Source organism: Triplophysa dalaica, chromosome 17 (assembly GCF_015846415.1).
Source record: "Triplophysa dalaica isolate WHDGS20190420 chromosome 17, ASM1584641v1, whole genome shotgun sequence".
NCBI lineage: Eukaryota > Metazoa > Chordata > Actinopteri > Cypriniformes > Nemacheilidae > Triplophysa > Triplophysa dalaica.
The window spans coordinates 114,547-254,160 of NC_079558.1; the positions used below are offsets into that span (position 1 = coordinate 114,547).

The 139,614-nt window shown below is 37.6% G+C and overlaps 1 protein-coding gene and 1 long non-coding RNA gene across 6 annotated transcripts; one reads left to right on the forward strand and one right to left on the reverse strand.

The window, feature by feature from the left end:
* The first annotated feature begins 29,228 nt into the window (after nucleotides 1-29,228).
* On the forward strand, nucleotides 29,229-110,898 carry LOC130438559 (uncharacterized). 2 transcript variants are annotated; one of them, XR_008909344.1, is made up of 7 exons: nucleotides 29,229-29,774; nucleotides 49,325-49,415; nucleotides 49,489-49,555; nucleotides 51,168-51,232; nucleotides 51,430-51,496; nucleotides 110,245-110,406; nucleotides 110,612-110,898. It is a non-coding gene; the product is annotated as an uncharacterized LOC130438559 (long non-coding RNA). The 2 variants fall into 2 exon arrangements; XR_008909345.1 differs by lacking the exon at nucleotides 49,489-49,555.
* Nucleotides 42,063-114,165, reverse strand: tcerg1l (transcription elongation regulator 1 like). Of its 4 annotated transcripts, XM_056770490.1 has the most exons (15): nucleotides 113,884-114,165; nucleotides 113,694-113,758; nucleotides 112,685-113,007; nucleotides 110,238-110,384; nucleotides 109,128-109,308; nucleotides 94,126-94,299; nucleotides 56,329-56,454; nucleotides 53,185-53,267; nucleotides 51,484-51,572; nucleotides 48,944-49,095; nucleotides 47,702-47,771; nucleotides 46,477-46,615; nucleotides 45,902-45,991; nucleotides 45,241-45,359; nucleotides 42,063-43,014 (listed from the first exon to the last, which is right to left on the reverse strand). In XM_056770490.1, exons 3-15 carry the CDS (start codon nucleotides 112,946-112,948, stop codon nucleotides 42,858-42,860), a joined length of 1,791 nt encoding a protein of 596 aa, XP_056626468.1. In that variant the 5' UTR covers nucleotides 112,949-113,007; nucleotides 113,694-113,758; nucleotides 113,884-114,165; the 3' UTR covers nucleotides 42,063-42,857. The 4 variants fall into 4 exon arrangements, with proteins under 4 accessions (XP_056626468.1, XP_056626469.1, XP_056626466.1 ...); XM_056770491.1 differs by lacking the exon at nucleotides 113,694-113,758 and having other exon boundaries at nucleotides 112,685-112,960; XM_056770488.1 differs by having other exon boundaries at nucleotides 112,685-112,960; nucleotides 113,694-114,165.
* Nucleotides 114,166-139,614: the final 25,449 nt, after the last annotated feature.

The window sequence follows — 139,614 nt, forward strand, 5'->3', positions numbered from 1 at the left end:
CAAGTGTTTATTTTCGGGAAGCTCAATCTGCAGGTGAGAGCTTTCGTTTTGTGTCTCTAGCCTTTGTTTTATTCATCTGGGCACATTTCACAAAGGACAGGAGGTTAAAAATTCATCCCGTCTCAGAGATTCACGCACCTGGGTTCTTGTTGTAAAAAATGACAGAATAACAGAATGGCACGATCAAGCCGTGATGTTTTCCGTTGAGACGTGGGCGTTTTCTTTCCCGATCTTGACTGATAACTTGCAATCGTTCATGCAATCCACGATCCGAAATACAGCAGACACTACAAAATAACAGCATCTTTTATTCATCTCATTCCATCCCTGGGTTACATATCAACATTTTGACAATACAGAAGATCTCACCGTATCAGAGGTATCTCTGTAAGATGTGTCTTTCACAGCCGAGGCCTGTGGGTCCAGATGAGCACGAGCTCGAAGTTCCTGTTCGCTTTATTACCTGCACAACCTTTCAAGGCCGAGTGGAAAATAAATCTGACCTACACAGGTGAATGGACAAACCGATATTGTGCACCAGCAAAGACAGATGAATAAAAGAAAGACTCTATAAATCAGAGAATGACGGGTGATGAATCTCTCAAAGCTCCTCACAATGGAAGCGGAATGGATATTTTTGTGCGGCGTTCTGGTCAGTTACATGGTTTCAGTTCGGACACTTTTCAGTGTCACATGATATGAAAGCCATTGAGAATTTCTCATTCCTGTGCGAAAGTTTATTGCGGTTTTCTTTTTTCTTTCGAAAAACTTTTTTTTTTTGCGGTTGATAGTGTTGGCTTGAGTGTGTGGTGTTTAAAGTAAGGAAGGGACAGGAACGTTTCGAGGTGATTTATCTGTATAGATTGACTGTCAGAGAGATAAATTGAGGGAGGCGTTAGGTGGAAACATCACATAGCACATTGTATATAACAGCGTTGGGCGTTTGGAAATATTGCACTGTAACTTAAGCAACTAATACATCACACTCAGCTTTTGTGCACAATGCAAAACTGTACAAGAGGCAAGAGTTAACATCAAAGTTAACGAAATAACATGTGCAAATACATCACATTAGTATTTATACATAATGCATGCTTCAAAGATACATATTTCTTTTTTTATAAAAATAAAAGCTAGGCTCTTAAAGGGATGGTTCGCCAAAAAGGAAAAATCTTTCATCGTTTACTCATCCTCATGTCTTTCCAGACCTGTATGACTTTCTTACCTCTGCAGAACACGAAAGAGGATATTTTAAAGAATGTTGGTTACCGAACAACATTGACCCCCATTGAGTAATGCTGCGTTCACACCAAACGAGAATTAGCCGATATGCGCGAGTAAATGACATACAAATTCAATGCAAAGACGTTAATAGAGCGAGAAATTTACGCAAAGAGCTCACTGTTTGACACGTCAGGACGCGTAAAGACACTCCAGTCAAACAATGTTTTCCACGTCTCTCGCACGAAAATAACAAACTATTCCAGCGAGTAATAAAAGAGCGAGGAACACAATGTCTCGCGTTTGGTGTGAACACAGCATTACATCGTATGGACACAAAACCAAAATATCATGTTTGAATGACATGAGAGTGAATAAGTGATAACAGAAGTTTTATTTTCGTTTGAACTATCCCTTTAATTGATTCATTCTATTGTAAATGACTTTGAAACGACTCACATACAGAGCGTGTAACATACAAATGCACTTTTTCTAAGGTTACATATAAACATACCTGTTACATTTTCAAAGCTGTCAGTGAGTTAATATTGTATAATGTTTGTCGACGATGTGTTCATATAAACAGGTGACCGGGGACAGAAAGAGCCAAGTCAATTTCAAAAAGTTAAAGTTCTAAGAGGTCAACAGAAGTCGGCTCATATGTATTATTTTATTCCAGGCGGTTTAGAAAGTCAGTTTTGATCTACAGAGTTCATATTGTAAAGCCATTACCCAGCGTAATCGGAGAGGAAATAAACTGTTTTCTTTTCAAAATGAGTAATGTGAGAAATTGAGCTGTGTTGACTTTTATAATGCCGGACATGAATCATTTAATAGTCAAACTTCTGACCAGGCCAAATGAACCGCCAGCTAGAATAAGTGGTCAAATATAGCGGGCTGTCAGAGTGATTGATATCTGCTCCTATAAACAGGAAAAAGAAAGTAAAGAACAATGTTTTACTGTTTCCACAAGGGCAGTGAAATCTTACAGTCATATACGATATCATCAGTTTGTGTTCTCAGAGGATCGAACCTTTGCAAAGAAAACACCAATTCACCAAAGAAAGTATTAAATGATAGACATCATTCTACATCTGTTTTTTCTGAACTGATTGACTTTGTGAAGTTATTAGTAGTACTTTGTGAATGGTGATGCACTGCGGACTGTAGTTACTGTAGTAGTACACTTGCGTGTGGATCATTGTATTGGTTTGCGAGTCACTTACTCAGTCCATACTGCCCTTCAGCGACATTTAGAGAGACAGACGAGGTCTTTACCCTCACAATACCCTTCAATTGATTATTAGATTTGCAATTAGCGACACTGGAATGTAAACCAGCCTTACATGAATATTAAGTCTATGGATATCAATTCTCATAAAATTACAGTGAAATGGGAGCAAAAGCATTAATGGAATATATGACATTGTGAAAAAATCAAAGATTGAGCTCATCTTGAAGGCTTGAGTCTCTCTCTCTCTCCATCGCTGTGTTTCTTCGGCTCACGGGAAGCCCTTTGAATGCCAAGTACATGCTGACAGAGGCAGATACAAGGCTCGAGTCTTCTGCAGTTTTTCTCAGTGTGTCATTGTCAGTTTTCTGGAAACACAAACCTAGTAAAAATAAGATGGATCAAATATATGTTGTTTATCATCTTGTCTCTCAACATCCGGGACTATTGATTCTTTAGAATCAAGTATTTTATTTGCTTTACGTATCTTCATTTTTGAATTTATGGTGCAACCTTCACATTTGCATATTTGGTGCTCGTAGCAGATTTCAAATTCACATTTAGCTTAAATGCATAAAACAAGCGTGTATGTTATTGTTGAACAGAATCCTCTATACTGGGAGTCAAACAATATATCTCTTGTTTCTTAATATAATGCTTATAGTATCTGGCAGTTGCTTTGGATCTTTACAGCAATTGTTATTACCAGCATGGTCCAATCCTGTTGAGTGTCAAAAAAAAAATTAAATGCATTGTCGCTTGTGGATTTTTCCACATGAGGGTTTTTACTTGTACATTAAGAAATAGATAATTGCATTTTATACTATCACATTTGGAATGGTCAAACAGAAATTCAATTACTTGAGAATTTACACGCATGTGAGTGTTCATTATTTGTGGTTTATATAAAAAAATTCATAATTTTATGAAATTCCATAATCATTTTAACTGTCTTGTCTGGTATATAACAGTGAAATAAAAAGGCAGAATAATTGTCAGATGTGAGAGGTGACTGAGCACCAGAGATCTACATTGAGTCATTACATAAGCGAGAGCTCGAGGCACGAGATAAACCGAACAATGATGACTCTCTCTCTCTCTCTCTCTCTCACTTCTCATCTGTCTCAGGGCGTGACAGCTAATCACAACCTATAAGTGAGCAGACTTTCTAACGTGTGTCTCTTTAGCCAGCAGGGCTCTGCAGTTTCTCTGACATCACACAGATGGCAAATCCTTTGACGGACAAACGTGTGAGTGTATGTGTGTGGTGAAAAGGTTCCTGTTCCAAATTTTCCTCAGTTCTCACAAACATTTGCATGTTCCCTAATCATGAACTTTGACTTAAGTCAGGCAGCAACATTTGCATCACTTACACAAGCGACAGTGACCATTGGCGACAGTAGGTGGGCGTTTCATGCGACTCAACAAAGTTGAAATTTGCTAAATTTTATGCAAAAGATGAGTGATTTTCGGGAGCGACTACCAATAGGAGTACAGCAGTCGAGCTCATGTTATCTTTCTCTCAACTGCTACTGCGGGTTTGTTTAAAAATGTTTCTAGGACAACCAAAGCTGGGATGCCTTTTAACGACCTTTTAGGAAGAGACTGGTGACACACAACGACAAAGTCTGAACGCAGCTTTATTTACGAAATATTGAAATACACTGAGAAAACATAGTTGTAAAGATGTGTTTTTTGATAAAGTAATGATTGATGGTCTGTTTCATCGTTTTTTTAGGAGACGACGATCATCCCATGCAGTCTGGGGTAATACATGAAGTGCATACCGTAGATGGTTTTCAAGAAAAGCGACTGCTAAATGTATACAAATGAAGGTAAAAGGCCAAACAGTGATTCCCGTGCATATGTTTGTACAAATGGGATATTCCTGGCCAAAATCAAATCCTCTCCAGGTTGTTCAGAGCAGCAGATGGAGACTGTAGGCATTCTGACATCTCAATGTGAAAGGAGTCAATAGGAAGTGGAAGCTCCTGTAAAGGCATGAGAGCTTAATGCCGTCTGTGCGAGAAGTGCCGACATGCTTGATGATAATCACATGGTCATTGACTCAAGCCGGCTGTGGAATCAATAGGTTTGACACACGGTTGCCTCCAGGCCAAATCATAATCCTTCATCCGTCATTCACCTCTTCACGCCGCGCCGTGGAACCAGAATCGAACCGTTTCCAGCTTCCTGCTGTGGCACATGTTCTGTGCCTCTGAATCCATCGCTGCTATATTGGCATCTTGCGGAGGAGGATAAGGGATTAGATCAAATTTAATTACTTTCTCCCACAAATCCCCATATGTTGATGGATTTCAAAACATACAGCATCGTACGCGGGTGAGCTCTACACGGCTACATTGCCTAATCAAATTTAGTTTTGTCTTGGAAATCTTGAAGAGAAAATGAGACTGCTAGGTGTGTAATAAATCTCGTATCTGGGTCAACGATGATACGTTTTTGAAATTAAATTATAAAATGCAAATCAAACATTAATGACTCTGCTATAATAGCTTTTTTAAGAGTCATTTAAATGTATATGTGCGTTTTGTATTTTAAACAATATTAAAAGATTATAAACGTACATTAAAGGATTTAAAGCGGCCAAAACACACGCGGTTCCTGCCAATCTCATATTTATATTGAGTACCTATAGAGTAGTATTGGAAAACTCTGTGTCTTCGAAGAGTAATTAATTTGATCACATTTATGAAAGATAGATACAGCTGTACGATTATTTCCATATCTATAATGTGCGTGCGGGGGAGAGGGGTAGGCTGAACTAATGCACCTGCGCATCCATTTCTTACAAAACACAGACATCAGTTTCACTTACAGCATGCGGTTCATGTCCGGCATCTTTTAGCGCTGGGACGGCTCCATGTATCAGTTTCAAACGATCTCCAACTCCAGCGTTATATCCACAGTTTATATAACATTCATCACTTAAATCCAGTGAACAAACAAACACCTGAACTTCGCGAATGCATGCTCTCTCTCATGCACACAAGTGAAAGTGACGTCTGCGCATGCTCTCCTTGCTGCCACGTGGTCGTACCCCGTGCTTTACCGGGAGAATTGTCCAATAAGGGACTAAGAAAATTTGTTACCAAACAGTTTTATGTTTTAAACAATTTTCCCATCTTGGTCCCATTGGTCATACTCGTCATTGATTTTAAACACTTGTTTAGGAGTTTCAAGATGTCCGATTCCATTTTTGTGTCTTGTGGATTACCGAAAAAATATTTCAGAGACCTGAGCGAGAAAGAACGGAAGCTGGGACATTTCACCGATATTTGTTTAACTACAAAGACTGTCTGAGCCAACATCAGGGATTCTCTCTTCTATTTCAACACATTGGCGCTCTTCCAAAACCTAGTGTGCTGCTTATCTCTACTTTCTATATAGGCAGCTGCCTTCTAAAGTCTTGTTGAAATGGAATATCAAGTGATTAGATGTGTTTTACATTAGCAGGAACTCCGTGGCTCATGCAAACAGCTTTTCTCATCCAAAGTGCAACAGAGAATCAACTGACAATCAATTTTAATTGATTTTGGCATCAGCATGTTGCAAAGCTAACACCGATACTCTGATAAGCATAAAAATAAGGTGCTTAAAAGGGTTTTCTTCAGTAAGGCAAAAGAAGATCCAGTTTTGGTTTCTGAAAGAACCTTAAATTAGTTGTTTTATTCCGTTTTTTTTCCTACATTTTATAATCAGTAGATCCGTTGTCTACCATAAAAAAATGTCCAACAGATTTTGTGTATGTCAAAGGTTCTTTAGGGAACCGGCAACCTGATATCAAGGGAATTTGTAACCCGCTGTCTTCACCCAACACCAGAGCAATGTGATATGACCAATGCCCGGTTCTCAATTGGTCGTGTCGTGCCACATTCAGTGTGGACAAAATGTTATAATTATAAGAGATTAAAATGAGTTCCATTGACTTTTGTTATGTCTTGCCGCATCGCATTGCTTATGGTTATGATTACTAGAAAAAGTAATATTGAAGAATAGCTCTCTTTTAAGTCAAATCGTCAGGTTTCAAAATGTCTTTAGTCATTTCCAAAACAACAACACGTGTCTGTTCTAAGCACAGAGAACGCTTCTCCTGTGAAAGCTGAGCTATTGTCACATCAAAAGAAAGCTGAAGCCGTCATAAACCCGGCCGCCTCGCACCTCCAGTGACAAAAATGCGAGATAAGATGAAATGCGAGGAAGAGACAGACTTCAAAAAATGGAGGTGATACTTCTCTGACTGATGTCCGAAATGACACAGTCATGTCCATATCATGCCTTCTCACATTTGGCTTTCAAATCACATTAAGACAACTTCCCCCTGCAGTACAGTAAAGTCTGCGGGAGATGACGGTGTGTTTGTGGTTGTTTTTATGATCAAACTAATCTCACCTGAAGGTCTGATTTTAGCAGGCAATGCCCCGCTGTCAGATGCTGAAACGTTTCTCTGCTCTATTTGGAAAAATCGATAAGATGAAAACACAGAAAAAACACACCCGTGTTGTCATTTAGAATTGATGCAGCTCTCAAAACAGATTGGGATTCATATTTATTTGAGTGCTCAGAAGACAACATCCTATTCTGCTATAGTCAAGCAAGATTACAGTAGAGGAGGAAAGATTGTCACACACTGATATATGTGAAATTAAACGAGTGTATCCAGATTTACATCAAACCGCATGTCTGCCTCTGTGAGTTTTATACAGATACAAGCACCTTAGAAAATGAATGTGATGTTGTAATATTGAGCTTGCTGTTTTAAAGCTCAGGAGATTGATGAGAAATGTTTGAGTTCGTACTGAGATCTTCAATAATATAAAATTTTGATTGCATACTTGACAAATCTGGGCTCAGTTTGACACATTGTTGACATCTCTTTTGAAACATTTGTGAGATTTCTAGTTATTTTCTTGGGAGAAATAACTGGAGATGTAAGCAATAGTTTCCATTTGTCTCCATTTAATCTAATTGCTGTGTAGAAGAAATAATTGAGATGTTTAAGAGATCATATCTGTGATCTGTTATAAACTGTTTTAAAGAAATAAGTCAATTCAATAAATCACAACTAATTAGTTCTCCCTGTTTATCATAAACATGTATTTAGTAACAATTACTCAAAGGTGACTCCAGCTGTAATGCATCAGAGGAGAACTAGCACTCCCGGCTGAGACTGGTTTCTCTCAAGGTTTCATCATTGGAGTTTTGGTTCCATGCAACCGTGCCATGTTGGCTTGCTCACAGGAGACTGCTGATGTTAGAATATCTTTTAATTGCAAATTACATTAACATTACTTTTATTAGCTAAGTCCTCCTCGCTTGCACACTGCATAATCGCTGGAGTAAAAAAAGGTCAAATTAACTCTCACAGTGTATATATTATCCACACTGAGTATTTTAACACTGTCAATTTTACTATGTACTCTTTACAAATGTTCTTCTTTTTTTCATGTGAAGCTGCTTTGATGCAACATTGTAAAAAGTGCTATCAAACTTGACTTGACATGTACACTGTAAATAATTTCTGTAGAAATTATAGTATTACTTGCAGCAGTTTGCCAGTAATTTACTGTAGATTTACATTCAAAGATTTACATTTGTTCAAAGATTGATGGACAATAAACAATAACAAGTCTTAATCTTTACAGAAAAAACTGTACAAAAACAACCTCAGGCAAAGCATTCTGGTAACCAATACTAGAAAAAAAATAGAAAAAGGTTGATGAGGATTTCTGGTTCCAGAATGCTTTGCATGAGGCTGTTATTTTATAGTTTATTTTTTTCTGTAAAGAAAAAGACATGTTAATGTTAATTTATCTTCAAACAGACTGTTGCCAATAAATTAGATAAATACAAACCTACAGTAAGTTATTGGCAACTAGCTGCATAACCACAGCAAAGACTTTTACAGTGTAGCTTATTTGCTCAATTGGTGATGTGAATTCGAATCATGTTAGTATACTGTATACATCATAGATAGAGCTATTTATATAGGCCTCAAATCTGTAGATCAATAAAGTAACTCCAAACTAGAAGACAAAATCATTTCCCGGGAAGAAGCTTTCAGATGGGCGTGGACGTGCAGCTTGGCTTTACGCCCATGTGGTACTCCGTTGTGACCTCCATCTTAAACAGCCGTAGTTGGATGGTAATCCTGCTGGTGACAGGTGTTCTGCCGGGTCTACAGGAGGCTGACAGGTGGATAAGCCCTGGCCGCTGACGTGTGTGATCTGCAGTCTGTTAGATGAGAGCAGGTAGAGATTGTGTGGTGAGGTTTCAACTCAAGCTGAGCATACATGCAAGTGATAGTTTCTTACTGTTTGAGTCTAAGAAAGGCAACATAGAATGTTAGTATTGAGTAATAAAAAATATACTTTTATCCAAATGTTTTAGTCCGTGTAAAGGATTGCTTCATTGCATTCCAGATTTCAGTTTTCAAGATGAAGGCACATCAAAAACTGTACACAAATGAAAGGTTTGAAAAATGCAATATTCACTGATACGGTGCAAATTGTAAGTGTAAAATCTCACAGTCATTCCCATGGAATGCTTTATATAAGCGTACAACAGGTATCTAAAGGGCGGCGCTTACAGTGATTTTTTTCTGTATATTAGACGTGCACAACCCATTAGACAAGACTGAGGTAATGTCTGACATTCTCCATTTTCTGACTATTTCGGATATGCATTATGTCACATTTCATATTTATAGTTGAGACGCTAGAAAATGTAGCTACTCAAACTCATATTCTGCTTCATATTTAATACACATTAGTGTCTACAGAACATCCTTTTACACCAGTGATTCTGATAGAGGGGGCAGAAGGCCTCAAACAATAATTTGAAACAAGACAAAAAAGCATTTAAACAAGCTAAAACAACTAAATATCAAGATATAAAGTATACTTTAGGTATGCTAAAAGCAATCATCCAGCATACGTGTAATATTGCAATAATACTTGGGATCAAAGTGTTCCATACTATAAAAAGTGTCATATATGTTTTATATATTTATATATAATTTACATAACTAAATTTTTTGGTTTGTTCCTCTAAGTGTACTAAAAGTTATTTTGTAGGTATAATAGTTTTCTATTCTAGCCTTATAGTTTACAAAGTAAATACTTGTAGAATTTTTGGGAGTTCATAAAAGGACATTTTTAAGTACATGCTCAGTAAACTACTAGTTAAATCGCTTTTTTTTCTACTCCAATATAAGTTTACCTTAAGTGAACTTAGCATCATACATAAAGTTTACTATTTAAGTATTATGTTTTTATTTTAAGTATACACTAATGTATGCAATTAAACATTGAGTATCATATTTACTTGTATTTAGGTATTATTTTTTACATAAATCACACATTTACCTGTACTTGTACTTTGAAGTAAATTCCATCTGTGTACATAGCGCCACTGATTCTAATGACTCAGGGGCAAAATCAGATCAATGCAAAACATACGAATGAGATAAGCCACTTTGAAATAAAATAGGTTTGAATTCACATCAGAGTGCGCTGATATATAATTAAATAATTATTAATAATAATATATTTTGTGAACAGTGGTGCCCTTGAGGTGAAAATAGGATCGAATCCACTGTTTCATACCCGTATAGTCAGCCTGTCTGTCCGTGTTGCTATTGTAAACTCAGTACAGTCACAAATCTAAACCACAGGCCTCATTGCTGGACTGTAATGGCTTGTAATGAGTGTCCGTCTGATATGAGAATGAGGGAAGGGCTTGACAGTGTAATTAGCTGATCATCTTCACACACCGATGCACAAATAAGCCAGCGCCGCATCCCATTCCTTATTTACCGGCACGGAAACAGGGGCTGCGGGGTGCGATCAATCTCTCATCGAGGCTAGAGGGAATAAAACATGAGGTGAGATCCTGACCTGCTCTTTCCTTAGCCGTTCATCTCAGGCAGGAATTACCTGCTGCTGATGTGCACCGGAAGCACGGACGACTCTGTGACCCACATTATTAAAAAGACATGCATATGATTGCCTTAATTGTGGAGAAATTTGTTCTCGGAGGGTGAGCCTTGGCACGGCGTAACCTCTGTCACATGGTTAATGGATACAATAATTAAATGAAAGTGATGGATGATGGGAAGAGGTTTCTGGAATGGATGCTGAAATTCTGGAGAATGCATCCTGTCAGTCAATACTCGACACTGTGGATCCAGGGGCGCAGATGGGATTTTTTAACTGGGGGGCAAGCGGTCAGCAAATGATTTCAAATCAGTTAGTTCCTTTGCAAAATTTTGTCTAATGGTTTGCACTTAAAAGCCAATGGAGGATTCTTATTTGAAATCAAGAGAAAACACCAATGAACATAGGCCTACCTATCAACATTAGCAATGCATGACCCACCAAAACGTCAGGCTTTCTGCAAATAATGTTTTATTTAAGCATAAATCAGTAAATTGACTTCAGTCAACTTATAGAGTACATTGTGTTAGATGATAATGTTATGCCAGGAAGACCCTGTAATTGTGTCTTGCAAGTCCAGATATAACATTATTTCCTGACGATACATTGATTTATTTTTCCAACCACTCTTTTTGTGTTTTTTTGCTATTTGCCTCTGTCCGCTCACCTAATTGCATACTCCACGTTTTGCTGTGTTTGCTAAGAGCAAAAGATTAGCTATACAAATACATGACAAAATTAATCTGCCACATCTGGGAAAAGTAAACAGGCGTAGAATACTTAAATTGTTTGGTTTTTAAAAAAGTTTTTTGTCTCTTCATTGCCTTTATGTGGTAGTTATGCAGTCCATATTTCAGTCCAGAAAAATCACCGGCTCAGTCATAGATGATGGCATTCGATCACTATGGTTACTGCTACAACGGGCACAATTGAGGCATCTATCAGCTCCTCAAAGGATCCCGGGGGCGGGGTCAGAAGTCATAGCAGGCTAGCAGCAGCTTACTGAAAGCAAAGAGAACGTAAACATTGGTGGCCGACCCGATTCTGAAGCATTGACGGCCATATAATTAAGGAGCAGCCTGCCTGTCCGCCATTACACAGCAGAAACCCTGATTAATCATCAGTATTACCGATGTTTGTTTCCTTTCATAGGCACAGTGTGGGGGACACATCGGGTCACTCTGAATCTGAGGGGATCATGGGCCCCCCGTCCCTAGTGCCATCTGCGCGCTTGTGTGGATTGGTGAGTTTTGCTTGTTCACTATGATTCTGTTTATATTATTAGCTGTTTACAAATTTCAACTTATATAAAATTATTATAATAGTATTTAAATTTCTATACAATCTCTTTAGTACTGTCAGTTTTCTTTACAAATCCATTTCTTAATCATTAGCCCTAGAAGTGAAGCAAGAATCACTCTAGTCTTTCTATTGTTTTAGAAGATGTCCAGGTGCCACGAACACTCTTTCCCCCATCTATCACTCAATAAAAAAGTGTCGCAGTACGGTAGTGTTGTGTTCACGGTTTAACGTCGCAGGAAACTCCTCAGGGATCAGCCCGAGGGAGGTTTTGGCAGAACACCGTGACTGGAAAACGTCCATGGCAAGAACGTTGGCAGGCCACACACGCAATGTTGCCGCCCGCCGCCGTGTTGAAACAACAATGACTGACGGTAGAGCCAATGGGATTCTTAATGTGGCATATGAGAATGCTAAGAGGAAGCTGTCGGGAGGCATTACACAAATCCAACAGTTCTCCGGCTATCTCTGCAAGCCTCCTCGGAGCGAGGGGAGTAGGAACTTAACATCAGCATGAATACAAATGATTTTAGAAATGTTTGTGCGTGGAGAGGGAGAGAGATACTGCAGGGCTTCCAGGACAGAACGGCAAAGTAAGGAATTAGGTGAATGTTTGTCGAACGGTTTGTATTTGGGATGAAGCATTCACTGTGGCGGGGGCCCGGCTTCTGTGAAGTGCGATTCAAATTCGGCATGCCGCCCAGAAAATATTGAAAACCATGCCGGGTGGTGAGGAAGATTATAAACAGATAGAACGGAGTGTTTAGTAAAAAGCAAGAGATAGTAAATCCTCCCGACTCTTTTGTTGCACAGCGTTGAAATTGCACCATATTTCTAAATTGTATGGCGATAGATTGTTTATAAGAGATAATGGACAGTCAGCAGAGAATGTTGATACTTTTTCAATTACAACTAAGGGTTTTCTTCACTCAAAGGGTTTGATGCAACTGAACGCTGAATATTTTTTGTTGATTCATCGCTGTTCTGTGATGCGTCTGAGTGTGCTTCTCACTACATGACACTGAGGTGAAACTGCCAATGGAAAGACGATCGGTGTTAAACTTGGCTGTCAAAATGTGTTGTTTGTGTCAGGTGATGCGCATTGATCTGAAAATCTAATTTCATCGCAATGGGAACGTGGCAGGAGCGCGTGGCAACAGTTTTGCATACTACAATTTCAACTCTGCATTGCAGCATAATACTTAAAAAATACAGCACATGCAGCAGATCTGAAACACGGTCACTGTTTTTACATTCAATGGTTTCCTGTTGATTACCGAAGCCAATTAAAACATTTATTGGTTACTTACAAGATCAACTTGTTGTTAATCTCTGCGGATCTACAAGTAGGCCTATTCATTCCTTTAAAATGGGGCGTAAACTTTTGACAAGTTTGGCATGTTTTGAGAGTATTACTGCTCAGACACTGTAGGAATATTTCAGACCTAAATGAAAGCACATGTCACGATTTCCTCTTTCTTATGTCATGCTCTTACTTATTTTCAATGGGAAAAAACAGTAGGTTTGACATGTTTACTGACTAAGGAATGAAGCTCTTTATCTGTTTTTAGGAGCCTGACAGCTCATTACAAACTGTCCTTGCATTGGACAAACAGCATATGGGGTTGGAAAGACATGAGGGTACAAAAACTGTGTTTGGACATTGCTGGTACAAAAATATTTTGTTTAACTAAAGAAACCGTTTACCAAACACCTTATTTAATAATGTTAAATAAAAATTTGACCAAAATATATAAATTTCTGTGATAATAGTCCTGCAGTCTATTGAAGTCTTCTCTTAATTAAATGCATCATATAGGCCTACACAGTGATATTTTAAACTTATACATTATGTTTTTAGGCATGTCAATACGCACATTTCATTATGTGACAAACCACTCAGTTTTCATTTAAAACTGCAGAATTCACAAAATTCACATTTGCATCTCTGAAATCTTCCCGTTTATCATTTTTATTGTAAATCCGTTGGCTTAGTTTTTTTGCCTTCTCACATCTCACTACAAAGTCATTAGCGCCCGCCTGCAGACTGTCTTCTTCACTTTGATATGCGGAACGTTCTGTCTTCTTTAGTTTTGTTGGCTGAACTGTTGCTTGGCCTCTGTAATTTGATTGGCTGGAGTTCCGTAAACCCTTTTAAAATTGGGTATCTTTGTGCCAAAGACACTTGATGAAAAGCCAGCAATCTTTTGCCCAAAAAGCGTAACGCTAATGCTAACCAAGTGGCTCCACTGAATCGCCCATACAATGATGCTTTGACTCAGAGTGGCAAAGTACAGGTAACATGGGTAACATCAGATTTGTCATGACATCATTTCCTGGGGATACAGAGTAATCAGTCACATTCAAGATTCAGGAGTCTTCTGTAGTTCCCATGATCAGAGATGGCACATTTTAAATTGCATAATTTTGCACAAATGCACAAGTGTCATTGAGATGACTGAGGATACTAACAGATAACTCAACATCTTATGCCCCCCTAATGCAAGTGATGGCAACTACATTTATCATCTATCACGGTTTTATTTGTTTTTACAAAGTAACAAGTTCAATGAGCTATTATTGTACCAATTTTGTTGTTTTGTGAAAAATTTGAATGCAGAAAGCACAGCCTGGGAAACATTAACTGGAAGCAATATTCGCCGTGTTCTGTGATGTATCTGTGTAATGCAGGAATGATTCACGGCATAAATATAAAATGAACTTGGCACAAATGCTGTTCGAACTGGAAGAGCCAAATATCCTCCAAAAATAATGCAATTGAATGAGGTTTTTAATGAATGAGGGTTTTGATGGGGAAATTAGGTTTATTTAGGAAATCTCTGACAATGAAATAGCTGGAACTCATATCCGTGGTTACCTTGACAACAGTTGTTAGAGGCAATTTTCAATGTTTTAGATAATTTTAGAAAATTACTTCAATTATTAAAAAAAATGAACAAAAATTGTTCATGAAAACATTAAACAAATTCATGATTTCAAATGGTCAAAGGTCTTGTGGTAAAATGAAAAACTTTAGCCTGATTTTTAAAATAAAAATATACAACGTATTTATATAAAACTTAAAAACCAAGTTTGAAACAGGCTGCTTGTAAGATTTCATGCTTTTAAAAGTGTACTTATGGTCTTCTAATTCGTCCAATATTCCCAAGCGACGCTTTAATGCGTAACCGTGTAAAATGTTTTGGAATCAAAGTATTTTGATGAGGCTCCCATATCCCTCTTAGTTTTATTAATAATTCAGATTACAACCTTGAATGCAAATGAAGGTGAATGATATCAAGAGATTCCATTTCATTTAACGTTCCATCTGGATGGGTTTTTGTTATATTGCGGCTTTTACATGTCATTACCGATAACCTTGCGTGCTGTTATTGGAAATGTAATGTGCATGAATTCCCTGCAAAATATTTGTCTAATTTTATCTCCCCGATACAGTGATCCGTCTGTAGATTTGGGATTTTTTGAGTGCGTGCGAACAATCAGACACCATTCCTAATCTTCTGTTGATCTTGATGGTCAATTACGGAGTCCGTGTCGTCTTTGGACTGTTTAAATGTGTCAGGCGGAGCTGCAATTATCCCGTCAGACAGACAGATGCTCTGAATGCCGCTCTTTCATTTGGTGCTGCTGACAATCGTTCAGTTTTAGTACAGATTGAAATCATATAGCTGAGATTCAGTTTGTCTTGAAGTCCAAATGAAACTCTCAGCTTTTAAAAGGATTTGCTTTAGTAAAATTCTGGAGGGGGAAAGACCCTCTTTATTCGTTGCTCTTTTGTAGCTCATGAGATTTAATGGAGTTCTTCATTGTTTTCCATTTAAGTATCAACTTAGTCTTGTATATCTTTCCTTAAATTGCAAATAAATTGAGAAACAAAAGAGAATGTATTTGTTGAAACACATGAACATGTAAAATGAATTTATAAACATGCTTCCTTCTCTTCTAAAACTCTAATGAAAGAGACATTTGTGAGGTTTCTGCTTTTGTTTTCATCAGGATAGAATGGATGCAGAAAGCATAAGCAATTGCTTCTGTTTGTTTTCATTTAATCTTATTGATGTAGAAAATATAACTGAAATATTACAAATATCGAATCGAATTGATTCTTATGGGATCCTCCATGTACTGCTCTTATTCGATTACACTCAATGTTTATTTGAAAGAATACAACTGTGAAAATGCACAACCTTGTTTCAGATTCAGGTTGTGAATGCAACAGATATCCCGATTCCCTGTAAATTTACCTACAGTATTTCTTCACAAATTAGATTAGTTCCTACTTTATGTAATGTAGCTGTGGTTTGTTTCTCAGTAAGGTTTCTTTGATATTTACCTTCTTAGTCGAAAGCAAAACAAATCTGATGAAATGAAATGTCTTCTATAATACCAGATAAACCTCCTCCTGCACAGAGATTACTGACACAGAGGAAATGTGATATTCACAGTTCGGCGCAGAGATAAAACCATGTAACTCATAATTCTACAACAGCCCAGCATATGCGATGGGAAATCCATTAGGAGTACAGTGATTTATGACTATCTAATTATTTCCAGTTAAGACAATATATATTCAGACGTCGCAGCCATTTGCTTTATCATTGAGTTTTTATGGTCCTTAACAGAACATAATTTGTCTATTTTAAGTTATTGTGATCTATTAAAATAGCCTGATTCATATCAGAAAAAGAACAGCAGAGCAAAAAAGTTTTGTTACTGAAAATACAGCATGTTTCGTAAAAAATGATGAGAAAACTTGTTTCTGACTTCATATCGAGCCTTTCATTGTTTACTCATTCACAATAATGGAAAAGTGGATTAACAATGTTTTTTTTTTTTTCACTTAACAGTTTATGCTGCACCATAAATGCATTTAAAAATATACAGTAGTGTTTAAAATTCTGAGATGGAGTTGTAAATCTGTGATTTTTTTGCTTCTTGAAGTAGATACCGTTGGATGCTGATACGTTTTCACATCATGCTTTGACAACATGAATCACCTGGTTTTGGAAACACTGGTTTGTCAGCCATTTCACACTTTTACAGTCATTTTTCACTTTGATTGTTACTCTGATAGCATAATTTGTTATAAAACAAAAAATGTATATGTTTTTTTTTCTCTTTAGACCCAGTGTATCTCAAGTAACTTGCTTTTCTTGCCTTTTGTTTGTGGTGAACAATTTGTAATTATATGACTCTTACACGACATCTCTTTCATCTTTATAAGCGCTTTAAAAAGTTACAAAATTTGAATCGTTTTCAGAGAAAATACCTGTTGAAGGAAAGTGAGTAGACTCTTATATTTTTCTGTGTCTTGTACTGATGAAACCTCTGTGCCTGACACGTAACCTGACCTTTTGTCCTCTACTGACCAAACAGACAGTTTATGACATAACCCACAGCGGCTGGAGGGACTGAACAATATATTAATCGGCTCAGGACGCTCAAACCATTCGGCCATTCATCACAGCATGACACACAACAGAGAAGAGAGAGCACAGCATTCCGGTGAGACACAATCAGACCATGAAACAAAATATCTGAAGATGAGCTGCAGAGACTAGCAGATTTCTGCTGCTGCATTGCTGTTTCCATATGATATGATCTCTTTCAAAATTACACAATTATTTAAGTTAAAAGATCAAACAGTAATTATAATTACAGTAGATTTTCTAAACAAAACGGTTGCTATCTGGTTGCTAAGGTGTTATCAGAAGAAGTATCAATGTTTCTATCTGGTTGCTAAGGTATTTTCAGAAGAAGTATCAATGTTTCTTTCTGGTTGCTACGGCTTTTTCAGAAGTCATATCAATGTTTCTATCTGGTTGCTAAGGCGTTTTCAGAAGTCATATCAATGTTTCTATCTGGTTGCTAAGGTGTTTTCAAAAAAACTGTTAATGTTTCTATCTGGTTGCTAAGGTGTTTTCAGAAGAAGTATCAATGTTTCTATCTGGTTGCTAAGGTGTTATCAGAAGTCATATCAATGTTTCTATCTGGTTGCTAAGGTGTTTTCAGAATAAGTGTTAATGTTTCTATCTGGTTGCTAAGGCGTTTTCAGAAGTCATATCAATGTTTCTATCTGGTTGCTAAGGTGTTTTCAAAATAAGTGTTAATGTTTCTATCTGGTTGCTAAGGTGTTTTCAAAATAAGTGTTAATGTTTCTATCTGGTTGCTAAGGCGTTTTCAGAAGAAGTATCAATGTTTCTATCTGGTTGCTAAGGTGTTATCAGAAGTAGTATCAATGTTTCTATCTGGTTGCTAAGGTGTTTTCAGAAGAAGTATCAATGTTTCTATCTGGTTGCTAAGGTGTTATCAGAAGTAGTATCAATGTTTCTATCTGGTTGCTAAGGTGTTTTCAGAAGAAGTATCAATGTTTCTTTCTGGTTGCTACAGCTTTTTCAGAAGTCATATCAATGTTTCTATCTGGTTGCTAAGGTGTTATCAGAAGAGGTGTCAATGTTTCTATCTGGTTGCTAAGGTGTTATCAGAAGTAGTATCAATGTTTCTATCTGGTTGCTAAGGTGTTATCAGAACAAGTGTCAATGTTTCTATCTGGTTGCTAAGGTGTTATAAGAAGTAGTATCAATGTTTCTTTCTGGTTGCTAAGGTGTTATCAGAAGAGGTGTCAATGTTTCTTTCTGGTTGCTAAGGTGTTATCAGAAGAGGTGTCAATGTTTCTATCTGGTTGCTAAGGTGTTATCAGAAGTAGTATCAATGTTTCTATCTGGTTGCTAAGGTGTTATCAGAACAAGTGTCAATGTTTCTATCTGGTTGCTAAGGTGTTTTCAGAATAAGTGTTAATGTTTCTATCTGGTTGCTACAGCTTTTTCAGAAGTCATATCAATGTTTCTATGTGGTTGCTAAGGTGTTTTCAGAATAAGTGTTAATGTTTCTATGTGGGTACTAAGGTGTTTTGAGTGTTTGACACAATATGTATTTGTGTTGCTAAGGTGTTTTAAATTGTAGCATCAGTGTTTCTGTGTGGTTGCTAAGGTGTTTTGAGTGGTCGCTGCAATGTTTCTGTGGTTTCCAATGTGTTTTAAATGGTAGCATCAGTGTTTCTATGTGGTTACTGATGTTAAATGTAGCATCAATGTTTATATCTGGTTGCTAAGGTGTTGAATGGTAGCCTCAATGTTTCTAGTGTTATGAGTGGTAGCATGCATTTTTTCATGTGGATGCTGAGTTTCTTTGAGTGGTAGCATCAATGATTCTGTGTGGTTGCTTAGGTGCTTTGAGTGACAGCAGGATCTGAATCTGTGTTGAATAATTGTGTCTGTATCTGAATAACTGGTTTTATGAATCTCATTACCCCACTGATCAGAATGTCCCTGCTGTTCTGCTCCCATCAAATATTTTCTGAAAATAAGCACATCTGTGCCGATGGCAGTGTTTACATTTTGACTCTCTCCCGAAAGCAGAAATGATCAGATTTTCGTTTTTCTTCCATACATCTCAATTTCTGTCTTCGACAAGAAAACACTTAAAGCTAATAATAGTCTGTTCACTTGGAGGTAATCATAGTGTTTTTGTGAAAGGCTGTCCGTGGATTGGATTTATTGACAGGGGACACTGAATGGTTCAATATGCTTGCTTCTTGTGCTAAACATCATGGGAAATAAGTTGCCTGGAACCATTGACTTCAACAAAATGAATCTTACATCATTCATTGAGTTGTGTTTTGGTTTCAAAAACAACATTTAGTTGTTTTAGATGTTAAAGGGATGGTTCAACAGAACAAATCTACCATCTCACACTCATGTCATTTCAAACCTGAATTACTTTTTTCTTCTGAAAACACAAAATATTATGAATAAAGTAAACCGAACAATGGCGGTATCCATTGTCTTGCATTGGTTTTGTGTCCATACAATTAAAGTGAATGGGTGCCACCGTTGTTTGATATAATTTTGTGAACTATCCCTTTAAACTTTGGACATTTGTATCAATATAAACAGACAATGAGTTGAAGATGTATTTTAATGTTCTTTGTTGTCTGTGTATTGGCTACAAAATTATTATTATATATTTTTTGGCATCTAGAATAACCATTTCTACTTCCCCAAAGAACTATTCAATCAATTCTTCTTATAAGGGAACACTTCTTTCGTGCCATATTTAACCTTTTGTGAAAGGTTCTTTTGATGTTAAAGGTTCTTTACGGAACCATTTAGCCAAAGGTTCTTCTATGGCATCATGAAGCACCTTGATTTTAACAACTGTACTTACTGTTATTTCTCTCTATAGGTCACCGTATGTTTGTGTCCCCTGTAGAATGATTTACCCTGTCGATCAGTCAAGGTCTCCCGTATGGCTGACCAAGCACAGATCAATGCCTGAAGTAATTAGTAGTCTAAAACAGCAATGCAAAAGTGTTTCAACCTGAAGTCCACTTGTTAACCACACAGGAAGAGAGCAACAGCTGGTCAGAGACAAGCAGAAGAGAATCCTTAAGGCCGAACAGATGGTCTGCCGATCAATAATTACATCTTGTACAAACAATGAGGCCAGAAATCAGAGCCGCATCAATGACAAAGAGGAGAGATGAAACCGCAGAGAGCGCTCGGCTTGCTGTCTCCCCAGCATGAAGGCAACTCGGCCGAATGGCAAAGAAAACACACTGGGTGACATTTTAGAAAATTGCATGTAAACAGTTTGTGGTGAGTGCGCTCGGAGCACCAGCAGAGCGACAAAAAACTCCATTGAGTAAAAATATGTTGGAGTCAGGCAAAAGTTCAGCCCGTGGGAGATTTCACCAGCATCTCAAATATGATTTGTGTCCTTTTGTAAACATTGTGTTAACAATCTTCAAAGCACCAATGCTTTTTCATAATACAGTAAAAATCCTTCACCTAGTTTTTACATGGTTTACGTTTTATCGTTTTGCAATGAAGTTTTGAAGGATGAGAGGAAAATTTGCTTTATTGTAGATATTCACTTTTTAACTTTTTCTCATAAGATACATTTTTTTATAGCTGCAATACACATCTCTTCTTGGTTAAAATTGACTTTTTATTAAGAAAAATAATAGTTTGACAATCCGGGAAAAAATAAGTAGCCTATGTAAACTAAATGTTATGCTTCAGAGATGACGATAGAGAGCAAAAAGCAATGAATTGCAAAGTATCAAAATTGTTTGAAAGTCTATAGACTTATTATTTAACTTAACATTCCTTTCAGATTAAATAGTTTAAATAGTTGTAATATTTAAAATAGTTTCATTACTTTTGTATGTATTTTGCATGTCATTAAAAGATACAAGATCAACGTTTTTGGAGGACTAGATTTCTGTCCAAAGCTCTCGGAAACCCCAATGTCACCCAACTTTTAGCGTATAGGGTCAGTTCTGGCAGGTCATCTGAGTCAAACTTGCATCAGCTGATCACATCAGGTGCAGCTAATCAACGTTAACCAATAGCCATACAACACATACTAGACTACATCCTATTTAAGTTGCCTTTCTGTGCTCCTTATAAGAGGCTTTCTTTGCTCCTATATTATTGTACTGCACTCAAAACTCACCTCCATCCCCATCTCATCCCTATCTGCCTGTATCTATCAGATCATTTTAGTTTAATCCTGTTACGCATCATGAACTGTTCTGGTTCACCAGGTGGGGGAAATGTATTGCTGTGCTCCCGCTCAGTCCACGCAAGGCTGTATGAGCGCCAGGTGGAGAGTTTGCCCAGAACAGTTTCATTCCGCAATCCTTAAATATTGCTATTGTTTAAATATTTGACAACAGTGGTCCTGACAGAAGTATAGGATATGAGAGTTTATTACAACCTGAATGGAGGTGTTTGCCGAAAGGTACAATGTCTTTTGCTTTATTTATCCGGGCATCTGCACAAATCAGATTAGTTTAAATAACATTTGCCGCCTGCGCCGTTACAGTACAAAAAAAGCTAATACACTAGCTGAAGCAAATTGTCTGTCAACGGCAAACCAGTGATGGAATTACAATTTAACTGGACTTCAAGGGCATTTCAGATTTTCATTGGTTATTCAAGCAACGCAATGAAGAGCAATCTACACTGATATTTCAATTAAAGTTTTGATTCAAACCCCTGCCACGCACAAAAGGTAAACGTAAACATAAACCGTCGACCAATCCTCTTTCACAAAGGTGTCTTTCATATCCACTAGACGTTTAGACCTCTTTGGGTCTAATTCAAGATCTAGCTTTGTGCAATGCAAGTCCACTTAAGATGGGATGATAAACACAATGTACAATTATGAAAAAACATCTTTGTTTGTTCAAGGACAATGGAAGACATGTTTACGACTGCTGAGCTGAATTTAGACAGGTGAGTCAGATGGGTGAGAGCTCAATCAGAAATTTGCAGTTTTACCTCTGATCCATACAAAACAAAAGAAATGTTTATATATGTGAATATTATGTGTATATTACATGGAGCACAAAACTACTGTGCTCTTTCGAAACCTTTTGGCTGGCTTGATCTTTTGAAAGTGGACACCTGAGGACGGTGCACATGGTGTTCATGTGATGAAGGTTTGTAATGAGCGCACACACTTCCAGCTGATGTTTCTCAAAGCCTCGCTAAAGTTGAATGATTCTTTTAAGCACATCTGTTAATTTTAAAAGCTAAATCATTTTCATTTCTTATTGGATGAGAGGCGTTTGTTCAGGTCATAAATAATAAATAAAACAGATTATTAAACGTTCATGTCTTTTATCTTTGCATCACGCACCTTATATTATATGTAAAATCATTGTAGATGGTCTTATAGATTGTGATTTTTTTATATGTATTTATGATTAGTGAAAGAACCTTAAGGCATTTGCATTTTCTAGGATCCCACACATTCAACAAACGGTATCTCTGCAACAGAACTGAGGAGATCGAGCAGGGAATCCTAGCTTTCACAGCTCATGGGACTTTGTTTAAGATTTGCTAAAGAAGTTCAGGTCTAGTGTGAGTGTTTACACCAAACATCAGGTCCAGATGAGATACAGAAGATTAAGTTAACATCAAAAAAATGGTGTGTATTATTGTGTATGATTACACCATGGGTAAATTACTAAGAAACATATTTCATCACTTTGTCTCTCTCTCTCTCTCTCTCTCTCTCTCTCACTCTCTCTCTCTCTTTATGGTGACAAAATGCATCTGAGAGACTCAGTTTCTGGAGAAGTTTATGGGTAGTCTTTACTAATGTAACTGTATTCCTGAAGCAATCAAAACTAAATTATTCATTTTTTAGTATTGAAGGTTTATGCCACAGGCAGTTTGTAATTAAAGCTAAAATTTGTAATACTTCTTCCTGCTTCAAAAGCTAAGACTGATATTTAACATAAAGTATGCAATGTTCCATCTTATCAGTATGTTTAACATAATGCTACGGACCAAATATCTTACTTACACTATGCTCGAAAAGTATTTACTGCTTTTGTCATGGGAAAGTATACACTTATGAGCATTTAACAAATACTAACGCATAACAGAAGTGACAATATTTGCCTAGATAAATTCAGGTCCTTTTGGCATTTCTGCTTTTCCTTATACATACATTTAATATAATGTTTACTAGCTAGTGTACTAGTTAAGACTTACACTCTTTAAAATAAAGGTTGTTTGTGATGAATCCTTAAATCAAGACATTTAGAAAAAATGAAGAACTTTTTAAATGGTCCCATAAAGAACCTTTCCTAAATCAGATAAAGGTTACTTATGGGACCATTTAGAAAAAAAGGTTTGTGGCAACAAAAGGTTCATTAGAATACCAACAGTAGAGAAAGAGATGGTTCTTTAAAGAATCTTTGAGTTGAATGGTTCTTTGTTGAATCAAAAATGGTTCTTCTATGACATCGCCGTGAAGAACCTTTTAAGTACCTTTATATTTAAGAGTGTAAATTCAGCGAAACATCACTTATTAGTGTAAATTCACTAAACTCCCCCTCTTGTAATGAATTGTAAGAGGATGCTCATTTCAACCTTTACAAAATTTTGGGACATAGTGATTCTAATTTTAAATGCTATTTAGGACAGATATGCAAATGGTGATGCAAGCATGGTATGAGGCCATGTGTGTATTATCATATTGGCTTTTGTGTGCACCGTAATTATCTTCTGCTGGACAGAATGGAGCATTTCGCTGCAGATGCTGTAGATTTGGCAGCTGTTTTTTGAAAGCCTGCTGTCAGACACAACCGTGATTATGTGATGTTTTTTCTTGATGTAAGGAGTCAATAATGTTTCCCTCACAGTGTTTTTTTAACATGGAAAACATTTAACCTGTTCAAACATCCAATTTTAAAAGTACTCAATGTGAGAAAAATCGAATAGCCAATCAAATTCATAGAAAATTGTGACAATGAAGCTAACAGCTTCGCCTTTGATTCCATTTCAGGTTGATGTCAATTTGAATTCCAGACTGTAGACAGGAGACTCCTGAAAAACATGCTTTTCTGTTTTTCTATTTTAGTCTTTTATGTTTGAATGACTTCCAGATTAAAGTATTTCGTCCCAGCTGAAAACAATGCTAAGTATTGTGAGTACTTGAGCAAGAAACTGACTTGAACATTTCACACTTAATACCACATAAAAACAACCAAAATGTTGGTCAGACAGACTAGATTATAACTCACTCGCTATTTTGAGTAGGATTTAATATAACTTTAGTATTTAAAATGAAGCACATTATGCTCAGACCTAACATCAGCATCCTTGAAATGTATTCAATGAGTCTGTCTCCGCAGGCCACGCCATCTTTGTAATCTGTCAACCCGTCTTGTTCAAAACGCAGAGAGCGATGCGGGCGAGCCACTTTGACACCCATGCCAGCGGTCTGCCATTTCTCATGCAGGTAATTAACAGATACTATTTAGTTCTCTTCTCCTAGTAATCAGTCTGGCCGGGCCCACTGCCATTGGTCCTGCTTCAGAAGTAGAGATGAGAGGAGAGCAGTATTTATCATCTAGACTCAAGCATCAAACGTGGTATACGGGACATGACTAAGGAGCGCAGCTGAAAAATGATCTCAGTTTCACGGTTAGAGCTTTTCAATGTAACCCCTTAGTAGGATTTCATTATTCAGTATTAAGGGTTCAAAATAAATGCCAATTGTGTCATTTATTCCTTATGTATTTTGGTGCAACACAAACGAAGTCAATCTAATGATGACAATCTTTGATTTAATTATTCCTTTAAAATCATTTCCTTGTATGCTTAACACCTTTAAATCACTAGTGTTTTAAAATCATTTGCCCATGGTCTTTGATTTTTTCTTCACAACACACTTCACACCCCTTTGAACTTTTCAGCTTCGTCCTAATAACCACACGTCCCCGAAGTACCTGCTCCATTCTCACCGTGACCTTTTGCTCTGAGACAGAGATCAAGCGCTGGAACATTTCCCATAATGCCTCCATATCGGCTGGACTAAACTTGGCAAGATCTGTTACAATAGAAAGTGTTTGGTGAACCCAGCAACTCAGAGCTCATCAAGGTCACGTCACAGAGGAAACATAAAGGACAAACGGTCAGAGTTTATTATGTGTTGTCAACATCAAAAGGTGGTATTTTATGATACAAACTGCATGCGTCCCAAACCTGAAAACTGCTGCCTTTGTAGGAAGCATTAGGGGTGGGAGGGCATCGAAGCACTTTCATATTCAATATTTGGGTGGTTTTCAATGGCAAAATGCTGATGTATGCTATAAATCTGTGCATTTATGTGTTTCTTTTTTCAATTTACGATTCCAATTTAAGCAAAAAGCAAAAGTGTTGCAGTCATGTAATATTCACACTGTTATCTCTGATTTGTTCTGGATCATTAGAAATCACTTTATACTGAAAGTTCCTTTTTATAGAAACTCACTTGATTCGATTTACTGATAAATGTGCTTTCTAATTTAAAGTGTCTCTCTCTACCTGGATATTGAATTGATCTTTAAGTAAAATAGAGTCACATAGAAAAATAGATTCAATACTTTTATTATGCAGCTACTGTATTATTCTACAGAATAACATTTAAAGATACAGAGTAACTAATGTCTCATTGTGTTAACAAAACTTTCACCAAATTTCAAAGAGGTTCACTCTGAATTTATGTTTGTATTTTAATGACTTACAGAGGGGAATTGTTTGGATGTTGCTCTTTCATAGCTCAGGAGATTTAATATAGTTCTCCATTGAGTTTCATTTAAATATAAGCTCGGATGTTTCTCCAAAATGACAAATAATTGAAACAAATGTGACAGTTGATAAGAAACATGAAGGTATGGAGTTAAAATAAATTGTTAAAATAACCTGGATTTGTTAAATTTGATGAGAGAAATTGGAGTCATATTGAGATCTACCATAATGTTGACTTTAAATTTGCAGACTCGACAAATCGGATTTTGTGACACTTTTGAGATCTCTTCTGTAGCTCTAATGATAGAGACTATGATGAGATTCCTGACTCTATTTCTCAGGAGAAATATCTTGGATGTTTCCATTTTCTCTCCATTCAATCTCTAGGTTATGTAGGAGAAAGCGTTGTGATATTAAAAAGATCTCAAGAGTGATTTTGCTTTATTTTCTTTTAGATTGCTATATCTGGTGTAGGTGAGTGGAAGATTTTTTTTCAAATGACAGAATATTAAGTAGAGAGGACAAATCGCCCTCCAGGCATCATGTTGATAACTCAATCTTCTCGGCGTCTAATAGGTGCTTCTGTCAAGTTTCGCATCTTTTTTTCTCAAGAGGAGTGAACCGAAATTCAGATTAATGCCATATGCGCTACTACAGAAGCACTTCAACGCACATTCAAGTGCCACCTGACCTAAAAGTATACTGTTAAAGAGGTAGAAATCAAAATCTTATACTTTAAAACAACAGAGCTCCGATAAATATCTGTATTCTGTACTCTTTTTGTCTAATTTTGCCACTCTGCCAGCTACATCTTTCTTCTGCATGCATGACCTTCTGGTGCCTTACATCAGCAAACAAAGGAACGTTTTATCTCCCAGACTGTCTAGTCTTTGCACTACAGATCTTTTATGAATCAATATTAATGATGAAATCCCATCGTGTTGGCAATATTTTTCTACAATTGTGAATAATCACTTGTCGCCTAGTCTGTGCTTTGAAAAAAAAAGGAGCATAATGATCCTGAGGATAAGAGGTTATAAGGTTGCATTTATTTCATGCATGTAAAGCAAGTATTCGATGTTAGGCATTGATTTCATTTGTTATACATGCAAAACATCTATTTATACAGATAAAACATGCTGTGATACAAGAACACAAGACATTAAACTGAAGAGCAATAAGGAGACATTGCATATATGCATAATTTGTGGAAATCCTATCCGCTGGTCATAAATATGTGAACATGCTGTAAGCTATAAGTTATCCTTTATGAGTATTCTTAAAGGAAACAGTTCACCCGAACACACAAATTCTTTCTATTTATTTATTTCTCATCCTAGATATTTTGAAGAACGCTGGTAGCCACAAATTCCCAATGACTTTTGTATGGATACAAAACCACTAAGAAATTTTTCCAAATATCTTCTTTTGTGTTCCACTGAAAAAAACAGATGTTGAGAAACATGAAAGTAAAAGATACAAGTTTTTTATTTTGGGGTGCCTGTCCCTTTAAAACCAGTGGCTGTAATGAAAAACAAGATTGGTCTATTGAAGCAGAATTTTATACTGAGAAATAAAACAGTAAAATATCACCCATTTAAGTCTTTCTGATGATGTTACTTTTCAGTCTTGTCTAAATATTTATCAATCCCATCATTCTCTTCGATCAGCTCTCACTTTAGTCTCCACGCAGCATTCAGCTCAGCTGCCTGTGAGTCCGACGGAAGGAAAGCATGTCTGTCTGTCAAGAAGTGCCTCAGTGTGGAGAAATGACACAGACTCATTGAAGAATGAAATGAGGAGATCTGTCAAGTGTCAAACCCCTTTGATGTTGAACATTTCCCAACCAGAGGAGGAGAAGCACAACACGAGGTGCAGGAAACATCAAGGGCAGAAGAGGAGAAGGGTCGAGGAAACGTGGTGGAGGAGCAGAATTGGTGGTGAGGTCAGATGTCATCAAAGTGCAATATCCTGTCATCAATAAAAACACTGTGATTATCAGCTCACTGAGGTTTGACAAGCAGTATTATAGGCCCTGTCTTGATGCTAACATGTTTCTTTCCCGCAGTGATGTATGTATCCCGGATCATTGCAGCCTTATTTAAATTCCCGGCTTCCTCCGACACGATTTCTCTTTGGATTCATTTCCATATTTCTCCTGAAGGGCCCATATTGAAATCTGCCAAGCATTCTCCGAAGCAGTCTAGCTGAAAAAGACTTAATTATTTTCTGCAGCATTCTGTCCAAAGCCTTACAGCCGGCAGTCACATTTTCAACCATCTTCTGCTTTGTCATAAGCCGCATGTGTTGAAAAACAGACGGGTGTGAATTTGAAGCTGATTAGAAATGGGTCTGCAGAAAGTGAAACATGTTCTGCGTCATTCTTGGTAGCACAATTTGCTTTTATAATTTGGTTGTATTGATGCATGATTATGGTTTTTGGTTGTGCTGATACAACTCTAGGTATATGTAAACATGGCTTTGTGAACTGGACTCGTCGACAAAATGTTGAATGCTCTCTTATTTCTAAGTCGCTTTCGAGCAAAGCGAAAATGCTAAATGAATAAATTTAAATATACGGGTAGATAACTAGTTTTATTTAATATTGCTTTTTATGTTCCTTTATTGGGGCATCTGTTCTGGCATCAAGGTACAAAAAGCACAATTTTCCCTAATAAAGAGTTTGAAAAGCCCTTCTAGAGTTTTCTACTGTGATAATGAAAGCAAACATTTACATGAATCCACATTCCATTTATTCATTTTCTAAAGCAATGACAGTTTTAATGTTGCCCTGTTGTGATTTAAAAGGTTACATTACATTAAATTTACATTTATGCATTTGGCAGATGCTTTCATCTAAAGAGACAAACAGTGCATTTACCCTTTTTACTTTTTTTATTATTATGTGCATGAGTTGAACCTTACTATTGTGTCATGGTCCGTCAGGAATCAGAAAAGCTGTTTTGCTAAATTGTGCTTTGTTGTTGGTATGGGTTCTCACGTGATGGTACACGAGCAGATAGATAATCACATTGGGGATGCTGATACAGTCATTCATTTAACACTGCAAAGTCATGTATGACTATTAAAATTGTGCATTATTTATTTATTAATTCCTGCATCGAAAACCTGTATGACTTTCTTTTTTCCTAGGGGGCACAAATATGTTGAGAAATGTCTCAGTTGTTAGTTGTGTCCATACAACGAAACTCATTAGGCCCAGTGTTTTCGGTAACCAACATTCTTCAAAATATCTTTTGTGTTATGCAGAAGAAAGTCAAAGTCACACAGGTTTGTACGACAACTGAAAGGGAAATTACAGTTTGGGGTGAGATATAGGCTACTTTTAACCCTTGAAAAAATGCACTAAAAGAGTAGTGGCAACCCGATTTACTAAATTATTTGCAGTGATCAAAGCCAATTTTTTAATGACAGAAGACTGGGGAAGAACAAACACATTTATTTTACATATAAAGGTTTTCCTGTAGTAAGTCAATCAACAATGTATTCTAGGACACGACGATATATTTGAATTTAAATATATTAATTTCATCTATCAAAGTGAAAATAATCTGACAATTCCAACCAAAATCTTTGTAGAATTTTACTATAAAAAAGGGTCAACATCTCTCTCTCTCTCACTTTTGAGCAGAGCAAAGATCTCAAATTGTTAACGTAGCCGAATTAAAACTAGCTGTTGGCGATGACGTCACGGCAATCTCTTCAACTGCCGTGTGTTTTCAGGCGGCAAAAAAGTGTTGTCAGGCGGCTAGTTTTTACCTCAGAGTTGACAGGAATGTTAAAAATGAACAATGGTCCGGTATTTCACTTGAGAACCTGAACGCTACAACCCAAAAACACTTCGGGACCCTGACATTTCTAAGATGGGTGACACTTCTTCAGGTGCGAAGCGAGTAAATGACAGTTGGAGGTAGGCGGCGTTTGGAGGTAAGTGTGTTTTTGCTCGTTCACGGGTTTTGAGTCGCTCTGTCTGCGTTTACCTGCCCGTAGTCCAACAAAACAAACGTTACGGTCGAGTGCCGTTGTTTAACGTTAACAGTTTAAAAGCAAAAAATAACAATTTTGTGACGCCTCTTCAGACAAAAGTGTTACGTTTTTCGGATGTTAGCATGTCTCTTCTGCATAATGTTTGTTTTATCATTAGCAGTGACGTCATATAAAGAACCGCATCCTCGGTTTGCTTTTTCTAATAAGCCCGAGACTCCAAAAATGTGTCAATCATCACAAATGCAGGAGTGATTCCCGAAACTTTGCATAGGTTGACAAAATGTACTCAGTACAAGGATACACACAGGAGTAATTCATTTTCAAACAAATTGTTTATGGTAAAGATAAAGTCTTTAAGAATTAAAAAAAAATGTTTCAGCAGATGATCCCTCAGAACCCCTGTGTGGATTGTGTCTCTGAGCTAAACCCCTGATGTCTTACACTCCTGATATGAAATACATCAGAACATTTCATCGAAATTACAATTTCTTTCTAGGTTTTGTTGACAAGCGTTTGTTGTTTGATATAATTTCCCTGTCCTCTGTAATTTCTCATTGACTTATTATAGTCTGAGTGTATGAACAAAGCATAAAAACATTTATAGACGGTTCAATTATTTCTAGCTCAGTTGGATGGCTTTTTATGTTACACTGCGCTTTTATGAAAGACTTTTTTTCATCTGGTGTGTGTAGTGATGACTGCTGTGAAAGCATTTGACTGCGAGCTTCTCAAGTTTTTCTTATTGACCTGGCCTTCCTTACGATGAGGAATTCCTTTTATACCATTTTATTTCTGACTCAGTAATTGCTATTGAACAATCTCTGTGCCGTGGAAGTAAAGCATTTTGTTTTATGACTTGGACATGAATTGCTACAACATGCCAATTTTTACTGAAATGAAAAACATTCAGTTGGTTCTTCCAACTATCAACTTTAAGAATTTTAAAACAAACAGAAACTAATGCGGCTTGTTAACCAAGTTTAACGCTTCAAACTCATAGTTCGGAGTTGTACAATTCTCTTAATATTAACCTTATAGGTTCTATTTATTTTATTCTTACTTTTTTTCGTGTATAATTTTTTGCATTTCAAACTGTGGGAAGACTAAATAAAGAGTTAATTTGTAAAAATAAACACTTAAAATTGAATAAAAATCATGTTTTTTAGTGGGCATTTACATTTATATCAATCAACTTCAGTTCTGTTGTTTTGATTAAGTAATAAAAATATCTGCTAACTAACAAAATTAAAACATGATTTTTTAACATTATTTAAAACTCTTGATTCACCCACTTTTATTAGGCCGATCAGAGTGATACAGGAATCATTGTGCACACTTGGGATGCGTTCAGCACTGACAAAACGTTGCAAAAGCTTTTTTAAATGGAGACTGTGGTGCGGTTGACCACCCTGTTGTGATGATGCAAGTTTTGAACTATGGAAGCTGAGATGGCCATTCTTTGTCTTCTTTTTGAAGTATTTTGAAATTGGAAAACATACGTCTTGAATACTCGAAAATACATGTCTTCTAACATCTTCAATTGTTGCGAATACTGAGCTGAAGCGGACACATTTGTAAATTACTTTACTTGGACCTATTGAGCTTTCTTTTTAATACCGTATGGGTTATATACATGTGTGTAGTAAATGTTGTATACTAAAATAACAAATGGCTTCCAGATGGATGTGTTTTAAATTAAAAAAGCATGCATACTTTAACATATTTATCTACCTCTTTATGATTTCTGGCTTCAGATTGACTTGTTCTTTAAGAATGATGACCAGATTTAAATGCCTGTATTTAGATGCAATGATGATGCGAGTACCCACAACCCACAATCCCACAACCCTGTACTCTGATCAAAGAGCTCTTTTAATAAGGAAAACCTGAAGCAATGAGAGATATATTACCAATTTGTGCAATATATAATCTAGGTTGAACTCGTACAAGTGAATGTAGGACGTGTCACGGTTGAGGAGGTGAATATTGGAGGAGACTCGTGAGATGAGCTTCACAGAGGGAGGCTTCCATGCAAATCCAGACTGCTTGTGAAGTTGTGAACTAAACCTGTTTGCATGAGGAACACTAAAAATACCTCTGCAGGCTCAGTAGAAATACGACAGCTCTACATAGTGACGTGTTACACATTTGGAATCAGTGTCTTCATTTATTGGTGGAGTCTCTGGAACCTGGACGTGGAAAGTTGAAGGATTTTGAGGTTGTTTTTTGTACTTTATAGCTTTAACATTTATGCAATTGGCAGTCACTTATCCAAAGTGCATTAATGCCCTCTATTAGGGGTCGAACCGTGAACTTGGTGTTGATACCACCATGTTTTACCAATTGAGCGACAACAAAGGTTAAGACAGGAAATATTTGATCATGTTAGCTGCTTGAGAGTTTTTTGAATATTCTAATGATAGCATGACAATAGAGAATGCAAAATTGAAACATGAAATGTTACGATGTACCATTTAAAATTATATGAAGTACTAATATTTGATACAACAAACCAAAAAGAAAAATCAGAGATGAGATCCCTTTAATATCTCAATTATTAATCTTAGACATCAAGGAGATGAAATGGAAGTAAATCGTTTTTTGTTATGTTCTCTTGTGCTATGAAAAATCTCCTGAGCTATGAAAAAGGAATCTCTAAACAACAAAAATGTTACCTATAAGGACGGAATGCACTATACTGATAAAGTTAAAGATAACCATTTTTAAAAACTCTCAAGAACACTCTTCAGTTTTACTGTGTTTGTATTAAAATGTTGAGAGAATAGAGTCAAAATATTCTGCGTGCACTCTTTAATATTGCTAATGAATATTTAAATAAATAAAGCGAGATCTTTGTTTTGGTCTGTAATGAGCCCCTTGAGAGAGCGGCGTATGGTCGTGCCCCTACCTTGTGTGAATCACCTGTAAATGATAGATTAAACCAGTGCATGGAATAAGCATTTCGTACACATTCCCTATAGACTGAAGATTACTTTTCCTCTCCGCCTGTAAAAGAGCCAAGATTTGATTAATTAGTCATGGAAAGTGGCACATCTCGAGCTGCAGAGAGAGAAACTCAGGCCAAATGAGGCACTGACAAATGGGAGAAGTGCACCAAGCTCTAATTGGGGAATTGGTGAATATTTCAATAGTTGGGAAGCCATTTGCCACCGTGGCAGATTGGCGGTTGCAGACTATCCGGAGAAGCTGGGAGACCTTTTAACCTCACACGAGCATGTAGATAAGGACGGTGAGGATTATCAATTTACCGGAAAGCAAGCAGATTCTTGTTCAAAATCAAAAGTCGTAGTTCTTCGGGACCGGAGCGCAGGTGTTCAGACGGCTTATCGGAGGGGAATCTTCCTTTACTAGTCGTTCCTCAAAACCAATATGTGATTTGCTGCCGTATCAACACAAATGGCTCCAGGCACAAACGTTTTAGAGAGCGGAGGCATCGTGGGAAAATAATAGCACTGCTTTTTGTTCAAAATTTCTAAAGGGAAATGAATTCGGCAAAGCAATTTCAGTGAAAATCCATAAAGCAGCCACGCAAAACAATCTTCAGTCTTTAACAAAAGAGGTTTTGCCTGCATGTCTAAAATGCTCAAAATCCCTCAAGCTTTTGCTTGTAGCAATTAAAATATGTGTTCGATGAATCTAATGAATGAATCCTTCAATGATTTATGAGAATTGAGACTTATTATTTTTAATGCAGAATTGGCTTTTTAATATTAAAATTTTAGCTTGGAGTTATCCAGCATGGGTAATGATTGTAATTCTGGGTTACTTTGTTTCATGTTTTATAATGTTCATAGGGTTAGGTTGTGCCCTAACATTACATGTATCTACATTTTAATGGGATCAAGAATATGTTCAAAATTCCATTGTCCCAATTTTTTTACTTATTTGTGAATAACATTTCTGATAGTTAGTATGCACCACATATACTTTTTGTAAATGTTGAGAAATATTTCAACGCATTAGTCATACATTTTAACACTCTCTGAAAGAATAAAGTCTATTTCCTCTATTATATGATTAAGTTTACTTGAAAATGTATCTCAAATGCAGCACAATAACTGTATTTTTATATTATATATGTTCATTCACAATAAATCAGTGCAATACAATTTTATAAAATATATTTTTATAAAATCTACAATATAATTTTTAATAAAAAAGTATGTTATAAGCTTAATTGTGAAAATAAGTAATAATACATAATAATAATATGTTGATCATATATTTTTACATATTTAAAGGTAGTAAATGTTTGCCTTGAACTGTTTTAATAGGAAATATATTTATTGGTCTATCTATAGAAGACCATCTATACAGTTTCTTATACTAAAATCGCATGAAAATTTAATACTGTTTAAAAACTGTAATTTTACAGATTTTTTTGTGTTATTATTTTACAGATTTTTTGTGTTATTATTTTGCAGATTTTCCATGTAAAATGTAAAAAAAATTGAATTTCACTGTTCTGTTTGTATTTTTTTATTTACAAGAAAAACAGGGGGAAATACGGTCAAAACTATAAAATTACCGAACAAGAAAACACATTTACAAGAAAAATGGGGAAAACAATTTAATATATATCCTTATATATAATTTTACAGAAAATGTACATGGCTAATCTATTATTGGCTGCCTGTTGTTAAACGTTTGACATCAGTTATATTCTTACGCTGTATTTTTAATAAACTGTGGGTTATACTAATAAAAATGTATATACTATGTTGCTTTACCCAGGGTTTAAAGTGAGGCTTAAAAAAAGAGTGTGAAAACCCTTAGAAGACCCACAAACTTTTGCTCATCTATGTTGTTTACCTCTGCCATGTACTGTTTGTAAAAGCACTTATGAAGCACCATTAAATGACAGATGGTTTGAGAGGACTCACTCAATTTCCAGTTATTTGCAGCTCTCTAACAGCCTCCTGAACATCCATTTTCAGTTGAGAGGGTCTGTGGTCCAATGATCCATTCCTGCATCTTCTCCTCCATGGTGTGTCATTTATGTTGCAAAGAAAATGTTTTTTTTCTTGGAAATGTTTTCCAGTGAATTGGGATGCATATATAGACTTGTAGACGAACATCACACATAGACTGCAGAGGTGACGGTTTATTCATACAGATTTAAAACCAGGGATAATGATAGAGAGTTGCTCTGATCTGCTAAAACCTTTCACTTTCTTCTGAAGGTTTCCGTAAGATTTTGAATCATGGATGTTTTCTTCCACAAAAGTATTACTGCCGTCAGTCACCAATGGTGGGTGGTGAAGTTGTTTGTGTTATTTATGCAAGTTTTACTTTTAAATGTAAGCATGTGGTTAATGATTTTTTTCAAAGCAACTTACAGTGTATTCAGGCATGCATTTTCGAGCTTTACCAATTGAGCATAACATCTTTAGTTTCCTGCTTCTTCCCTTTAGCTCTTTTGCTCATTCTTTTATCTTAAGCACAGTATCATCTGCACCTTCATCTCTAACTGTGAAAATGAGATCAAATGGAAGTTTCATTAACGGTGTCGTTTTACTATCAAAGTAACAGCTATATAACTGTCTGGGACAGATTGCTTTGCTTGCTCGGCATATGCAAATAGTAGCTGATTAATTGGCGAAGAGCCGCACGAAGATGAGAAACGCAAAAGCAAAGACTGTTAAATGACCAATGCATTGTCAGCTAGAATTATAGCAGCAGTCAGCCACGTGAAGTGCTTTCATTTTAAGGGACATTAAGTTCCGAGTCTTTAATTTATCTCTGTGTAACAAGGCTCATGAGGGCTGTTTCGTTCTCTCATTTTCTAGAAAATGTGAAATATTTAGAGAGATATGAACATGACATATTAATTATTGATAAATTATATAAAATGTTGTTTTGGATTAGCGTGAGGATGTTTAAACTGGGTGAAATACATTTTGTTCTGCCTCACTTGCTTCTCTGAATCTGTGATATGAATTCATAAGTGGATCGAACGCCCATACGTACATTGTAGAAGGTGATGTCTGTCTGAGTCCGGCTGGATTCAGAGAACATGTACTGCCTGGAGTTATTTCTACTTTACTGATGTATTCATGCTATACTGGAAACCTGTGAAGCATGGAAAAAATATGGTTCTTTCATTGAATATTCAATCTATATAAAGAAAAAGCCGAAGGAAAAAGCCAAAGAAGTAGATTTGTTTGATCATTTGTTTGTGCTTATGTTGTCTGAGTTTGTTTGGTATTACAAAAGCTATTGGTTCTTTTGTGTCGTGATTGAATGTTGTGTAGCATTTGCATTCATTATTTTTTATTATTTGCTTTTAATGTTCTCACAATTTAAATCAACAAAGTTTGAGTATTATACAATACAACAAATACAACTTGGTTAATGCATTTACTGGGAAAAAATGGTACAACGCTTTTTCATCAGGGAATTTTTTTTCCAATAAACAAAATATTTAATAATATATAAAATATAGCTTTTTTATCGCTTTATTTAAAAGGCAAAGTTATTGCATTGGAGATGCCACCTACTTGAATTCAAATCTATTGAAGACTATTGACATTACAGTCACTGGTGTTCATCTTAAAGCTTCAGTGTTCAATCTTATATTGATTAAACTGCTGAATGTCTTCTAATGAGCATTGAACAAAGTGAAATTAGTCTATAACGGAGTCTGTTCTCACAAACAATGGCTATAGTTAAAGATTTATTGGAATGGTGAGTAACAGAATGAACACTGAAGCATTTGATAGGGTTGTGAAATATTTATAGGACATAATAAAAGCGCGTAATTGTCTTGTGAGAGGTCCAGTTATTCATCCGTAAGGCGTCTCAGAGCAGCTGTGGAGAGCAAAGATGTCTTTGTGTTTCAGGAGGGATTATTTGTGTGTCTGCAGCATCAGTGTAAATTTAGCACTCTCAAACCTTTCCTAAAAAGCAGGTGGTGATATTTGCCCACAGTCAAGCTGATACTTCTAGGTGTCAGAACAAATGTTATGTTGGGAGAGCTTCTTTTTTCCTTTTTGCCTAGAGCTTTCAATATACAGTACAGTACACCTTTGTGTGATTTCATTAAATGTTTTTGTCTGTTTCTGTATAATTTAAAATAAAGTACACAAAGTCCATTCATTGGTTGAATTGCAGAACGGACATTGAAGCATTGAACCTAAAATATCAGTTATTTCATAATAAAAGAGTATTTATAATGTGTACTATTTGTGTGATTAATTTACACAATTAATAATCTAATTTATATATTGACACTGTCCTTCCGAAACCTCAGATGTCCAAATTCACAGTTTTTCGGGAAATTTTCTTAAATAATTAAATGGGTCCTATTTTGCCTATATTTTTCAAAGTCTTTATTATGTTTATGTGCTGAACAATAGTTCATTTTTTGCGACTTGGGTGATGTTGTGCTCAAACATGTAGCTACTCACTAACTACATTTAAAGAAGTGAATTTCCTCAGACCTCCCCTTTAAATAGTGTGCTGTCGGAGTGGACAAACATCAATTTTTGGGTTACATATTCGATAAACCCAGCCAAAACCATAGTGACCTGATGCCAACAGGCAGATGATGGCAAGTTTTGGGTCTAAGCATATTTTAATATTTCTGATAACTGACGTTTAAGGGATGACAAGGTTAAAAAGCATTTACCATTTAGCAGAAATGAGGCTCACAGCCCTTGACATGAATTACAAGATTAGACAACATTACGCAAGACAGCACATTGTGTTGAAACAGAAACCCCCTCAGCGACATCAGTCAGCCCGAGAGTATTCTCATTATGTTGTGTGGATTTTTATAACAAACAGAACTTGTATCTCATAAGTGCTGGAACAAACTGTTCTTGTAGGAAATGACTGCAGTGTTTGTGTAGTAGATCCGGGGTTGGGGTGGTACCGGGGGGCTCAGAGCTTAAACGCGCCTCCTGGCGAACCGAGATGACTCTCCAGCAGTTGCTAACAACCCTGTCTCATGAATATTACATGAGTAAAGCTTTCTCAAATGCCACATGTAAACACAAGCAATTTGATTTAATTTTCCCGAATGTGCGGTTTTTGGAGTATACAGTGGAACGAGTTTTACTAATGAGTACTTTTTGTTATGAAGTATGTATCTTGGGTTTGAAAACTGGGTTAGCTTTAGAATTGTAGTTATTCGTTTATTTACAGATTTACCAACAACGCTGCACGAATGACATTTATGTTAAGTGGAGCTTACTATAGGAAGCATCACATTTATCTGACTGTATTTATGCATTTTACATTTCTCCAAATCAATTTTTAGTGGATTCAAGCTATGCATTATCAGATTTGTGTTCCCATCGGAATTTGAACCCACAATCTTTGTTGTGAGACAAACTTGTTGTGATCATGGGACTTGTGAAATTTGATGTCTCAAGTAATCAAAGGTGTTCGTTTTTCCAACCTGGTGGACAAGACCATGTATGAAAAAGCTCCAATTAGATATATGGAAGAACAGAAAAAACAGATATATTTCCCATCATATCCTTTTTTTTCCAATGAGGCTGTTATATCGATTTTCTGCTGTGTCATTTCCACTGTTACATCAATGGAAAATGTGGCAAATTAAAGAACGCTGTTTACATTTCACGAATTCCCATCCTTCATTAGTTCTGCAGTCTTACGACTGCATCTGGATCAATTTTGATTCTGATCCTTTATCGCAACAGCTGTGATCTCTCTCTTTCTGTCTCATCCTGAAGCTCAGTTTGATCCTGAAGCCTTTATTCGGTGTGTGTTTGGAGGTGTGATATACCTCAGCGCTCCAGACCTCTCTGTCACAGACACAAACACTTCTAATAATTTCCCTTCTGACTTCAGAATCTCAACACAAAACCTCACGTGCAAGTTATTTTCAGCTGTGAGTTACACCATTTACTTTATATATACCACAGATGAAAAGTTAAACTGAGTTTTGTATTATATATTTGTATTATGTGCCATAACAGATTGCAGAAGTCGTCATAAAGAAACATGCCATTTTGTAAAGCTGCTTTAAAAAATATGTAGAGTGACAAGTGGAAATGCTATAAAACTGTTTTAACTTTTTTGGACTTTGTGACCACATCCAACTTCTCTCCAAACCTTGCATTTTAATGGACTTAGATATAGCTGTCACTAAATAACGTCTCCTTTAAGGTCACAACGGATACATTTTGTTATTGAATATTCACCCATGATCATGACATTTGGACTGCGAGCTTCCTTAAATAAATTAATTAAAGGTGCTGAATTATTTAGCATTCATAAACATCCTCACCACCTGCCAGACGTCACTGAAAAAAGCATCCTGAGAAATCACACCTTACCCTGTGACAGCCATAAGCCTTCAGCAGTCCGTTCCTTTGAAGACAGATGAAAATCAGCAGATCAGAAATGATGTGTATATCCAATGGACTTTATGCAAACATTGTAATGAACTTAACTTCTGAACTTTGGAAGGAGAGTTACTGCATATGTTGGAAGAGTATGAATGCTAACTTCATTGCTAAGGGCAAGAGGAAAGACTTGAAAACGTAGACTCGAAAAGAAACTGTGAACAGTGTTTTTGCGTGCTTCTTTACTGTGATGTCATTATTTATAAAACAAGAGAATGACAAACATTGGAGGAGAAAAATCTTTCTCTGACATTGTTTTGCACATTTGGGTTTGTTGGTGGATGTGTCTTTGGAGGGCAGGTTAAAAGCTCTTACAAAAGATGGCATTTGAAAAGCCTTTTTATTACCTGTGATTATGACAGATGCTGTCAGATCGTTTCTGCACATCCCAACAACGATGCTCTTACAGTCAATGTAGGGTTAGTGATCTCCTCTCTCCCCGTCAGCCGGCCGTTGGCCTTTTCTTTCTCTGTAGTGTGAGTCACCTGCAGTTTCAATAATGGATAGGAGTAGACACATGCTTGGAATGACGCCAGAGAGTGTGGATGTCCCGTAGAGCCATAATGGAGTTTACTCCTCCATAAAACAGTTTGCCAGAACTCTGTCTGCTGTCCCGTGTTTATTTATAGCTGTGTTTCTCTGAAGTGACACTGATGGAGAAGGGCTGTTGACTTTTCCTCACGAGTGTGTCGGTTCAATCACTCTGTTTGACGCTGAAAGAACGCTGTAACACCGACAGCGTGAACACGCTCCGGTAAACCAGCTCCGGGTCTCAGTACCCACAACTAGAACTTCCAGCGTTCATAGTGGACGTGTGGCTTACAACACTAAAAACAATCATATATCTGCTTGCATATCTGATTATTAAAGTTGTACGTTTACACATGGGTTTTATGGAGCAAAATCTTATATATATATTTTTATCAATAATCAATACACAACATCTGTCTCAGTAAGGTTCGAATAAGGAATATGTGATAAAGTCTCAAGCTCTCACAGCAGTAGTGGATGTTATCTGTTTAAGTGTATCTTCATGCTTGTGTTAATTTAAAGTTCTTTAATGGACAGATAATTGAATCTATTTATTTATTCTACACCAGTGATGTCAATGGAAATGTGATATTTTGGCACGTCTCCTTAACTTTTAAGTCTCATTTGCTAATTTTTCATCACAATCAGTCATGTGACGTGAAAACCAATCGGGTTCATTGTAAATGTCAAGTCAGAGATGGGAACTTGAGTGTAGAATGTTGACTAAAAGAATCAACCAGCAACTGATTTGACTTGTTTACAGGTTAGGACATTTATCAGAAATTCAATTCAAAATTATTTTCAGTTTTCTGAATTTACTATTTACTATTTGTTTAGGTAAAATGGTCATTTTTGTTTAATTCTGTGAACTACTAACAATATTTCTCCCAAATTTCATATAAAATATTGTTTATATTTGCATTTATTTGCTGAAAACGAAAACTGGAGAAACAGGTGAAAATGACAGAAAGATGCTCTGTATTTTTTCAGACCACAAATACTGCAAATAAAACAAGTTCATATTTACTTCCAAGCAATATAGGAGGAATATTTGAACATGTATTTTGGACAATAAAAAGTAAATAATACAAAAATATTTTTATGTGATAATCTTTTTTTTACAGTTTTCATGTGTCTTGTCACGCTGTCAGTCTTTCCCGTTGCTGTCGGATGACTTTGTCACTCCTGAGGTTTGATTTTGTTGAAATTAAACAGACATGGACTGGAATGGTCACAATACATCTAGAAATGCTGAACAAATTTTAAATTCTCTCTTAATTTTTCCCACGGCAGTGTTTTAACACATGATAATATAAAGAATGTGCTATACTGTTTTTTAGATAAGTGTGCCTTATCAAACAGTTCCTAATAAATAATGCATTTATAAAGAAGTATTAATTCCTAAAACCTGTTTTTTTTCATAAATTCCTGAAAGTGATTATAACTATTATCAAAAGGTATTTAAGACTTAAAACCTGTGACAAAACACTATGATTTGAGACCTGTCAAACTTGTGGCAGGAACACTGCATTTATTTTAACAACTGGTTTTACAGTCTGTGACGTGGAGAGAGTTTGGGAGCCCCAGTGGTGGATTATCAGTAAACAAGATTCTCTTCTGGCCTTAGTGTCACCTTCATGAAATATTCAATCTGTATTCAGTAGAGAGATGTTTTATTTTCTCTTGAAATAATGAGGTTACTTCACACTGGTGACCAAAGATGGCACCTCTGGTTGGTTATTTGCAGGCAATGCAGCACCAGTGAACAACTTTATTAACCAGTAAAGATTCAGCGATGCCCTGTGAAGATGACCTCACCCCTCCATACTCATCAATAGCTGAAAAGTTTATGGGCAAAATAAAGATTTCATTGGATGACTAATGTTGATGCATGAAAAATGTTTGGCATTGACAAAACGCAAAACTTCACATCAATGTATGGAATCACATTTAATTATGTCAAACATCTAGAAGACAAATTAAAGTGATTATGTCTATGAGCACTTGCCCTGTGGCTTGTCACAGATAATGAGAAAACCTGATAAGTATAGCTTGGTTATTCTCAGCCTGGAAGAGAGTTTGTGCACATCAATATCTTGGCATTTCATGAGAGGTCATGTTTCCTTCACCATTGTTAGGCTGTTGTTTATCGGTCCAGTGATGGAATGTTTTATAATCATCCAGAGCTTCCATAATGTAAGACTTTTATTATGAATAAAAATCAACGCTGACGTTTTATAGTTGACTGGTATGGTAAAAATAGATTTATTGTAAATGAACAAGACAAATCAAAAGGTGATATGACCAAATATTCGTAATTGTTACATGGTAACAATACGACACATTGTGTATTAAATGAATAGACTGACAACTTAATGGCCTCATGAATAAAGAATTTGATTATTGAATTAAGATCATCATTTTAAATGATCACCTGTTTCACATTTATCTCATTACGATGAACGGAATCCACAAGCTCTTATTTTTCTTAAAGGAAATTCACTTTTTTCTGCATTGCCAAACTTTAATTTTACAATATCATGACAAATTGAATTACAACAAACCGGTAGACAAGAGACCCATCAATGCACAACATCACTTATTGATTCACTGGAGAATCGTATCCATTAAAGGAAATCTTTCACTTTTACAGTCACTTTATAGCACAGCGCCAATTAATCGACATCTATTTACAATGATTAAAAATCATTCTCTACCTGTGTGCACAGGTCAATGGCTTTATGTGGTGCTGTGTACATTTGTCGAGTCAAACAGAGTAGTCGTGTTCGGCATTGCGATTCAGACGCCTTGTTAAACTCGTACTGGAGATTAAGAGCTTCAATATGAAACACATTCAGATGTATGGAGTTAATTCGCAAGCCGCGATTCCTAAAGCCGCTTCCATCAAGCCAGATTGTGCTGGTTCGGCATTTGTTTTGTTTTGTTTGAAAATCAGTCATTTGAAAGCAAAAAACAACGCCGCCGTAGGTTTCACCCCATCATCTGGTCACACATACGGAGTGATATTATCACCAAAACACTGCTTCCGCCCGTGTGATGAATCTGAAGAATTCACTTCAATGCCGACGAATCCTCATCTCATCTTTCTCAGCCGCAGTCGGTTTTCTTTATCCCGTTTCTTCAACGTGCTGATGAACTGGGTAAAAAACAGTTCCTGGTCTTTCCTCTTCACAACTTGTTTGAAGCGCGGATCTTTCCCGTACTTTTCCAAAAACTCTTTGAATGTTGATCTACGAGAGAAAACAGATATGAGATTTCTGATACCGTTTTATTTCAGCAGTGCGATGGTTTGAAATCGTCGCTCGTGATGGTCCTGCGTTTTCTTGTGAAAATGTGGTCTAATAGAGGTTTGACTGAGGATGTGTTCCGTGGTTTGACAGTAAAACCTTTCGGTAAAAGGAATCGGGGATGCAGGACAATTTTGCTTCGTCTGAGAAGCGGGGTGAAATGTTTGGTGAAAGCATCAGGCGAAACTAGGAGCAATACATTATCTGCTGTCTTGTACTGCCTCAAAGCATTATAGGCAGCTAAACACAAACCTGCCAACCCAATGTGCCGAAACACCAGGTTTACCTCCCACAGATCAGTCTCGCAGGAAAACGTCTCAGATGTAAAATCCTCAGATGTCTTGCGTTGGTGCAAATTAGAAATCTTGCTTGTGCAAAAATCATTATAGTACTTCGTGTTTGCCTGGATTTTGCTATATGGTTGCTAAGGTGTCTTGAGAGGCTTTTAAAGTGTTGCTATGTTGTTGCTACACTAGATATTCTGATCTCTACATATGTCTTGCACCTGTACGCCAATGTCAATTTAAGTGCAAATGAGTCTACATTTAAATATGACTTAAGGGTTGTTGTGTGTATTGTGTGCCGTGCGTGTATACAACAAACACACTTTTTTTTAATTGGGAGCTTTGAAAATGCTTATACTGTATGAACCCACATGAAAAATACTGCAGTATTCTATAGAATTTACAATTTACTATAGTAAATACTGCTGTATACTACAATATCAACTACAGATTATAGTTGTAATACTTGATATAGTTATAATTTAACAGTTAATACTGCACAATACTGAAGTAACGTATTTACTGTAGTTTACTACAGTAAACAACAACGTATTGCAATTCACTAAAGTAAATATTACAGTATGCTACAATATTAACTACATGTTAAAGTTATAATATTTGATACAATTATCATTTAAAGTGGTCATTTGGCACAAATACGTGTCTTTCTGTGTCTTTGATGTGTTGCCCATGCATGTATTAAACAAGTAAAATTGTGTCAGAACAAAAGATGCATTGTATCTAAAAGCGTTTTTTTAACCTTAAATCGTGTACACACATTGCATTACATCTAAAACAAACAGCAATATTCGTGTTAGCCGTGTCCCATGACCCCTATCATATAGTTAGTACTACACAATACTATAGTAAGTTACTTACTTTAATTAACTACAGTATACAACATGTTACAATTTATTATAGTAAATACTACAGTATACTACAAAATTTTTTACAGTTTAATTGTTATTATTTAATATGTCATAAAGTTAATACTACACAATATTATGGTAGGATATTTGCTATAGTAAACTTTAGTAAATATAGTATAGTTTACTATATAATTTAATAACTATGTATTACAATTTTCTATAGTAAATACTATAGGTTGCTACTGTAGTTTTATTGGAAAATACATTTAAAAAATCTAATATAGCAATTAATATAATATTAACTGTATCTACTCAATAATGATTTATGTATGATGATCTCTTCCTTAAAGGGGTCATTGGACGCGGCTAAGACGAATATTTTTGTTTGCATTAGATGTAATACAATATGTATACACAATTTAAGGTTAAAAAACGCTGTAATTTCCACATACCGTGCATGTTTGTATCTCCTCTTTGCTCCGCCTCTCTGAAACGCACTGATATTTTACAAAGCTCATCGCTCTGAAAAGCGAGGTGTGCTATGATTGACCAGTTCACTATTGCGTATCTTTTGTTCAGACATTTAAATTTTCGCAATTTTACATGTCTAATACATGCATAGGCAACCTATAACACACCAAAGACAAAGAAAAACACGTATTTACGGCGAATCCCCCCTTTAAAATATACATTGTTTGACAAGAACTGTTCTAATGTTAATATTTGTGCCTGGATTTACATTTCTTCTGCTATGTTCACTATAAATTAATCAGGAAAAAGAACACAGTAAGAGCACACAAAAAGACAGACTTCAATCTGAATCTCATCCTTGTTGTGACTCTTTCATGTTCTGTGTGTGAGACCTCTGGGAGTAAACAAGGTTAATATAAACACACAAGCCCCTGAAGAAACCTGGACCAGAACTTTATTAAATTCAGTTATGAAGACCGCTGCTTCATTCTAGAGATGCTTTTATTAATGCATCAGCAAAACACATCAGGCTGTTTTAAACTCACCTGGACGTGACTTTCGACTCCTCCAGCAGTTTTCTGTATTCCTCCTTGGCTTGCTGAAGTTTGCACTTTTTCTCTTTGTACTCCTCGTTCATTCTTGCTTTGACGAACTGATCGAACATCTGAGGACGAAGAGACAGAGCGCTAGTTATAGGTTATACCTGTACATTCAGTATATATAGCAGATTCATATAAAGTCAGAATCTACATTTACTTTTTTTTAATTTAGTCATTTAGAATCTAGATTTAGGAAGTATAAAGTATACAAAATATAATGTACAGAGCTACATTCCTTCCACAGTTTTGGGTCTTTTGTTTCGAGCTCGACTGTTATGTGATGCTGTTTTTGTATTGACGCCAAACTCATTTGTTTGTTATGAATAAAATATTTTCTGGTTTGTCTACGTGAGGTTTTAAAAAAAAAGAAACTCAACAAATAAGAAAATTTGAGTAGATTATCTACAAGAAAATACATATCACCACATGAAGACTTCATAAAAAAGCTATTTCTGTTACATTTCCAATGTTGTTTAAACAACAAAACTTATGAGAACAGAGTAATGGTTAACTCGTGGAGGTGTGGAGTGAATTGAGTTTGAAGTTTGGTTAATGTTTGACGTTTATCGAGGCTGATGTGAGCAGAAGCGTGACCGTCGTGAGATACCTGTTTACGTTCCTCTGGACTCAGCAGCAGGTAACGCGGATCAAAGACAATTTTGTGTAATTCCTTCTCCCAGGTGGAGAACGCAGACACCTGTTCAAGACAAGCGGGATGAAATACTGCTCAGGCACAACAAACTCACGTCAATTACTGCTTGCTGCGTTACTTCATTTCAACATACACACTGTGTGCAAACACACTGCCAGTACAAAGTGTTCCCTCAGTGAGATTTTGAGGATCATTGTTAGGTTTGTGGAGCAGAAGTGTTCGGTGATGGAGAGGAGATAAACTAAAGAAGAACTCTGGTTCACCTCAGCAGATGAACTTAAGATAAAGGTTTCTTAAAGGAACAGAGCTCACAAAAAAGGGAAAAGTGGGAATGAATGAAAGGGAGTTTGTCTAGTCTGATATTCTAGATCACTTTTTCATTGTCAAAATAAACTATCATCATATAAAAATATGCATGAACGTTCTCCCAAAATTCCACATCAATGCAGATGAGTAAATAATTAAAATTCTTGTATTTCTTTAAACCCTGAAGATATGAAAGATACATGTACTGTAAATGATGTACTTACCCCTCGTTCCAGAAGCATGTCTCTAAAGTGGCCGATTCGAAGCTCCAGCGGTAGACTCATCTGATCAGATGATAAAGAAAAACCCTTCTGTTCGCTTTTGTCTCCACTCAGTTCATCACATTCAAGAGTGTGCTCCAGTCTTTAAAAAAAGAGAGACACATATGAATAATTTATTCATTCATGTATAGCTGTGGGAAAAAAAACAAGAAACCATTTCAAATGTCCATTTAATTAACATTACTTGATATATTGTGTCCATTCCAGTCCAATTTTATCTAAATCAAACCTCATACAACAGCAATGTAAAAGACTGACAGCATGACAAGACACATTAAAGGTTGGATTAAAATCCAGGTTATTACACAAAAAATAAATTTCAACCTTTTCTAAATTGAAAAGTAAAAATATGAGTGTTGTAATGCTTAAAAGTGAACATGAACTTTGAGGTCTGAAAAAGTACAGAGCATCATTTCTATTGTGTTAACCTGTTTCTGCACATAAATCCAAATACATATATATATGTTTTAAATTTGGTAGAAATATTGTTTAGTAGTTTTCAGAATAAAACAAAAAATGTAATTTTACCTAAATACATACCTATAAATAATAAATTCAGAAAAACTGAAAACAATTTGGAAATCGTCTCTAAATTTTTTAAGTGGCTGTATATAATAAGACTGGGTTTCTGAACCGTGGCCTACTAAGTGGATTACATGGTTATTTAAAATAAGACAAAACCTGCATTAATATAAGCTCAAGCCACATAATTTACATCTTATTTTAGTAGTTATGCCAAGAGTATAGATATTCTGAATAGGGGGCTTTGGGTCATTGTTGTGGATATTGGGGAGCATGAAGTCAAAAATATGACAGAATGATCAGATCAGGTTTTTTACAAACATACGTTTAGCACCTTTTGTTATTTACAAACTCTAGTGTTTCTTGTTGAAATGTAAACTGTGGGGTTGTAGGCTCTTGTCTCCAAGCAGACGTTTGGTAGCACTTCAAAAACCCAATTGTTACATTCAAATAATCTCCACGAGAGACCGTTTGAGAAAATGAGCGGCAAGCTGTGAGTGCAGATGTTGTCATCCCAAACCCAGAGCTTTCCCGTGGAGTCGTGATTATCTGGATGAGTGACACACGACGCCTCTGTCAAATGCTCCTGTGTGAATGAAAGCATCAGAATAGATCTGTGACTGTAGCGTGTTCTCACATCACTCACTTGTTGCGTTTGCTCTTCGATCCACAGTCTTCATCTGTATCATCATCATCAGCGAAAGGAGAGTCATCATCTGTTGAAAAAATTTGAACATTTTCATTTACAACACTTACTTTTAATTAGGGATGCACCGATATTTTAGTCACCGATATTAATCTGACGATATTGGATTAATTTAACATCATCGGCATATTGGCAATAGCATGAAAAAGGCCGACACAGTTAATTATTTAACTGCATGGTGGCAATGAGTTAAACGTCTGAATAATCCAATATTTTTCTCTGAGCGATTAAATAGCAACAGCACACACTTTATTTAAATCATTAAAGAAATGTTCAATGTTAAGTCAAATATAAGTTAATGTTGTAAATAAAATAAATATTCCCCTTTGAAGATTGCAAAAATCACCTTTGATGATTGTCATGTTGTCTTATAGTATTTTTATCTTACCTTGTGCCTCTCTTAAAACGTTAAATTGATCTAATTCGTAGTAAAATGTATTTAATGCAGAAAAAACAAGCTAGTATTGTAAACCACTAAGCAATTGCCCAATACTGGTGTTGGACGATAGTTGTTTGTTAAAATTGGCATCGTATCGACCAAAAAATTTAATCGTTGCATCCCTACTTTTAATAGCATTGCTTTCACAAGAATAAACGTCTCAATCTGTCTACAATAAAGTAATTTTAATTATGAAAATGTGTGTGAATTACTTGTTTAAAAAGTTGATTCATTATTTATACCAATAACCACTTGTAGGTTTACGACAAAAGCTGTTCCTCATATTATTCATGTCAGGTTGTCCATCAATAAAGTAACCCGAGAACGAATTCACTCGAACGGTCATATTTAAATTGCAGAAGTCAAATAGATTAAGGTCATCGATAGATAATATCTTTGAAACGGCAATAAAACTAAATCAATACAGATGAGAAGCCGGCTGGGAAATCAAGCCAAGCGTATAATAACTTCCAGACAAGATCCAGACTAATTCAATATTTGTTGAGCTATTTCATTGGATTAGAGTTTTTACGTAATCCACAAGTACAGCCGGCGGTTTGTGGGTGTATTAATGTCACTCGAGCGTCATTATCTCACAGTGAGGATTAAACTTTTGTGCGGAGTTCATCCCCTTCACTCTGAATGTGACCCTGAATTTCTAAATTCCAGCGGTGAAAGTCTCAGCTAGTTGCTGGAAAAAGAATGAGACAACGATCTTATAAAATCATCCGATCAGCTCTCACCTAAAGAGTCTTTTTTGCGTTTATGTGGCGGATCCTCTATGATGCGGTTGAGGTCTCCACGGTCTTTCAGATCCACCGGTTTTTCCCATACTGACAGGTGCATTGTGGGATTGAAGAAAAAGACCTTGTCGTCTCCCGTCCACACTACACACCTAGACAGAAGAGAACAGATGTTACGACGGCAACAATCTGACTGTGTTTTGCTCACAGATGGCTTTGAAATCCCAACGGATACCAGAATGACAAAAATCAGCCAGAGAGAGAGCGAAGCGGCCCAGACGAGACTGTGGGTCACACAGAAGAGCTCTGAACGACTGAGATCGGTTTGTTTGGTTTGGACTGTGATGTGTTTTCACCTCACCAGACGTTTTTCTTTTTCAGACTCATCTCGCATGATGACAGATCAGGAGATTTTAAACAGATCAAATTCACCGTAACTCCAACCTCAAGTATCGACTATCACGCATTTAAGGTACTTGTCATAAATCAAAAAGTGACACAAAATGTCTGTCCTGGATAATATGGCGTCGCATTTATAATTTCAGACCCATTCCGGGCCTGACGCGGTGCATGTCGGATGAAGTATTCATAGATTCTGCGGTAGTCTGTGAGGTAATTTGATACAACCTCATGCCAACCATGACAAACCAATTCTGACATTTCATTTTGCTTCCCCATCACATCAGTGCTGTAGAACTGACCCCATGATATTAAAAAATCTCTGAAACGGCACATCCGCTCGGCTCATATGCAGTTATTCATAGTGCAGACAGATGGCTGGCCCTGCTCACATGCTTTATTTATATTTCCTATAATATTGCAGGGATTCTGTGTTTGTGGATCATATCCGTAAAACCTCTGTATATTTATAAAACAATAAGCATAAAATAAGCTTTAAAGGCCAGGAACTCTTACCAAAGACAAATTTATCTCTCAGATTTTTTTTATAGACTTATAGACTCAAAGGTTATGATTTCTTTTCAATGTTACAATACTCTCTACTAAAACAACCAGTCCACTGTGTGAAATTTCTACGGTGTATGTAGATGAAAAAGCAAATTTTAAGGTAATAAAAACACAATGCTTCAAAGTTCTTTATACACCCCTGAAGACATATTGTGGTTATGTATATTATTTTGCATTTCTGTCAATAGATCATCCAAAAATTACATACTGGACCTTTAATATGCAGAGAGTGTATAATATATAATAACTATAAACAAAAAATGGAAGACACAGTTTTCAGGAAAAAAGTTATCAGTGGTTTAATTTACTCTATGTATAAAAAGATAAATAACAATAAGTAAAATTTGACAAATTGTTTGCATACCGTCAAAATACAGAGCTATACAATGAAATGAAAACCCCTGAGAATTTGATAAAATTTCTAAAGAAATGTTTATGTTTATGAAGACATTTGAGACATTGAGATCTCAGACCCTCAGATGTTGCTCTTTCAAAGCTCAGCAGATTTTGAGGAGTTCTCAGAGTTGCGTATCATTGAAATATAAAAAATTAAACACTGCTTAGAAGAAAAATTTGAAACAGAAATGAGAAAATTTTTCAAATCCACAAAGAGTTTAGGGTGTAAAATGAATGTAAATGTGAATGTTAAATAATATTTATTTTGGTAAATTTGATGAGAAATATTTGAGTTTATATTGAGATCCTCAATAATCTGAGCTCAGTTTACGACATTGAGATCACTTCTGAAACACTAATGGAGACATTTATGAGATTTCTGCCTCTTTCACAAGAGAAATATGTGAGAAGCAGAAGACTGAAGGAAAAGTTTTCCTTTTCCATTTAATCTCTGTGAGAAAATGTAGATATTTAAGAGATCTCATCTGGGATTTTTTTCATACGAGGAGGCACGTGTGAGATATACTGAGGTCTTTTTCTTCAGGGTGCGTGCGCTCTGTTTCCTTTCCGATTAATTTTCTTAATCTCTACATTGTAGACTTTTAAAGATTATAGATTTATTTCCCTTGGGTCTCCGCTCTTAACTTTTTTATATCCAATAAGAATCTCAGCTGAACTGGATAATTATGCAACAGCTCGTGTTTCTGTGAGTCCCCTGAAGCCCGAGGGTCTCGAGTATGAGTTAAATGCAAAGATTTACCAGTGAATTTGGCTCTGTGAGTCAACAAAAGCTGAAAGCGTTAAGCTGCGTTGCCTGCTGAGCTGCAAGAAATTGTGTTTGTGTGTGTATGTTTGTATGCAGGGAGGGAAAGCCCACACTGCTCTGGCAGAGAGAAACATCTTGCATAACACCTTGTCCTAATGCAGGTTTGTGTTTGTCTGTCATTGCATCTGTTTCAAACAATCATTCAGTGACATGCGTCATCTAAATGTCTCTATGCCCAACGACATTCATAACGAAAATGAGATGCAACAACCATGCTTAATCTGTTTGATCTTATAACCTATAGACAGCAAGCGCTTACAATACTGCCATTTTAAATGTATTGCTGATTATCTTGCAGAGATATTCACTAGTTAAGAAGATGCATCAGATTGAGGATGAGCATTGCAGTTACCATGGTGATCCAGGTATGGGTGTAGATGCAACGGGCCCCTTGTCTTTGGGCGAACAGTCCTCATCCATGTCGATTTTAAAAGTCTCATCCTAGACACAAATACACAGTATATCAGCATGACATCAAAGAGCGAATGATATTGATTATATGTGATGATCGTAATGGTCAAATACAAAGCGAGCACTTTCAGTTATAGTATGGCTGTTTCTTCTCGACCAAAGAAGAAAATGATGTTGTATGCTTTAGTATTTACTTTAGTAAACTGTAGGAAAACAATTTGAACCCTACTAGAGTAAATAATAAAGTATACTACAGTATTTACTAGGCTACAGTTGATCAAGTCACTATGGTTCATTCTGCTAAATACTGAAGTATACAGTATACTAACAAAGTCTTCTAATTACTATAGAGTAAAACAGCATACTGGAAATTACTATAGTGCACAATGCAGTATTTAAGACAATTCATCATTGCACTATACTGTAGTTCAATCTACATAATACTGTAGTATACTACAACAAAGAATACCAATTTCAGTATACTACCATTTACTAAATTTTACTATAGTAGATACCAAACTGCACTTTTTTATTTACTGCAGTTTATAATTTCACTACAGTTAATACTACAGAATACTGCAGTATCTATGAACAAAGTATACTAATTTCTATAATGCACTTCAGTTAACAATATTTTACTACAGTTTACTAAAGTAAACACCAAAGTGCACCACAGTATTTACTACAGTTGATCAAATCACTACAGTTAATACTGCAAAATATTGTTGTATACTGTACATGAACAAAGTGTATTCATTTCTAATATGTACTACAGTACACGACAATTTACTATAGTGTTTAATAGAGTAAATACCAATGTACACCACAGTATTAACTAAAGTTTATCATTTCACTACAGTTAAAACTATAGTATATTGTAATATACAGTACATGAACAAAGTATACTAATTTCTATAATTTATTATAGTATACTTCTGTACATTAAATACCAAAGTCTTAAGCATACTAATTTCTATAATTTATTATAGTATACTACTGTACATTAAATACCAAAGTATACTACAGTGTTTAGTAATGTATTTAACACTACAGCATACTATGGTATAAATTAACAAGGCACAGTAATGTCTACAATATATATTGCAGTTGACCACAGTTAAATATCTACAGTAACTTCAAAAACCTAACACAGGTTACAGGCCACATAAACATAGCAGATTATCAAGTGATCTAGATGTGTTCAGCACTAAACACACTCAGAATAAGACCAATTACGCAGTTCCTACATGACCAACTGATGGAGATTACTAACTCTCCACATTCTGTTGGCCTGGAGCCTCGCTCAGTCTTTACGGTCAAATTAATTATTATTCTGGGTAAATGTCTCTAATTAATCAGTCAGAAAAGTTTTTAAAAGCCATTACCTATGGGGCACAGCGGCACAACGCACTCTAAGTAAAACCATTATAAACTTCATCTTAATTGGACTCCAGATTTGATTTTGCCGCAGTTTGACCTTTTCCACAAATCAGTTTAATTTCACCCTCTAATAAAACTTGAGATGATTTCCATTCGGACCAAAGGTCTGGAAACAAATGAACTGACAAGTGATACCCATTATGTTGATGTTGCCTATAACACGGGTTTAAGGATAAAAAAAGAAAAAAAAAGAAAGACAAACCTCAGGATTAGTCCGTTGGTTTGGATCAGGATGGATCACTAGGGCGTCTGTGCAGGGCGTCTTCTTCAGTTCCAGTATCTTATCTGACAATGAGAAGGACAAATGCTCAATATTCCGCAGATGTCGTCTTCTTAAATCCACATTGTCTTTAGTAGCTTATCAATAGTAAATATTGTAAAAGACAATTCCCTGTAATGCGTGTCAGGAATTATAATTAAACCTTTAAACATTTACTCCGTCTGCTAATGAAATGGTTATGCTATTCAATTTCATTAATGGATTCCTGAAATGAAAACTCTGCACATCAGTTTATAATGAAACCTATTTCAGTTTTTCTCCTTTAAGTTGAACAATGATCCAGCAAAGATGGGGGACTTCATTTACATACAGTGAATGAATATATATATATACTATATTATATGTGCAATTAAAGATTATTCATGGGCGCTAATGAATTGATTTTTATTTTTTTTAATCTAAAACTTAAAAATGTGGAGCACTGCATGTATACAATATAATATTGTATTGATGCTAAAGATGCAATATAATATAATATAAATTTACACTATATAATAATAAAACTGATTAGGATGCCACGTTTAGCTGTGTGTTCAGTAAGTCAATAAGGTATACAAATAATATTTCTTTGAAGTTCTGAAAAGAGATTTCAAAAGATTTTGAACAGAAATTGATCAGAATAAATCACAACTCCAAAAGCCACCGAACGCCTGGCAGACAAAATCAATAGGAAGAAACCCACTGTGACTGTCAGTGATGGTTGAAAGCATTATACACAATATTGTCATTCGCATTAGTCAGTTTTGGACGCACTCGAGCAGAGTCTGGCCTAAAATAATTTTAACTTTATCTCGCCGGAAAGCTGTGAAATGAGATGCGGCAAAAATAAAGCAGAAATCAAAATGTGCTGCTTGATCTTTGGTTCCGAGTGAAATTAAACTTGAATAGAAGCCACATATTGAAGCAAGTTTGATTTTACACAAACAATTCATATCTAAAACTTGTTGAAAACGAAGGATGCGTCACTTTCTCACCATCTCCCACTGCTCACACTCGTAAGTTATATTTGCGGAAGACAGGAAGCCACGACTCCAGAAACGCAGCCAGTATGAAGCGCCGCTTGCTTGTGCATCCAGTGTCTCAGCACAAAAACGCGTAAACCAAAGAACCAGTGACATTTTTAGTCGTAGTAATAAACTGTTTAAGTGTTATGCACCGCAACAGCCAAGTGACCTTCCCCAAATGACAGTTTGGGAACCACATACTGTGAGAGTTGGAGTTGACAAGCGGAGAAGCCAATGAACAGACCGCCCACAATGATAAATATTCCCAACGAGTTATCACAGAAACAATTTATTAAAGTTTTTTTCATCTATGTCCCCAGCACTTTTCAAAACAAAGTTACCTCACTGTTTCATCACCTCCATTTCCGTTGACCTGAAAATCACACTTAAAAATTCCATGTTTTTGGTGATCACGGTGGCCAAATACTAGAAGGCCAGGGTGAATCTGAAACGGCTTGTTTTATAAAGCATTCAAAGCTGACATCCCCATTAAATTTGAATGAAACTCTTCTGGCCCCATAGCAACTCTTTACAATAAAGGCCGAATGAAGATTCTGTTTGATTTATATCAGTTATCATCTCGACGCTGGAAGGGATGACGGGGATTCTCTCATCCACGCCTACGCTGCTCATTTATCTGTTTCTGTCAGAAGAGAAGCTTGTGTGGCGTGCGGCCACTCTAAGTCTTACATTCACACCAAACAATGGAGAAGAATGTTTGTGTGGCTACTGACTGCTTGTTTAAAGCTATTTAAGTCACGATAAACGTGCTCCGTGACAGAAAATGCAGAACTGCAGTGAAAGAAAAATACTAAATGAATTCAAGTCAGCTTTGAAGTTGTTAGCCAGCAAGTCAAAAGAAGCTGTGCTGTGTGACCAAGACCAAAGTGAACCGTTTACAAAGGTTAAATGAGTGTTCATAGTCCCAAAATAAATTAACACAGTGGCAACAGCAGTAAGCTTACATGTAATGTTAATGTAATTTACACAGTTCACAAGGGCTGTCACGATGAATTGATTCCAAAATAAATGTTTGTGTTTATATAATGTGTTTGTGTAACATAATAGTTTGTAACAAATATTTGCTTTAATACATTTTAATATAATTATTAATAATAATCAAATAATAAAAGTAACAATTTTTTTTTTAATATATACAGTACATGTACTGTATATATATATATGACACTTTAAATAAAAAACTTTTTCTTAATTTACTATTTATAGGTGTTGCTATTCATCTTTGTTTCATTCTGTGAACCTCTAACAATATTTCTCCCAAATTTCAAATAATTTTTTTATATTTGCACAAAATGAAAATCAGAAAATATGCTCTGTTCATATTACATTTCAAGCAATTCAACAGGAATATTTATGTATAGGAAAAGTTCTAAAAAAAAAAAATGTATGAGTAAACCTGGATTTTTATCACAGTTTTCATGTTTTTATCATGCTGTCAGTCTTTCAAATTGCTGCTAGATGACTTTGTCACTCCTGAGGTTTGATTTTGTTTAATGACTGAAATGACCACAATACATCTAGAAGTGATGATTACATGAAAATTTGGAATGATGTAATGAATCACATGATGATAGGAAAAGCAATACCGATTATCATCCTGTTCTATGCGTGCCAAAAAATCATGAAGTGAAAGGGCAACAGTGTAAAGAAAGAAAGAAAGAAATAAAGAAAAGTATCTGTAAGAATTGCGTGTAGGGTATAAACTTTGCAATAAAGTTGTCAAAAAAATCCACAAATCAATGCACTTAGCGAGAGAGCAGACAAATAAAAGGAATAACAAAACTAGTCAGGACTGGCATAAAAACACATTTTCAAGAGAGACATTTTAAGGCAGAGGTTATCTTCTTTCCAACCAAATCTAAATAAAAAATCATTTATAAAAGGAACGATGACATTCAAAGTGATATATGATCTGATGCTTTGTGACTATGCTTGGAAAAGAAATCTCAAACTAGCATATTACAACTTCTCACTGTTTGTCATGCTTTATGCGTTGTGACATTGCGGTTTAAGTGTGGTTTTATATTGTGTAGAAACACACCTGCTCGTCTTTGCTCTTTCCAGTTTCCAGTAAACAGTGTTACTCCAGGAGCAGTGAGCGATGTTACCGCGGTAAAGTGTGAGGGCAGGACAGGTCCCAGCAAACCCTCCCAGCTGCTGCGTGTACCTGAATGACACAAAGAGAACACGCAAATCTGTTTTACTATGCATGAATTGGGTCATTCCTACTGTGCAGAACAAGACCATCAATGTGCCGTGGCACAAAAACACTCAAACACTTAAAGGGACAGTTCACACAATAATAAAGATCAAGTCATTGTTTATTCACCCTCGTGACTCTCTTTTTCCCTGCAACACAAAAGAAGATATTTTAAGAAATGTTTCAGTGGATTTGTGTCCATACAATAGAAGTCAATGTGCATTTGTGTTGTTTTGTTATCAATGTTCTTCAATGATTATTTTTTGCGTTCTTTTGCAGAAAAAGAAAAAATACAGTACTGACATGAGGATGTATAAATGATGAACATCTTTATTTTGGGGTGAACTATCCCTTTAAACCACAAACCAAAGCACTCCTAAACAAACGTGTTTAAAACTGTATCAGTCCTAAGATCCATATCAGCTTTAAAAGTGAAAAGCACCACAGCATGGCTTCACAAACTAAGCTTTTATCACTGAGAGGCAAAAGGCGTTTCATTTCACACGCTCAACTTATCAAAGCTTCATTCAAAAGTTCTTCTGACTAGTTAAACGTTGAAAGAAGCTGGAAGCTCATTCTCATAAACACGAGCCATATTTAACCTTTCATTTTGTAGCGTCTGTCCGAATTCTGCTCGACAGACTCGGCTTGTTCATAAAGGTTAATTACATTTGGCTTTAGCTGTGGGCCGGGCATAGCTGAAATCCAGAGGGGTTGACGGATTGTCAGGTTGAATATGTATGTGCCATTTCCACTGGCACGGGAAGCAGATGCTACGCTTTATTTCAGCTTTCGCTTTCTGTAATCTGCCTTTTATGAATATCTCGGAAAATAAATGAACCATTCAAACGGTAAACTGTTATTCTCTTACAATAAGGATTTATAGGTTGAGCATTATTTCACAAATGTCAGTTTGACTTGGTTTGATGTCTACCCATGTCAAGATAACTACGTAAAGTAATCTGCAATTTTTAGTTTCAAATAGAGATGACGATAGCGAGGCAAAAGTAGACAAGCTTACATTTGTAAATATCTCCTATAGACGCTTTCAGAGGTAACGGCATAAACAAGACCTCCGCATAGAATCAACAACTGTTGAGTATAGTTTTAGTGTAATTGAAAACAATTAATATACAATAAAATCTAAAATGAATTAAATATCAAATAAATTCTTATACTGTAACAAAACACAGACCGGAAGTTAACATCGGGCCAGGTGCGTGTGTCTGCGATGAAACCGTCTATACTAAAATCACAAAAACTACAAGAAGCTCCACCCACAAGGGAAATTGATCAACATCATGGAGGATAAACATCAGTCATCGTCATTTGCTATCTGTTCATTTTTTAGATGAATTATGCATTATGGGAGTTAAATGAAGAGGGAGATTATGAGATCTGCTCATTAAAACATTTAATGGTGCGTGAACTGAAGATTTGCATCTGTTCGCTAAATCAACATGGCTGTTCCTATTGCGTTCAGATCTGACAGACACACACACAGACACACAAATATGGTGTATTGATAACCCTGTGCAGCAATTGATCACTAACACACTTTACAATGTCTGCTTTGTACATTAGCTTTCATTTATTACACTCAAAGATGCGTCTGGCCTGTGGTTTTTCGTCAGCCTTCAGAAAGAGTTCTCATGTGTCTCTCGTCCATATTGAATTAGCTGCTTGTGTTGTGTATAAAAGATGTTTTAATGACTACAGGCATGCATGCCTCCATTAAAGGCTCCGTCTTTCAGCTCAGTCACTTAATAATTAAAAGCGTGAGATCATGAAGCAGATAAGAGGATTCGAGCTGCCTAAATCAACAGTGGAAGTGTAGTCTACATGTTGCTGTTAGCAGGCATGAAATTAATCGCCCTAAAACATGTTGGAGTTGATATTGCAAGTGTTTTTTATTAGCTGGTGATAACATCTTTTTTGTTTTATCTAGAACATGACTTGATAAAAATGCATCAAGTGTAGTTTGTGGCATATTTAAATGTGAAAAAATTTTTTTTTGCAGACACAAAAGTAACAAAAAATCCCAGTTCAGAGTACAAAAAAACGAACAAAATTTGCTTTGTGACACATCCTTTGTAAACTGTATTCACCCTGAGTCGGGTAAAACAGGGTCAAAGAACAGAAATAACTCTAGGAAAGGTTAAGAGTTTGATGCGTTTTGATGTCAGGACTGGGAGGCTAGGAGACAAGAGGACATTATCTATAATCTGTTGTTATAAAGGCATCAAACAGAGACAGTGAAAGCTTTTGGAATGACCTACACATGACAAATGGCTGCTGTGGATGACAGACTGAGACCTTTATCGCCAACATGGAGTACACTGAACGTTTCAGGTTCAACTGAGAGGTCGAAAACGAGCATCCTGGTGCTTGCCGTCTATTATTCTAAGGCAGACGGTTTGTTATACAAAAAAAAACAGTTAAAGTTTATTAAAGCATGCTACTAGTGTACTTCTTTTGAGGTAAATAAGTATGATTTCAGTCTAGCTCACAAAGTTCTCAGAAGTACAGAAAAAAACATTCTGTCAGTATAAGAGAAGTATAGACAGTTTCAGCACCATCAACATAAACAAATGTGATGTGGCCCAAACTTAACCCTCGGTAGACCTTGGCAATAAATGAATAACTGTTGTTTGACCGTTAATTTAATACAATGATATACAATAAAATATTCATGTTAATATTCATATAAACACCATGCACTGTGTTGTTATTACCTTTCTGTGTTTTTCAGTTTTTCTTATTTGCTCCTGTAAAGCTGCTTTAGAACAATACAAATTGTGAAAAGCCCTATATAAATAAATTGAATATGAATATAAATGAAATGTAAAAAAAAAAATGATATTATAACCAAACACAGAACATAAGTTGACTTCAGGCCAGGTGCGTGCGTATGATGAAACTGTCGATACTTAATTTAAATTTTAAGTGTAGTGGTCTTTACTTTACAATAATGGCGTATACTTAAATGGCCTATTAAATACTTTTTACATAGTTTTACTTTCTTATAAACGTACATGTTCAAGCTACCAGTAGAACTGATCCTGATCTTCTTCGTCCAGAGCGATCATAGAAATGTATATTAAAGATAATAAATAAGTTACTGTAAGTTTACATAAAGAAAACTTACAAGTATACTTCACAAACAAGTATATATAGATTTTTGTAAATTAGTTTTTCTTTGCTACAAGCATTGATTTATGTGACTATAATTTACCTGTAGTATACCTGCAGTTTAATCAAAAACGGTTAATAATAATGAAATATTAGAATACTATTAGTACACTTAGTATGCTGATCAGTCCATGGTTCCATTATAAAGTTTAATCCTAAAGCAGCTCAACTTCAGCGCTATACTGAGTGTTTTTTAAATCAATTTCTTTTCTTTTGGCTGAAACCTTATTTTAGCTCTGCCTTTATTCCCCTCAAAAACAGTTGGCTATTCAGATGGTTTCATTTAATAATCTATAGCCAAGGCAAAAAAGCAAAATAAAAGTACATTTTGCGGGTTTCTTTAACAAGAGAAAATTGCCTCCTTTAAATCAACTATCTTGGCTCAAAAACATGGAAATATTTTTTTACGAAAGTTTCCTTCAAGTGCAGGCAGCCACAAACATGCTGTGAATAACAAAATAGCAGCTTTCATGTGAAACGCATTTTGAATATGGCAAACGCTTTCCAAGCGAATGGCGTTATTTGGGGAATCGTTCACAACACCTATCAGACTACCTGTACTTACTGCCGCTACACGCTGAGGTCTGTAGTGACAACAGCTTCCAGACATGTGAACTTATCACATTACATCACATTTAAAAGCTCTAGAAGAGTCGAGCTGAAAACAGCCTCTGCATGCATTTGTCATAAAGCTCGAGGTCATTTGCAACACACCCGCTGCGCATCATTCTAATTTGTATCAATTTAATTTCCTGTCATGCCCATGTGACCAAGAAAATAATCAGTTTATTTATGTGAGGAAACAGAACGGCGTCTTCATTATGAATGAGACTGTATAGTCATTGGAGACATCGGGTTATGACTGCACACAGATGAGTCGATCCGCTGGCCTCCTCCATCAGACATGCTTCACTAGCTTTAGATTATATTCAGGGAGAGCTAGACCGTCTGTCAATTTTTACAGACCTTTTATCACATCAACAGCCCTTTAAAAAAAGGAATGAAGATTTTGAACAGCAGCCTGGAAAGACGATGAAGAATGAGCAAGCTGTATTGAGGAATCACTTCAGATGTTTCTTCTAAAATTACAAAAAAATGTTTGACAGAAAGAATACTGAACAGCATTATTAGTATGGATAGCAGCATAGGGTATTTCATTTAGTACTTCATTTGTTCGTTGACATGATTTCAAATATGAGCACCATGTGCGCATGAGAACATTCAGAAGGAAGAGGAAGATGGTGTAGAAAAAAGTTGCTTTTCCTGGAAAAATAATTTCACTCTCATAACATTCATTGCAAATTTAAATGAGTTAAAGAAACGACACGCTATATGTAAAACACCTCAGGCGAATCCGGCTAAGGATTTAATACATGGGGAAATGAACTCCCTGCTGAGAATTCAATTTTAATTTTATTTCAATTTAAGTGTGTTTTATTGGCGTTTTGAAAATTGTAGTTTCGTAGAAATGCATTTGCAACTGGGCTGCGTACAACTAGTGTGAATGTGTATTAAAAGGAGAATAAAAAAAGTCTGTATGTCATGTCAAAAGCAAATCCCTTGGTTTTCAATGCTTTATACTTTACACAAATCAATCTCAGTTACTCTTGTGGCGTGCACGATTATGACAAGAAATATTTAAGTTGAGTTTAATTATTTAACACAATTAGTCGTTGTCAATAAATTAGTCAATAAATGGATATTTTTATATAAATAACTTAACACTTGTATAAAATGTAAGGAACAGTTCACCCAAAAATTGGTCCACATTGACTTTCCAATTGTTCAAGTGGGTACCATTTTTGGGTGAACTATTCCAGTAATAACAAATTCAAAATAAATGAAAATCTTATATACCAATAAATAAAATAAAACAATAAAATTGATTTAATCCTGACTGACAGAACGCGGCACAACAATTTAAATAGAAAATCCATTACACAACCTTATTACTCTCATTTGAACACAACATCGAGACAATAATAAAGCAAACTGCACCCAAAAGCCCTTCATCATCCCTCAACGGAGCATTTCGGGTTTTAATATTGATGTCAGTACTTACATCATAGCACAGATGCCTTTCCGCCTGTAGCCTTATAAAACCAAACGCTAGGAAACAACAAGCTTGCTTTTATTTACAAACAAAGCACAACAATATCACATGCTGCGAGATAATTACATTTAGGGCTTCAAAACTCTGCGGCATCTTTCCGTAATTGCTTGATAATCTAGACTCGCTTTATTTATGACAAACCTACCGAGTCTCTGGATGGGGTGCTTCACCCTTCCATTTCAAACCTCATCCTGCCAACACTGGTATCAAAGAAACAAAGGAATAAAAAGTGACCCAGTTCAGTCCCACGGCACATCAGAATCAATGAGCGGAGACGTACGATGCATCTGCCAAGAAACACAAGCATTTTAACTCAAGAGACAGCGCCTGCTGGCCTTGTGAAGCAGTCTGTTTCCTTTCACTCCAACGCTTCTTTTCATTTTGTGGAACTCCCTCTTGTGAGCGAAATGAAGTGCCCCAAGGGAGAGTTTCGGGAGAGATGAATTGAACGTTAAAAGCTGTACTTAAAACTCTTTCTTAATTAATTTTGTGAATAATTATGAAACGCCCAGTGTGGGTTTGAGTTTAAAGAGTTATCTGGGTTTGGACCCACTTATCAAAACGTGAGGCTTTGATTGGATAATGAAGCTGGCTGTGAAGTATTATTGCATTCATTATTGGTGCCTAAACTAATCTCGGTTATAATAAGCGTGAAATTGATAGACGATATCTGAAACATGCTTTGCTTTAGATGTGTGCTATTGTTCAGCTATCTGAGACTGAAATGCGGTGTGAAAAAGCAACCTACAGTATGTTTTCAACCTGTGTTTTTGAAAATGCCATGTTTGAAATTGCAACCCTGAGCGAGTGTTTCACCCCTTTTAGGCTGTCACACAACGATGGTACTCTTCTAAAGTAAGAAGATGATTTTCGGTTTGTAATTTTGCCGTCATATCGACATGACAACGTAATTTAACAAGTTTTCTGCATGGCAGGCCATACAGTACTGTAAAAAGCATCTCTCTGTCCCCCTTCAAGTGGCACTTTAATCAGACTTATTCCTATATTTGGGAAAATTGAATGAAACGCCGTTTCATACAACTACAGAATGGCAAGCCCTCAAAGTTTCGCACATAAACACTCTGTAGATGCTCTGTGAAACGTGTCTGCCGTTCTTTGCTTTGGAAGGATGTCACGCCTCGGCAGTGCATTGTGGGATGCCAATCAGGCTTGCCGTGCCAGGGCTGCCACCCCTGGACTTACTAATCCCCCTCAACAGATCCACCTAAAGAGCAGGTAAACAAAAGACCTCCAATGCGTGAGATTCATTTGGGAATTACACAGCGGGTGAACCGTACAGGCACAGAGAAAGTGAGGGGGCGAGATATAATCAGATTGGACATCAAGTTTGAAGGCCGAAACGTTAGATTTTTGCTCACAAATGTCTCCATGATAGTTTTAGAAGAGATCTCAAGCATGTCTCAGATTTGTCAAATCTGCAATAAAAGTCAATATTCACAACATAAACTCGATCATTTCTCATCAAATTCACCCAAATCCAGATTGTTTGACATCTCCATCCTCTATGGATTTTAACAAGTGTCACATTTGCTTCCATTTTTTTCTCTTAAACAATTTCAGACGAAACCTCTTGGAGTCAAGTTAATACTTGAAACACAGCTGAGAAATCTGGGCAGATCTCCAACATCTCCATGCTCAGATACATTAAGCTTTTGTGTGAAAAGTACAAGAGAAAAATCGACGTTTTAGGACTGCGTGGTTAAAATAAGGGCAGCATGTCGGACATCAAAGTCTACAGAAAACAAATCAATAACTGCTGTTTGATTCTTAAGTTGGGGAGTGACCATAACACTTCACCAATGGACCAATAATGGGCGATAAACTTTACAGACAAATCTTCAAAACCTCTTTTGTCTTGGTGAAAACAGTCAATACATCCAGCAGGAACATCAAACCGCCAGTCAGAGAGGAGGCAAGTCGATACATATTATACCCTAAAATCCAAAACACTGTATGCAGTCCCACCGAATGCATGTTTTCATTAAACAAAAATGACAGACTTAATGAACATCCAGACATTTTCACTTACATTTATGCATTTGGCAGAGGCTTTTATACACAGCGACTTACATTGCATTATAATGTACAACATTATATCTGAGTATGTGCAATCTCCTGGGATCAAACCCATGACCTTGCCGTTCCTAGTGCAATGCTCTAACCACTGAGCTACAGGAAAGCACTTGAATTCATTTCCAGGTTTGTTTGTCACCCATTATAGAACAAACACAACTTAAGTCATCCATGAACAACACATCACAGATCTTCATGTAGATGCTTCTTACGCTGTACGCTGCACACAAGGTCCTTCCTTCCGTGGGTGTTGACTTCAGCCTGTGTGCCTTGTTCTGTTTGTCTTTCAAATGAATATGGACCTAATTAGAGATGCAGATAACAGAACGTGGAATGTACTCCGGTCCCTCGAAAATACTGTGTCAATAGAGATTACAAGAGCGAAGCAAGTCAATTACACTAAATGCCAGCCATTTTCCATCTGTGAAGAACACCTTGTGTTTTTAAAGGTCACCTAAGATCTTTAGACAGATCCCCTCAATCTTTCTCCTCAGAGATCTACGTTTCAGACAAATCGAACTAATACAAATATGTACAGCCGATAAATAACACAAGTACAACAACACACAGCTGTTTGTAACTTTTAAATGATCTCAAAGACATGATACAGCCCTTTGCGGGCTTCAAAATAAGGCTCTAACCCTGCCCTTGTCCGACAGCTAGTCGGAATTCTCACCCTGAGTCCGACTGAAGCCTGTTTTTTTGTACCTCCGCATTACACATTAAAATACATAGTACATCCAAATTCAATGTTGTTTAAAAACACTGAAGATGTTTCCTTCCTTTCTAACATGAATATGCTCCCAATTAAGCCACGGATCGTATTCAGTGTATTCAGTTCGTACTGAAACTGAAGGTAGATCTTCACAGAAGGAGAAACACATCTAAGAAAATAAGTTGATGTAAACTCTGTTCCTCAAGGGAAAGACAGAAAATCGGAGTAGTTCATCTTCAAAAAACCTCTAAAGATGTTAAGAGACTAATCTCGAAGTGTAAGTGTGACATCTTGACACAAATATCGGTGAGTGCCACTTTTAAACATAATGTGTCTTTGTTGCATTTCCTGTAGCTCGGTGGTAAGAGCGTTGCGTTAACAACGCAAGGTTGTGGGTACAATCCCATAGGATTTTACATATCCAAGAATAAATGTATAGGTTAAATGCAATGTAAGTCGCTTTGGATAAAAGCGTCTGCCAAAAATGCATAAATAAATTACCCAGCAGCTGATGCCTTGAGACACCTCGGATTATTTGGGAATTTAAAAAGACTTGGCCATGAAAACTCACATTACTGAGTCAGCGCTGACAGTAACGCCTGGACCGCTGGTCTTGTCCTAAAACACTTTTCTTACTCAAATTAAGTGGAATCAAAGTCAGAGACAGACCCTCACTTCTCAGATGAGTGGAAATTAAATCAAAGAGATTGAGATCCCAGCACACTTTTATGATGTAACGCTTTGTAAGACTGACATGTTGGGAAAACAAATATCTTCCTTTCATGTGTACAAGTGTCGTACTGCCAGTGTGAGAGATATTGGCAACACCAGCATGCTCGTCATCTAATCCAGCTAGTGTTTCTCAGATCTGAAGGAAACGTGTTTACCTGATGCTTTTCAAGCAGAAACAGAATAAAGTCAAATATTTAAAAGCACTTTGAAGACGTTTGTTGTGACTTTTCCTTTCAAGACTGAATTTATTAAAAAACTGCCCTGATTTAAAAAAATAAATGAATAGTATTCGACGTGAACTATGATTTGTTGTATTCTAAAGATGCCGAGTTGTTTTAACACATGGTTGAGCGAAATATGAACAAGCCCAATCGCTGGGTTAATATTAAACTAGGGTCTGTTATTTTAACCTATAGGTAGGTAAAAAATTGACATTTTTAGATTAAATATTTTAGCTTTAATTTATGTCAAGAACACAAAATGCAGCGCTGATTTCTAATATATGTTACACATCCCTGCTGAAAAAAAACCAATAGAAACCAAGATAGAAATTTTCATTAAAATACCATTAAACACCGTTTTTCCCCCTTTAAAACCCTTACAAAATAGTTTTCCTGCATGTTTTGGGCATTATTTTAATAGGATGACTCTGCCAGATAACACCCCACCAATAGAATCCATCACATACCAGTAGACACGATTATAGTGTTCATTTAAACCAATACAATTCCCATAATAACAATCAAATCGTCTTGGTTACGTATGTAACCTCAGTTCCCTGATGGAGGGAACGAGACGTTGTGTCGAGAACGACAGATGGGGTTCGCCCTTGAGAACCAATCAACTCTGACTACTATAGAAAAGGCCAATGAAATTTGGCGAATGCAATTTGCATGCCGGGCTCCGCCCCCGGAAATCAGGTATAAAAAGAGGCCGGCGTGCAGCATTCACTTACCTTTGTTCTGAAGAGCCTGAGACCTCTCAAACTGCAGCAGAATACGATACGTGTTCGTGGCATAAGGGACACAACGTCTCGTTCCCTCCATCAGGGAACTGAGGTTACATACGTAACCAAGACGTTCCCTTTCTGTCGGTCTCTCGACGTTGTGTCGAGAACGACAGATGGGGTTGCCTATGGAAAACGCCACAACGCTGTATCGCGTCACAATCTCTAGCGAAGCGACGGTAACAAGCCTGGGCGTGTCATCTCGAAGCTTTCGTGAGACTGTAACCTTCCAGTGTGGTGGTCGGGGGGTTCCAGAGCTTTCTTGGAGAAAGATGGGTACAGCCCTGACCGGTAACTTTCACGGACGGGGCCTTAGCTCTCTATAGGCGAGAGGCCATCCAGATCAGTTTACACCGGGTAAGCGCGACTCTTAATCAGAGAAGCGCTACAGAGGCCACCTCCTACCCGTGGGGAGGAATATGGTGGATATAGGTATGGTCTCGTCCTTGGAGGAGAACGCATGGAACGTGCGGACTGAGTAGTTAACCGCGAGGTGGAGGCCCACCTGGGGAAGCTCATGGGTTACCAGGAGTGGGAACCATTCTCATGAGGATACATCAGACGGAACAGCCCACGGAGGGGGTGTTACAGACGTCCGGTAGCACTAGGTCCGGTTAGAGCTATCTGTGATAGCTCACATGGTATCCCGGCCTAAGGGGGAAGGCTGCTCTGCCCAGCCAGCCCCCAGGGGGTGCTTGTTTGGTGATGGATGGAATGCCTATTCTTAACCAGTGTCTGGGTAAGAAGGGAGGCTGGTGAGGTACCAGTTTCTTAGCGATGTGTTCGGGTAAGAAGAAAAGGTAAATAGCACACTGACCCAACCTGTTAGAGGGTGGAAAGGTGCTTTCGCAGGCATACGCCCCCCCGGATGCCAGTCCTACATGTCGCCACGCAGGACGTGGGCTGACACCGGGTTTACGCGAAGGTTGTTAACCCTTGCGAAGGTGTTTGGGCATAGCCCAACCCGCAGCTCTACAGATGTCTGCTAGAGAGGCGCTTCTGCCAGTGTCCAGGAGGTGGCTAAACTCCGTGTGGAGTGAGCCCTCACTGCCAATGGGCATGGGAGATTCTGAGATCGGAATGCCGTCGTAACGGCGTCCACGACCCAGTGCGCCAGCCTCTGTTTGGAGACAGCCTTCCCCTTCTGCTGTCCTCCAACAGACACGGAGCTGGTCAGAGCTTCAGAGCTCTGCGTGCGGTCCAGTACGTACTGGACACAACACTAATCGGGTTGGGTCTTCCTGCCCTATGGGGAGCGCCTGCAAGTTCACCACTTGGCCCCGGAGGGAGTAGTGGGAACTTCTTGGGCACGCATCCGGGCCTGGGTCTCAAGATAACGTGAGAGTTTCCAGGGCCGAGTTTAAGGCAATCCAGGGACACGGAGGATGCTCGGTGGTCCCCTACCCTCTTGAAAGAAGTGAGCGCCGTCAGGAGGGCCGTCTTACTCTATGAGGAAGATCGGAACCTCCGAGGGGCTCTTTGGGGGGCCCTGAGGCTCCCCAGGACCACTTAGGGTCCCAAGAGGGTATGGAGCGGAGATGAGGCGGATTCCGCCCTCTCGCTGCTTAGGAACCTGGTGACCAGGTCGTGTTGCCCTAGAAACTTTCCACCGACTGAGTCGTGATGAGTGGCAATAGCGACTACATACACTTTCAGTGTGGAAGGGAGATGTTAGTCTCCAGTCTCGTGAGGAGGGGAACACAATCCTGATCAAGCACCTCAGTGGGTCTTTCTCGTTGAGAAAGACACCAGGACGAGAAGAGGCACCGTCTAGAGGCGTGTAACCGCCTAGTAGATGGGGCCCTAGCCTGGGTGATGGTCTCAGCCGTATAGGGGGAGTAGCCATCTTAGGATCTTCTCGTCCCGTCTAGAGACCAGACATGGGTGTTCCAGAGGTCTGATCTGGGATGCCAGAACGTGTCCTTCCCCTGAGAGAGCAGGTCCTCTGTCAGGGGAATGGTTCAGGGGGAGTCGCTGTCCAGAGCATCGGCTCTGAGGCCAAGTGCGGTTAGACCGGTGTGGTGTAACCAATAACACTTGGTGCTCCTGCTCCCTGACCTTGCACAGAGTCTGTACAAGAAGGCTCCTGGGGGGGGGAAGGTGTGCTTCCGCCCATCCCGCGGCCAGCTGTGCGCAAGGATATCCGTGCCGAGGGCAGGGACTATCAAGCGGGCAAATGGTGGTGTTACGGGAGGTGAACAGGTTTTACCTGGGCCTACCCGAACAGCCTCCAAATGAGCTGGACTGCACGGGGGTGGAGTCGCCACTCTCCACGAGGCATAAACTGGCGAGAAAGCACGTCGGCTGTCTAGTTCAGTTTGCCCGGGGTGTGTGGCCTGCAGGGAACGAGTCACCTGTTGACTCCACCGGAGGAGGCGTCGAGCAAGTTGTGTTTAGCTGCTGTGTGCGAACGCCACCCTGACGATCTGTATTCGCTACAGCTATAGTGCTGTCCTCGGAACAGCACGTGCATGTCTCGCACGAGAGGCCGTAGCCTGCTCAGTGCAAGTAGCATAGCCCACAACTCTTGGCAATTGATATGCCAGCGCAGGCGGGGGTTCGTCCAACACCCCACCTGCGTGCCCGTTGCACACTACACCGCACCCCTGCAGGGAGACTTCAGTCGTCACCACGACCTGCCTCATAACCTGCTCAGAGGGACCTGAGTCCGTCGAAAAAGTCATAAAGACTAGGGGTTATGGTGCGTCGGCAGCAGGGCGGCATCACCATGCGCCTGCTGCCGGTGTGCCACGCTCTCCTCGGAACTCGACTCTGAAACCAGTGTTGGAGCGGTGTCATGTGCATCAACTCGAGGGGTATTAGCCCGCGAGGACGCCATGTGTCCCAGGAGCCTCTGAATTGTTTCAGGGGGACCGCTGTCTGCCTAAAAATGTTCATTTCAGACAGTTCAACACTGGTTGGGCACAACTGCGGACAGGTGTGCCGACATGGTGACAGAGCTGAGTTCCATACCGAGAAAGAGGATGCTCTGCACTGGGGAGAGCTTGCCCCTCTCTTGGTTGACCTGGAGTCCCAATCGACCTAGGTGCCGGAGCACCAGGTCCCTTTGTGTACATAACAGATCTCGCGAGTGTGCCAAGATAGGCCAGTCGCTGAGATAGTTTAGTACCCGCTCGCCTTCCTCCTCTCAGGGAGAAAGGGCGGTCAGGGACAGACCGAAAGGGAGGACTCTGTACTGATATGCCCGCCTCTCGCACGCGAACCGTGGGAACGGCCGGTGTCGAGGAGGATCGAGACATGAAAGTAAGCGTCCTTCAGGTCGATTGCCACGAACCAATCCTGACACCTCATAGATGTCAGGACGCGCCTCTGTGTGAGCACCCTGAATGGCAGCTTGTGAAGGTGCTCTGTTCAGGGTACGCAGCCTTTGGGGGCAACCCGCCGTCTTTCTTGGGAACGATGAAGTGCGGGTGGTGACCCACTGAACATCTTGGTTTTGAGGGACGAACTCGATGCCTGTTTTGCCAGAAGGGTGGGGACCTCTACCCGAAGTACGGAGGCGTCCCTGCCTCTGACAGAGGGAGAGATGATGCCCCGAAACTTGGGTGAGTCTCTGGCGAACTGGATCGAGTAACCAAGACGGACCGCCCTCATTAGCCAGCGAGACAGTGTGGGCAGCTCTCGAGCTCCCAGGGACTGTGACAGGGTGACCAAGGGGACGGTCTGCTTCATCATTCCCACGGGGGGTGGTTCGTCGGCTGGCGGAGCTAACCATGTCGCGGGGAGTCCCCGGAGGGAAGGTTTTTGCTCCGCCTGCTTACCTGCCTGGCGGGACAACGGCACGCACTGTCGGTTTGAGAGTGGTGACGGCTGTCGTATATGTGTACGACCTCACGCCTCGCCAGGGTGTGAGGTCGGTTCGCCGAGCACAGTCCAGTGGAGTGTGCGATCGGCTGCAAGTAAACCCGGGGAGAACAAAAAACTCAGTGAGTAAGTGGGCGCCAAGCCCTAACAAGGGCCCGGCTTTGGTGACGAGGCAGGAGTCGTCCCGTACCGACCGATCAGAGCCGTGGCTGTGAAGGTTCGGGCCCGATGTTGTTCTCCCTGGGGTCTTCCCGTCAGTGTCCCTTCTCGCGAGGAGGTTGCTGACGGGGTGGAGGTTTCCCCCTCGACCTCTGCTTCCGGGGTGCCGCCTGTGGGGGCACAGGAACCGGAGCCGATGTCGAAAGGGTCCTGGGTTGCAGGGAAGCAGACGTCACGTGAGATCTCGGAGGCCTGTAGGCGGCCGAGTCGCGGCGTGAAAAAAATGTGGTTAATTGCCACTGTCTGCTTCGCCGTCAAAAAACTGCTGAGCGCAGTCCTCGACGGTGTTACCAACAACCCACCCTGCGAGATGAGTGCATCAAGAAAGCGGACTTCCTTGCTGTCACTCTTCTGCACAAGGTATAGCCGGGGGTGTCTCTCCTGGACCACTACCGTGGACATCGTCCGACCCAGGGCCCGTGCCGCCGCCTTAGTCGCCCGTAGAGCGCTGTCAGGGGTGGCACGGAGATCCTGCATTATACCCGGGTCGGCCTTACCCTCGTGGAGCCCTCTCAACGCCCTGGCCTGGCGGACCTGCAGGATGGCCAAGGCATAGAGAGAGGAGGCAGCCTGGCCCGCAACATCGCAAGCTTTCGACACCAGTGATGCCGAAGTCTTACGTGCTTTGGACGGTAGGAGTGGTCGATCCCCCCCCAGGTGGTAGCCGTCCGCGGCACAGGTGCACCGCAGGCGGACGTTCCACCCGGGGGATCTCGACGCAGTCCTTGGCTGCCTCACCATCGAGGGAAGTAAGGGAGCCGGAGCTGGTTTCACTGGAACGGTCCGTGAGAGGAGCGTTCCAAGTTTTACACAGCTCCTCATGCACCTCCGGGAAAAATATGGCACCCGGGGTGGGCGCGGTTTGCACCGCGCACCGACCTCGGGAACCACGTATCCCCGGGTTAGCACGGATGACATCACTTCTGCTTCCTCCTGAACTCGACCGCTGGGGGTGGAGTTTGGATTCGGCAGAGTCGGATGCCAGTCTCCCTCCGATGCTGCGAGCGACATCTCATCTACGTCACACATCGTTTCCGAGTGTGTGCGTGAGGATCCGGACGGTATGCCACCGCCGGTTGGGGAACGTTCAGAAGAGCGAATCGGGGTGCGATCGGCCCGTGAGCACTTGGCTGGCGGGTTTACGTTCGCAGAGTTCCCCGTATCACTAACGCTGCTAACGTGGGTGGTCATCGGGGCCGTAGCCACAGATGTCACAGCCCGGGTAGCAGACGAAATGGTGGCTGGTTCCCGTAGGAAGACAGCCACCCGTGACCGCAACTTCTGAATGACAATCTGCCCGCAGTGCAGGCAGATGTGTCAACGAACGCTGCTTCAGTGTGCTGGACGCCCAGACACCTAATGCAGCGATCGTGTCCATCCCCCTCCTCGATGAGGGTGCCGCACCCAAGAGAACAGCGGGACATGCCGCGCTGGAGAATGCTCAGTCAGTCCTGAAAAGGACTTTTAGAAAAAATCTCTAACACCTCCGGAACCGCCGAGACGCCCAGGGGAAGGTCGCTGCAGAAAGGGACGATCCGCTGTAACACGTCGTAGCACCAGCGTGTAGTTGTAGAGGATTGAATCCTGAGTTGTACTCATGAGCGATGGCTCTGAAGAACAAAAGGTAAGTGAATGCTGCACGCCGGCCTCTTTTTATACCTGATTTCCGGGGGCGGAGCCCGGCATGCAAATTGCATTCGCCAAATTTCATTGGCCTTTTCTATAGTAGTCAGAGTTGATTGGTTCTCAAGGGCGAACCCCATCTGTCGTTCTCGACACAACGTCGAGAGACCGACAGAAAGGGAACTATAGATTAAATATATTACATTTTCAATAGAAACTGTTTGGATTTTGGACAGGAATGCTTAAAGCTTAACAATATTCCATCTAAAAATCAAAATAATTACTTAAGCAATTATTCTGGTCTGTATTATTGGTATTCAGATCTGTTAATTTTTTTATAACTAATACTTTATATACTTGTATACCTCCCTAGTGCTTAAATGCAGTACAGAATACTTCAAAATACTTGAAATACCACTTTTAACACTGCCAAAAAAACAAAAGAACCCTACCCAAAACGTAATAGAAAATATAATGGATTTACTGGTTATAATGGAAATTGCATCGGTTTTAATGGAAACTATAACGCTACTGGTATTATTAGATTCTATTGGTGGGGTGTTATCTGGAAGATAAATCATATCGAAAAAATGCCCGAAAACACTACAAAATTGTTAATGTGAAAGGTAATCAAACCTTTTGGAATTTCTGTGTTGGTTTCTATCGGGTTTCTTTGGTGTGTTTTGTCAGCAGGAAGTTTTACATGTTTATTGTATGTATTGTATTTCATAAACACTTTCTAATGGGTGTTAAGCGGCATGTACGTTAGAAGTAAAAGTGAATCGATCCAAGTTAGGGGTAAAATCAGAAGCAGAAATTTGTTTTATTAGAACCGAGATATGTAGGAAGCAACTGGTTAAGCCACAAAAATAGCACCATGCATTGAGTCACAACTGATTTCGGCGGTATGACAAAAGCATGCTCTTCAGCTAATAATAAGATCAAGTCATCACAATGCATTATGGGATTTCCCATGAAGGATAATTGACATTCCGCCTTTGGCAAATACATGTTATCTATCTCTTGAAACATCCTTTACGTCAGCACCTCAAAATGCTGCCTACATAGGTTTGGAAACAGAACAAGAGCATGAGATAAAACCGGACTGTGAACTCATGTAATGTTTGGCAGATATTTCTATCCCCCCGCACTAAATATTTGTCTTTTTCACACAACCCTACTGATCCATAACAACAGTACCGATGTACAGTATGTGATCCATCCAGATTCTGTTTTTTTAAACCTTTCCCTGTTGCGGGGCAGATAAAGCCCAATACATCCAATCATAACCTCCCTGGACGTCTGTCAAGATTGTCGTATTCATAAACCTGCCGATGCTTTTTCTAATATGTCCATAAATTGCCTCCTGTAGGCAGCTGGATGCCGGAACGCTGACACGGCCTCTAAAAGTTTTGCTTTAATTTGAAGGAAAACAACGATTTAAAGCGAACTCCTGTAGAGAAGACACTGAGAGATTGAAAGATTTTAGTAATTACGCTGCAAAACGGCCTGGGAGAAAAACAACAATTATTCAATGTTGTGATGGAGACTGTTGTGATATAGTTAAACAACAACAAATCTTCCTTTTAAAGAGAAAACTTGTTACAAATGCCGAAGTTTCGCTTACAGTTTCATTTCTACGTTAGCGGTCAAAAGTTTGACTGAAATGATTCTTGTGATCTTAAAAACCTTTTGATCTAAAGGCATATGCTTAATGGAAAATCCATTTAGCCTGACGCATGAATGGCCCTTTGAGAATACCACACGTGCATTCTGAAAAAATTTTTTAAAGCAGCTTTACACCCGGCTTCTGTCATCCAACGGTCCGGTGAAAGACACCGATTGAAGTCTTAAATCCCCAAAGGTCTAATTGACATCTCTGAAGGTCTAATTTCTTTGCACCGGTCGTATGGTACAGCCTGCCGGCAGCGGTCCATTAACATGCTTGACATTCCTTCATGAACTCACGCAGACAGTGAGAACAAGAAGGTTCAAAGGGAGCTTACGGGCAAAACAGACAGAAATACACTTAAAGTACATTTGGGCGACACTTAGCGTGTGAAATTTTATCCATATCACAAGGCAATAAATTAACCACCACTTTCGCTGTCTTCTCTCTAAAACACCTCTGGGCTTTTTTGAACGATACAGACACAGTTCTAAAGTGTATCAAACATTTCTTCCTGGTTTGTTATAGGATGTATTTAAAGGAACATTTCACACAGAAATAAAGAAATCTCTTATTATTTATTCAACCTCATGGCGTTGAAAACCTGTATATAACTCGTTGTTCTGTGGAACACAACAGAAGGTATTTTGGACATTTTGTGTCCATACAATGAAAGTCAATCGGGGACAGAGTTTTTTGGTTACCAAAATTCTCCAAAATATCTTCTTTTGTGTTCTGCAGAAGAAATAAATCAAACCGACATTTTCAAGTCGAAATAGCCACCTGATAAAATAATCAATATCTTCCACGGTTTAGTTGATTTTCTTGCTAAATGAGTCTACCGTTTCAAATAAAGACGAGTGACGGCTTTAAACACAGCCTGTTTTGAAAATAAAACAAATGTGGGCGTATAATGTGAGCGGTGACAGGTGCTATTTAGACACTAGCTGTAATATAGATTTATACACACAAATGTCAAGCAAACTGTACACATTACTACAGTATTTTCTCAAATAGGGTGTAGTGTTGTGGGTATATTTTGACTTTATAACTTTGAAACAAATACATGCCTGTTCAAAAAGTGTGATTTCATTCAATTGATTTACATTTACATTTTTACATGTATGCATTTGGCAGACGCTTTTACCCAAAGCGACTTCAATTGCGTTATTCTATACATTTATACATAGGTATTTGCAATCCCTGGGATCGAACCCACAACCTTGCTCTTACCACTGAGCAACAGGAAAGCGTACAAGATTTGCTTTAGGAATACAGACAGAAAACTTTCCAAATATGTTACATTTAAACATTTGTACTTTCCAGAGAAAGTCTGTGCATTAGTAATTCTGCATTCATCACGAAATGCAATCTCTTCTTTAATATCTTGAAATGGTGGTTACTATAATTGACTGTACAACATGTACATAAAAACCTTTAAAGGTCCAGTGTATGATTTTTTCCCCTACTATGGCAGTAAATGGGGGATGAGATCTGTTGTAGTGCTGCACGATTAATCGAAAAGAAATCGCATGCAATTTGGCGGTTGGCTGCTGTGTTTTATGCACAGTTTGTCAGTGAAATACTGTTAAATGCAGCAGCAACCGAGAGCCTTTACGATTTCACATTATTTTTATTTATCGTGCAGCCCTAATCTGTTGGGGTACTGACATTCTTCCAAATATCTCCCTTTGTGTTCATCAGAACAAATACATTTGTACAAATTTGGAACAAATAGAGGGTAAAATGGGGTAAAAAAGAGAGAGTAAATAAAGACAGAACTTTCATTTCAAGGTCAACTATCCCTTTAAAACTGCACTAAAACTAAAGCAAAGAGTTAGCTGTAAAGGGATACTTCACCAAAAAATGTATATTCGGTCTTCATTTACTCACCTTCGAGTTGTTCCAAATCTGTATACATTTCTTTGCTCTGATGGACACAGAGAAAGATATTTGGAAGAATGCTCATAACCAAGCAGATCTTGACTCCCATATATAGTAGGAACATTTACTTTATTCTTTTTTTGTATAGAAGACATTTTGAAGAATGTAGGACAGCAAACAGTTCTTGGGCACTTTTGACTAGCATCGTATTTTTTTCCTGCTATGGAAGTCAATGGGGGGAAAATCTGTCACTGAGTAATCAGAACAAAGAAATGTTTTTAAATTTGAAACAACTCGAATGTGAGTAAATGATGACAGAATTTTAATTTTGGGGTGTAAAAGAGTCATCTCAAATAATCTATAGTTTAAAAACATATTTTGTGATTTGTAACATAAATGGAATAGATTCATTTCAGAAGACATTTTAAATCCATAAATAAGGACAGATCTTTACAAACATCAATCAGAGAGACCTGTGACATGAAGAAGTGCAGAGGAGGAGAGAAAAGGACAGATGAGCTTGAGAAAGAAGGAGTGTAATAGTGTGCAGTATAGTGAGAGGTCTCATAATATGGATGAAGCGTCAGGCTGGAGAGTGAGGATGAGAGAGAGGGAATATCTGTGGAATGAAGCTTGGAGTGCTCGAGGGGTATGGCACTTACGCCTTGTCTACCTGCTATTAACATCCATCTCAGGTGATCAGATCGCAGATGGACAGCGCTCAATACAAGTGTGAACAGACTCAAAAAAGTTAAGAGATTCAATCGCTCAAACCACATTCAGACTTGAGTATTGCATGGGACCACATCAATTACAGTATGTAGTGTACATGTAAGTACAAACATTTCAAGGAGGGCTGTCCAACTATTAATCGTGACTAATCATATCCAGAATAAAAGTTTGTGTTTACATGATATACTGTATCTCTGTGTACTGTGCATACTCATTTTGGATTTATAAAAATATATATTTATATATTTAGGAAATATTTATGTATTTATTTGCATACATAATATATTCGTATTTACCAACAATTTAAATGATCTATAAATGTTTATTCATTTTAATATTTTAGTAAATATATGCATGTATGTGTATGTTTTTATAAATATGAAATTAATATGCAGAGTTCACAGACATGTATTATGTAAACACAAACTTTTATTCTGGATGTGATTAATCGTTTGACAGCTCTAATTTCAAGATTATAGGGATTTCAAAATATCAGATTTTCGCTTATTGGTTATTGAAAGAATTCAAAATATAGCAAAATATTAATATTGTTATTAATCAAATTCATCTTTATTTTATCTTTTCTTATTCTCTCTTTTCTAAAGAAAGTAATTAATATATAAATATATATTCAATATTTTTTTCTAAATCATATGCTTAGGAATGCTCCAATAAGGCAGTCAAGAATGATCTCAATATATTAACAATCTTGCTCACTTTATCACTCATCGTGCAAAATCCTAACAAAAAATTGCAGAGAGACGAAAAAGCTATATAATTCTTCATGAGAGGCATGTGTAAACTAAAACTTACCTAAATTCTGGTTTTATTGCAGATCAATCTAAATTACCATTGCTTTATCATATATTATATAAGAATTTTCCTCACAGATTTTCCATCATTCAAACTTCATATAAAATTTTGGGTGGAAACGAAAATCTCTAACCCTAGCCGGGGGTCTTGAAGATGACTAAAACTTGGTCAAAAACAAAAATTATAATAAGCTTAAACAAGATTTTTTTTTTTAGTTATTTAGATAACAAATGCACATCTTTCTATTCATGCCAACCAACCATTTACATTTTTATTTCTACTTGGGTGGAAAATGTGTGTGAGGAGCCTTCAAATATTGTTCTGGACCAATGGGAGGCCTTAAAGTCAAAAAGGTTGTGATCCACTGTTTAGAAGAGCATCATTGGTGAAGTTTTCCAAAACTCTGTTTATCTGTGATAGTTCAAATGTTACGGCTGAAATAGAAGATTTATATCCTGTCGCTCTCGTGCGTATATTTTCCTTTGTTGGTATGTGTGACGGATAGCAGGCAGCACAGAGGAATATGCATTTCCATTTGAAAGGAGCACTGAGAGGGTCTGAATAAAAGCATGACACCGGTGTCAAACAGTTGCATCAATTCAGGACATTATGCAGCGACATTTCATTAATCTTCTCTCATTTGTCTTCTTAAGAGAGCCGCTGTATCCAGGAGATTTGAAGTGCAACTCGGCGCTTGCCTGGGTCTATTCTGTGAATAGTCGGCATCAAGTCAAGGCGTCTTAAAAATGTACCTCTTAAAAATGGGAAAAGGTTTTGGCGGTCTTTGTGTTTCAATGTCACGCTGCCTTCGGTCGAGAGCAAATTTAACAATCTGCCTCACAATAACGAATTATTCAAATCTGTCTCTATATTTAAAGGGTGTCATGTGTTCCTGGCAAGCGTCCCGAGCCGAAAACAGATCAGATCGAGCGAGTGTCAGTCTGTCAGCTGGTTTTAACTGTTTGGATCCATATCAATTCCAGATATGTATTATGCAGACTCCCGTGAGACTGGGCGTGCCTGGATAAGATATCGCAATGATCTGAGAGAAGGAAGTCGATATGTTCATGTTAATTACCGTTGGTTTATAAGTGGGCTGATACCTGACAGGTATCTAGTTCTCCAGCGGTTAGCTGTAATTGTAGGATGAAGCTAATTCATTTCAATGTGAAACCTTATTTACTTTCCTGACGCATAATTAGTGCATGTTGTCCCGAATCGTATTCATTTACATCTGCGCATTGAACTGCTTTTATCCAAAATGACGTCTTTCCAGTATGTGCGTTTCCTGGGAATCGAACAAACAACTTTTGCAGTACTAACGTAAACCTTTTGAGCTACAAGAACGCAAAATAACGTGAAGAATGCAACATTCAATAAAAGTTTGTCTTCGTACAGTAATCTTTCATAAGTGTAATTTCCTCTAAAAGATGTCTAATATGAAGTAAGTTTACTGAATTTAAAGCTGGGTATATATCTCTCTGTTTACTATTACAAATATGAAAAAGCTATCTTTTCATATTTATCACTAAAGCTTTATTACGCCAGGTCTGTCCGACTGGTTTGTTTGTCACGGGGGCATGTAAAATCGCCATTATGATTGGTCAGATCGCCTGTCAATCAAACTGTTCACGAAAGGTCAATTGATATACCGCCCTTTGTCCACATCCGACAGCATGTGCTAACCAAGCATTGTTTACTTTTGAATAGAAGTTTAAGAAAGTAAAATCGTTGGCAAACAGTGTTTGATGTTAACTTTTGAAAATGTTCTGAAATGAAAAATATTGAAGGGAAGGATTTACATTGATTGGTCCTCTACACAGCTCTCTCGCTTCCAAAAACGAAGTCCTGTGTACTTCATTGACCCTTCTACAGTAGCTCTAGAGATGCATTATTTACTCCCCATCGTATACGGAAAGAAACGACACAGAAAAGGTTGCGTCGAGAAAGTGACACTGTATTGTGTGAACGTAATGGGATGAAAAATGACTGAGATCCTGAGCTTTCTCATTAATCTATGCAAGTGCAATCTGTGCACGGAGCTCTGGTGACTGTTAATGTTCCCAAACTCACACCTCTAATGCTAATCACCCTCCAATCTAAACAAACAATGGCCTGATCAAGATGTTTGCTTCAGCGCAATTAAAATTGTATAACCAATCAGATCGAAGGCTTTCCGCAGCACACTGGAGGTTCGTTCCCACACGCGGGCGACGGATTTGCCATTAAAGTCCAGCACTTCTGTTGACTGCATCAAAAAAACATTTTACAAGATGTTTAATAATTAACCAAAGGTCTACAAAAGAGCGCAATAAGTTTGAGGAACTGGGCCATTTTGGTGAGAAACTCACTGGACAGAAAACCCCACAGTTCTGATAAACAGGACTTGGCGTCTGGACTAGAAATATATAATAATAAAATACACAATGCTCTTATACAATGCAGAGAGCAAAAATAATTGTGTCAATCCACGACTACCCATTAGAAAGAAATACAGAAAGAAAAACAAAGAGGTCTTTTTGGAAATGAACACTAGTGTACCTGCATTGAAAAGTATATTAAAATATTTGATGCAGTATGCAACCAAATGTTCGAACATTGATGCGTATCTTTATTATTTATGTATACAAGTTTGTACTTTAAAACATTCATAAATGCGTAAACATTACATTGCACGAGTCTCATCCAGCAACCATCCAAACTTTGGTTTGATTCTGTTACTGCACATATCCTCTTTGTTCAATAAACCCAAAGCTTTTGTTTCATGGCATAATTCCACAATGTAATGCTTACACAAACCCTCTCTACAATCCTGGAACTTTGGTCTGAATTATAGCTTTAGCGTACTAAACCACACCAACACCGGCACTGGTGCAAACTGAAGACTTTGCAACATTCATGATTATTACACGGCTTGATGGAATGCTTGATTCTGATTGGCCAAATGCAACATTTGCAGGTTTGTTATTCCCAAATAACAACCGCTCAAAACTAATAACGCATATAACCCGGATGCTGCAAATCATTTTGACAGGTACAGTTTAATATTACACATAGAATAAATATAAATATATCTTTTAATAATTTATGACATTATATTTACAAATGATAAACCAAATTGCCAGTTTGTGATATTTGAACGTTGTTCCTTACCTTCAAACCGAACAGATCAACCTGACATTAAACCAGCTATTTAATTATTCACATTACCACCTCACACTGACTCTTGTGACAGCTAAAATAGCCATCCATCTGGATGAGATTTACAAAGAGCCAACCGAACCCAAATGTGAAATTCAGGACTGACCCCGGGTGGTCAGGGGTGTGATGTTGATAGAAAACTTCAGGACCTGATTGGTGTCATTTGGTTTTGCAAGAAGACACACAGAGGTTTGCTGCCTTCAAAAGTGCATCATTAGCTGGGACTTCAGGGCCGCTATATGCAAAGCATCCGCCATATTGAAACAGTCAAAGACGGCCTATAAACACTTTTTTTTTTAAGTTGACTGTGCCTCTACATCCGCATGAACAAATAGTAAGTTCTGTTGTGAAAAGCCAAACATTATAATTGCTAAACTTACACAATTCAACAAGATGAAGCTGTTAACTAATAAAATAATAAAAAGTTACCATACTTGAAAAAACATATAGTTATATACATATAAAACACAATGCAACACATTCTCACCTCTGAAAGGTTTTCCCTTTCTTCAGGAATTTAAATCTTGTGTTTTAACGTACAACCAAAGGCTGTTCTGGCATTGTGGAAAACATAAAACAATTCTTAACTCATAGAACATTATGTGTACTCTATAGAAAGTGTATATACTGTATTCTATAGATGTGCCACCTTCCTTTGAAATGTTAACCTCTAAGCCTCTTAAAGAATTCATGAAATTGGTTGACAGGCGAAGTGTTCTTGCCTTTGCAGTTGTCTATTGAAACGGGAAGTTGGTGCATATCAAAAGGCTCATAGTTTTTTATACAGTATATGGCCACATCACATATCAGAGCCATAAACCTTGCATATGACCATGAAAAACAAAAATTATATTTTTCATACAAAAAGATTAAAATAAATAATGAAAAAAGCAAATCAAATGGTAAAAAATAAATATAAAATGGGTATTTGACAAAAAATGTAAATGTGTCCTATGTGGTCTGACAGCAAAATTAAAAAACTAACAATGAAGCTAATCTCTTCTAACCTATTTTATATTATAAATGTTACAAGCTATTAATAATATTACACTGAAAAAAACAACAACTAGAATTTTCTTATTTTTCTGACAATACATTTTGAAAAAACTTGACATTTTATTGTAAAGTTTAGTACAAAAAATCCTACTTGTTGTTTTTTAAAATAATATATTATTAATGGTTTGTTTTCTTAATTTTTGCTAGACACACATATGTCACATCATAGGACACAGTCGTATATTTGTCAACTACCCAAATCTAAAAATAAAAGGCAATTTGAAATGCTAAAAAAGCAACCAAAAAACGTTTCCTGGTGTTTATGTTTAAGGTACAGTCACAATAGGCTTTAAATATGCACTATTATTTTAGACCTGGGATGAATATAAACAACAGGTTTTTTTGTCAAATGTTCTCCAAAGTTCTTGTGCCTTGACCAAAATAAAACCAAATTATTTGAAAATACGGTATTCAAGGCATCACAGTGACGAGTCGCACGCAAACCTCATCTCTTCTCAAAGTAAAAGGTCAGTCGAGATGTTTCCTCTTCACGAACACAGATCTGCAGGTGACCTTTTCCTAATGCACCTGGGAGAGCGTTGTTACGCGGTGACCTAACATGGTCTTTTCATACACTCAAACACATGTCATCCAAGAGTTATCGGTAGAAAGGCTCTTTGTTTTGCTTTGTTTCGTCTCCTGTTCCACATTTTTCTTCACATCACTTTCAGCTCGGGAAAAATGGCTCTTTCCAGCAGAGGTCTAAAAAACGCCAGAAAATCTGTCAATCACTTGAATGAATAAAGAGGCACTCACAGACAGAAGATACGAATCTGGACATCCCGTGTGATACCCGAACGCTGAGGTTAGCTCAGGTTCACGACCAGATACACACAGCGATGTTTGTCAAATAATAAATAGCCTACAGTATCTCTTCAGCACGACGCAAAAACGGCTCTGGGTTTCTTTGTGCTGGCCCCGGTTGGACAGATATATTTGATACATAACATGCAGGGTAATGCAATACAACGGTTTCTATGCTGAATATCCATTCATAAGGCCGTACGTCTTCACACAAGCAGAGAGCTACAACAGACCTGACAGAAATACAAACTCACTGTGATCAATTTGGCAGCTACACAGGGAGTCCTACCTCTGCACTTTTTATCCGACTGTGCCATGAATTAAACATGAGAGGGACACTAGTGTGTCGTAACAGGCTTTAGAAAAATGAGATAAAATAGCTCCTAAAAAAAGTAAAAAACACTCTTGGGATGAAGTGACGTATGAATGAGCTGCTATTAATGGAAAACCTAAAAATATACCCAAGATGGAAGGATTTTATGGACTGGGCCTTTTTTAGGTTCTACACGACTGTTGAGTGCAAGTCCAAAATAATAACACTGCCTAAGTTCTACAGCTTTAAAATGTTTGAGTTCATATTGAGATCTTCAATAATATTTGTGTTTGATTGTGGACAAATCTGAGTTCAGTTTGCGACAGTGTTGAGATCTCTTCTGAACTCTAATGACAGAGAAATTGTGAGATTTCTGACTCTTTTCTATTTGTTGTCCAGTAAATCTCACTAATGACTTGGAGGCATTATTGAGATGATTTTTCTTTCTTATACAGGGACGGCATGATAAAAAAAGGCAATATCTCCACAAAAGACCAAAATGCATCTAAAAAAATACTGCAAAACAGTCGATGTAATACTATATTACTGTATTTCGAGTCTCCTGAAGCCAAGCGATAGCTTTCTGTGAGGAACCGGCTGAATTTCAATCCTTTTATAAGTGTCCGCACAAGCTCTTTAGGGAGTTACTAAAGACCTGGCTGAAATATAGACTCTAACTATAAAAGTTAAAGAGAATTAAAACCAGTGTTTATTATGTGCTTATTACACTTTCACTAACTTACCCAGATCTACACATTAGGGATGTTGCGGTGTTGGAATTTTCCCACCGGTTAATCGACCTTTAAAAACACTGGTGACACCAGGGCTGGGGGGTTCGCTGTGGGCTGTGCATGAAGCATTTACTTTCAGTTTTAAAATAGAGGCAATTCAGGAACGGTAATTGCTTGAATTAATGGTGCGTTCAATATCTTTCTTAATAAACACACACAAAACTATTTGCTTATATTAAACGCAGACCTTGAAAAACGAAAAATCAAAGCAAACATCAAGCAAAAAGTAAATAAGAAATGAAAATACGAAAAACAGTTACGTTGAATATTTTATCAAAACGAGTAGTCATGTCACACATTGTGCAACAAATGAAGAAAGAAATATGAAACGAATGAGAAGGTACGAAACGAAAAAAGTTTAGCCTATGTTAAATTAATAAATAATAAACAAATATGAAATGAATACGAAACGAAAAACGTTAATGTTACATGAATGACAAAGCACCGGCTTTTAAAAAAAAAAAGAAAATTAAACCTTAACCGGTTCTTGATAACAGTGCTTCTATATTCTACTACATGTTCTTTGCCAGAAAAGCCTCCACCATTGTCTTGTCATTCAGCACTTCACTCTCCTCAGATGATGAATAAAATCGAACTCCTGGTGCTGATCTTTGCCACGACACTTGTTCCGATACGCTGCATGCAGCAGCCGCGCAACTGTAGTTTGGTCTTTAACTAAAAAGTGATTTATTACTATAAAAATAAAAAATTTAGGTGCAGCGGTGGACAAGTGATGTAATCGGTCTGCGGGTGGAAAAGCCTACTGGTCCTCCATCTTCATGACATGACTGCTTTGGGCAGTATCCCATAAAACAGAAAAATCTTTAATATCTCAATTATTTCTTCAATATATTAATGACATTAAATGGAAATTAAATGCAACTTTTTGTTTCTACATCTCAGATTTTTCTCCTGATAAAGAGTCAGAAGTCACACAAAAGCCTTAAGCGTTTCAGAAAAGATCTCAACAATGTCTTTAACTGAGCTCAGATTTGTGGAGTCCGCAAACAAAAGTGAAGATCTCAATATGAACTCGAACATTTCTCATCGAATTGACCCAAATCCAGATTATTTTACCTCAACAATCGACATTCATTAAATGCTTCATGGTTTTTAACGATTGTCTCATTTCTTTCTCTTCTTACTTCTGAGACACAACTAAGAACGCCATCAAATCTCTCGAGCTATGAAAGAGCAACAATAATATTGGTCTTTTCGTCACCACACTAACTCTCCCGTCCATCAGAGTCGGTGTACTCGAGCTACTTATTAAACAAACCTAAACAGATATTATAATATAATAATGATGACATATCGCATAATTAAAATTAATATAATTAGTCTGCCTTCAGCTCCTCGCTTAATTGCACAGAACTGGGGGGTCAAAGCTAATGATGTGAGGCGAAACCAGACGGATTTCAATTACAATAATCTTATTACACAGGATTTTAAATGGCACATTTTTGTAGGGAATTTATGTTTACCATCAGCAAAAAAACACACAAGCCCATGAAGCCCAGATATCAGATTATTCCAAAGCACTGCCATCATTCAATACATTATTCAACATCTACTTTATCACAGTAAAGTTTTATAGAGCCATATATGAATTAAATGAAATACTGCACACATTATGCACAGATAAAGATCCATTCCTCCACATAACACCTGCTATTAAAGCAATCCCTTTTGCCAGACTGTTTTTATTCCTTTAGAATGTATAACATCACAGACAGAAGACCAGAATAAAGATGCACCAAAATATAAAGTAGACTTATTTCAAAGAAATCCGTTACATATATTTTAAGTTGCTTTATTGAGTTTCAAGTACTAACTCTGACGTTTCTTTTATAATTCCCTAAAAGAAATGAAGACAAAAATAATACACTTGAGGACATGGGTCAAACCATATGTGGTGGACTGGAATATATTCCACGGAAGACAAAAGAGTAGGACATCACCCACAGAGATCAGATCCTCATCGATCGCGACAACCAATCAGAAGCACAGCTTGAAGATTTCGCACTTCTTTTTTTCAAACTTTCCATACCAAAAATTTCAAAAAGAATTTTAATGTGGAGACTTACAAAGGGACGGATTTGAAGAGTGACCCTCTCCAAACGTCCTCGAGCAGAATACAGAACTCCCGTAATAGTTTTCTTTTCCCCGAGCGAACGATAGGATGGTACTTGAGTTCACTTATTTTAGACACTGTGGCAGCACCTATCCTGATAAGATATGACCTCACGTTTAATAGGGAGACGGTTGAAACGATGAGAGTTTTATTCGTCGGCTCATAGAGACGGGAAACCTGACGGTCTAAGTTGATTTTGGGGATTGGTGAGTAATTCTCACTGCTATAAAAAACTGGTCTGCAGACACTAAATCTGTAAAGAGTCAGTATTATAATGCCAAAATCAATGTCTTCGAAATAAACAGGTGAGCTTTGTCATATTGTCAAGTAGGCCGTAAAATATTCCTGGTGAGAAAAGTGTCATTATTAGTCCTCCTGAAAGACTCCAATGCTGTGTTTAGACAACAATATATCATGTCAACCCCTGTTGAAAAGATACAAGCTTCTAGCAGTACGGTGTGAGACATTTTACCTCATGGTGATGTCATTCTAGCTGTACACAAAATAAATATTTTGTCATGTTTTGTTGATGGGTGAAATGTGATTCATGGCAAATTAATTGTGACCCTGGAGTACAAAACCAGTCTAATGGGTAATTGAGATTTTCACATAATCTGAAATCTGAATAATTAAGCTTTCTATGGATGTATGGATTGTTAGGATAAGACAACATCTGGCGGAATTACAACAGTTTAAAACTCTGGAATCTGAGTGAGCAAAAAAATCTAAATATTGAGAAAACTGCCTTTGAAGTTGTTAATCAGGGGCACTGTAGCAGACCATCCAGTTAACCCAACTACTGGGTTGTCATAACCCAACCATGAGTGGAAATAACCCAGTATTGGGTAAATTGTAGATGCATTTACAATAAAATAAAGAGCATTCATCTTGTTGATTTAAAAAAAGTAAACATATGAAAAGTAAAATTAAGAGTAGAGACAATTTTCTTGAGGTATGTTATGATTTGATATGAAGTAAACGGTATAGTATACAAATTCTAAAAGTATGCAAGTATAAAAGATTAGAATTATATAAATGACTAGCTAAAAGTCACCAAGTAATAATAATGCATATTGACCTATTGAAAAAAACAAAATGCACACAAGTTAAAAATCAAAGACTGCAATACTGAATAACATCATTCTGAATTCTAATTGACCTTTCGCAAAGCCTGCCCCCTTTTGCTATGTCCGACATAATTTACATTTATGCATTTAGCAGACGCTTTTATCCAAATAATCAAAATAAAGATCGATGCTCTAGCTTAACGTACTGTGGTTGCTGTACCGACGTAACGTCTGGATAGCGACATTGGACAAGGCAACTGTGAAATGACCATTGAGATCAAATTTGACCTCCAATAAAATACAGTCCTTTAGAGCAGATCATATGACAGTCGGTCCATGAGCTAAAACTCTGGAAAAGTCTTCATGTTTATTTATTTTTTAAGAAACATAAGTGACATTACTTTTAGCTTAGGTAGGCTCATGTTCGTGCAACGGCCAGCAACAATCGCGAAGGACTTTTTAAAACCGAAAAATGTTCAGCCGGTTAAAACGGTTTGATTGTCAGACAAAATGGCGAACAGTAACAGGGGACGCCTAATATCGGCGTCATGATTGGTCCGGTCGCCTGTCAATCAAACTAGTCGCGAAAGCTCAATTGGATAAACCACTCAAAATCCACCACACTCAGTTTCATACATCACCTTTTCCACCGTCACATCATGGGTGCATACTAAAAATTTCAAGCAGTCTTGTCACAGTACAGAGCTCAGCATGTTGAACAGAGCTAATGATGGAGATTTAAAATAGCAAAGGCTCAGCGGCATAATTTCACTCGCACTTCCATAAGTAACGTCTATAATTGATGTACCATTTTCTAACCAATCATCCTGTCAGTGCATGTGCTGTTGAACTCCATCAAATACCTACGAAATTTGCAATGCCATTCGCTCTTCAATTATGAATTACACACGAAAGGCTCGGAAACGAGATGGCGTGGTTAGCGCCACCACAGCTGATTCTTACCCGCGCTTGCTGGAAGACAAATTACAGGTAATGCAGCCGTACGAGTGTGATGCCAGGCACAGACATTAGGACAGATCTGTTTCTCACAGACGGTGCAACACTGACTGACACAAAATCTAATTTGCCATTTACAACTCAACTCATTTTCGTCTGGTAATGATTTATCCTGTCAATAATGGAATAAATAAATAACTCGACCAGCAATCACAGCCTTCTGATTCTTATTCAGAGATGGTCACGGTGTGGAGCCAGTGCCTCAAAACCGATATTAAATGTCTTGGGTTTTTAATCAACCTCATATTAAAAGGCTTTCTCATACTAAACAAGCCTTTTTCGCCACTTTTATTGAGACGGGACAGGAAATGATTGGACAGGGAGAGAGCGAGAAATAAGCCAGACTCAACCCCGTCCCTCCCACATGAGCAATTATAGTTGATATTTAGGGAGCATGTGATGTAACCAAGGGATTAAGGTTTGGCAGATTAGCACGGGTTGCTCTCTAACTGGACCGTGCTGCCAAAAAACACATTTCTCTATTGACAGCCATTAACTGTAATAGCAGCCATTGATTTTGGCAAGATAACATTGTCATGATGTCATTTCCTGTTAACAGAAAGCTTTATGCGGGCGTCCGCCACTGACATAAAAATTAATTGTGGGTAACTTTTTCTGGTAACGCTTTCTGATCTCGCAGATGGCAAACCGCTCTCTTACGGATCGCTCTGGACTCGAGTCACACGTTAATCATCATTATTTTTCTTGAATTTTAATATTGCTAGAAATGCATTTTAAAAAGTCCGCGGGTTGAAACGCTGTTCAGTGTATCAAATGAAAAGCGACACAATTTCGTTGTCAATCTAAACATTTATACTGGCATGCACGCCAGTATAAATGTATGATTAGATGGCAAAAAAAGCCATTTACATCTCTGCGATTTTAGAATCACAACATCCAATCGCGCTGAGGTTTCATGGGGGTCTCACATCACCTGTCTTCAGAATCATTAGTAGGTGTCTGTTGGTCCGGCATGGCTGGGTAATGTTAATGATCACTGTGTCAGAGACTTCTCCACTTTAAACGTCTTTACTTCACACTCTCTCTACAAAGCTTAAAATCTGACCTGATGCTTGTGAACGAGTCTGCGGACATCCACATGGATCTAATACGCTTAACCACAAAAAAGAAAAAAATCACGTATGAGATCTCTTATACATCTGCACTCGTATTTCTCATCAATGAGATCGGAAAACAGTCAGAAACCTTACAAATGTCTCCGTTAAATTTCAGAAGAGATCTCAATGTCTCAAACTGAGCTTAGATTTGTCAAGACCTCAATTAAAAGGCAATATTGTTGAAGATCTCAATATGAAAACAAACATTTATCATCAAATTGACCCAAATTCAGATTTCCTGTGGACACAAACCATTGAGTGCTGTATTAGATACTTGATATAGGGGCAGTTTCCCAGAAAGGGTTTAAGCCTAGTCCCAGACTAACTCAAATGTGAGAGGAGTTTTAATCGAAAACAATTTACATTGATTTATCTTCTAATAAATCAGTTGGATTGTTTTGTCTCAAGATGCCTACTAGTAATGTATGTTTTTAAAAATTACTTTAATATCCTAATTTAACCAAGACCTAGTCCTGGTTTAAACTAATCCCTTTCCGGGATTCCACCCCGTAGTGCACAGTTTAAGATTTAGATTTGTATGTCTAAAAATACTTTTTTTTTACTATAGTTTTTTTTATACTTTTATACTTTTTATACTTTTTATACTTTTACTTTTTTTTTACTACATGTCAAATGACATGTGATGAAGAAAGATGCCAAAGCATCAGTTCTCTACTTACTTTTGTAAAGATAATAATATAATATTTTATAAATATGTTGCTCAATAAGGTTATTTCCTGATAGATTGCATGGGTGTTTTATGGCGTTCAATAATAAAGATAGTTATATGTAGTTAACCCGACCAATACTAACCAGACAAACCTTGTCAACTGGATTAACATTGTGAACTTTATCAGGATTTCTCAGGAGAACAATACAGAGACTGTTCAATAATTCTGTCTTTGCGATTTATCAGTAAAGGTGCTTATCAGGGTTTTACTAAAAGTCCAAATTAATACCTAAAGCCTTATCTTTATTTCCATGCGGTGGAGAAAATTCCACTGCAAATCGTGACCTGCTAACATTGCTCTTATCTAACATCATGTCATTTGCATAACCGTAATCTCATTTTGTAGGCCGCCTTGTTTGAATGTGAACTTTTGGCCTTTGGTGGGTCAGATCTTGTATACGCAAAGCATTTTCATAATCACAAACTATCATTCATAATAATGTGATTCCTAATAAAACCATTTCAACTTTATATAATCTTCTTTATATAATCTAACAGCAGTCAGGACTGGTACTTTGTGAGTTTTAGTCAATTCCACAGACATATTTAGACAACTGTAAAACCACAGAGAACCTCACAGAGAATGGTTTTCTCACTTACACGTACACACGTCGACCCTTTTAATAGCAAGCGAACGGAAATGTCTTTAAGTGCGAGCCAGAAAATGTCTTCTCCCACATCAATGAGACATCAAGACACCATGAGCTCTGGAAATCTGGCAGTGAAATGTACGAAAATCTCACTAGTTTGTCTTCACACACAACATGTCGACATAAATAGTCGCCTCTCTCTGACACAAACACGTATAAACACTTTAATGTGCAGCATGAGTGCGTCTGCATTTTTTAAATGATGTCAGTCATCGGGGTTCAGGAGAGAACGTAGGAAAAATAATTTCTGCGAGATATTATTTTCTGAATTTGTGTTAAATTCTAGTTAAATAGAAGTTTTCCAAATTTCCAACACTACATTTTTTTTGTAACACTTTCCTTGACGTAAGTATGTATAATGCATTATATATTATAAAAAAACCTGCCTATATTCCTATATACATAACTACTCCAGTAAGAAAAACTTAGGAAGGCAAGCAACATACTATTTTTTCCAAACGTTTCGTTTCTATTTCACGGATGAAACCAACAATACATTACAAGTCATTCCTCTTGGATTTCTTTGTATTAACTATTAATAATAATAGTATTAATGTCAGCTTTACAAACACATGTTGCTTGGAAAAGTTGCTTGAAAACACACGCAAACACACACAAATACTCAACCACACCGAAGTGGGCTGATGAACGCCACATTTACTATAAGCTTGCTAAGTACAAATCTTGTTCTTTATCATTTATTTGCAGGAAGAAACCAGTATTACAACAATAAGGTCTTCCAGTCACATTTAGGGCATTAGATGAAAGTCTAATCTTAAAGCACAGCTGTGTATGACTGCAGTAATTCAGGCATTTGAAGAGAGCTCTGAGCATCTCTATTGACATTAAAGAGCTTCCCACAGAGAGCATGAAAAACTCAAAGCCAGAGTGAACTCATGCACCATGATACTAATATGATGTAAAAATCTGCTTTTAAAAAGAGAAATCCATTCAGACCGCCAGACTTACACATTCATGAGAATGGGCTCTGTTTTAAAATCTAGAGAGCTGACTATGTAGACCCCCTTTTTAATGCTTGCTAAGGATCCACATAAATCAAATCCTGTTTCGGTGAGCAGATAAAAAAGTAGAATAGATAATGTATTATTGGCAAAATATACTCACAATTTGTAAAAAAAAATCCAAATAATCCCACAATGCTTTGATCATTATCAGAGTAAAACTGTTTATTGTAAAAGTTAATTTATACATTAAGTTTTATGAATTATAAAAAATCATATTTTATAAAATAATTAATATTTAATACCTCAAATGTTTAAAGCTAAAAAGATAAAAAAATTAAGCATTATCGTATCAACAGCACACATCGTATATATAGTAAGTTATTGCACTGTTCTTTAATATTGTACAGAAGTGTTTTACAATGACGTTCCATTTACTAACATTAGTTTAAAGTCCAGTGTATGAATTTTAGTGGCATCTAGTGATGAGGTTTCGAATCGCAACCAACGGCTCACTCCTCGCCGTTGTGTCGTCATGTTTATAAAGCATTTACGAAATGCTAATTCCCTGCAAGGGACCTGCGCTGTCTGTAGATAGAAAAATAATAAAAACATAACGCTTCATTATGTAAGGCCTTTATACACCTTTGAAGACATAGTTATGTATATTATATTGCATTACTGTCAAAAGATCCTCAAAAAAATTACACATTGAACCTTTAATGCATAAACCTAAAAAATAATAAACCTCATTTAAACTGTGTTAATGTTAGTTAATACAGTTGTTCAGTGTTCATTAGTTCATTTACTATTGAAAATTGATATAAAATGTGATTTTAAACGTATATAAGTAATTGTTGAAATGAACATAAACCAAGATTAATGAATGGTGTAGAGATATTGTTTATTGTTAGCTAATGTAGTTTCAAAAATGGAATCTTATTGTAAAGTATCACCAAGATACTTATACAATGTTTTGTACCATTGCATGCACAATGATGCTCATGTATACACTGTGTGTATGATGTATTCTCCATCACAAACTGCATGACAATCACTCCCCACTTCTACATTACCAATTACAATCCAAACTCATGACAGTTACTAACGTTAGACCATTCTTTGTGGTCTGGATATGATGAGCGATCCAGTTCAAACAGTTGTTAGAGCAAAATGAAAAGCCCTTTAGGGTTACATGCCCCCTTGCCTTAATGTTGCTTTTGAAGCCTGAATGAAAGGAAATAATTCCTGGGTTTCAATCATCTATACGTCTGTCAGCCACAACAGCATCTCTATAGATTCACAGGAGAGAATTCATCCCTCACACCCACATGCAGGACTCGGCAGTGAAAAAAAACGTATAAAATATATAGATCTGCACACAGGCGCTCATACACACTCCGGCTGACACGTACACGCACTCTGTTCTTTACCTCGGGCGATCAACCTGGCTGACTCCAAATTTTCACCGGGCACCAAAGGAAGGAAACAGTCAATCAATATGCATGAGGCAGAGGAAGACAGAGAGAAGGAGGATGGAGGAAGACGGGAAAACAAAAGGATATGTTTAGTCTGTTTCCCCAAATGAACGACCATAGTTCTCTTCCTTTAAACTCAGTCATTACGCCATGACCTTTTATTTGGCAAAGTGATAGAACGAGAGTGTCGTACCGAGGCAGGTGCAGGTGCTCAGTTCGCAGTACTGCTTGGAATTGCTTGGAGAACTCCAGACCCACAACCATAACGAGCTCAAATTTTCTCTGAAATCAAACGTGTACGCATGTAAAAAGTTACTTTATTTTCGGATTATTCGAAACGAGAAGCAGACAAATGCATAATACTGAGAAAGTTCTGGCATGAAACTCTAGATGGTGCAGTCCTAAAGTCTAAAAACCAATCTGAAATAATAACCTTACTACACGACGCATCTGATTGGTTGCTTCCGTCTCAGCATCCAATGAGCTTGGTGCTACATCTTGGCTAGTGATTGTTGTAGCAGTGCGTTTCAGAAACCCTCCTCCTTCCCCATTTCCACATGTATAGATCTGCTAGAAGATGTTGACGTAAGCTATGTGGCGCTTATTCATATACAGTATTTACATGTGCAGCAGCATTCCTTACATGCACATATCAGCTTATTGTGCTCTCTTTTAAAATGTATTATTGTTAAAGGATGCATTTCATGATTGGCAAATATTTTTTATTTAATACATTTTCAACAACCTATAAGCTAAACACAGTTTCAAAGCAACACAGTTTACGAAGTTTTAGTGACTTTTTATTCTGCAAGTTGACATGAGAGAATCGCAACCCGATCTACTGACATACGTCACAGCCTCGATGACTGAAATCACTGCCTTCTTCTAATACATTAGATTGGACATACATTGGACACAGCGCTGTTAAATAGTAAATTAAAAATGGTGCAAACAAGTGTCTCTTGGGTTAAAGAACGTGTTTCTTAATGTTACAACTAAAAACCAACAGACTGATGCGGGACAAGGGGTGAAAATGTTGTGTGGGATGGCACAAAGCGGGACGGGTGGTCATTAAAGATCAATTCCGCAAAGACCAAATGCATTTATATATCATTTACACTACCATGCTAAACCCTCCGAGAGTTGTCATGGCGGAACTAGATTTATACCGAAAAAAACTAAAGTTTTTCTCCTATAGTTCAAATGTTGTACGTCATCGTCAACCACTGATCCCGGACATCTTTCTCACGGTTTACAGTTCACCTGCTTACAACAAAACTGCGCTAGTTGGGTTATTTTTACAGTAGCACATTTCTTGCACGACCTCTCTTTTCAAACACGCCGAGTTAAAAGCAATAGAAAACATTGTACAGACTATTTCTGACTCCGCCGTTTGCATAACCAAAGGAATCTGCAATTACAATTCCCCAATTACAACATCAGAAGCTTTGAGAGAAAGCAGGTCCCTCATTATGAAGTGGGTCAGACAAAAACACACAAAAGCAGGTTGGGTCTAACCGAGGGCAAAAGTTTTCTTCTCGTTTCTCATCAAAACCGGAGTGTGAAGTTGGGTTTGCGAGGCAAACAGGGAAGAGTGGATACGCAGGGACATGGGCAGCTTCAGATGGCTGGGGATGTGGATCCATGTTTTTCTATGAACAAAGGCACAGTAATGAAGGCAATCCATGAAGTGTTCTTACCTGCACGAGGTGCCGAAAACAAAGGAAATTTGATTGGTGAGAGCGAGAGCAGGTGCAGTGGGTGAGCGGACGACACACACGGCCCTCGGGTCACATCAGACTCCATCGCCATCATGGCAGCGGCTGCCAGCGCTATTCCTTTAGACCTTCCTCGCTTGATGGCTATAGGACAGCCTGGATTACACACAGAAAGATACAGAGACAGAACATTACTGTCAGAGACTTAGTGTTATACATTTAACATAATACTCTAACTGCTGCCCATTCCTGCACAGAAATGTGCTCATAAATGTTTATTTTGAAGGTTGAGATTAAACTGGGCCACAGAAATGTTCTCGATAAATTCAGTAACGTCACTCCGTACAGAATTCTCTCCAGGGCAGGAAAGTCACTTAAGTGGAGGGGAAGATCTATATAAAGGCTTTGATGTATAAACGTTGGGTAAGCACAAAATGAGCGTTGAAATAGGTGTATGCAATCTGTGCACATATTGGGATATATATAAATAAAATAAATAATGTGAATATGTGCATAGCCAATGGACACTTTTGACTTTAAAGGCACACTCCAGCCAAAAATAAAAATGATGTCATGAATAACTCAAAGAAAGCTTTATGGAAGAATGTTAGCAACTGACAATACTGGGACATCATTGACTGCCATAGTAGAAAAAAAATCAATGGTATTAAGAGGTTCCCCAGAACTGTTTGTTATTCTAAATTCCTTAAATATTTTATTTTATGTTTATTTTAAACTAACTTTTTCCTACTATTGTAGTCAATGATGTCAAAGAAATGTCGGTGGCTAACATTCTTCCAAATATCTTTCTTTCTGTTCATCACAACTGAGAAACGCCTACAGGTTTGGAACAACTTGACGGTGACTAAACGACGAGAGAATTTTCATTTTTGGGTGAACTGTTCCTTTAAGGATGAAATCCAGTTTTACGGACATGCTACAGTGATCCATATTTCTGCATATTATTCCATATTAACATAATGAAATTATGACTAATTAAAATCCATAAATGTATACAAACAGTAGAGATATTCAGAAAGTTATTTGATGCCTCATACATCAAAGCCTTGTTTTGTGGTAAAACATTTAGATGGCAATTACAGGAAATTATCATTTTTAAAACTTTGATGCATGAATATGGCCATAGTTAATTTGCTGCTTGGTTATTTAAAAAATGAGCATCCTTGTGCCAAATACAGAAATGCCCATTACCTGCAAACCGTTCAATAGCATCCTTAAAGCACTTCAAAACAACATTTGTTCCTCCACATAAACCCGGTGATAATGATCTGGACAGGTATTAGGCTACCACACATGCTACTCTGGGAGAAAAAAGCCAACATTCATATGATAGAAATGACATTACATGCTCCATGAAAACAATTAGCTTCTGAATAGGACCAAGAAGTGATTAAAAACAGATTCCTATGATTCCATCTCGTACATCTGGAGATTTGAACATATGTGCCTTCTTCCCAGCGGATTCCAAGCGTAGGAATTTCTTTCTTCTTGGCTTTAATTGGCTGCCAAACACGTTACATGCGCTTTTGCTTTCCATATGTTGCTTTCATTACAGTTTTAAAAACTACAGCCCTCTAGACATTAAACAATATCTACTATATGTTTCAATACTTTATTACTAAAAGAAACATTAGAGTGCAGAGCAAAACTGTATCCACACTGCATTTACTTTAAGAGATGCTTAAAGCTGCTTATATTTCCTTCAAGCTATATATTTGATCCATATCAATACATGAGATCTCTTAAATATCTTTATTATTTCTCCTAGACATTAAAGAGAATTTTGTTTAAGTCAGCTGCATCTCAGATATTTCTCTTGAGAAATAGAGCAATCTCACAAATCTCTCTATAGGAGTTTCAGAAGAGATCTCAACAATGTCTCAATCTGAGCTCAGATTTGTCAAGTCCACCCTTAGAAGTCTATACTGTATGCATGTTCGGAAGCCATGGCCTCTGTGTTCCTTTTCTTCCTAAACAAAATGCATCTTTAACTTCTACTGTCAGATCATGGCACTATCAACACATTCTATGGGTTTGATCCCTAGAGGAAATCATATATTTATCAAAAGCGTAGGACCTTGCAAGTCCCTAAATGTACGTTTTGCCAAATTATAGTTCCTAGGGATAGTTCATCCAAAAACTAAAATTCTGTCATCATTTACTCACCGTCAAACCTGTATAGCTTTCTTTCTTTTGCAGAAAAACAAAAGAAGATATTTTGAAGAATGTTGGTCCCCATTAACTTGCATTGGTTTTGTGTCCATGCAATAGAAGTCGGTTGAAACAGTTTTTGGTTACCAACATTCTTGAAAAATCTTCTTTTGTGTCCAGCAAAATAAAGAAAGTCATACAGGTTTGAAATAACAAGAGGATAGTTTTTGGGTAACCTATCCCTTTGATGCATCAAGCTCCCCCGTGTCAACAAAAGCATAAAGTCACGGATGATAATCACTCATTGGTCACCTTTGTCCATGTCCGAGTGAGCAAAAACCGCATATGCTCATTTTATCACCAGCGTTTCGAGACCCTGCCGGCTCTGAGCGATTGAAACGCTATGTAACGGACTCTTAAAGGGATGTTTGGAGTGAGCATGCGGAGTGTTTCCTACACGCTGAGCAGCTCAAATACTTATCTAATGCTACTGAGTGGGCGAATCAGAGAGAAGCAGAGCAGTTAGCGTGCACACGTACCGCACTGAAAATCAGGCCACCGGGGAATATATCATATGGAACCACTCCAGTGCAGTGTCTCACTAACACTGAATAAAATCAGAGAGTCAGTGGACGCACTTTATCACCTGACAGGGAAAGCAAAGGGTAGAGGGGGTTAAACTTTACTAACCTTTTAGTTTAATAGTGATGATAAACAGAGGTCTAAGAGATCCACTTAAACACCTAGCCACAGGAGATGAAGTGACGGGTCGCAGAACGCACAAACAATGCATCTTTCATCAGGAAACGCTCTCCACGGACATGACATGAAATAGAAACCTTGAATTATACATCCAGCGAGGGCTTCTTCTGAGAGCCAGCAACTCACATGACTGCAACAGAGGTACTTTCTTGAAACGCAATGTTTAAAAAACACATTGCTTTTTCTCATCGCTAGTTGTTGTGTCTTGACAGGTTTGACAAACAGAGAGAAACACTATAAATACAACAATAGCCGATGGCTGTAACAATGAGGCCATTGCTCAAGTCTCTAGAGAGGCAATTATTGCTGTGCTCCTAAGAGTGTCCTCCGAACCTGTCCAAAACAAGTCCTTACCATTCATGCCTTCACAAGTTACTAGAGCCACTGTTTGTTTTTAAATGAGACATCTCAGCAATATACCCTAATCTACTATATAGTGGTCTTTTCTACTATAGGCCCACAGAGTTAAACTGTTTCAGGCCAAATTCATCTTGATAATGTCAGATAACTTTGATAGAAAAGGTATTTAACGGATTAGGTTGAATGTCAGCTGTTAAATTTACAATTAGATTATACCAATTAAGGGAAACCAATTACCACGCTGTAGTAGAGTAGGCGGGGCGAGACCGTGGTTCGAGTCCGGTGAGTAATTGTGAATTCGCGCCAGCTGTGCGCACACCGGCCTCGAATCACGTAGGAGATGGGAGCATATAAAAGGAACGAGCGACCGGACCGTCGAAGAGAGAGGACCGGGCCCGAACTTATGTTATGTTTGTATTTATATTTATGTTCATGTTTTGTTCGCCGGCGGTCGTCCGTGAGGGGCCGCCGGCTCTTAAATTACTTTATTAAAATTTTAAATGTTTGCCGGTTTCCGCCTCCTTCCTTCCATTTTATTGAGATTTGTTACACGCAATACCTAATTTGTTCAGTCTGTGGTGTAAAAATGTGGCATTAGCAATTTAAGAAAAATACATGGTCCGGACAGAGTGTCTGAAGAATTTGGTCGGAATTGTTTATCAATTTTACTATCAATCTCAATGTATTTATAAAGCACAATTTAAAACAACCGTAGTTGACCAATGTGTTGTACAAAGTTTAAAAAAATTAAAAGAATGCCTTTTTTTAAGTACAGCAACATACCACAGGTGAGATTAGAAATCATGTTATTGACTTTGATTAAAAAATATTTTAAATTGGTACAGTTCCAATATTGGTTGGTAAACTCTTCCAAAGTTTTTTTTAATTTCTTTAAAATAACCATTTTTTTTGTACATACAACTTCAGTTGAGAGAAAAAAAACAATGAGAGACCTTTAGTAAAAGTACAAAAAAAACATTTTAAAGTTATTTTTAACCCAGCATTTGATCAAAAAGGGACAAACCCAACTGCTGAGCTAAATTGACCCAAATGATTTTACTTGACCCAACAATGGGTTAAAACAGCCCAGGCTACAATGTTGACCATGTTGAGGCAAGTCAGGTGTTGTTCAAGTAGGATAAAATAGATTTATTTAGTAAAAAAACACGAATACATCAGTAATGCTAACTAAAAAAACTCCTGTAAAAAAATCTAACTTAAAAATGTTGTTCTAACAAAATCAATTCTTGAGCAAATATTTATTATTTTGTGTATACTAAACAAAAATAGACCAAAATTGTTGCTGACAAATAATTTTTTACTTGATTTAGATAATTAAGTTTTGGTCAAAATGTGGCAAAAAAGTTTGAACAATTTACCAAACTGCGTAATCTGAACAAACAGAGTTCAAGTTCCCAGCATGCATTGTGACATGTTCAATTCGTTTTTAAATCAGTTTCTTAAAAAACATTACTGTTTTAGTTTTTTCAGACCAAATGAAGGGTTTTTAATGATCACTATGATCCAGGTTTGTGTGATCAGTGTTGAGGGATGACGCAATCCTGATACCGTTAAAAGTGGCTTCAACACAACTGTTTGGTCAATTACTTGACCAATGTTCTGGTCTGTTTTTTGTTTTATGTAATAAAATAATAAAACAAAGTTAAATGAAAACTTAATCTTCTGAGTTGGGTAGACTTAAAGTCGTAGTTGAGAGAAAACAGCTTTTTGCCTACTCAATTAAATTGGATCAACTATGTTCTTTTTGTAGTTACTCAGTGAATTTAGTTCACATAAACTGCTCGCCAAAAAGTTGAGTAAATAAAAGATTAATAAGAAATTAGTACTAAGATTTTTTTGTTGTTGAGTAGGCTTACATTTATTACAGTTTACTAAGAATGTGAAATTGTGTTTTGAGGAAGTTTAATCGGGGTCAAAGCAATCACAGATCTATATGTCTGTCTCCTTCATTAAGTGTGTGTGTTTCTATCCGTCCTTCTCTTCTCTCAAGGGGTCTTGTTTTAGAGAAATTGAGTAGAAAGTGTTCAGATTGAGATTAGGGGAAATGTAGAAGCCTTCAGCACTTTGGAGCTGTCCGGTCTGCTGTGGTGCTGAAACTGCAAGTGAGAGCACTTAAAAAACTTTTGGCCACTTATATGTGCTTGAAACTACACTGCTATTAACTTCATTCACAGAGAGTCTCTGTCCTCCTCTCTCTGTCTCTCTGCTGTCCGCCCATTGTCCTCCCCTTCCTCCTCCCACATTACCTTGGGTAATAAACTTTCTACCTCATTCTCTCTCCTTGGAAAGTTGTTGTTGTGCTAATTTACTGTATCGCTCTCCAGGGCTCCTCCTCTAACACAAAGGCTGGATAATAATACTAAACGCTTCTGTTTTTTGTGAAAGTGGTTTGGCACAAGGAGCTTTAAGAAGTAGCTTTCAAAAGGAATACGTGTTTGAGCTGAAAACTAGCCCGGTGGGGACATACGGTGCACTGACAAAACATAAGCAGTGTTATTATGTATCACTTTAATATAGATTTACATAAACACAAAAAGCCCCTTAGTGATATCTGAGTGATAAAAATCATTCAAATAGTTGGTGTTTTAAAAAGAAAATCAACTAGTGGATAAGATCTCCTTGATATCTCAATTGAGATTAAATTGAGAGCAAATGGAGACGCCTTAACTTCTCACCTCAAACCAGCAAGATTTAACCGCTGTGGATTTTGGACATTCTCATGTAATTCCTCCAAGATCAATTGAACTTCATAGTCTTAACCCATTCGTGTTTGTTTTTGTTGTATTTTAATTTACAAATTTTTAATTAGGTGCCACACAACTGAAATATGGTCTGATAAATTATAAAAAGGCAAATAATTAAACAATACATTTTCCCCATAGATGTATTAATATGGTGACATGGATGAAGAAAATTTTTTAGAGTGTTAAACATTTAAATCCCTACATTTCTAAAAGATACTAAATACCGAAAAAAAAGATCTGGAGTTCCCCAGTTTTAAATTAATATTCACATAAAGTCTGCCCTAAAAGTGTGTCATACAAATCAATGTTTCCTATTTCAAATGTGGGAAAGAATTCTGTTTGAACTAACTCAAGCCAGAGAAAGCTTGTAACCGAGTGCATTAGTGAGGCGGTTGCACTGCGCTAGATTTTCGGACATAGCCAAAGTAAACAGAATATTTTTGGACGCTTGAAAACCATGCCCTTGTAATGCAGTATAAACAGATTCACCGCTTAAAGTATTTTGCTTCTTACAAACTGTTCTATTATGTTTAGTTTATTATTGATTACAGTTTTTACTATAATAAAATTTGTTTATTTTAAATATTTGCATTCTTGGTCATGACTCTTTCTGTGGTCAAAGGGAAAGCATAAAAATGTGGAGGTGTTTAAGGTCCCATTAAAGTTCCCACAAGAGCTTGGGTTGAAATCGAGTCGAGGTAGACCACGATCCCAGCCTACGCTTCGGTGCTCACTTCTAAATCGCCTGCTCAACTTTCAAACTCTATTTTCCAGAAGCTGCGTATATCTTGACAAGGCAACCAGAGTGACTTTTCACGTTCCATTAGGTCCTGTCAATAATACCGGGCTAAAATTCACGAAGATGAAAAATTTGATCTCGGAGCAGGTCTGTGAAACAGACGAAAGTAAAAATGCCTTTTTGGCCCAGAAACCAGAACCTTAAAACGCACTCAACCAGAAAGCCCTCAGGTAGCATCTCAAAGTGTTTCCACCTGTAAGATGATGAATGAATGGCCCCAAGTGGGCTAAAATAAAACTTGCACTAGTTTGGTTGCCAAGAACACAGTTTCTCTCCCTCCAAACACTTGTCCAGCGTTTTAACTTTTAGATTTAGGGCTGTGAATCGGTTCTAGTGTTTCCATTGATAATCATTTTTCAGTTGGCATCATTATAAGAAAAACTAGTCATTAATATGATCTCTAATATCTCAACTGGTTCTCCTACAGAGTGAATAGAGACCCTCCTTAAAAGAATTGACATTTGGTTCTCCTAATGGCTCATAATTGGTTCTTGCATTTGCCCACCGATGCAGCTAGAACACAATATTAAAATACACTAACAATGCTTCCTACTATTCAGCTGTTTTGCCATGCCATAGTGAACAAAACCACAACAAAAATAATGAGGAACACAGTAAATAGTATGATTCAATGCACCGAAACAGAAAAACAGGGTAAAATAGACAACTTAGAATGTATTGCACCGTCCTGTACTCCAATTCACATCAACCTCAAGTGGGTGCTCCACCAAAAAAACGAATAAAGAATTATATAAAGTAGGCACACCAAAGCTTAGAAAATATACAAAATGTAAAAATTAAAAGACCTTTGCATGGTGCGTGACGTTTGGAGAACACAGGCTCTGCATCAGACTGTCTTGTACTTGTAATTCATTTGTTATTGGTATTAATAAAGTATCATACATTACGTTTCTTATTTCCATTTCTTCTGCTAACCTTGATATTTAATAATCATGACCAACAGTAGATTTACTCTCATAAATACTGTATGGTGTAGCACTGCAATTAAAAAAAACACTGTTTTGTACTGTTTGATAAAGCATAAGAATTTTACTACACATGGTTATAAGTGCTGGTTTATATTCGGGTATTTTGTGAAACTTAAAACATGCATGTTGCTCCAGCTGTGCTAATTTCTCGGTAACTCACAGATTTAATATCAGTTATAAAAGTAAATCTAATAATGATCTTCTAACTCGGTTTGTAAGTTACTATAGCTCCATTGTTTTCTTCCAGCACTGACAGTTTTATCAATTTTCTCTGTGTGCTTCAACATCTCCTCGACACGCGTCCCACAGAGACGGCACACAATTGAACTCGGTCCAATCTTATAAAGATACTTATTGATTCCCGCGCTGATGTGAATCAAAAAGGACGAACGCATGACAAAATAAAACAGAAGAGTATTGGTTTATCAGTACATGACAAGGCAAACGTAGTGTTTGGGATCGATACTGTATGTGAAGCTGAGCTGCTCACACAACAGGATGGGTCCCTTGTAGCGACGGAGTTTAATGATCACAAAATTGCATCGAAATTGGAAATATATGTCTGGGCTATAATAACTCCTGTTTTGTACTTCTTTTAGATGTAGAGCACAAACTATTAATGTTGGACATTGGAAACACACAGCATGGTGGATAGATGAGGAATGCCTGAATCTTATAAAATTGTTGGCTTCAGTTATCGATTTGCTCCATTTTCATCATGTCACAAATGTATGTTCTAGTTTTCTGGCCCGCACGCTTACTAATCATACTCTCAACATGTTTTTAATGGATTTTTTCTGTACAGTTCTTCTATGGTAGATATAAAAAGTAACAGTTTGCAAAAAGAGTCCATAGGTTCACAGTAGTTAATGCAACAACATAGAAAGACAAGCAAACTTTTACTCCTTGAATACCATACTTTTTATTATTTCTAACTACTTTTACTGATAAAGCGTATTTTCCATAAAGCAGCTTAGCTGAAATTCAAAATTGTGAAAAGCGTATAGAAATAAATGTGTATGGAACCGAAATGATGATGTTAATTGAATGTGCATAATGTATGTAATGCACTGACATTACACTGACCAAATTTGAAATAAACACTGCTTTCAGTGATTGAACAAAATAATACAGTTCTGAATGCTCAAGAGGAGTGATTCAGCTTTATTTCTAATCTCTCTGTCCTCTCAGAGAGCAATTTACTCAGAAAGAGACAACAAAACCAAAATACACAACACAATGTTGAATTAAAAAATCTGAAAATCTATCCCAATTACTAACAATTAAAATGCTAATGGAAGCAGTTAGTTAGAAGCTAGCCATACTTATGACTAGCGGTGTAATGTCTGTTTTACAAAAGACAGCAAATTCTGTCCAAAAAACATACACACTTATATTGGAAGGGATGTCAATTTACTGACCCCGGTTCATATCTTATGGATATCCAGTTCCAAAAATTAGCAATGATTACAAATCCATGCAGTTAAACCATAGTAAGCACAAATTAAATATGGTATTTGTATTAAAACAATGGTTATACAAATATCAATCAATTCTGCAAAACATGGTTAGTTTTTGTAAGGGACTTAATATTAAGTGCCTTAAAGGAAGCATGAATTAAAATCACAGTTTTAAGCCAAGCTTTTGTTATATAAGAGCGGATCATATTCAGACGAACATCATGTAAGTGTTAGAACTGAAAACGCCTTTGTTACTGAGATAGGTTGAACACCACCTCCATAGAAAAATATCAACGACTACTTCTCTAGCCCCGCCCACTGGTTCGCGCATGACAGTACTGAAGTAACAGGTTATGCGGAACCAGGTAGAGCGAGCAAGCAACAAACAAACATGCCGTTAAAGATATCTAAATATTGTGCCATCCTTGGTTGTGGAAGAACACAGTCACTGCATAACCTTCCTTGATGTGCCCTGAGCAATATTCACCCGAGATTAGTATTACATGGGGACTTCTAGTCATTTGTTTTAATTGCAGAAGTTGTCTGTGATCTTAAGGCTATGTGAATAGGCATCTCTGTGATTTGGTTGGCAAATATATATTGTTTCAAGGTTTTTTGCACCGTTTGCGAATAATGGAAGCTGTTTTAAAGTGTTTTGGTATTATTTCGGGTGCTGGGTGATATCAATAAGTTACCGGGAGTCTCCCGTTTGTTTATTTATCATGGAAACTCTCGTACATTTGAGACCCGCGATCGTGGTGATCTTTTGTCCGGATCGGGATCACTGGTCTCAAATGCTGACAGGTAGGCCTACGGTCATATATCATTAAACGCAATGGAACTATAGGCTTTACAAACTATACGCAAAGCCCTGCTATCACATCCGGGAAATAAGTCTGTTAATTTGAGTAATGTATGCAAATGCATCACATGAAATACTGATGTGGGGAGGTCATTTATAAATCACAGTCTTTAGATAATACTTATGACGTGCGAAAACTGTGAATGGTGCAAATGTGTAACCTACGTCTCTAACCAAATTCACAGAAGGCTCCAACTACGCAAACTGCTATACAGTTTGCTATACAAACTTACTTCAATGCGAACAAGTCTCAATGCGGCACGGCCATTAAAACCCAGCGGTTGCAGCGTTGGCCTCAAAACCAGTGTAGAAAATAGCCTATTACTTCTTGATTTTGATGTTTTTAAATGAACAAATGATGCGAACGTCGTAACTAGACCTCATACAACAGTATAACACAATAAACAAGCACAGTTCATCAGACCTTTAAACTTATTTGATCTACAGATGATGCTTTGGAGTTTTGTGCACAGTATGCGTCAAATGATCTGTGCATGAGCTGGTCTAATTCATCTAACGGGTGAAATCCTTGTTAAAATCAAACAAAGTTAAGGACACACAACTTTTCACAAACAAGAAAGAGCACCCATGTAACTTTTACAACACTCTACACTTGTTTTCTCAGAGGCAATTGCCGTGAGTGCCGCACCAAATTATCCAGAGGACATAGCGATCCTGATAAAGTAAGCTGTTACTTGGTAGAAAAGCTCTTAAACTGCGCTGACCTGTGCCAGTGTGTTTGCAGACGCCGAGAAATTTCCTGAGGGAAGGAAGCGGGGACGCAAATTGGACTTCCTTACAGTGTTCAATTCTGAGAATACAGCACACCCTCTGGCACCAATTACTGCCTTGGCTAACGCTCATCAACAGCTCGAGCCCGAGAGAATGACTTTGTTAGAACAACTTTTGAGTCTTTCAATACCGCTAAGTCCGCTTCTCGAGTTCAGTCGCTCCCGAAGGCTTTGCTGTGCTGAGGTTATTCAACTATCACTTTGTGTCCAACACTGAGGTGTTCCAAAATATCCGGTCCACTTCACCCCTATGTTAAAGGTATAGTCACCACGAAAATGACAATTCTGCCATGAATTACTGCATAAATTGTTCCAAACCTGTATAAATTTCTCTGTTTGGTTGAACACGGAGAAAGATATTTCAGCAAATTCTTGTGACCAAACAGTTCTTGGACCCCGTTGACTTCCACAGTGGGAAAAATGACAATGGTTGTAAAGTTGCCCAAGAACTGTTTGCTTTCAAAACTAATCAAGTCAAATCTCGCTTACCTACATCCTGCAAAATATCTTTTGTCAATAGGGTCCAAGCAATGTTTGGTTATGAGCAGTCTTCCAAATATCTATCTCTGTGTTCATCAGAACAAAGAAATTTATACAGATTACAACTTGAAGGTGAGTAAATGATGAGAGAATTTTCATTTTAGAGTGAACTGTTCCTTTAAGCTTGGCTTCTCAAAGGTGAAAAAGATCAGGTTGATATTATAATTGTCATGAACAAAGATCTTCTTTTCTTGGGCATCTGTGTGTGAACTAAAGAAGACAGATGAGAAAGGGAAGAATGTTTTTTTTTCCGACAAAGCCAACTGCATAACAAAGCATTCTAGGAAATTTCAGTTTTCTAAAATATTAAAATATTTTTTCCTCAATGTTTGAGAGAGCTCTCGGCCATCATGGCGGAACATAATATTAATAATAAATAATATTAATAATAAACATCACTTCTAGTCTAAACATTGATTCTCTTTCGCAGTTCATTTCACTCACATATCACTCATTTCATTTCCACGAAAAAAATATTTAAACGGGGAACTATCCCTTTAAATGTGAATCTGATTCCAGTTGAACAGCACTTTATCACAGCTATGTGTCCACATCTATGACACACATATACTGTACATGATATTTCAGGATGGAGATCCTTAAACTGGGTTACAGCTTCATCTTGGGAGTGCATGAACTTCACAGAGAGACTATCCAGGATGGTATATCTGTAACAACTGTCATGAACAAAGGAAAGAAGCCATTTTTCAAACCCGTTGGTCAATTACCAGTCAAAACCAACCAGTGTGCCCTCTACAAAAAAACACAACTTGCCCCTTTCTGCACACACCCAAACTCTCTTTCTGTCAATTTTGCCAGTCTTTGGCTGTTTGAACTCTATAGAAAGAACTGCCTAAAAGGGTTATTGGACATAGCTGGGTGGACTGAACACACACACACACACAGGCACACACACACACATTCTCTCTCTCACCCTGTTCCAAAACCTAGAGAGCTGCCTACTGTTGCAAAGGCTGTTCAACACAATCATGCTGCTTTCTAAAACACCCTCTAAATTCTAATCACATCACATGTATCCTTACAGAACAGTCGGATATCCATCCCAGAATGCATTGTTGATTATAAATATTCTTATGTTTTATTCAATATATAAAAAGTAGTGATGAAACACGCCATGACAGCTAGTCACAATGAGATTTGATGTTATCAATATGCTGTCATATTTGAGCTTTTCTGTGCTGTATGTTTCCATTAATATGTGACACATCGAACGCTAAAGAAGCTCATACCATAACTGCTTTTCTCTCACAAACGTATCGCTTCAATTTAGAAGAGATTTAATATTCCACTGGAGTGGAATTTGGATTAATTTAAGAAAGGATGTATGTGCATTTTGGAGCTGCGCCATGTTAAGATAACAAATATGATGAAAGAATTTTAAGTTAAAAAGCCTAAAGACTGACAAATAAATTGCTGTTTGGGCTCCAGATTAGTTATAATGTACATTTCATGTAGGCAGTGAAATAAATGCCAGTGCTTCACTACATTCAAGATTGGCCACATCTTCAACAGTTAAATCACACTTTAAATGAATCAGACATACAGTATAATCCAACTGACCTATGAAACATCATCACACCTATGCTCTGATTCACAATCTACAATCCTGTAATCCAACCGAGATAGTCTTGGTTACGGCATTAACTACAAGGTTACCAGCTACCAGCAGACAGGTGGGTCGTCCAGAGCATCTTGTTTATCTCTCAGAGACGTCATTGGTGATCTATTTACAGAGCAAACTACAAGACATACAGAGGAGGATGAAGAGAAAGAGAGAATAATTGGTGGCAGCATTTAGACAGTTCATGGGCAGTTTGAAGTACCTAAAAACAACTGCAGGGAAATGTGCTTACAACCTTGAGCGTCTGACTGTCTTTCAGTTTTAAATGTTTATGAAATATGTGTTTATGATTAAAAGGAAGTCAGAATATATGCAGACATATACAACAGGGATCACACGTAACCCCTAATGCTTTAAGCAAGAGCTACAAGTATTATATAGCCGCAAAAATAATTACTTTTTATAGGTATGTGTTTAGGTTAATGTTCACCATGTTTCATTCTGTGAACTACTAACAACATTTCTACCAAATAACAAATGAAAAAAATGTTTATTTTTTGCATTTATTTGCAGAGATTGAAAACTGGAAAAAACAGGTTCAAATAACAAAAGATGCTCTCTATTTTTTCAGACCTCAAATACTGCAAAGAAAACAAGTTCATATTCACTTTTAAGCAATACAACAGTCATATTTCTACATGTATTTACAAAAAAATCTTTTTTATGTGATAACCTGGATTTTTATCACAGTTTTTGTTTATCAATCTTTCACATTGCTTTTGGATGACTTTGTCACTCCTGAGGATTGATTTTGTTTTAATTCTGGACTCGAATGGCCAATATCTAGAAATGCTGATAAACGTAAAATTTGGAATGATGTCTAATTATTAAATTTTTTTGCGGCTGTATTTCAGTCTTTATTATTTAATGGACAACATCCACAAGAAAAATCCCAAATGTTGTCTCTTTAATATCTCAATCATTTCTCATACGCAGCAATTGAAAACTAAAATGAATAGGGAATTGAAACGTTTGTTAAATTCTCTATTTCTCTTTAGAAAAACATCCAGAAATCTCACAAATGTCTCTGTCATTAGAGTTTAAGAAGAGTTGTCAACAACCTCAGATTTCTCAACTCTGCAAATCAAAAGTCAATATTACTGAAGATCTCAATATGAACTCAAACATTTCTCATCATTTACCCAAAATCCAGATTATTTGACCTCTAAAACCTTCATAGATTTCAACAATTGCCTCATAAGCAATTTTAGGATGAAAACACAACTGGTACTGCTACACAACTGGGGGGCCCTAATTCTCAGGGATGAAAAAGCAACCTCTAAGCAATAACATTCTCTGGGTGTTTAAACTGTAATTAATAATCTCACATTCAGAAGTGTCTGAGCACTTGAAGAGATCCCACACAGCAGGGCTGACCCTCTAAAGGCCAGTACAGTGTGTGGTATTTGTCAGATTGTCAGGTTGCCAGATTCGAATGGCATAATTAGTTTGTACAGCATCATCATTACGCTTCTTCATTACACACTGTTAAGCTGTCTTCACTGCTCACTTCAGCTGATTTAAGTACATTATGATTGAAAACGAGCTGAAATTTAAAATCATTTCATGAGCAACGCAAATCAAACCGCCTCTCGCTCCCACGCACAGAAAGATCCGCAACGCGGATGGGTAGAAACACAACATGTCAGTGACAATCCTCCAATGCTGTTACATAGACTTCAATGAGAAGATTAAAGTTACAAAGAAAATAAAAAACAAAACACAGAGTCTTGGGAGAAAATAAGAGAAAAATATATCCTCTGATGGATGGTAGCCAAACAGGCGGGCAGAAATCACAGGGGTAGGAAATGAGTGCTGGGATCATAAATTTGTCCCACCTACCTGAAATGCGTCTGGGTGTCAAAAGCAGTGTGTGGATATTCCTGGAGGCAGCAGCTGGCCTACATATGCTCAACGCTGTTTGATTTGTCCGCAGCACTGGCTTCTCCACACGCTGGAAAATTCCCATTTCATCTGGACTAATCCAACTGGTCTTCAAGGCTAAAGTGTTGTTTAGGTAAACCTGCAAATGGGAGAAACAAAACAAATATTGTGTAGTAGGAGAAATCAGGCTATAAATGCCCACGAGCGGATGTTTATTTGTGCTGCAAATCGCATTTAAAATACACTGGAACGGCATTTGCGATATATGAGGCTAATAAATGCCAATAAAGCTTTTACAAACCTTAGCTCCGGTTAACAATTTCCACCATTATTGCACAAGAATGAAGATACATTTATTGAACACACTTTGAGGTTTTGTACAAACTTCCACCAATATCATTTGAATACCAAAAGATATATACACAAAACAAGCCCTAAAACTGCATAAATTGTTACTATTAAATTGACTAAAAGTCTATTTTAAAGCATTTAGCTGTTTGAAACCTACAAAACCACAGCTAAAACATGTTAAACTGGACTTTTGATGCCAATAGTAACTAAGATAAAGGTATTATTTACCCATCAGAAATGTATGATAAGTCTTTATATTTCTCTACATTTTAGAATAATAGTAAACCCTTTAAAACCACGATGACACAATTGTAACTGTGGGAATCATGTTTGGACTTAAAGCATCCCCCTAAAAAATAACTGTTATACTTTAACATCTTCACAACAGTCCCCCATTGCGTAGCAAAATCGCACATTTTTCATTTGAGCATTTTATCATCCAGCTTCTTGAGGTCTCACCCTGAGATGCTTTTAAAACAGTATTAAAGGAACATCTGTCTATGCTGGACTCTTACTGCCTACTTTTTGTTCATTATTTGGTTCATTTAAAATTAAAATGCAGTCTTGAAGATCAATCACATGTGTGACAACTAGACCCAGTCTCCCCTTATTGAAATCATGCCCATTCATGTAACATTCCCAAAAGGGTTACGTTAATTCTTAAAGCTTCATTTTGAGAAGAACAGTGTATATTTTTTAACATTGAAAGTTTTTTACCTTGTAGTCGGGCGCACGTTTTTCCACCCATCTCTTGCCGTAGTGTGGAGGCAGGACTGTCCGGTATACTTGAGGGAACACGGGGAGCAAGTCAACACCTGCAGAAGGCTGGAAACCCAACAAACGAGGTCTGGATGGCAAATCCCACTGGTAAAGACACACACAAAAGGTACAAATGAAGAACAACTCTTATTGGTGTGAAAAAAGGTATGAATGATGTGCTGCATGTCTTTCCAAGATACAAGAGTAATGGAAGCCTGCAAAAATACTAAAAACATTTCTGGCAATAGATTTCTCAGTAAATGTTTAATTATTGCAATGCCCCGTTTGTGTTTGAAATCAATAACTAGAGAAACCTCTACACCTCTTGTTAGCGAGTCATCAGCTGCAGAAAGATTTGGAAATTGACTTCTGTTTGTTACTCAACACTCCACGACTGGTAAAGACTGTGAAATGAGCTAAAACGCTGTATCGATTATTCAAAGATGGACGAAAAAGGAGTGCCAAACATACACACCGAACCCACCTTGGATACTTTCCAAGCTAAAGGTTCGTTGATGGCTCTTTGCAGAACATCCAGTGAAAAATGCTTTTGTTATGAAGAACATTATTTGTCTGGTCTTGAGTATATGGTTTTTGGAGATTAAAGTTTGTTTTTTAATCAGCGTATTGGTTTCTGGGCACCTTGAAACATAGTATAGTTTTGTAAATGAATAGAAAATGAAAGGATATTTGTGTCATATCTAAACTATTTATTAGCTTCTGCAGACGCCTATATATTTAAGATTGTAAAGTTGTTGTTTGAGCTCAACCTTCATGATCTCATTTACATTCCTGTGTTTGTCATAAATAATAAATCGGTAAACATTAAACATTAAAAAGCACTTTTTAAAACTAAAGTTCTTTACTTTACATGCTCAGTCTGAAAAACGACCATCAAGACCTTATTTTTCAAAGTTCTAACTTAAACTCCCTGTCACAAAGAGATCACATTTTCTAATCAAACCAACTCATAAAAGCTCAAATACAAATTCAGTTTTTTCTCATTAAACATCACCAAATGTCTGAAGTAAAACAGTTTTCGAATGAGATCTGACCCCTCTGAATAATACTTGACCCTGACCCGCTAAGAAGGATGAAGCTTCACCGTTTGCCAAAACATAATACAGACAGAAATGTCTTTAAAAAGTTGATTCCCCTGAAGGTCGCTGAATCATTCATACACTGGTTGGGAACAGCGTCTTGTTGACTTTCAAGCTGGAAAAAGTTTATTTGCAGACTGTATAAAGGCATTTGAGTTTCTTCAGTGTTCAATGTAATATCCCATTCTTCCTCGCGCGGCTCGGCGTCAATGCCTCTCTGCAGTGGCAGTCAATCAAAGCCTGTTCTGAAGGCTGTCTGCAACTTTCTGTTTAAATAATATATTCTACTCTTCTCAGTGCCTCTCTCTCACTGTTTCCAGCACTGTACTGCCAAGTTCATTTTTGCAGCCTGCTCTAAACATCACTATAATGATTTGAAAAACACAAGGTCCACATTGCCGTTTTGAAGCTGCCTCCGCTCGGCACACAGATTAAATGTCACGCTGAGTTTGAGCGTGTGAGGGGGATGCGTCTGCGGATGTGAGGGTCGTCCTGACTGCAGCGCCTCTAGCTGTGGTACAGTGGCACGGATGGGGATGACGGCAGGTGGCTCAAAATTTCATTCTCAGTTTTACAGTTTGAAAGGATCCCAGGGTCCAGGGCCCAGGATCCCAAAACATTACTAATCACAATTGATGTTTTGTCACTAGCTTTGAGACCATGCTAGCATATGCCTAAAACTTGACAGAATTTGGAAGCTGTAAATACAGTATGCACAGATATGTCCATACACATAAACAAACTGTGACTCATCTTGTTCAGAGGACCATATACATATTTTTGTCCATTTTTAGAATGAGAACGTCCCATACTCATGCCACCTGCCTCCAGTTGCCAATAGACAGATCTAATACTAACAGCTGTTTAATGGACATTTACAACAGGGTTGGGCCCTTCAAAATACATTTTATTAATGATAACGGCAATATAATTTTGCAATATTCTTAGAGTAACGTTTTATCAAAAACTAACGTTGTGAATGCAAATGATATGAACGTTCTGAAAACTCATAACTTTTATGAATCATAAGAATCATGTAGAAACTGTTTTTCTTTCATACATCAAAGTAACTGAGGCTGTCAGTCTCCAACATTCTGCATTTGTGTTCCAGAATATATGTCATATATTTCTGTATATAAAAGCATCAAAAATGCCTCCCAAATAGTTCAACATAATTTCAAACATATTGAACAAAATAGGACTGGTCCTATAGATGTACATCAGTTCCATGATATGGCTACTGGAGTATAGAACGAGCAATGTCTTTGTTTTTCAACTGAGAAAGTATAAATGATGCCCCTTTACCTGAACGCCGGGCAGCGTGAACTGACTCATGCTCGCGGGTTCCGCAGCGGCAGCGTGCATCACCGGCAGAAACGGGTCGCGGGACATCTGCCATCCCGACACCGCCTGAATCACAGGATGAGGGCGAGAGGAAATGAGAACCGGGGGGGACGCGGCCACTCTACACAGTCCGGAGTTGTTTGGGATCACCCAGAGCCACGGAGGAGCATCCACGCTCATGTGCCACAGCTGAGGCTGAGCTTTGACGCGCTGGACCGGGATCATCTCTGCCGCATCCTACACGAATCGGACGGAGAATGTGGTAGATGTCCGTGAAGTGGACACTGGCAAAACAGATATTGCGCATTTATCCGTATACCAGGCTCGGATTAACATCGCAACAATTAAAATAAACTATAAGATATACTGGACTTGTCGATATATGTTTGATCACACTAGACCGCGCCACAGCCCGAAAGTCCCTGAAAGTTTACCGTACCGTAAAAAAATGAGGTTCTCTGTCAGGCTGTTTGGTTCCATAAGAACCTTTAACATCCACAAAACGTTTCTAAGGTTCTCTACAGTGGAAACGGGTTCCGAACTATGAAGAGAGAAACTGTTCTTTGACTGAAAGGCTGTAAAACGGTTATTCTAACTGGAATCACTACAAAGAACACTTATAATATTTTTTATATTTCAGTAAGTGTTTCAGAGCACGTAATCATATGTAGCAACGTGCGTTTTTTTTAAGGCCAAAACAGAACTGAAATATGTAACTTCAAATAGTCTTACTACAGCATATTTAACATAACAGCATTTGCGCTAAACACATACGCATCATTGAATTGAGGTCATTTTGATAAAGGTTCCCTATTTAAAACATTCCAAGCTCCACTCCCAAATTCTGCAGCACACGCAATATCTGCATGAAATTAAACAGGTGCACGCAAGAGTGCTCTTCTGTCTAAATGAAAAAGTTATCGTTACTCTTTGTCAAACAAGACGCACCAAACATTGCATTTAAACTCACCGATTGGGGTGCTTCAAAAATCCCGTTAGTTTAACATCACTGCGGATGTGTTGTGCTAAAAATAACTGAATTTAAGAAATAAACAGATGCATTAAAAATGAAAGTATAGTTGTAGATTCTTGAGAACAGCCCCAAAAATGGAAAGTTTTCTGCGTCCAAAATGCGTATGTCCGCGCGCGGGTTCACGCACCGTGAATCGCTCTCCCCATGTGCACGATCACACCAGTGGATTCTTCACGTGCCCTCCGTGGGAATCACGTTCAAATCTGTTCGCTGTCAAGACGATGATCCTTCGATATACCCGAAGTGCTGTAACGCCCCTCCTAAAACATGTCAAATTCATCACTCGTCACATTATAATCCTTTCCGTTCTCGTGTGGCTTGGAGAACTTGTGCGTAAAACCCCTCGTAGATGAATATGCACTGTTTTTTTACAGCTTCTATGTGCGCGTCCTGCCAGTCCGCTTTCTGCGTGGTTCTGTCGGCGCTGTGGGCAGCCCACTCCAGTGCGTCAGGGCGCGCAAAGACGCACGACTCTCACTCATATGATCTAATGAGATAATTACAATATGGCCCTGTTGTGTGTTGTCTGTTTTCATTTATTAACAGCGACATGACTAACCCAGAAAATTGGTTTGAAATTACATGGATCATAATTTTTACCCTCGCGTCCTGTTCGTGGTCTGGAAGACTCCGAGTCCAAGGGCATTTAGGTCGACATTTTCTGGCTGCTTAACATTCAAGAATAAGTTTGATACTTAATAACATTGTAATGTTAAGAGAACAGAATACACACAAATTATCTATTTGGTAACATATCTCGACCTTTGGTAAAGGGTCTCGGAGACCATAAAAAACTGTCCCCTTTATACACATATCCCCCATTTGAAGTCCACAGATGATCCTCTGATAAAAAACTCACTAAAGAAGATTCAACTTCATCTTCTGCATGCATATTGTAAATCTATAAACTAATTTCAGCAATCAATACTTATTAATTCATCAGACACGTTACATTTAATGAGCACATGCATTCCCTCCGAATCAAATTCATATTTCCTTTCACTGGTTTTATAAATCCTTCAACACTATCTGTGTCCTCTGCCAGCTGACCGTCTCGTCATTGGGTTTTTCTAAATTATTTATTCTTTATGATAATGTTGGACAGCTCAAATAAATAAATAAATAAATAACTACAGCAGGAAAGGTCTGCGCTCTGATTCCTTTACAAAAGAAAGAACTCAACATTTGGGCCAGACACTGCAATAAACTGCAAGAAATTACTTGGGTTTTCAAAAGCTATTTGGTGTCACACCCCAGGCACTTCCTCTGTTCTGTTTTGTGTCGTTTTAAAATGGATCTATGGCTGTAATTAGGAAGCATTTCCCTATTCACCCATCGGCCTGGATTGGCTGGATAGGGAGCCCAAATACCCCGGGCTGTCCGTGGAACAAAATATGGCTTTGCCAGTCCTGTGGCGACAGAGATTATTAAACTGGGGCTGTTGTGTTGTGATATTCCAGTTTGGGGTCGTCTGCCTTAGAATCAATTAAAAACGCTTTGAAAGTTTTTAAATTTGTGCTCCTAAGTCTGTAGATTCTGTGTGAATGAGAAAACCAAGTCACAGTGTTACAGAGCATTACTAAAATCTAAGAACATATTTGCCACAATTACAACTTTGGTTAACTGAGCATCAGCAAAGGCCCTTTTAGGACGGAATCACTTTTCTAAATGATGTTTCAGTGACTTTGATTGACATTTCTGAGGTGCATCGCGAAAACATTCAAACAAACTAGACTTGTATATGCGTAATGTGTTTAATTACACAATTTTGTATATAAATATGATGGAATGGAATTAATGAGATGAGGATCATACCTGACGCTAATGCTAAAGTGGCCACTCCGAGCAGTTACAGTAAAATGACTCCTTGTGAATAAACTATACTTTACAGTCTCATCTGAATAGAGCAAAGAAAAAAATGGTGCAGCTTGTCAGCATGCAAGAGAAATGATCCATTGAAGCATCTTACTCACACAGAGCAAACAATAGCTTTGAAAACACGCTGCATTGACATCTAAATGCTTTGGGCGGGTTTCAAAGACAACATCAATGTTAAGTGGTCCCAACATCTGGACGTGTGATGCTCGCAGAGAGCACATGGTGAGGTTAATTGCAGGGTCAAGCTGATGTTTTTATGGACCAGAACTCTTTTAAATACTCTTATGATTCAAGTTTTTGTAATACAGCAGAACTACTTCATGAGAATGGATGTTTTAATTATACACTTTACAAGACGAACACTAAACTAAACTAATAAAGCAAAAAAGGTCTAATGGCTGTTTTCAATCAGTTTTCTTCAAAACTGCCATTGTCAAAACTGGCAAATGGCAACATTCAGAAACACTTTCTAGAGCTCACTGGGAACATAATGAGAAGCGAGGTTTGTTGTTGGGACCAGAATATTCCCACAACCGGTGCTGTACCTCGAAAGGGCTTGTTCATACACATCTGCCTCAGGCACTAGAAAATTGATATACCTGTTCTCTCTTGTTCAGAATGATGTTGATGTTGCAGTCGGGCGATTGTGATTCTAGAACGAAAACGGAAGAGGTGAAGTGTGAACGTTGTGGTTAAAGCTGCGGTTGACCAAAAATGACACATACCATTAATTATAAAGTGAAACCCAAAGAAACTTTTAAGAAATATGACGAGAAATATGACGCTTTGTGCACCATGAAGCTGGAGGAATTGTGATCGGAACATTCTGCTAAACGTTTTGGTTTGCACCATGCGAAGGAAAGAAAACCACAAGGGTTTGGAAGATCATTAGACTCAATGAGCAATTTATCATGAGTAAATGACCACCATTAGGTGCTTTCAAACCAACCAAAACTTTGCTGCTTTTTTCAGCAGGTTTGCCAGTAACTTACTGTATATTTAAAGGGGTGAAAGGACGTGGCCAAAACAAATATTATGGTTTGTTTTAGATGTAATGTAATATGTATACACGATTTAAGGTTAAAAAACGCTGTATTTTCCACATACGTGCATGTTTGTATCTCCTCTTAGCTCCGCCTCTCTGAAAAACACGTATTCACGCCATAGGACCCCTTTAATTCCTTTTTAATACTTTACTGTTAGTATTGTTTTGAGTTTGCGTTAAACTTCACTAAAAAATCAAAACACTTTGACTTGAGATTCAAAAAGAGACTGGTCTCATTACTGTTATTGCACTGCAATACTGAAAAAAATGACATTCTTTCTAAGCGTTTTTGTTTTCATTTCATTTTTGTACAATAAACGGCAAAATTAGAGTATATAACATCAAAAAATGTGATACAAAGATGATCGGCTACAAACCAAGAGTCACAAATTTTCCCTTTGAGGAAGATCCCTAAACCGAGGTTATTCCAGACACATTAACTCTAAACACAACCTCTTTGGAAATCAATACATTTTTTGTTAAATATATAGTGTCTGACCTCCGCTACATCAAACCACAAGCAGCAGATTATGAGACTGTCTTTAGTCTTTTTTTTAATTTGGTGTGAAGTACAGGTGGGTGAACAGCAGTGCGGTGTGACATGCAGACTGGAAGTGTTCTCTTTAGGGAACGCTTATGACAACTCATGTGACTCCTTAAAGCACCACACCAATACAGAATGACGGGCCGATATGTTTGTGTGTGTGTTTCAAACCAAATATCAATCACAGTTTATTTATATCCATTTTCACCAAAGCCTTTTTTAAGGAAAACAATGTAATGTGCAAGAAAACATTTCACTCTTTAAGATTTCCAGATGTTCTAGAAACATTCTTTGTTTGCGTTGTTTGTTTTCCGGTGTCATTAAACCTATATGTGTTTGAGCAGATAACAGCATTAACGGTTTTCCATTTCCTCAGCCACTTTAAAACTTATTACGGCACAGTTCAGTTTGTTGAAGTCAGGTGTCTGTTTTCTATGGTCAAACATGAACTGACGGTATATACTGTAGCTAGTTCATGTTTTAAGTGCTTCTAGACAATTTTAGTTCAATGGATTCATTAGGAGATAGGAAAAGCAGAATGTTCAACCATGCAATAATAAAATAGAGAAAATTATGATTCAATGTAAATATTTCAAGTCAAAAGGTGACAAGATGACACATGGACAATCATCTGCTTATGTGCTTTAACTTAAACCACTGAGCTACAGGGAAGCTTTCCTGGTCTAAGCTTGGCGCTAGCAACGGTCATGGGTTTGTGTTAGAAAAATCGGGTTAATCTTCAAAATGTTTATTCTTGCAAGAAGGAGCAATACAGAAGAGAAAAAGCTCATCCTGATTGCTCCTCTGAGCAGATCTTTTATACACAAGACTTTCATCTCATGTTTCATACGTAAGAGATATTTCTATCATGGTTAGAGACCCTTATCTCTAAGCAGAATTATACTGAAACATTTAAGTTAAAAAGGTCAGTATACAGTCCCTTAAAGAAGCTTCATCAATCTTTTTGTATCCTGTTATGATGATAGTTTTACTCATACAGGTGTCTGTTGACTTTTCGAATTGCACATTCTGTTCCCATTACAAAATCCCCTAAAACCAGGTTAAAACAAGCAACAAGTCAGTAGGGCTGTACCGAATACCATTTGTGAGCTTCGAAGCTTCGGTAGTAATCAACACAGAATATTCGAAGCTTCGAGAGGAGAGGGCTGAACATATACTTCTCTCTTATAATGGCAGGAATCTCTGTGTGTCTGTTTGCATTTTAATTAAGTTTGAGAACCGTTCATCCAACCGACCCAAGAGAGTGCAGTGTTGCATCTTGTTGCCATATGGACATGCGAGTCGCGACACGTTGACATTTAATAAACTTTAAATAAACTACAGAACAGCGCCAGCAGGAAGCTGCGCTCCTCACGCAGACTGTGTTTATATGTTATCAGCACAGTAATTAGGCAACTGACATGTAAAGGGTAGACTTTTTAAATAAAGAAACGAAAAATAATTGAACGAAAAATATGTTCAACGATCTGTAATAAATGAAGGACACGATAGCAGACTTTCAAAACCAGCATCACACATTTCAATTAACAAACAGTTCAAATGACCAAGGTACGTGTTTTTATTCACCTTTGTCTTGTCCTCACTGTGCCTACACACAGCTGACGTTTTTGGCATTTTGTCGTCTGTTCCAGAAGAACTGAATGACGTTTATGACGTTCCCTCATGTGCGATTCATAGTAAATCGCGAATGAGAACGGTTTTGCGGGGATGCCACGTGTTGGAAAAAAATAATAATATTCGAATCTCAAAATTGAAAATCGAATGTCAACCCACCGAACAAATATTCCAATATTCTAGTACAGCATTACAAGTCAGACACATTTTTCAAACAGTTCGATCCCAGGAATTGCACATATTCTGATACAAATGTATAGTATATTGCCTATGCTTATCTAGGCTGAACCAGCAAACTCAACTGCAGCATCCTAAATGGCAGCCTCATAAACATCAGCATCATCACTATAAGCATCCTAAACGCCAGCATCATAAACACCACCATCATTAACTCCAGCATCATCAACTCAACTCAACTCAACTTTATTTATATAGCACTTTTTACAATTTTCATTCATCCTAACTCAAGCATCCTAAAAGCAGGCATCCTAAACACCAGCATCATCAACTTAAGTATCATATAGACGCCAGCATCACTAGCATCCTGAACACCAGCATCATCAATTTAAGATTTCTAGACGCTGGCATCCTAGCACCAACATCCAAGCACCAGCATCCTCAACTTAGTCTCTAAACACCAGCATTGGACAATAATTTCTGTGTGGCATGCCCTGTAATCATTACTGTCGTAACATTTCTGCTGATGAAATGCAGCCAGGGTTGCATTAAAAATAAATTGGCATGTAATATAATGTGTTAATGGTAACTAAAGTTATTACTCTGCAGTGAGCAGAAAACAATATGTTCCCAAATTACCACCTGTTCTACATGAGTTGTGATTGTGTTCAATTAAATGTGTGCACGCCTTCATTATTTAAATAGTTATTTAAGGGGTCTTAATTTTCTCATTTGTCTAATTAGAATGTTTTAAACACAAGCACATTTCCATATTATTTCAAACAACCGACGTGTTTATCTCATGTCCCCATTATCACTTCTGAAATAACTTGAAGTGCATAAACCTGACCAGAGCATATTTCTGAAAGTCTGCTATATACTTTAATAAAAATAGACCTTCTTAGCATCACAATGCAATCAGGACAGGCCATAAATGAGCACCCAATTGTTGCATTAGAGTCTAATGTCCCTCATGCCTGTTAGTAATGATAAGTTAAGCAAGAGAGCTGGTTCTTTTTTTTGCCTTTGGCGTTTCATCTCTTCAGTCTGCCTCACATAGAGCAGTCAGTGGCTACTCTATCATAAAGCCAATGTGGTCTATTTCACTCACAATTACCCATGATACCCTGTGGACATGGCAGCATCTGTGATAGTGGTCATACGGGAGATCTGTTTCTGGAATTGGCAGAGTGGATTCAGACCCCATGAGTCTCATAAAGGCTCGGATCAAATCTTCCTCCTCAATCCAGGTTCTGTCACACTTCATCTGAAGAATCAGGCACCTGCTCAACCTGCAATGTGGGAGCCAAAGAACTTTTACTAACGCTCCACTTAGGCATAACTAAAAACAAGACTGAAGAACAGAAATTTGGATTTGCATTAACAAGGTCTGATCTCAATCATAATTGAAAGTTATTTGGTGCTTCAATACCATGCTCTTATTGTGTGTATTTCCACATTTTAAAATATTATTAACTAAACTTATGGAATAACACAAACGTAGCAATGGATATTGTGTTGTGATTTATGTATAATCTAATCTTTAAAAGTACTCATCATTTTATCAACCAGTTTCATGTCTAACCCGAGAGCCCATCTATTCCAGGCATTTATGGTCTGCTCTTTTTTCACAGTTATTATTCAATTAAAATACAATTTTATGTTAGTTTCAGACATATGTCATGAGAGAGAGAGATAGAGATAGAGAGATAGAGCGCCCAAAATATGCTTTTTATGGGTAAGACAAAAGATAGATAGATATTAGAGACTAAATATTATATTTTGATGTAACGTTTGTCAGTGCTGTTGGTGTTTTATGTGGCACTAAAAGGAACAATGACAGAGCAAGAATTCGTCAACGTAACGCTTTTAAAAACGGGAAAAACACTCAATGCTGATTTTGAAAGTGAACACAAGATTTGATGTCTACATTTAATAATTTGACGCAATAAAAAGTAATGATTGAAAAGTATGTTTAACATCACGTTCACTGACATGGGACGCCTGTAATTTCAAAAATCACTTTATTTTACATTCAGCAGGTCGGCTTTATTTTAATAACCCCTTATGGATTAATCAAATCATGCCTGACCTCGAATAGCCAATTTCTACAATGACCTCAGTAAATGAAAACAAAAAAAACTTTTAAAAACACCACTTAAAAATATTTTTTAAAGACATTAAGAACAAGTTATCACATGACACAGAAATGTTAACCAATTCAAGCCTTTACGCCTAAAATTATAAAAACCTTTCGAATTAAATCCTGACAACAGAAAGTTGAAAACATCCACTCTTGAAGTGAACAGATTTGCATAGACTGTGAAACAAATTAAAGAAGCATTTTAAACAGGAATTCTCCACAATTACCTTCTAACCTGATTTGAACGTGCCAAAACGTCTACAGTTCAATGTCCATAAGATCAGACACGTACTTGCTCATTTCATGTAGCAGATCAGGGTTTTGTCTATTCGATTGATTGAATTCAAGGCTTGTTATACATGAGAAAATCCACCTGGAACAAGATGTCCCGTCTCACCCATTTGCAGGAACAAACAAGAAGCTTTTGGAGAGAATCCCAGCTCGAAATAAACCCGGAAAGCACACAGGTGATCAGATGTAGTGCAGGCGGCACATGGTTTTAACCGTACGCCGCTTTAATAAGCAGGCTAATTCAATGAGATAATTGGCCATGCGCAGTTTTCTGCTCTTCCTTCGGCAGCGTGGGAGCAACTAGCATCCCATTAGCCATCTCAGTTCTAAATGCATAATATAGGCAATATATTCCGCAGATGACTGCCTCCGTCTCATGTCTCACGAGCTCTTGGCCAGGGCAAATTCAATTTCTGTGCCATAAAAATGCTTCTGAAATAATTCAATCCCATTCCAGATCATCTCTTCACCGCCTGCTTTCAGACAAACGCTGCTGACGCTGAATACAAATATGAAGGCTTTTTAGTGTTCCTCTATTCTTGTGCGCTCGGCTTTATCACGACGGAAGGCCCGGTAAGATCGCGTCTGTGATGAGTCTCTACTGCTGAAACCAGGTTTCTCTGGAGCTCAGCTATGAAGATCAATAATATTCTCTTGGAAAGCCCATGGCCCACTTTCTGAAGACACACTGCTTTAATCTTATAGGAAAACGATAATGCGTCTGTCCTGCCTCTTGAAATTAGTATTCAGTACCTGAATGATGAATCCTTGCATCGCTGAATAGCTTTCCAACACGCATCACTTTCGCATCACTGACAAGAGCAAAGATACGCAGATAAACAAATTAGGAAAGAAACCTTAAAGCTGTCACTCATACAATTGCAAGACTGCTGTCTGTTTACCCTGTATTTTGACACGCCTGTCACCATGACAACACCCACTGGCATGCTTCAGCCATAACTTTGTTGTTACATCTACACCCCAAAGTGGTTATAAATTATATTTAAAAAAAGGAAAAATGAGGAGACCGCAAACAGGATAAACTGCAAATGGACAGCTGAAAGCCGGATCCTTTATTATCGTAAAGCCTGTGGGAGAAGCAAGATATTATGAGCCAGTGAACTAAACAATATATTAACTTTTCTCACCATTTTCTGCATCTGTCTCCAGAAGGAAACACATTTTTATGAAAGTCTGTAATTGGCAATATAGAGGAACTATTGCTCAGTTCCATACTCAGGTTTGCTGGCTACCTAGGAAACATTTAAAGCTTCATAGGCTCCAGATGCAAAAACAGTATGGTGGAAATTCATGCTGGCTTGTAACATACTTAATTGTGGCAAGAGATGTTGTCATTCGCAAATAGGGATAAATAAGTTAAAACACAAGTAAAGGTATATTGCTGCTAACAACATTTTAATTTTCTATTGATCGACTTTTTAAAAAAAACTGAGCAGAAGCTCAGAAGCGCTTTACGTCATGCGCCTTTTATCCCACTGTCCAATCGGATGAAAGAAGAGGCGGGCCTTCCGATGTGGTGACGGAACTTTACAGTTACTTGGAACGTCAGGAGCAGACATGTGCACAGATAGGGTTCAACCTGTGTCACCTGGGTCACTCTTCTATCTGTTTGCCTGTTTTACAAATATTTAGCCAATGAAAGGTTAAAAAGACCTCATAAATATAAATAAATTGATCTTATCCTTGAAGAAGCACAGCGTTGTCTTTATGCATGAAAACAAAAGCATTTTTATTTCTGAAATGTTCAAATTTTATGTATTTGAGGTCTGAAGCATTTGGGACTGGACGGTAAGCATTTGCCTGCACTTATTTACCTCTGCACATAATAGCATTTCATCTTTTATAAATTAAATTAAGTGCAGTGAGCTAAACTGAGGTCTGTGTTTTGTCGACAATGTGCTTTAGTTCAGCCTACCCCTCCCCCCGCACACGCCGAATGATTTCGGAAGTAATCGCCGCTGTGAATCAGAGAACCACACCCTTAAAGTGCTGCTGTGACTCCTGTCACTAATGTTAATCTAAAAATTAAAGAAAGAAGAAATTACAGTGTTTTGTAGCTTTAATGATAATTCTTCCGTATTTGATTTAGACTGTGAAGAGTTTGAGAACTTCATTTAATTTCTGTATATTTCCTACCTGTTATTAATAGTTAATAAATCTAAAGCTTTTGAGACAATATTTTGTTTGATTTAATATGTCATTAAGATGTGACCAATCAAAATGGGGGGGTGCCCTTTTTTCAGTTTCAGCTCATGCCCCTCAAAAGTTCGGTGCGCGGCTCTGGTCCGGAGAGAGCAATGATGAAGGAGAAACTTATGTCGGCTGACGCGGGATAACCGAGCAAGGTCAGGGCAAGCTCCCTATGCGTGTGCCTTTTTAAAGTTTCTGATAATATGACAGTTATCAGCAGCTAGAGCGCTCGCGCTATAATCCTTGACTGACAGGACAGCTGTTTCGGCGGTTATCTAGCAACATAAAAAAACTCCGCGCCTTGAATTTTCAAACATGAAAAGCGCGTTCTGTCTGATCGACCCCTTAGACCGTTTAAGACATATTAGACATTATTATAAAGTATAAGATGGCCAAAACGTTAACTTGAAAATGAAACTATGAAAATGCTCCTTAAAGAGCCACGAAACACTAAACAACATTTTTTTAGATGTAAACAAAGTTGGTTGTGTTGCACATCATAGAAAACAAAGTTAGCAACTGTAAGTCATTATAGTAGAGAAAACCAGTTCATTTCTAGCTTTTTTGCGCTTTTCTGCCTTCCGGGTTTAAAATCCTCATCTGGTCAACGTCAAAGGATGTGACGTGGCGATGTACTATAGTACATTGATGACGCATCTGTGTCTAATTATGATTCAAGAGCCTTTTTTTCTTGACCAATGAGAAGACATTTCTCCTAATTATTCATGACAGCGCCTTGTGATTGGAGCGCCCGTCTCCCATGCCGGAACTTTCGCCTGTTTAACGGCTCTTCCTCTCACAGCGTTCACGCCCATTTTAATTGCGTTTTTCAAAAACGACAGTGAGGTATTATATATCTGAAAGGTGAGGTCTCGAGACACTTTAAAAGGCAAACTGAATATGAAGTTAGTTTGTATTAGTATGGGTAAGTTTGTCTTAACCCAAAAACAATGAAAAAGACGCCCAAAATATACATTTTATGGTTAAGATAAAGTAATATGAGATTAGATATTTAAGATTAACTTTTACCTTTTTAATAGTTCACCCAAAAATAATTTCGAACCTGTATTTCTGTCTTCTCCATAACAAAAAAGAAGATATTTTGAATAACGTTGGTCATCAATCAACATTGGACCTGATTTACTTCCATTGTATAAACACAAAACAATTGAGACATTTCTCAAAATATCTTCTTTTGAGTTTTTTCTCTTTACAGAAGAGTTATATACAGGTTTGACAACATGAGGGTGAATAAATGATGACAGAATTTTCATATTTTTGGTTGAACGATGCCTTCAAGCTCGGCAATAACAACACATTTATCCTGTACATTTGAATTGTGGAATTACTTCAAATGTCTCTGATTTAATGCAGCAAGACTTGGAGTACAGTATCAGAATACAGAGAGTGCATCGGTCTCACCTCAAGAGAGAGATCCCTGGATCACAGAGGGTTTCTCAAAGCAGCAGCAGGAACCGACATTTATAACACAAGCAATCCGGCCCACACTCAATGAAATATACTGCTGATACAAAAAAAGCTTTTTATGTTGCTGTAGTTTATACATTCTGAATGAAATGCAAGATTCTAGAGGGTATAATATTCTGCTTTTATTTTATAGGGATGTTCACAGGAAACAGATATGGGGATATTTTTAGGGCCCACGTAATCATGCCAATGCTGATGTATTATACTGCACTGCAACTAGATACTCCACAGGAGACCTATAAACCTATACACAAAAGTAATCATTTTGGTAGCAAAATACCCCACTAACTGTATAAAGCTTATGTGCACCATTCAATAGGTAAAGTACGGAAGAAGCCTTATTTCTAAAAGTGTCATAGCTGCAAGAACATAGAAAAAACGCAATTGGACCAAGTTAAAACAGCAGGCAGTTGTGTAGATTCATATTCAATATCAGGTTCATTTCTGCTTACTCCAGATGTTCCAACTGCACCTCCGCAATGATTCTTTATAAAATATATATTCTTCTAAACCCAGCGGACGGCGTGTGAGATCTGCAGCAAATGTTTACACTGAGCTCCAAGCTGAACTTGGGTGGGATTCAAGTTAACAGGTCCGGGGGAAAAAATCCTCGCTGTTTTAGATTAGAGTGGATGTTTGGCTCAGTGAATCTCCAAGCGGATAAAAAATAATCTTTATTTACTTTAGCGCTGTCGTGGCGGAAACCCCTCGAGTGCTATTGAAAGAAACACAATGTCACACAGATTCTTCTACATCCCTATGTTCAACAGCTGAGACCCTTTTATACTTCACTCAGATCAAATACAACTCAACAGCCAGAACAGGAATACGTTACCGCTGTTGTTTTTGTTGAAGTTGTCTATGCAGTCTTTTTGTTCTCAAAGTATGTAATTGCACACCTCATTTTGTTTTCGTCGGCACGGCTCCCTCGATAGCCTTTAGAGAACAACTTTCTAAATGTTTACTCAAGCTGGATCTTTCAACATGTTCCAGACAGAAAATAATGGCGTATTTACTTTATAAAGCAGAGAAGGGTCCCATTTTAACTTAAATCCGTTAGAATGTTTGTCTACTGACAATCTCTACTGAAACATCAATTACCAGGAGAGGATGAAATGTGGGTCTCACTTATATGGTCAGAGTTGGATTTTTTAAAACACTGTTATCCGCAGAGTCTACTTTTGGCAACATGTGCTGGTTGATCTCAAGCCGTCTCCTCGCAGGCAATTAACTCAAAGATGCTGCACGTGTAACATGAGTACTGTACCTGACCCCTGTACTTTTACTTCCCAGCTTGTGTCCAAATACTGAGAAAAGTATCCAGTCTTGCTAGACAGTCAAGATATGACATCTTAAACTCGAATTAGTCAAATCTTAAACATCTTTAGTGTCAGCTGGTAGAGACGATGCTAATACAACAAAGCCACAAGTTCAAGTCATACGAATGTATAAAACATACTGCTAATTGATATACAGTATTTTATCATTTGTGCGAACACAGATAAAGAATACAATAACCTATCATTTTTTTTAGTTTCTGGTTCATACAACTTCGCAAAATGGTTTAATGTGACAAAAAAATGGTGTGTTCACACCAGCCCAATGGTAGTCGATATAAAGAATTGCTACATGTTTACCAGGAGTCTGATGATGAAAATATTGACAAAAACTCGCACTTTAAAACTAGTTTTTTTAAAGTTTGCTCTATTATTCCCCCATCGCACCGCTGTCGTGTATATACATCTAATTTCCCTTTTATTACTTGAAAACTATGTCGTGTAAGATCCCTCGGAGTTCAGACAAGTCAAAGCCCTGACTCTTGAAGACACATCACCATTTTTTGACTTCTGGATTTCTAAGCAACTTCTCACAGTTCCCCGGAGAGGGCGCAAAGCCAAATGTGAACCAAAATGAAGTATTTTAAAGTCTTAAATTCATGACATACAGCCAAGAATGAAAAGTTTTTATAACAGTAATATCCGCACCCTTCCACGCCAGCTCAAGTCAAAGTGACACGTCTGACTGACCTCAGAGGAAGTGAAACTTAAAGCTCTGCTCCGTCAACTGACCACACATTAATACCGGCAGCACGAGCTCTGTGTGACTGCGATAACATGGACTTTGATCTAAATCCCTGCCGTGTGTATAAAAGACGCGGTTGCTGTTGTAAAAAGTCGAAGGAAGTCGATGTGTTAGAGCTAAAGGGATGCAAACCTTGACCACTGAACCCTGTATAAACTGCTAGCGCTTGAAGAGTTGACATATATGCATCGTCAGGTTCATCCTCTGAATGACCCCCTGTGATAGAAAAGTGTACAAAAAATATTGTACTGTATACTGTAAAAAATTCAAAAGATACAAATGAACCACGATATGTTTTTTTCTTAGTCATTTCCTACAGCTGAAAATATCAAGCTAATATTGTACGCATGACTCATTCAACAAAATTAAAATTCTGCAATTTCCCTCCTTATGTCTGAATAGTGAGCTCTGCCCTGCTTTTCAGGTACCGGGTTACGGTTTAGCACATAATGGACTCTCAATGGAAAGATGAGCAGCTGAAATAATATTATGCTAAATCAGTCCTTATCAAAAGCTCAGATTTCAGAGAAGCTGGACATATTAGCTTTGAAGATTATTACAGGCAGAACTAAATATGAGAAGCCCATATCACTATGAATTTAAGTACATTTGCATTTGATTTGAGGCAGAAACCAGCAAACCCAAGTTAGTATATCAACTTATATATTTCAACCTAAAAATTGTATTCTGTTATTCACTCTCATGCTGTTCTAAACCTGTGTAACTTTCCTTAGAATCCAGATTTTAAAAATACATATTTTTTATATTTTACACAATGAAAGGTAGATCTATGTATGATGCCAAGCTCCAACAATAACAAAATAAACACCATAAGTATAAAAGTCCTTTACATGTTCTGTATATATTTACTCTCAGCTGTCAACTTATATTAAACAGATGTGCATCTATGAACTCGTCCTTAAACAAAGCCTATTCATATAATATAAAAAGCCAAATTCTCATAACAGACAAATTTCACAGATGATAGATACAGTATGTAATGAGATTGGAGTTAGGAATACTTTAGGACCGCGTTGCCCAGTTTTGAGCCGAAGGGCCCTGAGCACTGCACACTTTAGCTGTCTAACTCATCTGACAAACAGAGTTCAGGATATGGAGCTTGAAAAGTTGAAGCTTTGTTAAATATTGGATGTTGGACACATCCAAAATGAGTAGCGCTGAGAAGAACCCCTGGGGCAGAATTTGGAAACTCTGGTCTAGGAGTGCAAGACACCAAGTTATGTATATTCTTGAAGTGTGAGGTCTGCTTAAGGGCTGATTCACATTTCCCGTTTAATTTTAAATGCATACATGCGTCAGGTGCGCGCAAATAGGGAGCCATGCGGTCGGATGCGCATAGGGTGCATAACGCACATTTTTCTAGGCGTCGGCGTCGCACAGAGATGGAAATATTTCAACTTTTCAAGGTGCCGCGCGCGGGTCATTGGGTTGGTTTTTTTAGGATAATTTTAATTTCAGTTCATTTCAACAAGTGATTGGGAATGGAAATGCTTTCATGACATTTTATGCAGTGGCTTCGGCACTTTCCATATTCTTTCATTGAAGTGAAGACCACAGGCAGATATGAAGAGAAGAACTCACATTTTGTACCCGTTTCATTTCGTTTTACAATGATAGTGAGACTCTCTCTGTCCCCATCACAGCTCTCCCCAGTAGGCGCTTCCAAAAGTTCTTAATGTTCAACATGTCAAGCCAAAAAACATCAAAATAACCCGCCACATCGAACTACAGAGCCACCCACCAGGCCATCATCAACCGAAATCTTTCCCTTACTCAACTAGTAAAACTTCCTCTACAACACAATATTTGGCTGAGGTGTATTATTAATAGGAAATCGAAAGTAAAAATAATGAAACAAATGTGAAGAAAATGAAAAGCTAATTACCTGCGATTAATAAGTCATTAGTGGTGCTTGTTAAAGCCAAATACAAGCGATCGATTTTTGCCTTGCAGATGATAAAACATGTGATAAATGTGCCTATTATCCTGCATTAAAGAGAGCTTTAAGCCTTATCTACAAACCACAACATCAGGTGTTCAACTTTCAACATCACCTTTCAGCTACCTAGCAACGACCTACAACACCCTGGCAACCACCACCTCATCCACCTAATTACACTGTCAAAGATTTCCAGTGCTGAGCTGTTCCACTGCAGACATCATATTTGTGACAAGCATTGAACTGAATGGGAATCAACATGTTATGGACACCTTTTCATTTGCTACTCAAGGAAAGCCTTCCCTTGCACTTCCTGTTTCATTTCATCCTCTTTGAACTACACACCCCTTTCATACTCTGGAATTAACTGCGAGAGCTGACGTTTCACATGAAACCCACATCAAAAGAATGCATAACGTGATTCACGGGCGTGTTGCGGTCGGGCAAACCCATGTGGCCAATTTTGAGGAGAAAGCATCATATAACAGTAGCAGAAAATGCTTTGACTTTGGTTCTGAGAAACAAATGATGTATCTTAGCACATGGACAATGACGCGGCAAGACTTATGAGCCGGTTTAGAGACAAAATATAAACTGTGTACCGTGGTATTATTCACCCAGAATGACAAATCTTTTATCATTCTCTCTTGTTTCATTCCAAACCTGCTGGACTGTCTTATACAGAGCAAAAGAAGATATACTGAAGAATGTTGGTAACTAAACAACACTGACCCTCATTGACCTACACTGTGTGTACACAGAAACCACTGAACATTTCTCAAAATACCTTCTTTGTTGTTTCACAGAAGAAAGAGTCGTTTAAATGTTTTCAACGAACTAAAGGGTGAATAAGTGATGACAATTGGTATTTTTGTTGAACTATCCTATTAAAGCTAGTTTGTAAAATAACGCCGCTAGAGGGATCACGATTAAAACAACAACAATGCCGTGGCTTGATGACGCCGTGAAGGAGCGTAGAATGATGGGTTGTCTTCAACTCAACCGCCGATGTCCATCAATCAAACAAGAACGAGAAATCATGTTAGCGAATGAGGAAATGTTTTATAAATGTATAATTGTTGTCCATAAATAAGTGACTGCTCCAAACAAGCTAGTGGCTTGCTAGACGCTAGACAACACTTCCGCATTTGTCCACGATAATGTTGTCTTGCAGTTTCTACGTCAGTAAAGGCGGTAACAAAGGGTAACGCGGATATGACGCCATTGACAGGCAATTGCACAGCCCCGTGTCAATGTTTAGAATGCTGATTTTCTCACGATTGACAAGTAGTTTGAAACATTTGAGATTTTGAAAGTGTTCTGCTGAACAAAATATATAACCTAAGCCTAGTGGTTTTTGGATATTTGACAGATTTTTTTTACAAACTGCATCTTTAATACCCTAACGAGAATGGATGGAGAATAGCAATAAAGCAATACTATGCACTACTCTGATTATACCTTCCTGTTGCCATTCCTGAAAAAAATAAAATAACATAAATACTAAAAGTATGTTTCAGTGGTTTTAACATCTCAAAGAGAAGATGCCTGAAAAACAACAAGTTATACTCCTGGTTTTTTTCTGTCTGCAATCATAAATGTGCTATGAAATTACATTTACAGTCCAGTCTGTTCGGTGCCCTTCTCTGCTCAATGCAAACGTGTCAAGTCCTGTTAACATCTAGTGTGGTGTCTCCAGAGGGAACAGACCTTTCCTTCATCTTCTGGAACGTCAGGAGGTCATGCATAGTTCAAGAAGAACAGGTCTTGTCTCACTAAATTCTCACTTATTTATTTTAAGCCAGGATTAAATAAAGAAAAATGGAAAAAACAAATGCTTTTGAATGCATTTGAGAATTCAAGGTCATTTAAGTAATGTTAATACATTAAAAGCACTTTATGCCAAATTATTTTTTATTAATAAATGAATTACCTGATCACTTTTTATCTGACGCTCCACTTAGAGTAAAATCAAAGCACTTGATAAGAGCATGTGTCAGTGCAATGTTTTTTTAAGAGATTATAATAATGTATTTCTTTCAGAATGCTCAGTGCTGATGGAATGGTACAGATGATTTCAGCTGTGTTGCTCCGAGTCTTGCAGGAGGCCAGCAGCAATATGGTTGTTTAAATTAGTGCCTAAGAGAAAGATAGAGAGAAATTTAGCGTGAAAATGGATGCGTACCCTACGCTTTGAAAGGAAAAACGAATGTGTTAGCACGCATTGTTATTCTAACGAGGTTTATCCAAATTCAACAGTTTTTTTTACAAGTACCAGTCTTTCATTAGCTCGGATATATGAAATTAAGCAACAATAATACAAACAAGCACATTCATTCTGTTGATGTGACAAAACAATACTTCAATCCCTCAGAGAAACTGAGACGCAGATTTCCAGTGGGCAGCTCTCATTCTTTCCCATAAGCTGAAAATCTGCGCCAAGCACCTGTCCAGATGGATATGCATATAATTATTACTTTTCACAATCTTCTGACAACTTGTAATTAACTTTGCGGGATTTTTTTTCTTTTCACATTATTGTGTCAGTGCATGTAGGAAATAGAGTGTTGCACGAAGGGATGCGGTATTGCAACATTGTCTTCATGCAAAACACATGGGAAATGTTTGTTTTTTATGACAAGAAAATAATTATCCAAATGATATCACACTGGTCGGGCCACATCTGCTTTTCCTCTTGGTGCTACATTCACACGAATTGTTACCAAATGCTTCAACCCAAATCTGACTGCACTTTATGCAGCTCAAACTGACCATGAAATGCACATTTAGACAGGGAAAGCCATCGACTGACATGTCAAGTCAAGTGACCAACCACAGTATTTGTTTTTACATTTTGGAGGCGGGGTTATCAACTGGCCAACACAGATGGCCAGTTCAGGGATATTTTTTCAAGTTTTGTGTGTAAAATGCATGAGATGTAACTCTTATTTATGAGTATATTGTCCATACACACACTTTATGAAGATTAAACCACAAAAACACCTAAGGTCATTAATAAAGCTAACTGGTAGCAATGTTAGCAAAACCAAGGTCATGTGTTTAATTTCCAAAATAAACCTAATATAGCTTGTACAATATAACATACAGTATAGTAACATATTAAACCTTGTACAAAATAACGTAGTTAAACAGTTTCCAGTAGTATGGCTTATTAAAGAAGACTTCCTCATTTTTAGTCAACACAATCTGTTTATCTGCGCAAGATCATTTCTAAAAACACAGTTTGAATGGACTTGCCTTTAGAATTTTTAAACAGCCCCATTACGAACGACAGTTTACTTTGCCACCATCTTGGAAATGCAAGTTCATCTCCATTCTGGTTGAGGAAAGACTCCAGTTCCCATACTACCTGGTAAGATCATGTTAATATTCATTTAAACTGGTAGTGTATGGTAATACCAATTCCAAGATTATGGATTTAGAGAGAACACATAAAGTGATATTTACATTAAATGTCTAACGTTACATTGAATGTTTGTTATGCACCAAATGTTTGTTTGCCAACCGCCATGAAACTATAAGAAAAAGAAGAATGTTTTGTTATTTAGGATGAAAGCTTTTCTCAAATAAATGAAATGTTCCATAAGAAAATTAACTGGGATTTTGGAGATCCGATCAGATACCCGGACGTGGAAGCCACTTGATGTTGACTAGTGTAAACGCGCTGTGTCCTGATTGTCCGAAGATCTGATCTGATCCGATTGGATCGCATGTTCATGGCAAATATAAACGCAAGCCTATACGTTTGTCAAGTAATAGTGTTTTGAAACAACATGAGGGAGAGTAAGCGATACCTTTCTGTAAGAAAAGTGACTTTTTCTTGAGCAGTGACTTCAACTTGGCACATTGGAAAGAAAGGTAAAACAAACTTAAAAAACGTTTGATTCAGCAACACAGTCTTTAAACAATCAGCCGAAGGCATTTCTGTCTCTCTCACACATTCAACACTGTCAGAGTTGCAAAATGTTGGGCTGTCGGTGTCCCAACAACTCCAGACTTAAGCTTGATGAACTGTCTGTCACCCCTTCATATAGTGGTGTATATCACAAGACTTTATTGAAAACCCTTCACAAATGAAATGATAAAGGAAAGTCAGCTGAGGTGTACAGCAGGTTGGATGTTGTGCAGGAAAAGCCCAAAACTAAGACTTCTATCATTTTTTACCCACCCTCTTTTTTGTGTTTGTCCTGTTACCATAGTTCCTAAATACAAATGGTATAGATTTAATAGTGATTTTGTGGTATTCCGAAATAATTATATTTATTGGCAATATCTCAACTGTTGTCATTGTCGTTGCCCAGCCAAAAGCCAGAAGACTAAAGGGACACGCAATCACAATCGTTACGATTACCTTCTTATAAGCAAATCATGTGGGATTAGGGCGAACACTATTACTATGTGTCATTTAACTAAAACTGATAAGCAACGCTGATAAGATCTGATGTTTGTGTCCACTTTAGATTTTGTATGTGCAGTTGTTGTTGTTATAATTGACCCTGACTCTTATTGTTTACTTAAAACGTCAATTCAGAAATTAAATCTATTTTGATTTTAATAATTACATTTAGGTGTCAACATTTGAAACCTATTCCATTCGTGTTGTTTGTTAAAACATTTGTACAGTGTGAATTATGTCAGAATTTAAGATTTGGGTGATTAATTTCTCTATTTATTTTGAGAAATGTCTATAATATGAAAGAGAATAGAATTAGGCACAAGACTGTGTTTGCTGCCCTGCGATGGGTTGGCACTCCATCCAGGGTGTATCCTGCCTTGATGCCCGTTGACTCCTGAGATAGGCGCAGGCTCCCCGTGACCCGAGGTAGTACGGATAAGCGGTAGAAAATGGATGGATGGATGGACTGTGTTTGCAGCTGGGAAATCATAAATAGAAACGCGACAGTTGCCTTCTGCTTCACATATCTGTTTCTTCCACCTCTCAAATTTTCTTTCTTTGAGGTGTATTCTGCCTTTGACCCATCAACACACATCGAGTTTTTTTTACTCTGTCCTTCCCTCTAAGCTTCCCAGCATGAAAACATGGAGACCTGATGTACAAAGAATCTACAGATTTCCACAGAAATCAAAACCTGCTTTTAACCGTCAATTATTTAAGAATCAGAATATTGAAGAATCCAAAATCAGCACTGATTTTCACATGCATATTGTTCTGAATCTATAATACATGTCAGCATGATATTCCTTTTATGATGTAGATTTTTGTAATCATTATGCAGCTTTAACTATGCAATAAAGTTCATACGGAACGCCTTCTAGGCCAAAATTATTACATATAACTGTTCAGTTTAGCTCACATATAAACCTTTGAAATAGGTGTGTGTATGTGTATATACAGGTACACAATTTGAATAACATGAAAAAGGTCAATATTTTTTGTCACTTATTTCAGAAAGTGAAACCCATATATTATATAGATTTATTGCACATAGAGTGAATATTTCAAGCCTTTATTTTCTTTAAATTTAGATGATTATGGCTTCCATATAATGAAAACCCAAAATTTGATGTCTCAGAAAATTAGAATATAACATAAGATCAATAAAAAAGGATATTTTAAACATTAATATCAGTGTGCTGAAAAGTATGTTTATTTCTATGCACTCAATACTTGGTTGGGCCTCCTTTTGCATGAATTACTGCATCAAACAGGCTTTCATCTGAAAAGAGGACTTTGGTCCACTGCGTTTTCTGAAGTCTACAGTCAACCCATCCATTTACAAGGAAATTTTAGAGCACTCCATGCTTCCTTCTGCTGGCAAGCTTTATGGAGATGCTGATTTCATTTTCCAGCTGGACCTGCCCACAGTGCCAAAGGTACCAAAAGCTGGTTCAATGACCATGGTGGTACTGTGCTTGATTGACCAGCAAACCTAGAGAATCTATGGGGTTTGTCAAGAGTAAGATGAGAAACACCATACCCAACAATGCAGATGACCTGAAGGCCGCTATCATAACAACCCGGGTTGATTACCTCCATGCCACGCCACAGTGATGCAGTAATTCATGCAAAAGGAGGCCTAACCGAGTATTGAGTATTGGGACAGTCTTGTAATCTCTAGTCTGTGTATAAATGCAGAATTTAATTGCTGCGTATACTGCAGTTTGGTTACAGGTTTTGATGTACATGCAGCTGTAATTGGTGTATGATTTTGTGTGTGTGTGTGTTTGGGGGGAGGACCAAACATAACAACAGAGGTTAATTGCTATAGCCGAATTTCAATCCGGCGGTTTGGAGTGACCCACGGGGGACCTGTGGCCCTGATGTCACATCTGACTTTATTTACCAAGGCAAACAAATTCTTTTATTAATCCCTTTCTGTATAAATGTGGGCCTCGGTGTGTGAGACAGAGAATTTTGTTTGCAGACAGAACGAGATTGTATTGGACAGCAGACAGGATGGCGTTCCAAGCGCCTCTTTCCACCGTTGCTGTTGAAAAGGTTTGCTTTAGTGTGATTGAGTTTCACATCAAACGTTTGTTTAGATGCGGTTGATAAAGCAATACTAGACACTTCTCTTGTAGGGTAGAAATGGAGACGGTGGTATCACACTCTGAGAATGCATTATGATTATAGAAAATGCTGTTCGCACCACAGCAGTATATTAAATATTCGCCTATACGTAGTTTGGTAGTAGTTTGACTATTTGATATCATGCTTCGGCCACAATCCGTTGGTTATTTTGGAAGTGGTCAATACTGTGCTCTGCTTCACAACGGTGGTTTTGCTACATGACCCAGATTTTAAAGTGAACACCACGACCCAAAACAATACCTGTATTTGTGTTGAGCTGAATTGAATTTCAATGGTTTTATTTTTTTGCAGCTAATTACAAAACACATTGTGGTCGCCACAGACCACATTTATCAATGCCGGGGAATTTGCTTTAAATCTAGTCCAGGCTAATAGCTTTTACTTTGTGTCATTTTTCATAGTTTTTAAGGATGGGGTATGTCATACCGCCCCTCCATGTTGGTATCTGTGTATGTGTAGGATGTCAGAAGTGGTTCTACCTCTCTTTCAATTGTTTATAGGCCTGTTTTTCGGGTGTTGATTTCTGATTTATTCAGCCATGTGTCTTGCACTGCTGTCCTCAACCCTATTGGAACAGACCTATAACCTTCTTAGATATGATGTCGTAATGTCAAGAGAGAGTAAATTAAAATTCCTGCACCAGCATAAGTTCATGTGACGTTTTGCAGTGTGCAGATAAAAATTGGAGTGACGTTTCCTGATGAGAGTGTGTTGACTCTGTGGACTATGGATTTCATGCCCTGAAGCTGTTTATTTATTCCTCAGGCTGTTTATTTCTGCAGTGCTGCTTTGCGATGGCTAAAACCCTTATCTTAAGCAAAAAGCACATGTAAACAACTGACAAAATGATAGAGGTGAGCAGGTGGACGCAGGTCTGCGCCTCATAAGTGCAATAAGAAGTTTGAATTTGGAGGTCTTTTTATGTGAGACACAAGAGAGCAAACTCTTCCAAGTTTAATACTTTGTTTTACGAACTAAAACATGGTTTCAATAGAAGCAGTGAATATCTGATTCTTATATCAAAAGACATTAAAAATCGTCAGCTAAATTTCTGGATTGGTGAAAATGACCTTTTAGTCACGTTTTGATTAGGTTATTTGTTTACGTTACTAATGTTATTTATGCCATTATTAAAATTTCCCTCTTTCTTCGCCTCTTAGCCCTTGTGATTTATCAACATGCTATTTTTTTCATGTGTCTAAGAGCAAAGACGCAATGATCCAGGTTTAAAGAGTGATGTTAATTTCCTTACAAGAATTCAATTAAAAGCAGTAATCTGTAACTTTTTTGGGTTAAAAATTGAACTTTGATATCAAATTCATAAATTTCAAGGCAAATACATAAACGATCATTTTCAAATATGTCTGTTTTCCTTACCCCCATTCACAATGTTAAGCTTATAATAATGATTTATAAATTGAGCGGTCAGGTATGATTTTACGGGTCAGCCTGACTGTTGCCTTAAAAGTGCTGCTTGTATTTTTTTAACCATCTATTGACTGAAATTCAATTTAATATACACAGCTATGTCGATATAATCAAGCTTTATCTTTTTATCATTTCGAATGAGCTTTTTTTATCTACATACACCGCAGGTCTCCTTACATGGAATTCACCAGATTGTTTCTACGGTAGCCCTAAACGGACAAACTGCTCTAAAGAGCCCATTTGGTAAATAAGATATATCCTTCGGCAAAGAAGTGCACTTCTGTGTTCCATAGAACAACAAACTACAATATTTTTTTCCTACTATGGTAGTGGATGATGTCACAGATCTGAAAATGGCTAATATTCTCACAAATATCTTTCTTTGTGTTTAACAGAACAAAGAAATGTATATAGGTCTGAAATAACCTGAGGGTGAGGATATGATGACAGAATTTGTATTTTTGGGTGAGCTATCCCTTTGAACAGAGATGGCGAAAGAGAGGCGTCAGTTTGAACAGCTTCAAACATAAAATCTGAATTTCACATTTTCTTTGAGAAATTTGTACATTATCACTTTACTTTAGAGTTTTGTGTTTTACTACAGTAAATCAGACCGACCTTTAGCAGAAAGTTTCTCAATAATCATGTCAACCCTGGTAAACTTTAAAGTTTAATGTGATTTTAGGATGAAAAGCTACTCGTCCTCCTCAAAAAGGACGTTTCTGCCAACACTACTTTCTGCTTTTTATCCACATGTGCCAAGATTTAGTCGGGATTTTTTTCTTCCTTCTCCGTAGGACATCTCTTACATAAAGGTCCCCGATGACGTTTTTTAAAGAACGAAAGAAATCGTCTCCCTAGTGCGTCACTTTTGAAGTAAAGTACAACGAAAGAATGAAATTTCAGCTATTATGTTTTGTTGTGGAGTGGGATGAATTTGGTGTTTATGACTGCAAAGTAAAACCAGATAACTATATGCTTTAGGGTTGGACTGTTCGTAAAGGTGCACTCGGTTATTATTTAAATATTGTACAGGTATGAAAGGTTCATGTAGAAATCTCTCACATTGGTGCCGGGAGACATAGAAGCATGGTTTGAGAAATTTTTGAGATAGTAGAGACACTTCTGAAAAAATTGGGGCTCATTCTTGGGAGGAAAACTTAACGAAGGAGTTAATTACTGTTTTCTTAGTTAGTGTCCTAGTGTAAGTAGTTTGTGATTGTTAAGGAGCAGATTTTGCTGTTTATTTAAATCCGTCTTCCTTCATTGTCATGGTTCGTGCATAAAGGTGTGCGTTTGCAAATAAAAGGTATCGTTTAAAACTCTAAAAGCTGACTCTCCCTATCTCTCTATCTGTCTTTCACTTTGTCTCTCCCAAGTAATAATTTAAGAAAAGCACAGAACTATTAGAATTGTGAAAGACATGAAAATCGATGCACTTGCCGACGGTGCTGTTTACAGAATACATATGAGTTTGTGCAAAAGCACTGTGTCCTCTCATCCTGCAGTCGTTTGTTGGACGACCAGTGTGCATTATTACTCTTCACACGCATTTCCTAGAACCTTTGTAAAACGTGTCACGCGTCTTCTATTATTTCGCAGAGAAATTATAGACATCACATGATAGAAAAGCTGTTGTGCTTCCAGAGGAAATTGTTAACATTATCCTATACCCCTTGCAGTGCTAACCAGGAATACACAGTCACATGCACGCCCAACCTTTAACTTCACTCCTGTTTCTTCAAATCCTCCGTGCTTGAGAAGAAGCGTTGTGACGGTGATTGTACGTATAGAATTCATGGGGGAACTGGCCTTCTCTGATCCGTTTTAAGCCCCGCACACAACATTAGTAAGTATTTCCCAGAATGAGTTAGTGCGCAGTATAGGTCAACAGATCAATAAGGGCATGAGAGCGGAACAGTCCGGAGCAAAACAATGAAAGAGAAATAAAAGATCTCACGGTTGCTCTTCTGAGAGGCAGCTATGGCGCGTCTGAAAGCTCCAGACGGCACATCCTGCCAGGCAAAGTAGAAGTCGATAAAATATTGACTTTCTCAAAATCTGTGAACATGGAGGAATGGAAATCAGATAATTAGAGATATTTTTATAGAGTTCTTCTCTGTATTTGTATGTCTCTTTGTGTATATGTGTAGGTTTAGAAACACTGACAAACTGTATACATATCAGATCATCTGATAAGTACATTTTAATTTATGTTCTTGCAAAGATGCTAAGAAAAGTAACGTTGCAGTGATGTTACTTTTGGTTAAGGTCCATATTTTAGTTTCATCTCTGCATCAAAAGGCTCTCCACGACACCAGCCGATGAATAAGGGTGTTGTCTAGTGAGACGATTTGTCATTTTCCAAGAAAACTGAAACAATTATACACTTTTTAAACATA

Coding starts and splice junctions, on each gene's coding strand:
- tcerg1l (XM_056770491.1), bottom strand. CDS start 112,948: ATGATCCCGGTCCAGCGCGTCAAAGCTCAGCCTCAGCTGTGGCACATG. Junction 56,455..94,125: donor GTTTTCGGCACCTCGTGCAG/GTAAGAACACTT, acceptor TGTGTCATTCAG/GTACACGCAGCAGCTGGGAG. Junction 49,096..51,483: donor CCCATACCTGGATCACCATG/GTAACTGCAATG, acceptor TCTTCTGTCTAG/GTGTGTAGTGTGGACGGGAG.